A 139,808-nucleotide genomic window follows, 5' to 3' on the forward strand; every position below is an offset into this window, starting at 1 on the left:
CCTGGCCATCTGGCTTTGGTGGATCACCCCCCAGCTAACTGCCAAGGTGCGTGTATGGGAGTGGGGAGCTGCTGCTTACAAAACCTTGCCCTGTGGCTGTCGCCACTGCTGGCCCCGGGAGGTGGTCCCAGATGGACAAACTCACCCTGTCCCTCAAAGCACCATTTCTCTACATTTTTGTCCAGGTCCCCACCATGTACTATAGGGATCCTTCTATGGCCAGTCACATCTGAAACCATGGTCCCAGGCATCCTCTGGTCTCTCTCTAGTTTCTTTCACAGAGAAGAAGCCTGCTCTGCCTCATCCACGCCACCATCTTCCCACTTCTCCTTTCTGAAAGTCGCTGAGACAGGTTCATTTTCTGCTGCTCTGGCAGAGCAGAGATAAGGGGAAGCTTCCACTGGGGGCCTGGGAAGGGCCAGGTGGAGGCAGCACCTACAGACCACATAGGACTCTGAATTGAGCATGTTAGGGAAGCTGTTTTGAACTTTTAACTCTGAAATAATGTTGGACTCATAAGAAGTTGACAAGATAGTGCAGGGAGTTCCTGTGTGCCCTTTCGCCAGCATCCCCTGTGTCCCCCAGCATCCCAGTTTCGGTTTGCTAATGATGCCATTATGCAAAATACCAAAAATGAATTGACTTTTATAAAGGGGGTTTATTTGGTTACATAGTTACAGTCCCAAGGCCATAAAGTGTCCAAGGTAAGGCATCAACAACAGGCTTCCTTCACTGAAGGATGGCGATTGGTGTCTGGAAAACCTCTGTTAGCTGGGAAGGCATGTGACTGGCATCCGCTTGCTCCCAGGTTGCATTTCAAAATGGCGTTCTCCAAAATGTTGCTTTTAGGGCATTTTGTCCTCTCTTAGCTGCAGCTCTGGAGCAAACTCTGGGCTAGCATAAGTCTGCTCTTAACGGCCGTCTCCAAAATGTCTCTCTCAGTTGCTCTCCAAAATGTCACTCACAGCTGCTCTGAGTTCCTTCTTTTGTCAGCTCTTTTATATGGCTCCAGTGATTTAATTCAGACCCACCCTGAATGGGTGGGGTAACACCTCCATGGAAACTATCCAGTCAAAGGTCTTGTCCACAGTTGACTGAGTCACCTCTCCATGGAAACCCTCAATCAATAGGTTCCAACCTAATCAACACTAATACAGCTGCCCCCACAAGATTGCATTAAAGAATATGGCTTTTGGTGGGATATAATATATCCAAACTAGCACAATCCCCCAGGGACAACACCTGACATAATCACAGTGCCTGCTCAAAACCAGGGAACCGACGTGGTGACGGCACAATGAACCGGGCTACAGACCTCACAGGACGTCAGGATTCTGGCTGCTGGTTGATGTGGAGCCAACAGCACTTGGGCTGGGGGGTTGGGTGGGTGATTAGAGAGTATAAAATGAACACAGCCCCATAGCCTCAGTTTCCTCATTTGTAAATGGGGGTCATAATGGCACTTTCCACCCAGGCTTCTGGCGGTGGGGGGGGGTGATCGCTGAGATCATGCCTGGAAAGGGTCTGCCTTCCGGTAAGAACCACTCAAACATTTGCCGTCATGAAAAAGAGAAGGCAGCTAACTGCTGGGGGAGAGAAGTGGTCTGGAGCAGGTTTTGTGTGGGACGTGGCCTTTGGGCTGGCCCTGGAAGCATGTTTCTGGCATCCGCATGGCTTTCCTCTCCTCCCTGTGTTTTTCCAACAGGATGTGAAGCTTGATAGCTATTGGGAGACATGTGGGTTTTCAAAGCGTGAAAGGCGCCCTCAGTTTCCAGGGATCGCTGGTGTCCTGAGCAAATCGTCACCCCACATGCATTCCTTTCATCCTACACATTGCGGTGGCGGCCTCAGAAAAATACAGTTGGGGCCTTGGCTGCTTTCACGTCCTTACGAATAAGAGGTCTTTGTCCTCGGGTCCCAGGGATGTTTATGTATTCCAGCTTTTGGGAATGTACAGAGCACCTTTGAAATGTAAGATCCTCTCTCTTGCAGGGTTTGACGGTAATGGTGCAAGCTTCTGAGAGCAGGATTAACTCAAATTTGAATTGCAGAAATGCTAAGCTGCCCCCAATTCACTCTGGGTGTGGTAGCAGCCGTGACCTTGGGGATTAACAGATATCACGCGTGGTCCTTCGGTGGGGGAGAGCTCGGGGTGGTTTCCTATTCCCTACCTTTAGGGCTTGGGGACCCAATGTCTGGGTTGAGGTCCCAGCCGTCAGGTTCACTGGCTGTGTGATTTCGGCAGTCACTTCCCCTCGGGGATTTGTGGCTACCTGATTCAAAACCAGGGCTGGCAACACCTTCATCACGCGTGGCTGGGAAGCAAAAACAATGAGTGTGCAGGTGCGTGGCAACACAGCGGGTGCTCAAGAAATGTGGATGCTTCTGAAATCTGCCTCTGTTTGAAACGCTCTTTTGGGGGTGAGGTGGAAGGAAGCCCTCTTCTCCCCAGCACTAGGGCTGCCAGCTTCTCCAGGCAGCTTCTTGGTCTGGGGTCAGGAGAGGCCACCCCTCTTCTGCTAAAGACCCTGCCCCAGACTGTCAGTGCTCAGCCCCCAGTTCCAGAGCCTCGACCTCCTCAGAGGCCAAAAACCGTCCTCCTGATGATGCTGAGCACTCCTGCTGACGACCTGCGCCCAGATGGAGCCTTGGTTCCCGTCTGGACGCTGGGCCGAGCCTTCACCTGCATCAGCTCGGGGAATCACCTCCTTCCCACCGTGCTGCAGCAGCTGACAGAAGCAGCAGCTGAGGTCTCAGGAGCTGGGACCCTTTGCTGGCTGACACCTGGCGAGCTGGTGTGGCTCTGGACTTTTTGGCCTCAGTGGCCTTCTTGTTGCCCATCCTGCCCTGCGCCCCAAACCCGGCCCCCAGTGTTGGCCCCAGCTGGCCCAGCCGGCCAGGTGCATGTCCCTCTGAGCGCCAGGTGGGCACGGGGCCCTGCTTCCTGGCACGGTGGGCACTTGCCCAGAGAAGTGGGGGCTGAGTGGCAGTGGGTGGTGGCGGCAGGGTGCTGTGAAGCAGCCCTAGCAGGGCTGCCTCTGCTCCCCCTGGTACCAGGCTATTTGTCCTCCATCCGCACCGGGTAAGGCTCTTTGCCTTCATTCTTTGTGCCTCATTAAATGCGCTCTTATCTTCTTAAAATGGAAACCATTTTATTATACTTTTTCTTATTATAAAAATGATACATGATTATTGTAAAGAATTCAAGCCACACAGGAAAGCACAAAGCTGAGAATTAAAGTCCCTTCAGCTCTCTCTGTGGCGAGCTAACATTTTGGTCACATCATCTCCCATAGCTCATTGTGCCCAAGCACACGCACACCCCATTGTAGAAGCAGTTTTACATAAGTGGGATACGTGTTGCTCTGAAACTTGCTATTTTTCTACCAAATAATATGACACAGACGTCTTTCTAAGTAAAAAAGTGTAGAGCTATTGCAGTATTCTTAATGAATGCATTGCATTTCATTGTATGAATGTCCCATTATTCATCTGGCCAAGCCCCTTGTGTTGGAGATTTCACTTTTTTTTTTTTTTTTTTGCCATTTCCTTGGCATCAACAAACCACCTTGTACATACCTATTGTGAATTTAAGTTTGCAGGGAAAATTTTCTAAGTGATTAGTCACTAGACCAATGTTGCCATATTAGGTTCTGAAAAGTTTGCCGTCTTACAGCCTGACGGCAGGGTAGGACGGTGCGTGTCCCCAACTCCTGTGGACTCAGGGGTGTCGGCTGTGTTTATCCTCTTTGCCAATCGGAGAAGTAAAAAGTGCAATCTCGTTTTCACAGGCTTTTCAGTTGATGGTCCCAGAGGGACGCTTTTTTTCCACCTAGGCATTGGACATTCGCGTGTCTTCCGGAAATGCCTTTGCTGTTTTTTTTTTTAAACTTATTAGTAACCTCTCATTGCTAAACTGGTGAATTAACTCAAGTCCTCTACTGACCTCAACTTTATCTCAAGCACCCTCAACTGGGGGACAGTGAGCTGGTTAGGGGTGGTGGGTTATGTGCCAGCTAAACTCGGGGTCCAGGGCCGGCCATGCAGTCAGCTCCCCAGGGCCTGGCACGGGCCCCTTATGCTGCTGACCACAGCTGGAGGCTTCGCATCTGGTCCGTCAGGGCCTGTTCAACCTCTAGTCCTGCGTGACTTCTGCGCGGTTGCCTCCGGCATTGCTGTGCTTGTTTTACCAGTAGGAAAACAAACCTCATCTGTCAAGCTCTCACCCAAAGTCCGTTTTTAAGATGATTTAAAGCAGTGCACACTGACGCGGACCTGTGCGTAGGCACCGCTGTTCAGAACCGGGAGGCACTGCCCACGGGTGGCCGGGTGGCCCCAGGAGCGGTTCAACTTGACAGCTGCCAAGAAGGAGAAGGGAAGAGAAGGCATCGATTTATAGGAGAATGCACCCGGTGAGTAAGTGAGGAAGAAACGCACGTCGGAGTTCAGGCCTTCCGGGGCCTCTCCCCTAGTCCTTCCTGTGTACAGCTTGGAAAATGGGGCTCAGAGGGAGAGGCAGGTGGGTGGGGTGTGCTGGCCCTGGAGCGACCCTCCTCCCCCTCCGTGCTCCTGCAGGGCCACACTTGACGTCCTGCCTGCTCGTTCTTAGGTCCCAGGGAGTTCAGGTCCTTGCCGTGAAGTGTGACTAAGCCCCATCGTGTGGGACAAGCCACAGTGCAGACTTCCCCACTCGGCTCCCAGCAGACGTCCTGGGCACGTGGCTGAGTCAGCCCCCACCTGCCTCCGGGGGATCGCGGGCCACCCCAGACCCCTCAAGCCCAGAGAGTCAGGCCCAGAATCTTACTGAGAGGTGGACGGAGGGTGGCAGCAGTGGCAGCCCACAGAACCCCCTTCCCCGCCCCCCATTCAGGCCTTGACACCCCAGAATCCAAGTCTGAATGACTCCATCTCTACACAGCGACCCTATTCACCTGTCTGGTTCTTTACCTGTTTGCTGTCTGATCTCCTGGCAGGGACTATGCCAGCGTTACTCCTTGCTGTAACCCAGGGCCAAGAACAAGGCTGGCACAGAGAGGGAGCCCAATGCGGGTGGAGAGATGGAGGTACATGAGGGGTAGGGGATCCCCACACTGTCCTGGGCTTTCTTTTTTTTTTTTTTTTTTTTTATTAAATTCAGTTTTATTGAAATACATTCACACACCATACAATCATTCATGGTATACAATCCACTGTCCACAGTATGATAACATAATTATGCATTCATCACCACAATCTATCCCTGAACATTTTCCTTACATCAGAAAGAACCAGAACAAGAATAAAAAATAAAAGTGAAAAAAGAACACCCAAATCATCCCCCCATCCCACCCCATTTGTCCTTTAGTTTTTATCCCCATTCCTCCACTCATCCATACACTAGATAAAGGGGGTGTGATCCACAAGGTCTTCACAATCACACTGTCACCCCTTGTAATCCACATTATTATATAATTGTCTTCAGGAGTCCAGACTACTGGGTTGGAGTTTGGTAGTTTCAGGTATTTACTTCTAGCTATTCCAATACATTAAAGCCTAAGAGGTGTTATCTATATAGTGCATAAGAATGTCCACCAGAGTGACCTCTCGACTCCATTTGAAATCTCTCAGCCACTGAAACTATTTTGTCTCATTTTGCATCCCCCTTTTGGTCAAGAAGATACTCTCAGTCCCACGATGCCGGGTCCACATTCATCCCCGGGAGTCATACTCTGCGTTGCCAGGGAGATTTACAACCCTGGGAGTCGGGTCCCACGTAGGGGGGAGGGCAGCGAGTTCACCTGTCGAGATGGCTCAGTTAGAGAGAGAGAGGGCCACATCTGAGCAACAAAGAGGTACTCAGGGGGAGACTCTTAGGCACCGTTACATGCAAGTTTAGACTCTCCTTTGTGGTAATGAGCTTCATAAGGGCAAGTCCCATGCTTGAGGGCTCAGCACATCAAACTGCCAGTCCTGTCCTGGGCTTTCTATATCTGCTTTTCTCTCTTTCAGTCTTTGAACAGGTGGAAGGGGGGCCTCTTTCCTCGGGCAGCCTGCTTTGGAAGGCACTGGACTTCACCGGAACCTGGACAGAACGAGAGAAATGACCACCAGCTCCACCACAGGCCATGCCCGGAAGGCCTGTGGTTATCGCGTCTCAAGCCAAGACACACTCTTCATCCGAGCCTGGCTCTCCTGTGGCCTGCGTCTCTTCCCTCCTAGGGCCAGCGGAGCGGGCTGGGAGGATTGTGGCGGGAATTCAGCTTCACTTCTTACTGGCTGGGTAGCCTTGGGAAACCCATTTAATTTCTCTGTGCCTCAATTTCCTGTTTTGCAAGTGGGGCTAATAATCACCCCTGCCTTGTTGGGTTGCGGTGAAGACAGGATAAGGTTTTGCCTGTGAAGCCCCCACCTCCCTCTCTTTCTTGATGCCCCCCGTCATCTCCAAGATCGAGATAATCACCACCTTTATTGTAACAGGAACACGGGCTGAGTCCTTTCTCCTACACACCAGCCACCTGGACCGTCTTCTTTCAGCCTCACAATAGTCCTAAGGCTTAACGGCTGTTATTCTTCTCGGTTGACCCATGAGGGAAATAAGCCACAGAGAAGGGAACTGCCCAAGGTCACTGGATACATTTCCTATTGCAGGCATGGCAAATTACCCCACCTTTAGCAGCTTAAAACACCACCCCTTTTTACCCCACAATCTGTGGGTCCAGGTGCAGTGTGGCTTGGCTGGTTCTGTGCTCCAGATTGCACGAGGCCAAAATAGAGTTTTTATCGGACAGTGGTCCTTTCCGGAGGCTCTAGGGAAGGATCTGCTTCCAAGCTCATTTCAGGTGGTGGCAGAATCCAGTTCCACGCAATGGGAGAACAGAGTCTCTGTTTTCTGGCTGCTGTGGGCTGGGGTCGGTCTTAGCTTCTAGAGGCTGTCCACATCCCCTGGCTCGTGGCTGCCTCCACTTCCAAAGCCAGCCCTGGCAGGTTGGGTCCACCTCTTGCTTTGAGGCTCTCTTCCCTCCCCTTCCTTCTTATTACCTCCTTTCCTTGTCCTCTCTGACTGTCTCTGCTGCCTTTAAGGGCTCCTGTGATTCCACTGGACCCACGCAGATAACTCCAGAATAACCTCCCTATTTTAAGGTCAGCTGATACACCTGCACACTCCCTTCACTGAGCAGTGCTGAGATAAATGTTTGATTGACCAGGCAGGGGTTCGGAATCTTGGAGCGGGGGGAGGTGTATCTTCAGAATTGTGCCTCCCAGAAAGTGAGTGGGGGAGCCGGGACTCAAGCTCTGTTCGGGGCGGCCCTGGAACCCTGCTGCCCTCTGCCCTCTGCCCTCTGCCCTCTGCCCTCCAGCCGGCCACTGCCCACTCACATTCACATCTGCACCTGCAGCGAGGCTTTGCGGCAGATACTGTGGCTCCCTCTTGATTTCAGCCTGAAAATTCCAACTCCCCGACTCCGAGCTTCCATCCTAATAGATATTTGGCCCATTCTAGGAAGAAAGGGTAGAGTTGGGCCATCATACATCAAACTCCTGGAGTTAAGTCATTATTATTTTGAGTCTTTATTACAAAAGCCAAAACTTCTATCCCAAGACAGTCAGTATCCAGGTTTACGTATTAGTTGTACCTTAAGATGCCTTTAATATGCTCTCAATATTTCTTTTCTTTTTTTTTTAAGTCGATCAATGTGACAAATCTCTCTATTTTGTTCATGGATAAAGTCAGGAAGAAGAACTAGGAGTGCTGAGATGTTACTTGATGTCTCTTGGGCAGACCAAATGGTCACCTGCTAATTTCCACCATTTTCAGTTTCTCTCTGTGGCTCTAACTTTATAGGGATATCAAAGCCTTACAGGGATATCGACCCTTCGACCCCTTCAGAGTGTCCTTCAGATGCAGGGGCCTGGATCCTTGTGCTACGTGTAGCCAGATTGGCAAAGGCACAGGTGACCTGCAGTTTTCAACCCTTCATTTCCAGCATGGCCAATCCTGGTACAGCCTCCAGGCAGGAAGGAGCGGTGCCGAGCGAGCACTCAACACCACCCAGCGTGGGGCTGAGGGACTGGCAGTGCCCATATGTTCTCCCGGGCACAGCTGTGTTGTTCTACGCCAGGCCTGCTCTGACCCCACACCGAGTTCCCAGCTCTCCGTTGTGATGCCTGAGTCATCTCCGCAACCACCCCCAGCTCCGAGGACCCGATTCCGCCCCATCTGGCCGCTCCAAAGAGAATTGCTAAGGCCTGTTGGACTTCACCTGTGTTCCGAATTGTGTTATTTTCACAATCCCAAGCACCAGGTGTTAAATGTATATCAATTACTCAAGGTATTTAACTGCAGGATTAACGCTGAGCCACAGCCTTGTATTTAAGGACACATTAAATGTATTATTTAAAAACCGTGATTAACACTGATTTTGGAGCATTTTGGAAGTCTAATTAAATGATTGAAAACCTCATTCTGGCATTGCAATGTTTGCTCAACAAAAGCATTTGTGGAAATTAGGTGTAATTCAACTACCTCATTATACAATTAGTCGTTTAATTCTGTCTACTGGCATTTGAGGTCACGGGTAGGATGAAGGTGTGTTTTCAGGAGCATGGCTGGGCCTTGAGGACAAGGTTGTTCCCTCCTTCAGGGTGGTATCTTCTCCTGCCACTTGTCCCCTTGCCCCCCACTCCCCAGCCACACAGGCCTTCTCCCTGTTCCCCAAACAGCAGGCTTGCTTGCACCCCCGTGTCTGCGCAGCCCGGTGGTCAGTGGTAGTGTTGTTCAAAGAGTATTGGTTCTTCTCACAAGCTCAGGGGAGAAGGTGTTTCACTCCCCACCACCCTGAATTAAATAGCGCTAGAACCTTCTCTTCACCCAGGTAACGAGTGCAGAAGCGGCACGTGCCATTTCTGGGCAGAAGCTTTCAGAACCAGCATGGACTCTACCCCTTTTCTTCTCCTTTGCCATGGCAACTGGCGATGCTTGGAAGATGCCTTCTCCATCGGACAGGGCTTGAAGTGAGGAGGCTGCTGTGGCCCTCCTGCTTATGGACATGAAGTACAAATCAGAAATGAACCTTGGTTGTTTTAAGCCACCGAAGACTCAGGGGTTGTTTTGGTCTGTGGCATGATCCAAACTGCTGATGGCTACACTCGGGAACACTTTCTCCCTGATTTTCCTTGGGCTGCTGCCTTCTTACCCCTCAGATTATTCTCAGATTTCACCTCCGCAGGAGGGTCCTCTCTGTCCTCTCCCCAGTCACGCCCGGTTGTGTTTCCCTGCTTTATTTTCTTCCTAGTACTTGCCATCATCTGAAATTATTTAGTTTACTTGTCCACCTACCACATTTCATTATTTCCAAGATAAACATCTTCCCCACATTAGTATTTCTGTAACAGGATGGATCTTACAGTCCATGGGGTTTTGCTGAGGCCATGGCACTGCCGAATTTCTTGTGCATGCCCAAAAAATAAAGTCACCAGCATCCAAACTTGAGGTTTCCTTCTGGAGTGAACACACATGAAACTAATAAACAACAGACCAGGTGTCAGCAGGCAAGAAGGAAACCCTGGGTTGGAAAGCGGAGCCTTGTTTCAACCACTGGGAATGCCATGGTTGTAGGGACAGGATGCAGAATGTGGCAAAGCAGAAATGTTTAGCCACGTGACCAAAGAGGGATCCAAAGCAGGAAAACTGTACATGGTTTTGAGATCATTTTAAGTTATCACAAGAGCTCAGCACTAATGACTTAAAAAAATTCTGGTAACATGTACACAAATCACCAGCATTTGAATGAATGACTTTTAATCTTTTATGGATTCTTTTAACAACTGTCACGTCCTCAGGGCTCTTGAATTGATGGACAGAGGATAACAGAGTGTGGAAAAAAACCCAGACATTGATGAGGAACTGCGTTGAAAAGTGATTTGGAAGAGTTGGACCCTGAATGTAAGGAAGTTTGAGGAATAACAACCAATTTATTTCACTTGTATTTTCATTCTTATGTCTGCACAATAGTCATATGTGATAAAAATCTGTCTAATTAAGTCTAAAAGAACTCTTTCAATAAGCAAAATTAAAAATTCTACGCGATAAGAAAGCATTGCGTTGCAGCTTAATTGGCAGCGGAGTTTTTTTTCATGGCCGAATGGAAAAGAAAGGCGCTGCTTGCCAATGTGTCTGCAAGCTGATGAAACGTGGTGTTTCTGTCTGAGGCTCCCCTTATCCCAAAGACATCTGCTGTGTCATTCCATTAATTTCAGTTAACTTAAAACAAGGCCTCTGGCCATTAGGAAAGTTGACTCATTTGAACTCAGAGGCCAGTGTGAATTTCAATCTGACCCTTCCCTGCGCCAGGGAAAACTGTGGGTTTTGCTTCTGATGTCCGCTGGGTGTCCGGGCTCTGGACGTTCGGGGATTCTGCTCCCAGTTGGAGGAAAAGTGACCCCCAGACTTCTTCATGCAGCTCTGTGTCGCCCTAATTTTTTTTTCTGTATTCATGAATCATCTTTTTCTTTTCTAAAAACTTTTATTTTGAAATATTTTTGTTTTCTAACATATATATAAAATAATTATAGACCCATAAGAAGTTGCATAAGTAGCTCAGGAAGGTCCCTGTGTCCCTTCTCCCAGCTTTCTGCAGTGGTGACATGCAACCATAGCAGGAAATTACACTGCTACAATACAATTAAGTAAAGAATTTGTTCAGATTGCTCCAGTTCCTCCATGCACTGGTTTGCATGTGTGTGTGCATGGGTGTGTTTAGTTCTATGTAACTTTATTCACAAAACCATCACTGCAATCAAAATACCAAAAAGTTCCCTCACTGCAAAGGACCAGTCTGTGCTTCCCCTCATGGTTACTTCCCCCGATGGTTGCATCCCACTCTGTCCTTAATCCCTGGCAACCTTTAATCTGTTCTCCGTTTCTTTCATTTTGTCATTGTGAGAATGTTCTATAAATAGAATCATACGTTTTGTGTGATGGGCTCTTTTTAAACTCAGGATAATGCCCTTGCGATTTACCTGAGTTGTTAGGTGTATCGATAGTTTGTTCCTTTTTATTGCTGAGTGGTATTCTGTGGAATGGAGGCACTGCAGATTGTTTAACCATGTATTTGTTGGAGAATATTTGGGTTATTTCCAATCTGGGGCTATTGCAAATAAAGCAATATGAACATTCATGTACAGGTTTGTGTGTGAAAATAAGTTTTCATTTCTCTGAGATAAACACCCAAAAGTGCAATCGCTGGGTGGCATGGTAAGTACGTGCTTAATTTTAAAAGAAACTGCCAAACTGTTTTTCAGATGGACTGTTCCATGTTACAGTCACACCAGCAACGTATCCAGTATCTCCGCGTCTTGACAGTGTGTTGTGCTGCCACTTTTTTATTTTAGCCACTCCAACTGGTGTGCAGTGTCATCTCGTCGTGCTTTCATTTGCAATTCCCTGATGGGGAATGATGTGGAGCATCTTTCCTTGTGCTTATTTGCCATCTGTGTATCTTCCTTGTGAAGTGTCCATTTCTGTTACCCTTTTTCTAATTGGATTGTGTGTGTGTTTTTTTTTAAACTGTTGAGTTTTGAGGGCTCTTTATATATTCTGGGTTCTAGTCCAGATGTATAGTTTGCAAGTATTTTCTCCAAGTTTCTAGCTTGTCTTTTTTTTTATTAGAGAAGTTGTAAGTTTACATAAAAGTCATGCATAAAATAGAATCCCCATACACCACCCCAGTATTTATACCTTGCATTAGTGTGATAACTTGTCATGAAAGAATATTTTTGTAATTGTAATAGTAATATAGCTTGTCTTTTTATCCCCTTTGCTCTTTCACAGAGCAATCTTTTAATTTTAATGAAGTCCAATTGGCTGATTTTTTTTTCTTTTATGGATTATGCTTTTGGGGTCACATCTAAGAACTCTGCCTTAAACCTCGGCCCCCCAAACTTTTCTCCTATGTTGTCTTCTAAAAGCTTTATAGTTTTACATCTTACATTCAAATCTATGATTCATTTCAGTTAATTTTCCTATCAGGTGGGGGGATTAGAATAGGTTTTTCTTTTTTGGCCTGTGGATGTCCAATTGCTCCTCTGTCACTTGTTGAAAAGATTTTCCTTTCTCCATTGAATAGCTTTTACGTCTTCGTGAAAAATCAACGTAGCATATTTGTGTGGATCTATTTCTGGTGCTCTATTCTGTTCAATTGATCTGTGTATCTGTCTGGTCAATACCAGGCTTTCTTGATCTCTGTAGCTGTAGTTAGTCCAAATATCCGGACTTAGTGATTTCCCCAACTTTCTTTTCTCAAAATTGTTCAAACTACTCTAGTTCCTTTGCCTTTTCAAATACATTTTAAAATAAAGTTAATTTTTTCTCTTTAAATTGATGAATTAAAAACTTATTGAAAAAGTGAACTCATGAATTTGACATGTTAGCTAGAGTTTTACTATCAAAGTGACAGTGAAAGAAAAATATTTAAAAATATTTAACTACTAACATTAAAAAAACCCAATCATCTGTGACCCAATCATGCTGAGACCCCCAGCCTGGCGGCGGCTCCCAGCACCAGCTCTCAGGAAAGAATTTCTCTCGGGGACCCCAGATCCCGCCCTCCAGATCCCGCCCCTTCTGGGAAGCCGGCTGGCTGGGGGCAAGCAGCTGGACCCGGGTGGGAGGCGCCCGAGCTGGGGCATCCCTGGAGAGAAGGCCCTGGATATCGGGGTGCTGGGGTGACCTCGGATCCTAGCCATCCTCCTTCCTCCGTGAGCCCCAGAGGCCGTGGCTGGGATAGCTTCTGCCCTCTCCCTCTTCAACAACCCTCGACTTTAGGGTCAAGTGTCCCGCAGGCTGTGGTCGACTTTGGGGTCAAGTGTCCGCAGGCTGGGGTCGACTTTAGGGTCAAGTGTCCCGCAGGCTGTGGTCGACTTTGGGGTCAAGTGTCCGCAGGCTGGGGTCGACTTTAGGGTCAAGTGCCCCGCAGGCTGTGGTCGACTTTGGGGTCGAGTGTCTCGCAGGCTGCGGTCAACTTTGGGGTCAAGTATCCCACAGGCTCGGGTGCACAGCAGTTACAGGGCTCGAGGAGACTTTCAGTGGCACAGGACCTGGCGACGTGAATGGGGCATCACGGATGGGAAGGCTGCACCCTTTCTGGTGGTCTCAGAGACCCCTCAGCAATTGCTGTTGTCGTGGAAGAGGGGCGGACTTGGCTTTGGAGCCTGGGATGAGCAAAAGCCAAAGGCTGACATTTGTAGTATTGCTCTGTGTTTCTGTGTGGTGATTTCTTTACACTTCTTTTCCCCTCCTGGAGCCGTGTCTGGCACATAGATACTAGACGGCTTGGTCCATAGATGAGTGGATGCCTCCGACGTGCATTTGCCTCATTCTTTGGTTTTTGTATTCCTACCTGACCTGACAATGAGTTCCATTAATGTGGGCACCATTCATTTGTGGTTTTTTCTTTGCCATTTTGTTCTCGGGCCTAACAGAGTGCTGGTTTAGTGGGGGCCCTGGTGGGAGAGCGAGTCTGCGAATGAATGGGGAAGGGACAGGAAAGCCCGGGCTCAGAGGCTGCCCCGATGGCCCTTCTGACTCTGGGAGGAAGCTGACGCCGTGGCTGGTGTGGGCCCCGTTCACAGTGCATGTCACACGTCACATGTCACACGCTTGGCTCGTCCGCCCTTCCTCGAAAGCTTCTCGGAGAGGGTGCTGGCCTCTACATTCGTTTCCTCACACACATCCTCTCTTCCTTCCCTCCTGGGCCGTGACTTTCTCTTGCTCCAGCCTCAGCTGCCTCTCCAGGGCTCGACAGCCCTGGGACTTCTCCGTCGCTGAGGTCTGGATTCCAAGTGCCTTGGGGGTGCTGCCCAGGCAGCCAGCCCCAGATGGAGCCAGTGTTTCTTCAAGGCCAGGCAGCCAGCTGGAACGTGCATCTGAACTTGAATTTCACTTTCTCTTTCTATTGGCCTCTAATCATGTGCCACGTGCCACGGATTGCAGGATTCAGCCTCTGGCTGGAGAGTTGCCTAAAAAAAAAAAAAAAAAAAAAAAATCCTAAACCAACCAGGCACTTTAGTGTGGTGCTCACCCCAGTTTGCCTCCTTCAGAGTAAAAGTTAACAGATGATTTTCAGCTTTGTTTAAAGCCTCTTTAATGGATTCTATAAAATGCTCTAATTACAAATTGTTACCCAATGAAGTGTTTGCAAGCTTTTTAAAGTTCTTCTATACCCATTTCACTTTGTTCACACAGACTTGAAGTTATCTAATGTACTTAAGCACGAGGAAGGCATTTCTTTTCTTTTTTCTTCTTTTCTTGTTTTAAAAACATCATGTACTTTGGTGTGTTTGCTAAGGCAAGCAGCCTTTTTCTCTTTTGGTCTGAAGTTGCTACCAATCGAGTTCACTCTACTTTCTACCTGCTTCCATCTTGCCACCCAACAAGAAATCGAATGTCCTTTAAATTATATAAAAGTCTCTTTATTCCCAAATACATGACAATGGCATCCCAGTTTGCATGGAATTCTCACATGCATTCTCTCACTGGAGCTTCGGGAAACCCTCCGAGGGAGACCGGAGGATCTGTTTAGACCACCTTCTGCACTATTCACATTTTGTTCCCAATAATTCTCTGTTGTGGGGTGGGGTGGGGGCTGTCCTGTGCCTTGTAGAATGTTAGTAGCAACCTGGTGTGTTCCCATCAGATGCCAGGAGCCCCCCTCCAGTTGCAAAACCCCAGCCTGTCTGCAGACTCTGCCACATGCCCCCTGGGTGGTTGGGGGGGGGCAGACTCACCCTGGGTTGAGATCCATTCGCTTAACCCCCTTGGCAGACGAGGAGACCGAGGATCTGGGGAAGAGAAGGGTTTGCTCAAGGCCCCCCAGGTGGGGAGCTGGAGAACCAGAGTCTGTTAGTGTCTTGCCCGGCTTGCACTGATGGCCCATAGGTACCCCAAATCTGGCAGAGTGTGTCATCTTTCCCTCTCCTGTCCCTTGTGTCAGTTTCCCTGCCTATCCTCCTGCCCTTAGCTTCCTAACACGAAAGCTCTGATTTAGCAAGTTCATGTGTTTCTTGCCTCCCGAGCTGCCTCCCCAATTTTGTAGCCTGAAGGACAGGATCTGACAAGGGTCTGGCCGAGGTCTGGACAGGGAGGCCCTAGGAGTCTGTGGGACTCAGTGGACACCCACCCCTTGACCTTGTGAGCTTGTTTCAGTTCTCTGGCCGCAGGCTGACCCCGTTCCTGGGGTTGAGAAGTGAGGAGGAGAGCACTGGGGAGAGACAGAAGGCGTCCGGATGACAAGCCATCCTCAGCCCTAAGAAACCACGCGTGGCTTGATGTTCCTTGTGCTGCGGAACTACGGTCTCAACTTCAGCTTTCGCTGCCCGTGCTCCAGTGTTAATGGCAGCTGAGGGTCTAAACTGCGACCCACCCCGTGTCCCAGCGCTGCCTTTTCCTGCCTTTTCTTGCTCTCTGGTTAGGAAGACTTGATTTGGGTCAAGTCAGCCTCGTGGGTGGATGGTGTGTGTGATGCTTCGTAGTTGGTGCTGCGGGCGAGGGAGTAATTTCATCGTAGCTCTCACGCATGTTGGATTAAAGAAAGTTACACAGCATTCTTTATTGCAGGACTTCTCAGAGCCTTTACCTGCTAATGGGTCCTGAGGCTACACCAGGGCAGTACAGGATGCAACGTTTCCCAAAGTAATTTGACCACAGGACCCTTTTCCTTTCCATGGGGTGTCTCAGGTAAAGTGTCGTTTACCCACTAGGGCCGTTGCTAGCTGTGAGACTTGGGAGGATCCGAGACTGCCCAGTGTGGCTGCCCCAGCCCTCGTTTGATTTGACGGCTCTCGCCGGCTGGAGCTGAGCGACACCCTGGAGAAGAGAACCTCTTGCCCAAATGTCTGGACCCTCCCAAAGCTTCTGGACTTGACCTCTCTGTACATGTCAGTGGCCTTGGGGGTGATACGGCTGCAAAAGATGGGACCAGAGGAGCCCAGAAGCAGCAGAGCCCCCACCCTCGCCCTCCTCTCAGCAACCCAAGAGGAGCGGTAAAAGGGGACAGAGTGCAGAAAAGGAAAAGAAAACAGAAGTTTCCATTTGTACCGGATGGTTTTGTTTTTTTATCTGTTTGCAAATGTTCAGTGTAATGGTTTGAAACCCAGCCGTGTAGCTGCTGACGCCCACACACGGAGCTGCGGTGGCACCGAGCTCTGGCAGGCAAGTCATCTCACCAGCCACGGCCATTAACCCGCCCCCACCCCAGAACAGGCTGCAAACCCACCCCCCGGTGTCCCTCGGCCACCCCCCACCGCCCGGCACCCCAAACACCCACCACCCTCCACACACACGTGTTTTTTTTTTTCTTTTTTTAGTTTCCAGCACTCGGTTTTCTCTAGAGGAGGCATAAGGAGAAGGCAGGCAGGCAGACATGGGACGAGCAGGGAGACTTCTCCTGCCTCATCAGAGCCACCGGTTGTCGGGAGAGCGCGGCAGCCCCGCCCGCCTGTGGACTGACCACTGAAAGGTGAGAGGGGACTTTGTGATTTCTTTGTGCACCTGGAGGTCTGGGAGGCAAGGCCGGAGGAGAGGACCGTGGGCAGGGAGCCCTGTGTGCTGCCTCCCGGGGGATTCTCCCAGGCATGCATGGTGGATGCTTCGTCACGCACACGCAGGCCCCTGACACGAGCCCCCACTCAGGCCCTGCGCGAGCTCCTTAGCCAGGGGGGCTTCCAGCCGCCGCCTCCACCTTTCAGCCCCCCGAGCCTGAGATGTGGGTTGAGGTGTTTTCGTGCCTTTGGCTGCCTGTTGCTTTCCCCTGAAGGGCTGCTGACCCTTCCTTCCTAGAGTGACCTCTGACCCTTACCTTTTGGGCCATCCAAGGGGTTTTGGGAAACCTGTTTCCTCGTGGCCCCACGCCCGGTAATCAGAAGCAATCAGACGCAGCTGTCCACTTAATGGGTCTGAAACAGGCTTCTTTCCCAGTAGAAATCAACAAAGTTTAAAATAGAACGGACTGGAATGGGAAACTATAGAGTTCTGTGTATGATGCAACAGGCAGAAGCATCCGCATGGAAAATATTCAGTACAAGTTACATGGCTCGCAGTCCTGTGAGCCAGGAAAAGAAAGGATTTCCTTGCTTATCAAGCATGTTTGCAGGTCAGAGGGTGGCCCAGCGGGGACATCTCTTCTGGAAGGTTTAACCTCTAAACGAGGAGCAGGAACAACAAAGATGGAGAGAAAGAAAGACCGTGATGTAGAAGAGAAGCAGATAGAAAAGCTCCCAGTTCTGCGCAGTCAGTCAGAAGATGAATCAGTTGGCATAGCTCTATTTTTAGTTCCCAAGATCTGCCGTTCCATTTTGCCTGGCATTAATTAATGTCACAGGCATGTTTCAGCCACATGTTCCAAAGGGCCTCACCGTGTCCCGCAAGCTGGGGCAGCCGGCCCTCGGGGTGGGAACTCTCCGGCCCTCCGGGGTCTGGAATCCCACGCGAACATGTGTCCAGGATGTCCCTCGCTGACCTTGAACTTGCCAGGTGTATCCGTTCATCCCATGATCCCGGCCCTTGGATGTCTGGCCACTGGCCAAGGGATAATTGCAAGTTGTCGTGCTTTGTTTTCAAAAAGGAAAGGCTGAAATTGGAAAAAGAGATGTTGGATCATGACATGGAGCTGGGAAAAAAAAAAAAAAAGGCTTTGGGGGCAAGTCTCCCACCACGAGGAAGAAAAATGAGGTCCCGGAGCCACAGACAACACTGATTTTCACAAAGTTGGTTTCATAACCAGGGAACGTATTCTGATATAGTTTAGACAAAGTGTAATATTTTAGTAGGAACTAATTACGTGACTGGGGTTGATCGGATGTTGGCCAAAATTGTGTGTCGAGGCTAATTACCCCAGAAAATGTCTGCTTGTGTTCGGGGGCCGAGGCTGTAAATCGGAAGAGCAATTCCAAAGCAGGAGTTAGCATGAGCACAGCGCCTTGTTTCCTGAGGTGATAACAGAGGGTAACAGCCAGCGTGAGCAAGAGGCAGAAGGAAGCACGGGGGGCCCAGCGCGGGCTGAACTGTTGGGGCAGCTCTGTTTGTACATTTGCAGCAATTATTAGGTCAATAAGAAAGCACCGACTGCACCCTGGGCATTGATTAGAAGAGACATCCCTTACCCGCTCTTGAATTATTCAGCATCTTCTACTGCTATCGTGGACTTACTGAGTGACTACTGATTGCTGAGTGACGATTGTCAGGGCTTCTGTGTACCCTTCGTTTTGTTCATAAGTCAACTGTGGTTGATTCAGCCAAGACAGGGGCCTGGGGTGAGCTCTCCAGGCTGGCTGGGAGAGTCCCCATCCTCTCTGTGCACCCAGCTCTCCTCTCCACTGATGGAGAAAGAGTGCTGCCAGTCGCTCATGACCAGGTCCCCAGGAGCATCACTGCTCCCGAGTTTCTGAAGCTCTTAAGAAGAAGGGCCAGAACCACCCAGAGGGTGGGTGTGAGCCGGCAGGGCGCTGATCTCGGGGCTCACACGCTGAGGGTCTGGGCCATCCTTCGGCTCGGGCAGCTGACCCAGAGATCGTGAGCCCACCCATCCCAGCCCTCCCCACCAGGCCCACCCACCTTGACCACAGCCTTCAGACTGAGAGAGGCAGGCACAGGCGGATTGTTCTGGGCTGGCAGTGCCCATGCTCAGGCCATGAGGGGTGGCACCAGTGGAGGGTCTTTCCATCGGTAACAAGGGTCTCTGGCCCTTACCGGCTGGTCTAGCCTTTGGCCACAGATGTATGGGATGTGTGGCCATCTCCACCCATCAGACAAGGCATGTGGCTCTCAGGCCTCTGTCCTCTGTGTGACCAGAGGCTGACATTAGGAAATCAGCTGCAAGCTTGTGCTGGGCCCCGGACCCAGAGTGCGTTTGCTTCTCTGTGACCTCTTTATGCGCCTGGAGGTGTGAAGTGCAAGATCAGATGAAGGGTCCTCTTCACCAGCCCTGTCTCAACGGCAAGCAAAGTTCCAGTGAAAGAAGATCTTACCGTGTGCCCTGCGCTGTATTTTCTTTATTCGGTCCTTGCAGCCGTCCTACACACTTCCATTTAATGGAGGGGAAACGGTCATGTGCAATTCCCTTCTTACATTTATTTTAATTCTAATTTGTTTCATTTTGTCTTAAAAAAACAAACATTTTGCATTATGCTCTGTAATAAACCCATCGGTCTTCCTACAAAATGGCATTTCCCCTCTCCCCCAAATCGTGAAGGAAAATTGATGTCCTGGGCAGCGCACACGTCTCCCCACAGCAATGGCTCGTGGCAGTCTGCAGGAACGTGCATCCCAGCTGGTAGGGTCTGGCTCAGCCCATCCTAGGGACGGACGGCAGAGCCCTCGGGCGTAAGGGGGGTGCTTTCGGCAGCGTCACCCCATGCGAGGTTCGTGCCTGAGTCTTAGGCATTTTATGTGGCTCCTAAGTGAGCAATAGAGCTTGGACCTTGAACCCAGGTCCCTGAGCTCGCGACTCCCCGACGGCCACTCTTAGCCAAAGTCACGATTCCGGCAAGACCCAGTTGTCACAACCCTATTCTGTGTGGGGCCCCGTTGATTCGCGTGGGATGGGGAGCGGGGCCCAGGGCTCAAGGAGGGGCTCCTGCGCACCCCGTGGAGGGCGAAAGCTCTCCAGGGTCCCCCAGGGCCGGACCCCACCCCCCATTCGGAAGCAGCCCCTCCCCTGGCCTCTCGGCCTCCTGGCCTCACTCGCCACTTCCTCTGTGACCCACCAGCGGACTCACATCCTGAGAGAAGCTCTAGAAACCCGGCCCTGTTGATGCAAACACACGTGGCCTTCGCCACAGGAAACACGGCCTCACGTTCGCACTGATAACCGCCGGCTCCTCACCAAAGAGACCAAAGAGGAACAGATTTCAGATTTCAAACTAAATTAGGAAACACGTGTTCTCACTCTCTCTTTCCCTCTCCCTGCCCCCTGCGGTTCTCAACCTGCTTCCCTTGTGGCCTCTGCCCTCCCTTCCTATCCTAAGTTGGGAAGCTGGACATTTAGGAAACGGAGGCTGCGTTTCTCTGGGCTTAGGTAAAGGCCGCGGGAAAACAGGATATTAGCAAAAAGAGAAGCCAGTGGTCCTTGGATCCCAGGTAGGGCTGCAGCTGCAATATAGTTTGGTCAGTTTAAAAGGGGATTTCAGGTAAACAATGAATAATTGTCTAGGGTAAGTATGTCCCAAATATTGCCCGGGACATACTCATACTAAAATAATATTCATTGTTTCTTTGAGACGCAAATTCAGTTAGGCCTATTCTGTATGTTTTTTGCTACACCTGGTAACCCGGGTGCAGGGAACCCACCACAGGAGGCTCTGAAACCTCATCTGGAGAGAGCGTTGGGACAAACCTCTCCGTCCGGCCTTGCTGCCTGGATCTTTGGTGATAATAAAGCCCAGGGGGTCCCGGGCACTCGCCAGGCCCAGCTGCCTTATGTGCCTGATCCCTTTGGCTCTGCCCAGCAGAGGTGCGTTGTCATTCGTTGTCCAGATGAGAAACAGGGGCCCGGGGAGGTTGGGGTGCCATGGCCTGCCCGTCGCCTTGCTCAGGACTTGCTGGCAGAGGGCGGGAAAGGTGCGGGCAGCGAGGGAAACCAGGCTTTGGAGGAGCAGGAATTGCAGGTTAGCTGGGAGGTGCCTGAGCAGAACCAGGACGGCCGGACGCTGCATACAGACTTCAGGCCGATACACCTGCGGGCTCGCCTGCCTGGACAGGGACCGTGCGCTCCGCCCCCACGGGCTCCGACAGGGTCAGGGGTGCCAAGCCGAGAACCGCTGGGCCCTGGAGTGGCTCCAGCTCCTGAGGCACATGGATTGGGGTGGGGTGAGCGTGTGTGTGTGCGTGTGCATGCAGCACACGTGTTCCCCTGCGTGGCCGAGGATGCGAGGGGTGGATGCGCCAAGCTGCGGGAGTTGACATGCTGATGCTGCCTGACTTGCCACCGTGACGTGCCTTCCCGGGTGGCCACATAGCTCCTGTCCTGTGGGAAGGCCCCCCCGAGAGTCGGCCGCTCAGGGGAGGAGGGGGCTGCAGCCCCTTCCCCTCGCCGTCTTCCTGCGGAGGTGCCCCAGGATGGGGGACGATGGAGGAGAGAATCACGCTGACTGGTGTTTGCTGCCTGCAGGGCCCTGGAGAGCATCTGCACTGGATCCTCATGTGGGCCGGTGGTCACTGTCGCTACTGGACAGGCGGGTAAAGTGAGGCTCGGAAGGAGGAAGTCGATTTGCCCGGAAGTAGTGAGACCTGGGGCAGGCCCAACCCAAGCAGCCAACACCCTCTCCCTGCCACTCAGCTTGCCCTGCCGGTGAAGTCAAGGCTGGATGAAAACCTGGACGCTGGGCGTGGGCTTTCTGGAGACGGGGCCCCACTTTGAAGAGTTCTGGGTTGGCCTGAGAGTTTGTGGCCAGTGGAGCCCTGCATGTGGGGAGATGGCCTCCATGCGAGGCACTGAGCCCGGGACCCTGGAGGGGAGGGGGCTGCCCGGCCCTCTCTCTGCAGGGCGAGGGCAGGTCCTGGGGTGGTGGGGTGGTGGGTGAGCCTGCTGGCCTGGGCAGCTGGCTGGGGTCGCACGTGGCCTTCGCCGGTGCTGGGCTGACTGATCTGGTCCAAGACGCTTCACTTCTCCGAGCCTCTGTGCCTTCTCCGGAAAAGGTGCAGGTGCGGTGGTGCCCCTGGCACGTTCCCCCATCAGTTTTGGCTTTTAGTCATCTTAGGTGCTTCAGGAGCTACAACACTAAAAACAGAAATGTGTCCCTCTCCTTTGAAGGTTTTAGAAGTCAGTAAAAGGAGCTAAATCCTCTCCGGAAGGTGCAAAGTTGTGCACCAAGAGGGCCACAGAGGATGTGCTGTGAGATTCAGGGTGGGGTGCCCCTTCTTGCTGGGGAGGCCCTGGTGGAGGATGCAGCGTTTGGGCTCCGCCTTGGTAGCTGGGCAGGCATCGCACACGGGCCTTGGAAGGAAGGGTGTTCCGGCTGCGGGGAGCTGGGTCGGGTTGGATTGGGGGGTCTCCATGCCCGGCAGCAGGCTGGGAGCTGGAGGGCCAGCCAGAAAGTTCCCTGCCCCGTGGGGTCTGCCTTGCTAAGCAAGTAATTATGCATTTAATTGTTTAATTTCAGTCATGAGGGGTGCAAAGGAGCCAAGTGGTCAGGGAGGGGCATCACTGAGCTTGGATGTGTGGGGTGGGGGGAGGGAAGGAGCGTTTCAGCCGGGAGCGTGGCGCACAGGGAGCAATTTGAGGTGCTGAAGGGCTGTTGTGTGGCTGGGACGAGAGAAGGGGCTTGAGGGGGGCAGTGGCAAGAGCTCACTGGACTTGGGAACCTGGGGAGCCCATGAAGGGTGCTAATTGTGTAGGGATGTGTGGACAGGATTTGGACTTGAAAAATATCCCTGTGGTTATGGGATGGAGGATGGATTCGAGTGGGGCCAGGATGAAGGTGGAGGGGATCTGGGCTTTGGCCAACTATGACCCGTACAATTTGATCAAAACCCCACTCAGCGTCCACCACCGTCCTCGTCCCAGCACCTGCTCCTGCTCCCGCCACCCCACCTGGCTTCCCCACTGCCCCTGCCTCAGAGAACATGTGTCTTGGCTTCCAGCCTGCAGGCCCCGGCTGAATCCCATGAAACAGGACCCAAAGGGGACAGAAGAAGGCCATGAGATATTAAACACACTGAAGACCCACTGCCTGACTGTTGAGAAGGCCAAGGCCTGATTCCTGTGGGGCTCATGTCTCCGGACCCAGTGCACTTCACAAGGTGACAGCCCCTGAGTGGCAGAAGGCCTGGCAGGGGCAGCGGATTGCTTCCCTGAGTGGCTGTGCTCTGGGGTCCAAGGAGAAGCACGTCATCATGCCGGATGCCACCCAGGCAGCCAGGGTCCTGCAGCTGCCACGCCCTGACCGAGAGGCTGGACGAGCAGGTTTGACCACCCCGTGGAGGGGGCATCGGTGGTCCTGGCTGCCCATCACGCCAAGCTGCAGAAGGAAGAGGCAGGGAATGACCACTCAGCTGCTTCCAACCAAAGTGATCTCTTTCTTCGGAAAAGCCACGAACAGGCCTTGCTCTCCCGACCCAGCTGCGAGGCCCCATTCGGCCAGTGCTGACCGAGTACCCACCTGGAGCCAGGCTTGGAGTTAAAACGTTGCCTGCATCAACAGCACCCAGCCCAGTGAGGGAGAGAGACCTATAAAGGATCACTACAGTGCACGGTGCTAAGGCCTCACGGGGAAGACAGTGCCTGGCCCTCCGGGACGTCCTGAGGTGATAGCCTCTGCCTGGGGAGTCAGCCATGCCTCAGAGAGGATACAACTTTGAAGCAGAGTCTGGCTCTCATTTTCCCATTCCGGGGAGAGAGCGACTCACGCTTGCAGAAGGTAGGACTTCTCCAGGGACACACACATGCGTATCGGCCCGTACTGGCAAATCCCACCAAATGCCCACGTGGTGGGTCATGGCGTGGCCGTAGGAGCCCAAAATTCGGTGCCGCCGACAGAAAGCAATTTGAAAATAACTCGAGTTCTTTGCCTGTGTTTCTCGAAGCTGTGAAGCGAAAGCATGGCCCAGAGCAATACTCTGCAAGATTCCTTTTTGCTCCGTCCACTTTTCTGTCCTCCCACGGTGACTCCAGTAGTCTTCTTCTTCCAACCCTGTGAAATGTCCCCCTTGTGTTCCAACTGTGATAGTTCTCGCAGTGGCTTCCCTCAGCTCTGTGCAAGTTCTGCGGTCCTTACAGTGAGATCTCTCCCGGAGGCCTCAGATGCTCTGCATCCTCGGTGCCCTACAGGCCCTTGTCCTCGGCTCCTAGCACTTTGTCTCCTCTCTGCAGTCACCTTGGGGACCCACTTGCCACCCCTGGAGACCCACTCGCCACCTGAGGTTTTCTTTCCTTGCCGAGTGTGTTCTCATCCCAGGGCCTTTGCACCTACTGCCTCCTCTGATTTTCCATGGCCGACTCTTAGCACTCACATCCCTCCCCAGTCGCCCTTCCGTCCTTCTCCCTTACCACCCTCACACACCACTCTGCTTGGCTTTCTGCGTTGCACTTACCTCTATCTGAAACCACCCTACTCATGTATGTGTTTTCTAACTTAGGGTCATCTTAGGGACACCTCACCTGTCGTGTTCTCCCCTGGTCCTTCTCACTGAGCAGAGAGCTTGTGACCTGGTTGGCACACAATAAATATTTGTTGCACAAGGGAGTGCCTGGTGAGCTGGAGGCCAGCTGGAGGCCCCGTTGCCCTGACACCTGGGGAGGGGAGCTGTCTCCTTTCATTTCTTTTTCCAAATTTGCACCTGCCTTTTGGCTTTTGTTCTTGTTTTTCTCTCCAGTTATCTTGATTATGCCTCACACCAAAGACTAAGTCAATCTAGGAAAAGGCAAAGCTCTCCCAGAGGCAGAGGGCAGGGCCTCTTTGGTGGGTGGGAAAGCAGGAAAGGCTGGCACCCTCGGGCTGTGCACACCCACATGCGTCTCCTTGCTGGCACGTGTGCACACTGCACTGTTCGCAGTAGCAGCCAGAATTCAGGTCTGTGGGTCATGGTGTGGGCTCTGGTCCCACCTCACGAGCCGCTCACCCCTCTCTGCTCTGCAATCCTTAAAATGAGGGGTGGCCGGCTGGTTTTCTCCCTGGTGCTCTTACTGGGGATGGCTGTGTGGCGTTCAGGCGAGGAAGGCCCCGCTGCCGCGCTGGGGGTGCGGGAGAACCGTGGCCTGGTAGCTGTGTCCAAGCAGAGCCAGGAGGAAGGAGAGGGCTATTCCCGGACTGGTGGGTCTCTAAGTCCCAGGAGGTGCCCCTCCTTTAGGACTGGGAAGAGAGAAGTTGGGGACCCTGGATTAAGTCTTCCTCCACTGGGAAGACTCCATCTTCAGAGTGGGCCTGGAGAGATGTTGGAAAACCCTTCTCGGGGGGTGGGAAGTGGTCAGCTGAAGGCCATGTGGGTGAGTTGTGCGTTTTCCCTGGTGCTCCCCCAAAGACTCCTGGGTCATGCCAGTTCTCCCCTCTGGGTGGGGGTGGGATTCTGAATTCTGGCTCCGGGGGGAAACCAGGTGGATTACAATTTGAGCTCTGCCTCCTTCTGGAAAGGACTTGAGGGGACTTGCAGTGAGAGCACACCTGGAGGGCAGGACAGCGAAAAATAAAGCTGGGACAAGAGTCGAGAGGCTGCCAAGAGGAAGAGAAAAGCAAATCCTTGGGAAGGGCCCAGGGTCTCTGGGTCCAGCAACTTGGATTTGAGGAGCGAACATCATTTGGCTCCACAAGGACAAAAGTGTTCTTGGCTTGGAGAAGCAGCTGGCAGAGGCTAATATGCAAATCTGTGTTTTAATCTGTTTATTGAAATGTGTAAGCATTTTGTTTTTGTAAATATCTCCAGAAGACGCTGATGAGCCAATTTCCGGAGGCTTGGGGTGCGGTGGGGTCTTAGCCCCACCATTTTGTTCCCCATCTGGACTGGTGAACTCTTCCCTTTAAAAGAATAAAAGAACAAACTCCTTACATAAGAAACTTCTGGCAGCGAGAGGAGGGGGGGATGCCAGTTTTTCTTGTTATAGCTGAAATACAAGGCTTGTTCTTTCTGGTCAAAAAAATTAATCTACAAAAACAGTGGGCGATGCCAACAAAATCACTTCAGGTGCTGGAAATGATTTCATTTTTACACTCTATGATTAAAAGTCTGCTAGCCAAGTACTCAGGAGCCATGTCGCGTCTTCCTAAATAGGGATACAATTTGTAGGGAACAAAATGCCCTGCCTTCCCCTCGCCTTTCGTCTGTCACTCAGGCGCTTTCATTATAGGTGACGCAGCGAGGAGCAGCCGGCAGCGCTGGTTTGGGGAAATGAACCGCGGAAGGCAATTACCGCAAGCGCCCCAGTCACACGGCCTGACGCGTGCCCGCAGCCGGCTCGGTGGAGCTGTCCCCGTCAGCGCGCTGGGAGCCGTTTCCCACGGCCGGGGCCTGGGGGCGGTTGTTTCCTCAGCAGCCTGAGCGGCACCGGGAGGGGACAGGCCGGGGGAAACTGTCTCATGGGTCACAAGGACATTGTCCTGGCAGAGTTCTGCCCGCTCTGCACCCTCCGGGCCCCGGGTCGGGGTGATGTGATTTTTCCCTCTTCCTCGTCCTCACTCAGCCTCCCCCAGAGGGGCTTTGGGACAGAGAAGCAAGCTCAGGTCCAGCCCATCCCTTGCTGCTTGTGGTATCGGAAAATTCAGAGCCGGACGGGGCTTAGGCGGCGTGGGGTCCGGCCTTTCCTGCGGGCTGTCATGCAGACCCCTGGAGATACATGACGTCATTGCACATGGGGCTTTTTAAAACACGAACTTTAAATTTTGGAATAATTTTAGGTTTACAGAAGAGTTGGCAAAGTTAGTACAGGGACTTCCTGTGTACCCTTCACCCAGCTTCCCCCGTGGTCAGTGCTGCCCATTACGGTGGGACTTTTGCCACAGCCAAGAAGCTGACAGTACCACGGTACCAAAATCCACTATTTGGATTTTTTCAGTCTTTCATTAATGTTCTTTTTCTGGTCCAGGGCCCGATCCAGGGCTACGTGGTGCCTATTTTTTTTCTTTCTCTTTTCTCTTACTGAAGCTTTATTGAGATATATTCACATACCACACAAACCATCCAAAGAATACAATCAGTGGCTTACGGTATCATCATGTAGTTGTGCTACATCAGCATGATCAATTTTAGGGTGTTTTAATTACTCCAGAAAAAAAAGATAAATAAAAAAGAAAACCCAAATCCTCCCATACCCCTTATTCCCCGCCCCCCATTACTTGGTTACATTGAGTACTGTTGATGAAAGAATATTAAGCTATTACTGTTGACTATATTCCATAGTTAGGTGGTACCTTTTAAAAAAAGTTTATTGTAAAAATATATAGTGACCACATCAAATGTTACAGCACAGGGCAAATTAAATGATAAAAGCAAGTCAATTTAAAGAACTATGCTGTAAACATAAGGGAAAGCGCCCGCAGCTGTGTGGTAGGGAGTGAGGTGCCCATGGGCTCCAGCCCTCGCCCATCATCCCACCCCCCACCCCCTGCAAGTACTGGCCAGGGCTGGGCTCTGCGCGTGCAGCCCAGGCCCCCCGCCACCCAGCAGCGCCCCTCTCCTAGTTAGGGAGCTGTGGTAAGAGGAGGAGGAGGAGAGAAGAGAAACTCTCGCTTGGAATAAAGTTTCCGTTTCAATTAGTCAGCTGCTCTTTGACCCCCATTACTGTGGATAATCAGAAACTGGCTGGATGCATCAGGCTTTAAATAAAAACACCGTTGAAGTGGCCCTCGGCGTGCAGACAGATAATTGCATGGGGCACTCATCCAATGTCACTTCGAGGAGGGGCACTTTGCAGTAGGCACAGGGATGAAAACAGCTGCCATGGGCTCAGGGTCACGCACCTGCGGAGGGCCCCTTTTCTGGAGGGCACAGCAGGTACAACCTCGTTTCTCACTGGCAACAGTGGTGATGACAAACCTCTTTTGACAGTGGAGCCAGTAGCAAGGTGGGGGGGTGTTGATAAGGGAACAGGCTTCAGTGAAAGGCCGGGCATTGTCCCCGCCGTCCCCCCCCCCGCTCGTGACAACACTTGGCACTGGCGCGAGCCCGGGCCTTGGAGCCTTTGAAGTTTGCCAGGCCAGGCAGGTCCCACCTGGTCTCTAAGTTTGTCAAGCTCTCCAAGCAATGCCTGGGTTCAGCTTGGAGGTTCTGAGGGATTTGGTTCGCTTCGTCATGCCACAGATGTGCATGGGTGTGAGAGGGTGTGGCAGGCGACCGACAGACAGATGCCCCACACTCGCGTATGACATGCAGGCCACACGACCCAGGGGAGGATGGAGCAACGGGACAAGAGAAGTGCTGCGAGCTGTCCGTCCCGTGCGTCCCGTCCATTGGGAAGGGAAGAGCGGAGCCTCTGGCTTGACCGTCTTGCGTGGTCTTGGCTCTTCACAAACCGTATTCCCCTGAAAAGACATATTCCAGTCTCAACCCCCAAACCTCAGATTAAAACTGTATTTGCAAATAGGGTCTTTGAAGATGTGATTAGCTATTGTGAGGCCAAACTGGACTAGGGTGGGCCTCTAATCCCGGACGACTGTGTCCTCACGAAGGGGCGGTTGGATGCGGGTGCAGGGGAGAGAGCTCCGTGACGGCAGAGGCAGGGATGGGAGCCAAGGATGCTGGCACCCTCTGGAGCCAGGAAGAGGCCACGGAGGAGACTGCCCCGCAGATTCCAGACTCTGGCCCCAGGACCCTGAGACAGTGCCCTTCTGTTGTTTGAAGCCACCAAGTTAAGATGTGTGGTATGTGCAAGAGTATTTAAAAAAAAATCACTCGTCCACACACATTCACTTATTTGACCCAACTTTTGGGGCGGCCGCTTGGCCAGGGTCTGTTCTAGGCCCCGTCCTGTCCTTTAAAGAGGGTCACTGAGGGTGGGGGAGGGGAAGGCAGGCAACAGCATGAGGCAGAAGCTCAGAGCCTCAGGACGAGCCCGGAGGGGCTCCCCGGAACCACTACTGCTTTGGCTCACCCACCCCACTTGCTGGTGCGGCCGCTCCGGGTCCCCAGGGCCCAGCTGTCCTGCTCAGCCCCAGCACTCAGGGGCCCGGGGGGCCCTGCTCTCAGTTTCAGAAAAGGGCTCTAGCTCGGCTGCAGGTGACCCCTCTCCCCGGGCTTTCGGCTGTGTGAGTGGGGAAGGTCCCAGGACCGGACCCCAAAGGCAGAGGATCACCCTTTTCTCTCTCTGGCTGTGGCTTCTCCGGGTGGCAGTGCCCTGGAGTGAGCTGCTCCCCACCCCACACCTGTCTCGGGCACACAGGCTGGCTGCCGTCTCTGGTTTTACTGGTTTTAATCATAAGTGCCCGGGGTAGCTTTGTTGTCAAGCAGACTGCAGTTTGCCAGTTTGCCAGATGAGCCTTGCTCTTGGCATGTGAGATGTGTATATATATGTGTGAGTGTGTGTGTGTATCTGTGTATATATATGTGTGTGTGTATGTACATATATATAGACATACACATACATTTTTTGTTCCCTTGGGAAAAAGAAAAGATCCAAGAAGACAAATTAAGAATCCTTTGGAATCTATTTTTCCTTTTCTTTGATGACTGTTGTCATGGGCTTAACGCATACTGTGGCATACTCAGGAGAGTCGAGAGATATCATGGTGCTTAGAAAAATTAGAAGGGGGGAGATTTGCTTATCTATTTATTTTCTTGAGACATAATTCACATGTCATAGAATTCACCCTTTTCAAGTGTACGAGTCTGTGGTTTTTAGGATATTCACGAGGTTGTGCAGCCATCACCATCATCTAATTTTAGAACATTTTCATTACCGGAAGGGTCCCCTGTTTCTCCCCCTCCCTGTGGCAACCACCAATCTACTTCCTGTCTCTATACGTTTGCCTCTTCTGGACATTTCTTATAAAGGAATCATACAATATGTGGTCTTCTTTCACTTAACCTCATGTTTTTAAGACTTATCCATGTTGAAGCATGTATTGGAACTTCATTGTTTTTCATTGTCAAATGATTCTCCGTTGCATGGAGAGACCACATTTTATTTATCCATTCATCTGTTGAGATATTTGATTTTAATCAACTTCAAAGGTTTTAAGTAGCTCTTGTACAGGAAACTTTTCTTACTAATTTACCTTGGTAAAGTGCGTGAATATGGCAATTTTGGAGAAAGGCGGCAGATCGGCGTCTTTGGGTTTCAGGAAGTGGTGAGACCTTCTTTCCTGGGGGCTTCCTGGGTTAAGTGGGGTGAACATCTGACCCAGCAGCCTGCGAGGAGGGTGTGGCTCCTGCTTGGGGCCTCCTCGTTCAGCTTCCCCCCACCTTCCTCCTCCGTAAGCTCTGCACCTTCCTGCTTAGAAGATTTCGGGGGTTCTCCCCAGTCTGAGAGGAAGGCTGGTCTCTTCAGGATATTCTGGGTGTTTTGCAGGCTGGTGCCAGCCCCTCTCCCCAGAGACACCCCCTGCCTCCGCAACCTCCACACAGCAGAGCACTCGCCAGTCCCTGGCTCTGTTGGGCTCTTTCAGGCCTCCCCAGCTTGCCTCTTGCTGTTTCTTCTGTCCCTCAAACTCTTACGCATCCTGCAATGCCCAGTCTTGGCCTTTCCCCCAGGGAGGCGTCCCCAAACCTCTGGGCTCCCATAGTGTTTTGTTTATATATCTTCTGTGGCCTGGGGAGATACTTAAAGTATTGAACAACCGGCAAGGGGTAGGCACCAATAAATCAGAGTGGACACTGGTCTCAGAGCTGGAGCAGGCTCCTGTGCTGGCCTCTTACTCCCTGGTTGCTGGGTTGTAGGGAAGCCCCAGGGGAGGGGCAGGGATGGGGAAAAGGGCACAGTATGGGGAGTGGGGGGCAGGGAGGTAGCTGTGCCACACAGCAGGCCCAGCTGAGGCCACTCCCGTGGACAAGTTGCATTGCAGCTGGCTGTGCACTTGTCTGTTTTCCACACTTGGCCATGCACTTCCGGCAGTCTCTTGCACGCACATGCTCACTGGTGCTCACTGATGCACACCGATGCTCGCTGACCCGGGGAAGGGGCAGGGATCGCACAAATCTGCATCACTGGGTTCTTCCAAAGTCCAGCTTACTTTGGGGCCCGTGCTGCTGGATGAAACACCCCCAAAACTCATCCTAGCTGAAGATGAGGCTTGGATCCATGACCAGCTGGCTATTACTGATGGCAAAGTGGGGCAAAGAAGCATCCCCTCCCCAGTGGAAAAAAGACCCATTTGAGAACATTGGCTGACCTACTACCACTTTCTGCACAGCCCGTTTTGATTCTAACCTTCCCTGACCCACAAATCAGTCTCCTTCTATTAGCTAATATTCTTCAGTAGAGACGTTTCCCACACTTAGAATAATTGTATTTCTCAAAGAGTTAAAGAGTAATCAATCACCCTATATCTCACCCATGTTGGCTCTTTCCAAAGCAGGATCAGTGTCGGGAGTAGGGCGGGGCCAGTGCACTTGCCTTCAGAGCAAAATTAAGGGGGCACCCAAAACCGCAGTAATCAAGATAGTTTATATTTTTAAATTTTTATAAAAAGTTTGTTGGGGTAACACACACACATATAGATCACAAAATTTCCTATTTTAACCATTTTTCCCAGTACAATTCAGTGGTATTAATTACGTTCAGCGTGGGGCTATTATCACCATTCATTACCAAAACTTTTTCATCCCTCGAAACACAGACTCGGTATCTGTAAAGCAATAACCATCTCCCAAGCCCCTGGTTACCTTCTAATCTACATTCTGTCTCTGTGAATTTGCTTATTCTAGATAGTTGGTATAAGTGGAGTCTTACAACACTTGTTCTATGCGTCTGGCTAATTTCATGCAACATAATGATTTAAGGTTCTTCCATGTTTTAGCAGCTCATTTCCTTTAATGCCTGAGTAATATTGCATTGGATGGATGGAGCACATTCTGTTTATCTGCACATCTTGGGTTCATGAACCCTGGGTTTTTTTCCACTTTTTGGCTCTTGTGAGTAATGTTGCGATGAGCATTGGAGTACAAGTATCCGTTTGAGTCCCTGCGTTTAATTCTTTGGGGTATATGGCTAGGAGTGGTATCGTCAAGATTGTCAGGTCATATGGTAATTCTATGTTTAATCATCTGAGAAAAGTATTCAAGGTGACTTTTTTTTGTACCTTTTTTTTTAAATTCAGTTTTATTGAGATATATTCACATATCATACAATCATCCGTGGTGTACAATCAGCTGTTCACAGTACCATCATATAATTGTGCATTCATCACCCCAATCTATCTTTTGAACATTTTCCTTATACCAGAAAAAGTAAAAATAAGAATTAAAAAAAAAAAGTAAAAAAGAATACCCAAATCATCCCCCCTCCTACCTCAAGGTGACATTTTGATGTCATATTTTAAAAATAAAAATAAATGCAGACAAATCCATGATGAACAAAATATCAAAAATTTAAGTAAAGGTGGGATCACAGAGCTCATTGGCTGGGAGCTCCCACCACCACCACATGCAATGGGGGTGCCCACTGTGGGCCCTGGGGAGCCTCCACGGTTACCCCCGCTCTGCACGTGCTCACTCCAAGCACACAGCCAGGGGAGCAGCCCCCTGGCCCTGATCTCTACTAGCCGGCCTGGAGCGACAGCCCTCCTGAGGCAGTGTGTGCACCCCCAGGCTACTGGGCAGCTGCCTCTGTTTGTGGGTTATTGATCAATAATTGCAATTACTGAACAAGGCCCTGAGCCGTGCCTCTATTCTTTTCTCTGTTTCTTTTTCTTCCTGTTTTCTGAAGTTTGCTACTGTGCATTAAGTAATGTATAGAAAATAATTTACTTCCTATTTCTGAGTCAGCCCAAGTTTCACCTCTGCTTGAGTCTCCGTCTTTAGAACCGGTGTTTTTCTCGGTTAAACACCGAGTTGACTCAAAGACCAGGCAATGGGGGCCCCTTCTCTTTTCTTTTCTTTTCTAAGGTGCACGTAGCCTCTGCGCCCCGTGATGCTGCCTGCAGGTAGGAGCCGCTGGATTCTCGGCCCAGTGGTGGGCTCCGCTCGGAGAGTGTGAGGAGGAGCCGTTGGGTTCCGTCCTCCTCCGGGTGGCAAACTTTGTTGTCCCCTTTGGGTCTCTGGATGTCTTTTCAGGCTCACACCGGGTCATTTGCGTTTGAATTGGAACATCTTTGGCTGAAAATACACCACTCATCATAAAGGTAGGTAACGTGCTCCATGAAGGAAATATATCTGAGATGTCGGTTGAAAAAAGAAACCAACTCTTTTATCCCCCGATCCTAATGATACATTTGCCTTCAAGCACGCAGTGAGAAAAAAAAAAATCTGTGTAAAGCGGGGCCTCACCTGCTTCACAGTAATTCTCTTGTGCGCTTAACCGCTGTTGCTTTTGTCAAAATATTTACTGCTATTCATAATGACTGTCAGGAACCAGGTCCACAGTCCATGTTCTAGACTTAAAGACAACCTATCAGAAACTTGTTGCTTCATAAACAGTTTTTTAAAATGATGGACCTAATTAAACCAAAGGTGTGAATTGGTTAGAAACGCCAGTTATTTCAGCTAAGAGTTTTAAAAACAAAATACACAGTATAATCTAAATATCAAGGTATTTGATAGAGATACTATTTATAGCAGCTGCACGGATCAGCCACCCAAGGGGAGCATTTTTCAGTGAGATTTATAAGGGTCAGTGGGCCATGTATTTATACCCAGATCTGGTTTCTCGGAATCCAAAATACCGGCAAGCTGAAGGCTATCTCAGATAAGTAGCAGAGCCCGTGTTCTGAGAGGTAGCGTGCTTCTCCTTTCCCGCAGCAAATCTTTCTGTAAGAATGAAACAAGAGATGTTATCTGTCCCAAGGCAGTGAGAGACAGGATGCAACCCAGAAAAACGAGAACAACAGCTCACTGGGGAGAACAGCGCGCACGTCAGGGCCGGTTTAAAATAACGGGCCTCTCGCTGCGTGGCCCCAGCTGGAAGCCAGGCCCGCGGATAGCAAGGCTAACAGCAATCGGGGCGCACGCCCACTCTGGCGGCTGTCTCGTGGTCAGCTGGACTTAAACTGGGATGTCAGGGTACGGGGTCACGAAGGAGAGGCAACACGGCCCAGCAACACCCCAGAGGACACACCTGACGGTGGCCTGGTGGCCTATGGCAGGGGACCGCACCGTGAAGGGCTGGGGGGCACCTGCTGGGAGATCTCTGTCGTGGGAGAGCCCACTGACCATGGCAAGGGCCCCGAGAGGCAGTGGGAGTCTGGGTTTGCTGGAAGGAAGAATAGAAGCCACCGTGTGGATGGCGTCTACTGCCTCACCCAGTCTTTGGAGATGAGGAGAAGGTGGCTTGGAGGGTTCCAGCGACTTACTGATGGTCAGGCGCTTGCAGGTGGCCGAGGAGTGCCCTGCGCCCCTGAGTGTGACGGGTGGAGGTGGCGAGCGGCTGCCGGTTCAGGGCGTCTGTGGTGCTGCCCGGGCGCCTCGGCAGGTCTCCGTGATTCTGGTTGTCATTTCTTCATGACCACTTGTGTCGTAGCAATGGCAGGGTCTCGCCATGTGTGGCAGTGAGGCCCACTTCCCTTTGTATACAAGGGCACGGAAGTTAAAAGAAGTGAGTTGGTGTAAAGAGGACGATGTCAAGGCTGGGAGCCCCGTGCTGAGTCAGCGCCCCCCTAGCTAGGCTCGCACCCCCGACGCACCTTCAGTAGCATCGGTTCCCACGCAGGGAAGGGCATTCCTCGTTCAGTTCTCTCTCTTTTTACTTATCTATTTCTATTCATGTTTTCACAGGTTAATCTTTCTGTTTTGAGATAATCATAGACACGCAGGCTGTTGTAAGGAACAGCACAGAGGGCTCCCGTGCACCTTTTACCCAGTTGCCCCAATGGCTTGAAAATCCCCATCAAGATATTGGCACTGACACCTGACAAGGAGCCTCCGGGCCACAGCCCCTCCTCCTGCCCTCCTCTGCCGTCCTCACAGGTAGATGGAATCAGGCAGTTTGTGGACTTCGGGGTGGCTTTTGTCCCTCGGCAGGGTTCTCTGCAGTCATCCAAGTTGTTGCGGGCATTGATACGTGGTTCCTTTTTACTGCTGCGTAGTCTTCCACGGAGCACAGGGCCTCAGCTGGTTGGAGGACATCTGGGCCGAGTGCTATGTGGGGCTGTTACGAGTAGAGCTGTTGGGAGCACTCTTGGACAGGCTTCTCTGCAAACTTAACTTTCATTTTTCTGGGATAAGTGCCTACGAGTGCAATTGCTGGGTCAAGTGGTAGATTCAGGTTTAATTTTTTATTTTTCAAAGAAACTGCCCTACTGTTTTCCAGAAGGCCCATACTGCTTTACAGTACCACAAACAACACCTGAGAGAAAGGCCCAGCTTCTCCACGTCTTCACCAGCATTTGCTAGCATCTTTATTATTTTTTATTTGAGTAATTTGATAGGTGTGTAGTGATTCCATATTGAGGTTTTAATTTACATTTTCCTGATGGCTATTGAGATTTGATATATTTTCATGTGCTTATTTGCCCTCTGTTTAAACTCTTTGGTGAAATGTCTCTCATTGTCTTTCACTTGTTTTCTAATTGGATTTTTTGTCTGTTTTACTGTGAAATTTTTGTAATTCTTTGTATATTCTAAATACAAGTTCTTTGTTGGACATGTGGCTTCCAAATATTTTCTCCCAGCCTCTAGGTAGTGTTTTCATCCTCTTATCAGGGGCTTTCATAGAGCAAACATTTTTAATTTTATGAGGTCCAGTGAATCCATTTTTGCATTTATGGCTTATGCTTTCGGTGTCAAGTCGAAGAGCTTTTTGCTTAACAAAAAGATCTTGGAGAGCTTCTCCTAATTCTTCCTAAAGTTTTATAGTTTTGCATTTTACATTTAGGCCTGTTTTACACCTTGAGTTAATTCTTGTATAAGGAGCATGGGTTGGTTGACGTTCCTTATTTTTTGCCCTTGCACGTCCAGTCGTCCCCTCACCACTGCTGCCATTTGGATTACAGTAGCTATGTAATGAGTCTCGAAATCAGGTAGACTGATTCCTCCCACTTAATTCTTCAAAACTGGTTGAGTTCTTCTAGTTCCTTTCCTTTCCATATATATTTTAGAATAATCTCCAGGTCCAAAAAATCTCTTCCTGGGATTTTGATAGGAATTGCATTAAGCCTGTCTGTCAATCTGGGGAGAATTTCCCAATTGACCTCTTTACTATTTTGAGTCTTCTGGTCTGTGAACACAACATGTGCCTTTGTTTATTTCGATCTTTAAGTTCCTTCATAAGCATTTTGTTGTTTTCAGCCAGTAAGTCCTGCACATGTTTTGTTTGATTTACACCTAAGTATATAGATTTTTGGAGTGAATGTAAACAGTATTGTATTTTAAATTTTGGTTTCCAGTTGTTCACCACTGGTCAATAAAAGTAGAGTTGGTTTTTTATGCTGGTCTTGTATCTTGTGACCTAGTTGTGCTCACTTAGCAGTTCTAGAGATTTTTCTGTATATAGATTGCTTGGGATTTTCTATGATAATCATGTCATCTGCAAATAGGGAGGGTTTTATTTTTTCCTTTCCTATCTGTATGTCTTTTATTTCCTTTCTTGCTTTCTTATACTGGCTTAAACTTCCAGGACTATATTGAGTAAGAGTGGTAGGAGGAGACCTTGTCTTGATCCCGATCTGAAGGGGGAAAACATTCAGTTATTCACCATTAAATATGTTAGCTGGAGGTATTTGTTGATGCTCTATCGAGTTAAGAAATTTTCGCTCTATTTCTATTTCTCTGAGAGATTATATCATGAATTGGTGTTGAATTTTGTCAGAAACTTTTTCTACATTAATTGATAAAATCATGTCATTTTTCTGCCTTCCCCTGATAATAGGGTGGATTGCATTGGTTGATTTTTTGAATATTAAACCAGCCTTACCTACCTGGAATACACTCCACTTGCACATAGTGCATAATTCTTTTCATATATTGCAGAATTCTATTTTGTTAAGAATTTTCTTGTTTGTATCATGGGAGATGTTAGTTTGTGTTTTGTCTTGTTTTGTTTTGTTTCTTTTTGGTACTGTGTCTGGTTTTTGGTGTCAAAGTAAAACTAGCTTCCTAAAATGAATTGGGAAGTGTTCCCTCCCCTATATTTTCCAGAAGAGATTGAATGGAATTGGTGTTAATTCTTTAATGTTTGGTAGAATTCTCCAGTGGAATCAGCTGGGCCTGGAGATTTCTTTTATGGAAGCTTTAAAATGACAAAATCAGTCTACTTGACTGTTATATTACTGTTAAAATTTATCTATTTCATATTAGGTGAATTTTGGTAGTTTGAGATTTTTGAGGAATTGGTCCATTTCATCGAAGTTGTCAGATTTATGTGTGTAGAGTTGTTTGTACAGTATTCCCTTATCCTTCTGATATCTGCAGCGTCTGTAGTGCTGTCTCCTGTTTCATTCCTAATATTGCAAAGAATGCACCACTGTGTGCTCAAGTCCAAATCAGTCCCCCAATCCCCTCTCTAGGGACCACTCCCAGTGCTGATTCTTCAGCAGTCTGTGTCAAGTCAGAAGACAGAAGCCACACAACCACACCACAGGTTGCAGAGGGGAGATTTAATATAGGAATTAATAACCATGAGTGAGAATGACTCCACAAGGTAAGAAAACTCCAGATGGCACCCTAGGGCTGGGGGAGTCCCTAAGAAAGGACAAGCTTGGAAAGGGTTCTGTCCTCATTGGAGAAGGTGTGGTTTGGCCACCAGATAGCAGAGAGATTGATGGTTTAGCCAGACTGGAGCTTGTTTGGAGGTGCTTGGTGAACATTAGGCCACCCATGGAGTGCAGGCGAGGGGCAGGCAGTCCCTAGAAGACAATGTGGGGGTGCACTGATAGTCTGGGCTGAGTGGGGGGGAGGTGGGGCTTGCAGAAGGAGTGGCCGCTCTGTGTGGATCCCCCCAACCCCACCCCCTGGCCACAGGTGGGCTGCATGCAGGCCATGCACGGACTTTTGTTTCTATGCCAAGAAGGCTGCAAACAGATTATCGTCAGGCCAAGGCTGCAAGGCAGAAGAGGTTGCGACAGGTGCCATTGGGCATCCTCATGCCCATTATGTGGTGTGACATGAAATACAGGTGCCTTATCATTTGACTGTTGGGACTAAAGTGTGGAAACTGCACCTCCCTTTATAGCCCTTTGCCCTCCTCCATTCATAATGTAAATGCCTCATATATATCCTCTACAGACATTGAGAACATAACATACAGTGTCACAGTTTTTTGTTTCAACTGTCAAACATAATTTAGAAAATTTAAGAGGAAATACTGTATTTATCCATATTTTTACTCTCTCCATTGTTCTTTCTTCCTTCCTGATGTTCCAAGATCCCTCACTTTATGGTTTCTGTTCTGTTAGGAGAACTTCTTTTGGCTGTTGCTTTAGGGTAGCTCTGTTGGGGACAATTTCTCCTTGTTTTTCTTTATCTAAGAATGTCTTGATTTCCCCTTCATTCTGGAAGTATATTTTCTCTGGGTATAGCATTCTAGGTTGACAGTTCTTTTTTTCAGTGCTTGACAAATGTTGTGCCACTTCCTCCTGGCCTCCAAGTCTCTGATGAGAAATCTGCTGCCCTTAGAATTGTTCCTGCTTCTAGGTAAGATGTCATTTCTCTTTCACTGCCTTCAAGATTTTTTTCTTTGTCTTTGGTTTTCAGAAATTTGTCTATGATGTGTCTGGGTGTAGATTTCTTTGGGTTTATAATGTTTAGGTTTGCTCAGCTTCTTGAATCTGTGGGTTGATGTCTTTTGCCAAAGTGATGTTTCCAGCCATTGTTTCTTTGAGTACTTTTTCAGCCTTGTCCCCTTTCCCCTTTTCTTCCAGGACTCCAGTGAAACGAATGTCATATCTTTTGTCATAGTACCACAGGTTTCTGAGGGGCTGGTCATTTTTTTTTTTTTTTTTTTTTGGCTGGTCTATTTTCTCCTTATTATTCAGGTTGGATAATTTCTATTTTCCTATCTTCAGGTTCAGAGATTCTTTCTTCTGTTCCCTCCATTCTGCTGTTGAGCCCATCATTGTGGGGTTTTTCTTTTTTTCAGTACTAAATTTACATTCGGTTCTTCTTTTTATCTTCTATTACTTTGCTGGACTTTCTGGTTTTCATTTGTTTCAAGCATATTTGTATTTTTATGAAGCATTTTTATGATGGCTGCTTTATAGTATTTGTCAGATAATTCTAACACCATCTTGGTGTTGGCCTCTGTTGAATGTCATTTTGCATTCAACTTGAGATCTCCTAGTTCTTGGTACAATGAGTGGTTTCAATGGAAACTTTGACTTTTGCGTATTATGTTTTGGGAGTCTGGATCTTAATAAACTCTGGTTTGGCTGGCTTTCTCTGATACTGCATCAGTAGGGGAAGAAGATCGGTCTCCCCGCTTGGCCTCCATCGACACCCAAGGTGGGGGCTGGTGTGGGGGCGGGTCCTCACCACTGCTGGGTGGGGATAGGCTGGGTGTGTGCCCTCATTACCAACAGGAGGTGGTGGAAGTCCTGACCCTGCCCTGGGCGGGGAGGGGAAGTGGAACACCCACACAATGGAATAAAGCTCAGCAATAACAGGGAGTGAACCACTGAAATACACATCAGCTTAGGTGAATCTCAAAGGCATCATACTAAAGGTAGAAGCCAGAATGAAAAATCTACTTACTGTATGGTTCCATTTATATGACTTTCTGGAAAACGGACCAGTGGCTGCCAGGAGCTGGGGTTGGGAGAGGGGCTGCCCACAAGGGCAGGGGGCAGTTTTGGGGGTGGTGTGACAGTATGCTTCTATATCTTGATTGTAAAAAATTCATAGAATGCTACACTCAGAAGAGTGAATTTGACTGTATTTAATTTGTACCTTAATTTAAAAACAAATTAAAAGAAAGAACAACTCTGAGCAGGATGGCACCTTTGAGAGATGGAGAGGGTCTGGGAAGTGTGACTTCTGGCCACCGCCAGGTCCGCAGCCACAGCTCACTCTCACAGTTCTCATGTGACGCACGCTCTGAGTGGGACTCCCAGGCCCTGTACCACGCGTTTGTGTATTGCATTTAGTGTGCACGCTGTGCGTACTGACAAAGAGTGTCTATACACACATTCTGTTTCCAATGGGCAGTTTAATATGTAGAGATTAACTCTTGGAAGACTCTGAATCACATCAGTATTTGGGACCCTTTCCTTGAGTTAACCACTGCATCCATTTGCTATTTTCCTGGGTAATTATATTAACTGAATAAAACATAAACTGCCACAAATGCAATATTCCCAATTACATTATTTCACATCGTATTTCACTGTGTATGGCCTGCCAGGTGATTGTATATTGTGGTGCCATGTACCTTTTTATTGTATGTGTTCTAGGCTGGAAGGAATCCTGATATACCCCTAGTGTGGCCAGGCCCATACTGGGAAGAGCTGCTTTTGGGATACTTTTTAGCCAGTCAAGGTCACCTTCAAAGTAGGGATCCATGGAGGAGGGAGGGTGGTCCTGGGTGAAGGTTCTCACCTTTGCATTAGCCGTCTTCAGCCACCTACAAAGCTTTCAGCTTTGCTCTTCCCATGGGCCATAGAGGAGAGTAATATTCACAGTAGTAAAAAAGACAGGCTCTTACTTGTCATTTAACTAAGCATGGTGCCCCTGGTGTCTACAATTTTAGTTTGTTTCCTCCCCAGACACTGTTCTCCCCATTTGCGAGTGGGGAAATAAAGACCCAGGGAAATAAAAGACGTATCCAGAAAGAATCACAAAATATCACTGGGTAGGCTGGGTGCACAGCTCCTTTAGATTCTGTGTGCCAGCCTCAGTGTGCCAGGCCTGCCCCCACATCAGGGCCTTTGCACTGTCTGTTCCCTCTGCTGGAGACACTGTTCCCCAGACACCAGCACCGCTGACTCCATCACTGACTGTTTTAAAGCTGAAGGCTCCCCTCCTGGGAATTCCCTGAGCCCCAGGCAAATTGGAACAGCCGGTCACCTGATTATGCTCAACACACAGCACAGTGCCTGGTACGTAGTAGGTGCTCAATAAACATTTGAAGGAGTGAATCAATGAACTGTCAACAGGCAGAAACTGGGCTGGAATATGCCTTGGCAGTGGTCATATACCCCAGCTGATGTCACCTTGAAGTGCACTAATACATTTGGCACCTTTTGGTTTGAAATATTTTACTAACTCAAGCACAGTGCTTGGTTTTTGCCATGCCCTGAGTGGTATTGCATGGCTCCCAGCTAATGAGGCTTCACAAGGCAGACCCCACAGCCGCCGCATGTGCCAGCCCCTAGGCCAACACAAGCTCAGCCGTGCCATTCAGCGTTCTGTGGTGTCTCTCTCAGCTGCCTATTTTGTATCCCAGCAAATGGTTTGAACTTAAAGTGGGTGTCAAAAAGTGTGCAGATGCTTAAACTGAACCACTCCAAGAAACAAAGGAAGGGTATCTTGCTATGTGTTGAAATGCAAAATGTATGGAGCGTCCAGGCCCTTCAAAGACATGAGTGAGGACACAGAGGACAAAGGTCAGTCCAGAGGCCAGCCTGGAATTCAGCTGGAGGAGTGACCAATGGTTGCAGAAGGGAACTGGAGAAACATGGGTCTGAAGCTTGTCGAGACCTCAGGGTATTTGAAAAAATATAGAAAGTACGAGGCTGTTTCCAAAGACACTATGCAACAGTGACCCTTTCACTGCTGCCGCAGGGGGTGTTCCGGCAGTGCACCCTGGGGTGTCCTGGAGCCACAGCCCATAGGTGGGGGTGGCACGGCAAACTCACCAGTGGTCAGAGTGACCCTCAGGATGCTTCAGGCAGGAGCCACGTTGAAGCCACACTCTGTTCCGTAAGCACTTGCTACCTAACAGTCCACCCCCAAGCGCAGTAGCTTGAAGTGACAACCGTTCATTGAGCTCATGGTTCTGAGGGTTGGTATTTTGGACTGGGCTCAGGGGTTGGCCCCTCTCATCTCGGGTGCAATGGCCTGTGCATCTGTGGTCAGCTGCCAGGTGTGCTGGGGGCCGGCAGGTGGAGGGTGGCCTTGGCTGGGACTGCACCTGTCCACACCTGGTGGCAGAGCAGGAGTACACAGCGTTCCTGAGATCTGGGCTGGGAAGTGGCACCCTGTCACTTACACCACCATCTGTTGCCCAGATTCAAGGGTTCAGAAGACGTGCTGCCTCTTGATGAGGGGAGCTGCAGAGCCCACCCAAAGGGTATGCAGACAAGGAGGTGTGACGGATCGAGCCCGTTCTTGCAACCCACTAGCAGACTTTCCAGGTACCTCCAGTTCAGCCAGTTTTTCCCTTGGCATTGAAACTTGTCTTATTTCTTTGTTTAACCAACAGATGCAGTGGGGGTCTTGATTTTTAAGTGCATGTTGTATCAAAAATGTGTATCTTCAAACCTTGGGATCAAGCTAAGCGAAGAGAGGCTCCAGTGGGTGTCGAACCGACTTGAGGACACCAGGGTGCAGCCACCTCGGTTCACTTGGGGCATTTGCTTGTTAAGCTGCCTGCTGGGGGCATGGCCCGAGTGGTTTAAATTGCTATTTTTCTTTTTGTCAAGCTGTGGGGTTGGATTTGAGTGAAGTAAATGAGCACGTTGAGGTAGATTTTGAGAAATCTGAGAGAACAGCCCGGTTTGATACCAGTTAAGTGAGGAGTCTCTTTGGACTGAAGTTTTGCAGAAATGAGCATCCCCTGCTCCTCAGATACGACAACATGGGGATAGGAACCAGGCGCTTCTCCTCTCCTTTTGCTGGGTGGGCTGCTACCTGAGGCCAGTCCTTTCTCTTCTGGGGAGAAGGGCTTTGGGGTAGTTATTGGGTTGGGTCTTGGACTGAGCTCCAGACCATGAGCTCTCGCTGAATCCGCTGTGGGGCTGAAGTGGCTCTTCTTGGTGAGGCCGTTTCCTTATGTTCTTGATACTCATTCATTCATCCAACAAGTATTTATTGAGGTCCTACGATGTCCCTTACCTTGTTCAAGGCCCTGAGCCAGCTTGGGCCAATGATTCGTGTTATGCAACCTTAAATGTAACGATTCAGAGAGCACCACGTGGCTTGAAACGCATAACTCATGCTACAACTTGGACATACTGAAATATATGTTTCTTTATATTGCCTACAACTGATCAGATTCCTACAAATCCTACTCCCTGGTTAGTGGGAGCAAAAAAAGAAAAGATAATGTATTTATTTACTTTATCTGGCAGGTACCTTTATAATTCATTCAAATCTCATGTAACCCTGTAGGGGAGGTGTTACTGTTTCTCCAATTTATAGATGAGGAAACCGAGTCACGTTGGCGCAGCTTGTCCAAGGTCATTCGTGCTGTAAGTGGCTGTGTGGGTGTGGACCCTGGCTCCAGAGCCCACTCTCGTAACCATGCTGCTGAGTAAATTACAGAATGTTCGGTCCCCTTAGTCTGGCCAGGAGAACGGCTTCATCTCAGACTTCATGTTCTGTTACACACCCCACCTGCCCCCCAGCATCTCTTCAAGGTGGTGCCTGGACATCCGCTCCGAGACCCTGGTATGGAGCTATCTTCTTACTAGTTATCCCCCCCACCCCCTTCCCCTTGGCACACTGGCAAACCCCATGCCAGACTCTCAGCCACTTCCAGGCGCCCGTCCAGGCCGTGGCGGAACCAGCGGTGGCTCAGGACAGCTGAACCCGGCCTTCCCCTGCTCCGGGTTCACACGGGTAGCCTGCTGGTGGTGTTAACCTTGTGTCTCACAACCTCACCATAATCACTTCTTAGCGGCGGCGTTTTGCCAATTCTTTGGGATGTTCTGCATAGAACATCGTATCATCCACGACCACTGACTGGGACAGAAGGAATACGAGTGTCTGTGACTGGATCCCTTTTATTTCCCTTGTTGTCTTATTGTGTTAGCCAGGACGTCCATGATGATGTTGAATGAGAGGGGATATCCTTGTCTTGTTCCTGTTCTTAGGGGAAAGCATCTAGTTTCTCACCAAAGCATGATGTTAGCTGTAGATTTTTTTTTCTATAGAAAAACTGAAGGTGCATTTGAGATGTCGTTGGTTTCTCTTTTACAAACAGGCTTCGTTTAATGCAAAAGACACAGTCCTGGAAGAAGTGTTGTTTGTAGATTGCTAATGTTTTTCTTTTTGCAAATGAATTCTTATTTTAATTTATCCTTACACTGTAGTTTCAACTATGTTTTATAATAATTTCTGATTCGTGGTTAACTGTAAAGAACTCTTAAGCATTAAGTTTTAAGGTTCTCAAAGGTAAATGTAAAGACTCTCTGCTAAGTAACAAAATAATTAAATGCTCTGAAGAAGTTCAGGATTGAAAGCACATACTGGGAAATATTTCTATTAAAAATTTTTAAAAAATTTTTTCCCAACACTCCTCCTCCCCCTCATCCCTGTTAACCTATATCGCCACAATTTGCTATTTCTGGACATCTCTTATAAATATCATACAATATTTGTTCTTATGTGCCTTGCTTATTTCATTGAGCATAATGTTTTCAAATTCTTCATTGTTGCAGCATGTCTTATAATTTCATGGCCTAATAAAATTCCATTGTGTGTATAGCACATTTTGTTTGTCCTTTCATTTGTTGATGGACACCTGGGTTGCTTCCACCTTTTGGCTGTTGAGAATTACGTTGCTCCACACATTGGTGTACACGTATATAAACCCCGTTTCCAATTTCTTTGAGTATTTTCCTAGAAGTAGAATTGCCAGGTCATATGGTAATTTAACTTTTTAGGAACTGCCATATTGCCTTCTACAGAAGTTGCACCATGTTACATTCCCATGAACTACATGCCGGGTTCCAATTTTTCCATATCCTTTCCAGCACTTTTTATTTTCTGTCTGTTTTTTGTTTATTAGTAATAACCATCCTTGTGGGTATGAAGTAGTATCTCAATGCATTTCCCTAATGGCTAATGATTGAGCATCATTTCATGTGCTTATTGTTCATTTGTGTATCTTCTTTGGAGAAATGTCAATTCAAGTCCCTGGTCCATTTTTAAATTGCATTTCTTTTTGTTGTTGCTTTGTAAAAGTTCTTTATGTATGCCAGACATAAAGCCCTTATCTGATATATGGTTTGAAACTATTTTCTCCCATTCTGTAGGTTATCCTTTCACTTTCTTGATAATTTCCACTGATGCACAAAAGTCAAATCTATAATTTATTTTACTGTTTGTGCCTTTGGTGTCATATCTAAGAATCCATCACCAAATCACATGTCAGGAAGATTTGTCTGTATGTTGTCTTCTAAGAGTTTTAAAGTTTTAGCTCTAAGGTTGCTGACCCAGTTTGAATTGATTTTTGGGTATGCTGTGAGGTAGGGACCTAAGTTCATTCTTTGCATGTGGACAGCCAGTTTTCCCAGCACTATTTGTTGCAGAGACTGTTCTTTCCCCATTGCATGCATTTAATACCTTTGCTGAAAATCAACTGGCCATGGACATGGGAGTCTATCTCCGGACTTTCATTTCTCTTCCTTTGGTGTGTTTGTCTATCTGTTTTGATTACTGTAGCTTTGTAGTATAATCTGAATTTGGGAATTGTGAGTTCTCCAACTTTGTTCTTTTTAAAAATTGTTTTGGCTATTTGGGGCCCCTTGCAGTTCCATATGAATTTGAGGATCAGATTTATCACTTGTGCAAAAAAATTGCTGGAATTCTGATAGGGATTGCATTGAATCTGTAGATCACTCTGGGCCTTAGTGACATCTTAACAATATTAGTTCTTCCACTCCATAAACAAGCGACGTCTTGCCTTTTATTCAGGTCTTCTTTAATTTCTTTCCTCAATGTTTTGTAATTTTCAGTGTACAAGTCTTTTTTAAAAATTTTTATTTATTTATTTATTTATTTATTTTTAATTCAGTTCTATTGAGCTATAGTCACATACCATACAGTCATCCATGGTGTACAATCGACTGTGTACATGGTGTACAATCGACTATTCACAGAAGCATCATGTGGTTGTGCATTCATCACTATTTCTGAACATTTTCCTTATACCAAAAGAATCAGAAGAAGAATAAAAAATAAAAATTAAAAAGAACATCCAAATCATCCCCCCCATCCCATGCTATTTTTCATTTAGTTTTTGTCCCCATTTTTCTACTCATCCATCCATACACTGGATAAAGGGAGTGCGATCCACAAGGTTTTCACAATCACACTGTCAGCCCTTGTAATCTACATTGCTATACAATCGTCTTCAAGAGTCAAGGCTACTGGGTTCGAGTTTGGTAGTTTCAGATATTTGCTTCTAGCTATCCCAATACATTAAAACCTAAAAAGTGTTATCTATATAGAGCATAACAATGTCCTCCAGAGAGACCTCTCAACTCCATTTGAAATCTCTCAGCCACTGAAGCTTTATTTCATTTCATTTCGCATTCCCCTTTTGGTCAAGAAGATGTTCTCAATCCCACGATGCTGGAACAGAATCATCCCCAGGAGTCATATCCTGCGTTGCCAGGGAGATTTACACCCCTGGGAGTCAGGTCCCACATAAGGGGGAGGGCAGTGAGTTTACCTACCAATGTGTCTTAGAGAGAGAGAGAGAGAGAGGCCACATCTGAGCAACATAGAGGCACTCAAGGGGAGACTCTTAGGCACAATCATAAGGAGGTTTAGCTTCTGCTTTGCAGTAACAAGCTTCACAGGGGCAAGTTCCAAGATAGAGGGCTCAGCATGTCAAGCTGTCAGTCCCCGATGTTTGTGAGAATGTCAGCAACAATCTGTGTGCGAGTCTTTTATATCCTTGGTTAAATTTATTCCTAGATACTTCATTCTTTTAGATGGTATCATAAATGGAATCATTTTCTTAATTTTCTCTTAGGACTGTTTGTTGCTAGGGCATGGAACAGAATTGATTTTGTGCATGTTGATCTTGTACCCTGCCACTTTGCAGAACTCGTTTATTAGCTCTAATAGTTTTCTTGTTGATTCCTTTGGATTATCTATATATAAGATCATGTGGTAGCTATAGGTTTTTTGCAGATGTCCTTTATCAAGTTGAAGTCTCTATTTCTAGTTTGCTGAGAGTTTGGATTTTGTCAAATCCTTTCTCTGCATCTGTTGATAGGATCCTGTGATTATTCCACTGCAGCCTATTGATGTCATGAGGGCGTCTCTTTATAGAGTCTGTGTGGTGGTTTGAAACCATCATGTACCCCAGAAAAGGCCATGCTCTTTTGATCCATTCCTGTGAGTGTGGACCTATTGTGGGTAGGACCTTTTGATTAGGTTGTTTCAATTGAGACATGACCCTGCCCATTCAAGGTGGGTCTTAATCCTTATTGGAATCCTTTATGAGAGGATAAAGGACAGAAAAAAGCCCAAGAGCTCAGAGAGAGAAACCCCCAGAAAGCTTGGAGTGAAAACCCCTGGAGATGTTAAGAGAGGACCCAGAGAAGCTTGGAGAGAAAGCCACTGAAGCCAGAAGCTAAACCCAGGAGAGAAGGACCAGCAGATGCCAGCCACATGCCTTCCCATGTGACAGAGGTGTCCCAGATGGTGGCGGCCTTTCTTTAGAGAAGGTGTCAGTCCTGTTGATGCCATAATTTGGAAGTTTTCTTGCCTTGGAAGTGTAACTTTGTGAGCTAATAAGTCCTCATTGTAAAAGCCAACACATTTCTGGTCTATTGCATTCTGGCAGCTTTAGCAAACCAGAAAGGTCTGTCGATGGGGAGTTGGGGACAGCCCTGGTCTTTCTCTCACTTACACCTTCTCTTCGCTCAGTTGAACTCTCTCTTACTTGCCTTCCTCATTGAGCCCATTCCCTTCCCACCATCATCTAGGACTGGGAAAAGGGCAGGATTTTCTTTTACTTCCCTTTCATCACTTGCCTCCTTCAACCACCAAGAAGCAAGACTCGAGTCTTTGCTGTGTCTTTGCCAGAAGGGGCCCCTTCTGCGTCCTATAGGAGAGGAACCCTGGAACCTTGGACCCTGCAGCATTAAATGAAGCGAAGGCAATTTTGAAAAGCCCTTCTTTCTCGTGAGAGAGTTGTCTTACCAGAAATCCTATTTTGCATGCCAGAGGCTGAAGCCTACCTTGTTCTTTCTCTCTGCCTTCCTTCTCTAGTTAAGTACACACTTTCCCACAGCTTGGCCTTGGGCAGACGCTCCATCTCTCAGTGCCTCATTTACCTAATTGGAATACAGTTGCACCTTCCGTTGGATTGCTGCGCAGGTGGATGGTTTCATACATGTCAAGCACCGGGCAGGTGACGGCCCCTCGGGGAGGCCATGTAAGGGTCAGCGCCCTCTGACACTAGTCTGTGAAGGTTCCCTGTCTCTTTACGTAGACCAAGGTAAAAGCGAGTTACTTGGAAAAGGAGAAAGAGAAAAGAATATTCACACTTTCAACAGGTTCCCATTTTGCACTTATGCTGTGATATGTGCTTGTAAATAGTCTCTTTCAAATCCTCATTTCTCCTGATTTTACAAATGGGAATCCTGAAGTTAAAGGAATTTGCAAAAGTCACAGTGGGTACCAAGTGGAAAACTGGAACTTGACCCCACCCTGGTTTTTCCGTCTTCCGCCCCCCCCCACACCCACCCACCCCAGGCCCCAGGGACAGGGGACCAGAGGCGGCAGAACTTCAGTTGCCAAAGCCGACCTGACATCAGGCTTTTTTCTCCAAACATCTGCAACCTATTGACCATATACAGGAAGCCACGTAATATGTGTATGAGAATTAGGCAATTGCACGGAATGCTTTTCTGCTCTGACTCACACAGGCTTTCTACACATGGCGCTTTGTTCGTAAACTGTCCTCTGTGCCTGCCCAGTTATCTCAGTTTGTTTACACAAAATACATTGCGTCACCACATGGAATTAATTTGGTTGAAGTTGTAGTGAAAGCCAACACGTGTTTGGTCCCAACAGGTTCTGGAGCAGCCTCGGGGCGGGCCCATGCTTTTGGGGAGGTGGTGCTCTGCAACAGGCCTTCCTATCCCAATAGAGCCTTCTAGAATCTGACAGATGTCAGAGAACCTCTTGCTCACTGGGAAAATTAATCCGTGCACATAATATGTATTTTCTGTATTTCAGCTTGGGTCCTGGCAGGCCTAGATGGCACACCCAAGTGGGGCGATTGGGAGGAGTTTAACGGGGTACTGTTAGAGCGGGCTGGGTCTGGTTGAGCGCTGGTGAGGCGTGCAAGGACTGGCAGCGGTGGGAGTGTTAAGACCCATAGGCCTGAGCAGCAGGTGCAGCGCCGTTGCTGTAACACCTGGCCAACGTGCGGCCTTCAGTGGAGGGGCCTCTTGGAACCAGCCCTGACCTCACTGTCCTCCCTCCTCCCTCTGACCTGTGGTTACCTCCCTCTGGTCACCCCCACTTGGAAGCCACAGGACAGGGTCACCGGCTGCTGCAGCCTCTGGGGGCGGAGGGCAGGGTGGGCAGAGCAAGAGGCGACTATCTGGAGGGTCTGGGCTGGGGGTTTCCCGTGTTAAGATCTTACATTAGAGGACGCTCACCAAAGTATGGGGCATGCCAAGGTAATATAAGGAGGCCCACGTGTGCATTTTCAAAACCTTAATAGTTGTGTATTAATTGCAATGTGATTAGAAAAAGTAACTATCTTCCCTTTTTAGTAATCATACAGTTCCCTTTTAAAATGATGTTCAAGAGAAGCAGACTCATTTACAAAGTGACGGGAGGAAGTGCTGTTTTGCATCTCTACACACGGCAGGTGTGGGTGGCAGAGGATTGGCTGAAGTTTGGGAAATTCCTAACTCAAACCACAATCTCAGCACCCAAGTTCTTTCTGAAAGTTAATCGGTTTAATAGGTTTAGTAGGTTTTTGCATGGACTTCTTTTCCTGGGCCCCAGACCTGAGTTTTTAAACCCATTAGTGGCATTTCCATGTCCTTTCTTTCGCCATCGGCTGGCTGTTTTAGGAAAGGGGGGCTTTGGAAGTTGCCACCTCCTTCCCTCAGGTGTTTTCCCCTCTCTGTTCTCCGTAAAGCCACATGCTAGCACCAGAGAAACTTCCTGGGCTCGGGGTGGAAGTGGAGGGTGGGGGGGCTGGGGGTGGGGAAAAGGGCAGCCCCGCTGCACAGCCAAGGGAAGGAGTCCATTGAGTTCTCTGCACTGCGGCCGCTGGGTGGGCTGGGTGGGCTCCCCGGACCCCTCCCTGACACCCGGACGGTGGGCCTTCTGCAAGCTGCCTGCCTGGGCTGGGTGGGCTCCCAGACCCCTCCCTGGCCCTCCGTCCAAGGGGGATGCTCTGACGTGCCACCTCCTTGATTCAGCTTGGGAAAAAGATGCCCGTGGCCCTCTGAGGCTTTCCTGGGAAAAGTGCCGTCTGCAAGGAGGAAGGCATTAGGCTGCTGGTGACCTCGCGGGGGTTCCCCCGCCACCGACAGGTGTCGAGTTAGCTGTGATCACAGAGCAGGTGGTGGGGGCAGGTGTGTCAGGCGTGTAACACTCTTTTTCTTGATTTTCTGTTTTGAAGCCCCCTTCCTCCCACCCCGCGGCACTCGGTCCTGGGCTTCTGTGCTCTCCCTCCGAGGGTGGGCTTCTGTTGGGGGGTGGGTGCACCTGGTGCTCAGCCCCAGCTCCCCAAGTGGATTCCCGCTGAGACCCCCCTCCCAGGCCTCCCACTCTGTTCTGCCCCAGAAACTTTTCTGGCCACTTCAGGGACCGCTTCTGCTGCTGCCCACCCCCAGGGTATGAGCCTCTGGGGCTGCCCCGTCCCACCTGCCTGGACACAGTTGCGGCCATGGCCTCTCCAGATTGCACCTGGATCAGGATCCCAGGCTCCCACCCCGCTCGACTCCCCAGACATTAAGTTCTCAGGATCAGGAAAAATCATCAGACTTTTTGGGGGGATTAAAAAGTGTTTACTTTGCTTCTGCCACAAACCCCGCATTGGAGGCCCTGCTCCTACTCTCCCCTCAGACCTCGCCCTGTCAGGGCCCTGCCACCAGCCTTTCTGTGCAGACGGCTCCCGGAGCCTCCGGGGCTGCCCGGCACGCTCACAGGCCCGGGTATTTCTGCTCCCCGGAAGTGGCCTGGGTGCACAGCCCCCTCGCCCCCAGCAGGCACTCGGAGGGGCATGTGGATCTGTCGGCGTCCCCAGCAGGGACAGTGGGGACGCACAGGGTGGTAAAGTGCCTGGGACAGTGGAAAGCCTTTCTTGGTGTCTGGGGTGGCCGGGCTGACAGGGAGGAAGTAGGGTGGGGGAAGGAGCAAATAAATGGAGCGCTTACTATGTTCTGGGTGCGCCCCACGTGAGTGGCCCCCTCTGGCCCTCCCGATAGTTCTGCCCTAATGATGCTGTTCCTGGAGCTGAGGAAACTGAGTTCAGGGCTGTCCACCGGCCAGCGGGCTCAGCACGGACCGCTTGAGGCCGGGGTGGGCTTAGAGCCTTTCCTACCTTCGCTGTTAATATACTTTATGTAACTATAAGTTTATGTCATTTAACCTTTAATGATGGCTGTGTTTAACAACTGGCTTGCAAAATTCCTGAAAATCCAACCATTTGCTCTCGCCAGCTGTTGCATGTCAGTGTGAGCTGGCCCCAGCCTGCCCCCAGCCTGCCCCCAGCCTGCCCCCACTGATCCCTGCCCTGCACGGACAGCCTCACTGTGAAGGCTGGAAATTGGATTTTTCTGCTTCTTTTTTCTTTCTTTCTTTTTTTTCTTTTGCTTATGGGAGCTCCTGGGGATGGGGGCCAAAGGAAGAAGGCTCTGGGAACCCCTGATCCATCAGCCACGGGCCTGTCCAACTTTTCCCATTGCACCCGGCTCTCCCTTCCATGGTTTGAAGAGTGTGGCCAGGTCTCTCTTCCCTGCCCTGGCCTTGCCCAGCTGCTTCCCCTGGTCCAGAAGACACCACATCTGCCCCAAATGGGTCTAGAGGGGCTTTGGAAGCCTCACTTTTGAGCAGAGACCCAGGCCTGATCCTGAGGCGGGGAAAGTATTCCTTTTCCTGGAAGATATAAGTATCACCCATTTGAGCTTTGGGATATACTCCTACAGAAAGTATTCTCATGTAATATTTGGGAAATATTTATGTTAAAAAATTTATTGTTTATCTGAAATTTGTATTTAACTGGGAGTCCTGTATTTTTATTTGCTAAATCTGGCAATGTTACCCGAGCCAGTTTTCTTCCTTATCCTCATCTGGTGGCAGAGACCCAGAACCCAAAAGTGGGAAGGGCCCAGGGGAGCTGCTGGCTTCCTGCCCATTTTGCAGATCTGGAAACTGAGTCGCGGAGAACCTGAGTGGGGGCATGCCGTTAGTGCCTGGAGTCACGGTGGGCTTTAAGGACGCTGACAGGCTGTGCGAGTTTTCTTTATCAGGAACAAGCACATTTTTGGCATGTCCCCTTTGCACACGGCACTGAGCCGGGTGCCTGCCAGGGAGGTGAGAACCAGGAGCCCCCTCTGAGCATGTTAAGTAGGGGACAGGTTTGGCCCTGCCATCGGCAATTGGAAAATCCCTTCAGCTCCCCAAGCCTCGGTCTCCCCTTTGCTAACTTGGGGATACCCAGAGTTTGTTGGGGGGTGGTTGTCAGGCTTTCCCCTGGGTGAGGTCGGCCCCTGGAAGGATGGGGGTGGGGTAGGGAGGAGCTCGGTGTGGGAGGAGCCAGTGCCCCTGGTAACCTTCAGGTCTTGCCCGCAGGTGCTGAGCGTCCTGGCCACCTGGACGATGTGGGATGGAGGTGCCAGGACTCACTTGCTCTGCTCCCCCTGCCGGGGACCAGCCAACCCCCCAGCCTGGCATGCCGGGGGCTCCCGGTGGGCAGACCTCGCCCCGCCTCGCCCTGGGCCCCGTCCTCCTGCCGCCGGAGCAGGGCCTGGCGCCCACCGTCTTCCTGAAGGCCCTGCCCGTCCCGCTGTACCACACAGTGCCCCCCGGGGGCCTGCAGCCTCGTGCTCCCCTGGTGGCGGGCGGCCCGGATGGGGGTGGCCTGCCCTTCATCCTGAGCCCCCTGCTGCAGCCCGATGGGCTGGGTCCCACCCAGGGGGGGAAGCCGCCGGCCCCCACGCTGACTGTGAACATCGTGGGTGCGCTGCCCGTCCTGTCGCCGGGCCTGGGACCCCCGCTGGGCAGCCCCGGGAAGGTGAGGAAGGCGGGCAAGTACCTGTGCCCGCACTGTGGCCGCGACTGCCTGAAGCCCAGCGTCCTGGAGAAGCACATCCGGTCCCACACCGGGGAGCGGCCCTTCCCCTGTGCCACCTGCGGCATTGCCTTCAAGACGCAGAGCAACCTGTACAAGCACCGCCGGACGCAGACACACCTCAACAACTCGCGGCTGTCCTCAGAGGCCGAGGCGGGTGGTGGCCTCCCGGAGGAGGGGGACAGGGCCACCACAGCCCCCAGGGCGGAGGGCCTGGGCCAGAGAGTGGGCGATGGGCCCTCAGGGAGACCCCCTTCCCCGGGAGTCCGGGGTGCTGGGCTCTGCCCACCGTCCACCACACATCTGCCCCTCACTGCCAGGAAGCCAGACGTGAAGTTGGACGCTGGTCCCCGCCCGGGGTCCCCGCTTGACAGGGAGACCCCTTTGGACTCGAGCCACACAGCCTGCCCCGGGCTCCCGCCGGCCGGCACCCAGCCGCGGTGGAAGCTGCCGGAACAGAAGTCTCCGCCGGCCAGCAGGCCGTGTCCACTGCAGCGGCAGCAGGCAACCTCCTGGGAGAAGCCCTGGGATGCCAAGGGCTCCGAGGGCCGCCTGAGGAAGTGGGAGAGCACTGACTCGGGCTACCTGTCCCGCTCGGACAGCGTGGAGCAGCCACCGGCCCCTGCCAGCCCCCTGCACAGCCTGTCAGAGCACAGCACCGAGGCCGAGGGCACCCCGGGGCCCGGGGCCGTGCCAGGCCCACGCGCAGCCGCCCTGGCCCTGGAGAAGCAGCAGCTGGAGGAGCGCATCGCCCGGCTCATCTCGCACAACCAGGCCGTGGTGGACGACCCCCAGCTGGACACCGTGCGCCCCCGCAAGACCGTCCTGTCCCAGCAGGGCAGCCTCGACCTGCCCACACCCTACACCTACAAGGACTCCTTCCACTTCGACCTCCGGGCGCGGGAGCCTGGCCGCCACAGGCAGGCCGCCCTCTGCACGGCACGCTCGGCTTGCGGGCCCGGGGACCGGGCGCGGCCCCTCTTCTTTCACTCGGTGCCCACGCAGCTCTCCACCACTGTGGAGTGCGGGCCCGTCACCAGGAGCAACTCGCTGCCCCTCGTCGAGGGCACCAGGACGTGGCGGGAGCAGCCGGGCCCCCGGGAGGCCTGGCCCAGGAAGCAGAAGCCGCTGAGCCCCAGGCCCGGCCCAGCCCGACTGGGTTGCAGCTTGGGGTTGAGCTGGGCTGGAGGCCCCAGCACGCACCCCCGGGCCCTGGTGCGGCAGGCTGCCGTGGAGGACCTGCCCTGTGCCCCCGCCGGAGATACCCTGGCCCCCGCCCAGGCCCTGGATGGAAAGGGGAGTGCTGCCCGCGAGGGGGCGGTGGGCAAGGGCGGAGGGGCAGGGAAGAAGTGTGGCCGGAGGAAGCCGAAGATGTTCTCCCAGGAGAAGTGGCAAGTGTACGGGGACGAGACGTTCAAGAGAATCTACCAGAAAATGAAAACCAGCTACCACGGAGGCAGGAGGGGGAAGGAGGAGAGAGTGGGTGAAGGGCCAGGGCTGGACCCACACCCACGGGGAGAGGCCACGGCCCAGCCCGGGCAGCTGCGGATCCCAGTCTGCAGAGGCGCCCCCTTCCCTCCTGGGGCTGCTTCAGATGGGGCAGTGCCAGGCCTTTTGGGGAGACAGGTGCCCCAGGATGTCTCCCTGGCGACTGAGCCTCCCGAGCAGAGGGAGCCGGAGGCCAGGCCAGGAGGCAGTGGCCAGCCCGGGTTGAGCAGGGCCGTGTCGTCGCCCCTCAGTGGCAGGGACGCCCCCTGTGTGGGCAGCAAGAGCCTTTTCCTTCTTCCAGCTGGGGGGCCGGAGCCAGGGGGGCAGCTGGCCCGAGGAGGGCAGCCAGAGGCCCCCAGGCCGGGGTTGCCCGACCCCAAGGAAGGAGGTGCCCATGGGGAGGAGGGGGAGAAGGAGGCGGCTCTGTGTGGACAGAGCACCCCGAGGCTGCCCAGCCGTGGCTCTGGAGCACCCCAGCCCGTGGAGGACAAGCTCCCCTCGGAGAGGAAGAAGCTGAAGGTGGAGGGGCTGAGCAGTCTGGAGAAATCAGAGCCTCTGGGAGCAGGAGGCAAGACAGGAGAGACCCCGGATGGCCCTGCACGGCCCACCTCCCCACAGGAGCCAGGGGGGCCGCCCCAGAGTGCTGACGGCACGGAGTGTGGGAAGGCCAGGCTGGTGGACGTGCCTGCGGAGCCCCTTGTTTTGAGCCCAGCAGGGGTCCCCAACAGAAGCAGCTCCCAGCCTCGGCCTCCTGGCTTCCTGGCTCAGGCAGATGATGCTTTTCCCCCAAAGTACCTGCTCAGATTACCTCGGAGAGAGACCCACTCCCCTCGGCCTGTCGCCCGGGAATCCATGCAGGAGCCCCTCTGCAAGAGAGCGTGGCCTCAGGAACTGGCCCCCTTTGCTGGACCAGGGAAGGGGGACCCGCTGTCTCCCAGCCCAGCTTCAGGCAGGACCCCAGATGCGGCAGACAGTGTCCTGGTGGACCCTGGCTGTTCCAGGCTGTGGGATGGGGTAAAAGGGAAGCAGTCGGGACAGGACAGTGGGACCAGAACGGACACTAGCACCCCAGCCCCTGGGGAGTCGCCAGGTGTAGCCGCCAGGGAGATGGCCTCCTCCGTGGCCACCCTCACGTGTGACTCCGTCACAGCCCGGTCCTCGGAGGGTGAGGCCTGCACCATCCGCCACCTCTGCATGAGCAGCCCTGCGGCGAGGGCCGTGTCCTCTGGGGGGTTGTCGAAACCCTGGGCACCCAGGGCCACGGAAGACCCTCCACAGGGGCCTCCACTCTGGCTGCGTGCAGGCTGCTGCCCCCAGGCCGGCTCCTTCCCCTGGGCCGTCACTCTGCCCCAGGGCCCACCCCCGGCCCAGGCCGAGCCGGCCTCGTCTCCCCACTCAGGGACCCCCCGGAGCTGCGGGGCCGAGGGCCCCTTCCCCTCGCTGAAGGCTGAGCCCCAGCTGACGTGGTGCTGCTTGAGCTGCAGCATTCCTCTGCCTGCAGAGCAGGAGGGGGCCTCGTCCGTGTTCTCACGTCTGCACCCCCCTGCCGGCAGCAGCCTGGGCCTGGATCCCGACCCCAGGCCCCTGAGCAAAGCAGCGCCCGAAGGATGGATCAGCACAAGCCTGGGAGACCGAGGGCTGCTACAAACATGGCAGGTAACATCTAGCTTTGCCCTGGGGCCCAGGGTTGCCGAGAGGACCTAGACCAGCGGGACTTGTAATGAGGGAGAGGAAAAGTGGCGCAGTCCCTTGTAGCATCTGCAGTACATTAATAACAACTTCCTAGCCGTACAGAACAGAGAAAACTAGAGTCAAAAAAGCAAAACAAAACCAAAACATCATGAAAACACAAATTTCAAAGGAAAGAATTATTATACCTGAGATTCTGGGTGAGATATTTTTCATAATTAGACACAAAATTTAACTCTGAGCTTCCTGGTAGGAGAGGCAAAAAGAGAAATGTAACACCACTCAAAACAGCAGTCTGGGTAATCCAAGATTATAAACTAGAGATTCATGTTGAGGGAGAGACTCCGGGAAAAAACCATCTTTTAAAAAGAAAGTCATTGTCCAGGGACTATGGAGAAATAATTACTATGATTGTACCAAAAGCTACCTCTCAGGTAGGCAAACAAAGAAATGTGGTGGGTGCGCGAGGGAGTTCTCATTTGGTGATTAAATGATAGGCCTACAGTCCTGTTTTGAGAGTGAGTGTGTGCATCTAGATTTTATAGTTGAGGGCGTTGGCATGCTCTGGGGTGGTTTGCGCCAGGGCTGCCGGAGCGGGGACCCAGAATCTCAGTTCTAGATTAACCCTATAGAACAATGACAAGGGCCAGGAGTCAGGGGCTGTGCAGGCTGTCTCTTCGTTTCTCAGGTGGAGCCTGGGGGGTTGGGAGCATTTTCTTCATTAAGGGGCAGGTTGATGAAGAATGCATTGGTTTTGAAAGATGGGGAATCCTAAGTCCAGTCTGGGCCTCCTTCCTCCAAAAGGCAATCCACAGTCTGACTTGGGAGTTCATGGGCACGGAGAGTGGGCAGAGGGGAAAGGAGTTGACCTGGTGTTCCCCAGGTCTCTGGTCAATCCCTCTGTGGATCCAGCCCAGGACGGTTCCAGAAGGTTCTGTCCAGGAACACTGTAGTTGCCTGGTCAGAGCCTCTCAGGGCAGGCCACGTGGGTATGCACCATTTCCATGCGTTGATGTCTTCAGACGGGCACACTGTCTGCAGAGAGAGCCCCCCCGGGTTGTTAATCACGAGGGTTTTGAGCAGTGTGATGCCAACATGCCTGATATTTTCAGCTCTCCTGCCCAAGAGCTCCGGGGATGACCTCCCAGTTCCGGATGTCTGAGCCAGAGCGGAAGGCAGGCCTGCACAGCAGGAGGGTGAGGACGTCTCGTGGGAGTGGCAAGCAGAAAAAACTGAGGATCAACCCCAAAAGGTAGGAAACAAGGCCACCTACATCATTTCCACACGTGTCCTGTCCACAGTTACAGTTTCAGGAACTGCACACTGAGATTTACCTACACCACTCCCCTCACCCAGAGGTGAAGTGGCATTCACAAGGCCCCTCTGTGCACCTGAGAAAGAGCTCCTGTGTCAGAAGGCCTGGAGTTTCATGGTTAAAGGATTTGTTTCCCCATCAGTCCTCCAGGACTGCCCCACCAGCTGTGATGCCTTTCCAAGGCCAGGAATCCAGAAGTGTTTGAAATAACTGGATCGAAAATACATCCATCCCATTCAAGCCCTGAAGAGAGAGGGTGTTAATTATTTACAGCTTTTATTGCTTTTTTAATTATGCAAGTAGTGTCTGTTCTTTGCAGAAAAAAATTAGAAATTACAGATGAGCAAAGACAATAAAATGTCCTAGTAATCTCACCACTCAGAGATAATCACTGTTAACAGTGAGATGGATTGCTTTCTACTTTTCTCTGTGATATATGCATATATACATCTGCTCACAGTAAGCAGGATGTAGGGATTTTTAATGCCGTTTTCCTCATGGAGCTATTTGAATGACTTGCTCCTTTGCTCAAAACCAGACAAGTTAAAAAGCAAATTCTTTAACCCTTGCCTTCTGCCCCACCCCCGCCCTGAAGCTTTCCAGTCTTATTTTTTTCTTGTCCCCTCAGCCCTCTCCCATCTTCTGCCCCCAGACCCCCAGTGCTTTTTTGCATTCCTGCCCCATGTCTTGGCTCCTAGCTCCCCCCACCACTTCCTGGGATACCCTCATCCTTCTCCCCCAAAGTTTGCCTACTCCTCAAGAGCCAACAAATCTCCTAATTCTTCCCTATGGCTGCTCACACCCGCAGGGCTGGGGGTGGCATCTCTGTTTCTGCAGCCCCTGCAGCTGGGACCATGCGCCCGGGCAGACCTTCCTGGGCCCTGGCTGCGTGCCCGGTGCTGTCCCAGCCGCGGTGTTGTACGCGTCAGCTCCTTAGGCCCTGGTGACTCCACAAGGCAGGTGGCACCAGGAGCTCCCTTTTCCTCCTGAGGAAATGGACACCCAGGGGTCAGGTGACGTCCCCGAGGACCCAGATTTGAGCCAGCGAGTCTGACTGCAGAGGCTGAGTACCAACTGGCCGTCCCCCCGGGGCCTCTGGGTCTGGGATGGGCACACGTTGCTGTAATTCTCTGGTGCTGCTCTGTCCGGCTCAGCAGCTCTGGCAGGGGCTGCGTCTCCAGCACACTCCCCGGGGAGGTTGCAATGCTGGGCCCTGGAGCATGTCTGGAGGAGGCACCTCCTGCTTCCCAAACCCGTCCATCCTTTCCTGGGCCTCCTTTTAGGGGCGCCTGCTTGAGTTCCTGGGCCACCCAGGGCTCTGGCAGCAGCATCCCAGCTCAGAGGAGCCCGAACAGAAAAAGGACGACAGCCTAGTAACAGGGGTATCCAGGCCTGGGAGCAGGGAGGAGAGGGTCCCCAAAGGAGAACTGGGGTGCTGTTCTCGGACAAAGAGGAAACGAATGCCGGCCAGACTGAAGAGTAGCTGCCCGTGGGGTTCTGGGAGCACAGGGGCCTTGGGGTGTCATTTCCGCTCCCCCTCAGCATCTCACACATCCACCGACAAAGAGAAAGCACCGAGCCACGTCTGAGAAGTAGCAGATGAGCCGCAGGCTGCAGGCATCAGCGGAGGTCCTGGAGCGGCGAGGAGAGCCGGGAGGCCGGGCCACCCCCGGGGGCCTCCCAACCTCCGGGCGCAGCTCTTGGGCCCCGCTTGGCCCAGGGAAGAACGTCCTCAGGCCCGCGCCGTGTTTAAAAGCGTTTACTCTTAGTGACTACCGGGTTGAACAGCGTACCCCCCATTCGTGGCCCCCCAGGACCTTAGAACTGGAACTTATTTGGAAAGAGGGACTTTGCAGAAGGAATCAGTGAAGATGAGGTCACAGTGGACAGGGTGGGCCCTAAATCCAGTGACCGGCATCCTTATCAGAAGAGGCGAGGACGTGGGGAGGATGTAGGGAGGACGTGGGGAGGACGTGGAGGGGGACGTGGAGGGGGATGGGCAGGGGGGACATGGGGGAGACTCAGAGGGAACGTGGGGGAGACGCAGAGGGGACACGGAGGGGGGACGTGCAGGGAGACGGCGGCAGAGCTGGGAGGGACGCCGCCACAAGCCCGGGACGCCTGGGCCACCAGGAGCGGGAGGAGGAGAGGGGTCCTCCCGGAGCCTTCGGAGGGCGGCCCGGCCAACACCCGGATCCCGACTTCAGGGCTGCAGAGCTCAGAGAGAACACATCTCGGGTGTTAAGCCGCTCGGCGTGGGTCCTCTGTTGCCGCAGCTCCAGAAACCGACCCAGTCTCCTTCTGCCGGAACACAGGGGCTCCTTCTTCCTCCAGGGAAGAGCTTGGGCCGGAGAGGCGAGAACTAGGGCGAGGGGAAGGTGCGGCAGGTGCCGCCTCTTGGCTCCGGAGAAGCAAACCTCCACGCCCAGAGCACCTGTGGCTGACGGCCAGCAAGAGAGCGGGGACTTCAGCACCACGACGGCAAGGAAATGAATTCTGCCACCAAGCAGTGAGCTGGGCAGAGGACCCGGAGCTTCGGGGAGGCAGGCAGCCTGGCCCGCGTCTTGGTCCGAGCCTCATGAGACCCGAGCAGGGGACCCAGATGAGCTGAGCCTGGGCTCCGGGCCACGGAAATGGGGATGATAAACAGGTGTTGGCGTAAGCTGCTCAGTTAGCCATAATTCACTACACAGCATGGAAAACTGATACAGGTACCAGCAGTATTCCCATTTTATAGTCGGGGAAATGGCGCCCTGGAAAGTGGAAGTAAATTGACCACTACCACACAGCTATTTAGGGCCAAGATTCAGACCCGGACACTGAGCCCTGGAGTTGGCTTTCGGAGGGTGTTGTGAGGATTCCAGGAGGTCAGGCATGGGAAGCCCTTAGCACGTGCCTGGCACATGGTCAGTGTCACCCTCATTGTCCAGCATGGGAAAGTGAGGCTCAGAGAGGGGGACAGGTTCACCTGAGGCCACACAGCAAGCTCAAGTCTGGGGCATTTGTCCCCACTCCACAAAACTGGTTCTAAACCTGGTTGTTTTTTGCAGCTTTCACATCTGCAAGAAGGAGAGGCCTTAGGGCAGTAAGAATGGCCTCTGAGTGGTTGTCACTGGGGCAAAGGCTGCTAGGCCAGCTCCCAGGGAGGGCAAAACCCACTCAGTGGCCACTAAATCACTCAGGCCTGCCAGCAAGAGTCTGATTTATGGGAACCACTGCCCCGAGCAGGCCGAGGCCGTCAGGGTGCTGGGAGATCCTGGGAGGGAGCCCAGTGCTTCCGAGAGGCAGAGGCTCCTGTGCACTTATCTGGAGATGGGGCCAATTCCAGTTTCTTTCTTTCAACAACTTCTAACCTTTGGACCAGATTTCAGGAAGTGATTTCTTGTTTATGATACCATCAGATCCTTGCAAAGGTTTTCTGAGGTGAAGATTTTTATTGTCCATCTTCTAGATAAGGAAACCCTCCTCAGAGAGCTTGCTTCAATGGTGTATTATTTTCTACTCTGGGTAACAAATTATCTCCCAGTGGCTTAAAACAACACCCATTGACCTTCTCACATTTCTGGGGGGTGGGAAGTCCAGGCATAGCTGAGCTGGGTTGTCTGCTCAGGGTCTACCAGGCTGCATGCTCTTCTGGGAGCACAGCAAGGGGAGTGGGTGCTCCCGAGTTCCCCCAGCTTGTTGGCAGAGTTCATTTTCTTGTGGCATAGAATTCGTGACAGTGGCTTCTTTAAAGCCAACAAGAGAAGAAGCTTCTCTTGTGTGGGAGAACGCTGCCTCCACTCTCTCCGGCTGGTCTCCCAGGGTGCTGTTTTAACGGGCTCACCTGATTAGGTCAGGCCCTCCAAGAACATCTCCCTTTTATTGGCGACTTTAATTCCATCAGCACAATCCCTTTACCTCTGCCACATTCTGTTGGTTAGAAGCACGTCCCCACTTCCACAAGGTCTGACTCATTGCAGGAGGGGTGTGTGTGTGTGTGTGTGAGTGTGACAAAGGGCTTCCCATGCTCTCCCAGCTGATAGAATGAGGGCTTGAATCTGAGTTTTCTGACTCGGTGGTTTCCGTCCTTACACTCCTGGTGAGATGTTGCCAGGACTTGAGTTTTAACCACTGGGACACAGCTTCGACTGAAGAGATGTACATAAGGGACTAGTTTTTAAGGAAAGGATTCTCTGTAAAAGCACATTTCTTATTAAGCCACTAGTTCTGTAGCTTTGACTGCGAAGATTTGATAAAGGAGACGACCAACTCAGCAATAATTTGTTTTTTTTCATTTGTTTTGCCCACAAAGTCTCCACTTTAGTCAACTTCCTGGGGGTGGAGTGGCATGGTTAGATGATAGAGCTGCCTGGGGAAATGTGCTCCCCAGCAAGCGTTTTCACGTCACCAGTCTTGAGACACGGGGCCTTTGTGCCCAGTCCTGGGTCCCGGTGCTGGGAAAATGCTAGAAGGCAGCCCATTCAGGGGGCCACACATGGAGCTCAGTTTTCCTCTCTAAAAGTTTCCAGAAATATTAATGTTGTGTCATATTTGTGTCTGTGGCTTTTAAAACATAAAGAAATAAAGTAGAACAGATGATTACGTAGTTTCCTTCGCCCCCTCCCTCCTTTCCTCCTTCTACTGGGGCAGCCACTATTGTGTGTTTGGCATGAATTATTTCATCCTTGTTTCCCACTTTTACTGCAAGTAGATGTATCCACCAATAATATGTATTATTGGATTATGTCTTTAAAAATGGATATGAATGATACCACACTGGCTATATCATTCTTAAATTTGTTTTTTGTTGTTTTTTTTTAATTCAGCATTGTTTTTTAGAAGATCCAGCTATGTTGGTACTTGTAGGTCAAATTCACCCATCTTACTGCTGTCAGTAGGCTGCTTTTTACTTTCCCTCCCTCTGTTTACGGAAATTTAGGTTGGTCCAAATGGTCCGTGGACGTTGCAGTGAGCATCCTTATGCAAGAGGTTTTCTAAGAAGTCTACCTAAAAGTGGAATTGCTGAGTTATAAGATAACCATGTTTGCACCTTTGCTGGTTATTAGCAAATTGCTCTCTAGGGAGGCTGCATCGATTTACATTTTCTTCAGCTTTCAGTGAGAGCTTGCCCTTTCTCCAGATCCTTACAAGTACTTATTGTCAGAGTTTCAACATTTTGCCGATTCGATGACTACAATTTGTAAGATTCTGTATCTATCCTAGATTTATATAGTCTTTGCCTGTTTAAATAGATAGATAGATAGATAGATCAAACATCTTGTCCCAGTCTATTACCTCGTTTTAAGCCATTTATTTATATTTGCCTATATAATTGCCCACATCATCCCTCTCCATTCCTTTTTGAACCTCAGATCTTGCTTCCATGATCCTTTTCTTCTGCCTGAAGTAGATTGTTCAGAACATCTTTTACAGAGGAAAACGCTTTCAGTTTTTATTACTCTGAAAAATGTATTTACTTCATCCTTGTTGCTGAGTGGTATTTTTGCTGGGAATACAATTCTGCAAATAGAACTTTGGGTTGACAGTTATATTTCTCTCAGCATACCAAAGCTCTTACTCCACTGTCCTGCTTCCATTTAGTGGTGGAGAAGACAGCAATCAGTGCATGCAGCTGTCCTTGAAGGCCTTTTGTCTCAAGCTGCTTTTAAGATCTTCTTTTACACTTTGGTGTTGCACAGTTTCACTTAGATGTGTATAGGGGTACGTGCTTCCCTTTATTTGTTCCACTAAGAATTCATGGGACTTCGTGACCTATGGATTGACATCTATCTGGAAAATTCTCAGCCATCATTCTTCAAGTATCGTTTCTCTACCATTCTCTCTCCTCTCTTTCTGGAACCCTGAAATAACGTACGTTAGACCTTCTCACGCCTCTGTCATGTCTCTTAACTGCTCTTTGTTTTCAATAAATGTGTCTCTCTGTGCTATAATCCGGATACTCTGCTCAGATGTATCTTTAAAATTTTACCAATTGTCTTGATACTCTGAGTTTTTTTTTTTTTGAAAACAGCTTTATTGAGGTATAATTGACTTTTAATAAATTGCACATATTTAAAGTGTATGATTTAATAAGTTTTGACATCTGTATACACCTGTGAACCTAATAACACAATTAAGACAATGAACATATCCGTCTCCCTCGAAAGCTTCCACATGCCTCTGTCTCATCCCTCCCCTCCGCCGTCCCCTGCCACCCTCCCATCCCAGGCAACCCCTGCTGTCTGCCACCCCCTTGGATTAGTTTCCATTTTGTAGAATCTTGTAGAAATTAAATCCTCCTACATCTCCTCTTTTTGGCCTGGCTTGTTTGCCTCAGCATGGTTATGTGTTGCGTGCGTCATCAGTTGCCTCCATCTTACTTGTGAATAGTGTACCACTGGTTGGTTTATTCATTCACTTGTTGGTGGACTTTTGGTTTATTTCTGTTTTTGGTCTGTTACAAATAAAATTATTGTGAATATTCATGTACACATCTTTGTATGGACAAATACTTTGAATTCTCTTGGGTCAACACCGAAGAGTGGACTGGTAGGGTCATGTGGTAGATGTAGGATCAGTGTTTTAAGAAGCTGCCCAACTGTTTTCCGAGCATTGCTGACATTTTTCTTCTCCACTAGCAGGCCTGAGCCTTCTGAATGCCCCATGTCCTGGACAACACTGGGTCTAGTCATTTTAAATTTTAGTCATTCTAATAGATGTGTAGTGGTGTCTTGTAATTTTAATTTCCATTTTTCTAACTACTGATTCTGGGCATCTTTCACATGTGTTTATTTGTCACTCATGTATCTTCTTTAATAAAGTGTCTATTCAAATCTTTTGCCCATTTTAAAAAATGGATTGCTTGCTTTCTTATTGTTGAGTGTTGAGAGTTCCTTATATATTTTGGTTATAAGTCCTTTATCAGATATGTGATTTGCAAATATTTTCTTCCAGTCTCTGGCTTGTCTTTGTATTCTCTTTCCAGCATCTTTCAAAGAGTAGAAGCTTTTAATTTTGATGAAGTTCAATTTATCAAAATTTCTTTCTTTTGTCAATTGTGCTTTCAGTGTCATAAATAAAATATCCTCATTGTAACCCATGGCCACAAAGATTTTCCTCCTGAGTTTTCTTCTGAAATTTTATGCTTTTAGGTTTTACGTTTAGGCCTGTGATCCACTTTCACTGAATTTTTGTATATGGTGTTGTGATTGGATTTAAATTCTTTCGCATATGACTATTTCATTGTTCCAGCACCATTTGTTGGAAAGACTATCCTTTCTCCACTGAATTTCCCTTGAATTTTGGTAAAAATCAGTTGATCATATATATTTGGTCTATTTCTGGGCTCTCTATGTTGTTCCATTGATTTATTCATCTATTATGATTCAAATACCACACTCTCTTGATTACCTTAGCTTTATAAGTTGTCTCCAAGTCAGTTTAAGTTCTCAAACTTCATTCTTCTCTTTTCAAAGTTGTTTTGGCCATTTTACATCTGTTCTAGTTTGCTAATGCTGCGGAATGCAAAACACCAGAGATGGATTGGCTTTTATAAAAAGGGGGTTTATTTGGCTACACAGTTACAGTGTTAAGGCCATAAAGTGTCCAAGATAACACATCAGTAATCAGGTACCTTCACCGGAGGATGGCCAATGGTGTCCAGAAAACCTCTGTTGGCTGGGAAGGCACGTGGCTGGCGTCTGCTCCAAAGTTCTGGTTTCAAAATGGCTTTCTCCCAGGACGCTCCTCTCTAGCAAGCTTGCTCCTCTTCAAAACGTCACTCACAGCTGCACTCTGTTCAGTCTCTTTGAGTCAGCATGTTTTACATGGCTCTACTGATCAAGGCCCACCCTGAATAGGTGGGGCCATGCCTCCATGGAAATATCCCATCAGTTATCCTCTACAGTTGGGTGGGGTGTATCTCCATGCAAACAACTTAATCCAAACATTCCAACTTAATCCCCACTATTATGTCTGCCCCACAAGATTGCATCAAAGAATATGGCTTTTTCTGGGGGACATAATACATTCAAACCGGCACAACATCCTTTGCATTTCCTTATGAATTTTAGAGTCAGGGTATCAATTTCTACAAAAAAAGCCTGTTGGAATTTTTATTGGCTATGTGTCAGATGTACAGCTCAATGTGGGGAGAACTGACACCCTAACAAGATTGAGTCCTCTGATCTGTGACGATGGCGTATCTCCATCTTCGATCTGCTTTAGTATGTCTCGGCCCGTCATACTGCCCTTACATGCCCTTCGTCAGGTTTATCGATGCTTCATATTTTTGATGGTATGGACTGTTTATAAAATGTCAATTTTTGATTGTTTGTTGCTAGTATATAGACATAAAATTGATTCCATATATTAACTTGAATCCTGAGATCTTGCTAAACTTACTTGTATCTCCTTATAACTTAACATTTTTGTTGATTCCGTAAGATTTTCAACACAGATGATCATATTGTCTGCAAATGTGACCAGTTTTACTTCTTCCCTCCCAATCTAGATGCTTTTTATTTCGTTTTCTCACCACTTCACACCGGCTGGAACTGCGAGTGCTGTGCTGGGTGGAAGTGGTGAGAGCAGGATCCTTGCCCTGTCTGGCAACCGCTGGGAGATGCCTTTTATCAGATCCCTTCTATTCCTGCTGTGCTGAGAGGCTTTAATCAGGAATGGAGGTTGGATTTTGGTAAATTGTTTTTCAGCACGATCATATGGGTATTCATTTTTCATTTGTTAATACATTAAATTACATCGATTGATTTTTGAATGCTACACTAACCTTGCATTCCTGGGTTAAACTCCACTTGATCATGATGTATTATATATTGTTAAATATAAATTCTTAGACTAAAATATATCTTTTAGTATGTTGTTATATTCGATTTCCCAAAATTTGTTAATCATTTTTACATATGTATTAAGGAGAGATTTGGGTCTGTGGTTTTCTTTCCTTGCAATGCCTGTCTGGTTTTTGTGTTACAGTCACTTTGGCCCCACAGAATGAGTTGGGAGCTATTGCCTCCCCTTCCGTTATCTGGGAAGGTTTGTATAGTACGGGTATTAGTTCTACCTTCCACCCATGACGCCAGCTGAGCCTGGAGTTTCCTTAGCAGGAATGGTTTTAACTATAGATTCAGTGTCTTTAGTAGATACAGAGTTATTCAAGTTGTCTATTTCTTCTCAAATGAACATTGGTGGTTTGTGTCTTTCAAAAAATTTGTCCATTCCATCTAACTTATAGAATTTTGGGCTTAAAGTTGTTCAAAATATTTCCTTATTATCCTTTTAATATTTGTGGACTCTGTAGTGATAGCATCTCTTTCCTTTCTGATATTAATCTGGTTAGTCTAAAGTTTATCAGTTTTCTTGAACTTCTCAAAAAATCAGCTTTTTGTTTAATTGATTTTTTTTCTATTGGTTTTCAGTTTTTTATTTCATTGATATCTGCCTTGATCTTTATTGTTTCTTCTCTTCCATTTACTTTGGGTTGTATCTGCTCTGCTTTTTCTAGTTTCTTAAAGGTAGAAGCTGAGGTCATTGATTTGAGAACTTTTTTCCTTTTTGATACAGCCATAGTGTTGGAATTTTCCCTCTAGGTACTGCTTTAGCTGCATCTGATGAATTTTATTAGGTATGTATTCAGATTCATTCAGTTCACCACGCTTTCTAATTTCACTGTTGATTTTTTCTTTGGTTATGGTTTATTTAGAATTGTGCTCTTAGTTTCCAAATATTTGTGGATTTTCTAGGTATCTTTCTGTTACTGGTTTCCAATTTAATTTCATTTTTCTTAAGCCATCCTTTGTATGACTTAGAATATTTAAAAATGTATTGAGACTTACTTTATTGCTGCAGATGTAGCGTATCTTGGTAAATATTTCACGTATACTTGAAAAGACTGTGCATTCTACAGTTGTTGGGTAAAGTGTTCTATAAATGTGAAGTAGATCAAATTGACTGATAGTGGTGCACACATTTTCTATGTCTTTATTGAGTTGCTGCTCACTTATTTTGTTAATTATTGACGATATTGAAATCTCCCACTGTACTTGCGGATTCATTGATTATTTCCTTGAGTTCTATCAGTTTTTGCTGTACATATTTTGCAGTTCTGCTATTTGGCTCATGGATGCTTAGTATTCTTATGTCTCTTGAAGAACTGATCCCTTTGAAATGAACCTCATCATCCCTGAAATATACTTTGTCTTATATTCACATAGACACTCAGGTAGACTTTTTGGTTATAGTTATGGTATATTTTCATCCATCCTTGTATTTTGAATCTATTTGTATCTTTATATTTACAATGGAGTGGTTTCTGTTTAGGAAGTTTGGGTCTCGCTTTTTAAAATCCAATAATGACAATCTCTGCATTTTAATTAGCATGTTTAGACCATTTACATTTAATGTGACTATGAATGTGATTAGGTTTCAATCTATCATCTCATTTTTTGTATTTTTATTTCTCCTATCTGCCTTTTGTTTCTTTTTCCTCTTCTCAATTCAGTTCTCAGCTTTTACTTCGAGATTTCTGACTTCGCTTGGTTTTGACTTTTAAATATTTCTTACAACCTAATCAGGACATTAATATATTTAAATATAAGTTTTTAAAAATTTATATTTTAACCCACATTTTTAGTTGTTTTCACTATGAATGAGTGTAGTGGTCATCGATTGGGTTCTAATCCACTGTTGTGTGGGAAATGGAAATCTTATTTTTTTAGCCTTGTTTATGATCCTTTTATCATTAAGAAGAATATAAATTTTGATGTAGTCAAATGTAGCTATCTTTTCCCATAAGATTATTACTTTTTGGTCTTATCTAAGAAATCATTCCTTACTCCCAATCTCCCTATATGACAAATACACAGTTATATTCTCATATATTTGCTTCTTCTATGAATATAAAATATATATTCTTATATATGAACATAGGATATATATTCTTATATGAATATGTGTGTGAGTGTGTGTAAAGTAAGGTTTTACTTTTATTTTTGTCTGTATAGAAAACTATGGCCCATAGCCCAGTGTGTCTTTTGGCCTGTTTTTATACTGTCTCACTTGCTAGGCATGGTTTTTAAAATTTAAAAATGTTGCCAAAAAAAAAAAAAAAAAAAGGAAGAGAAAGGAAAAGAAAACAACAAAGAGTATATATGAATACATGACAGATTGTATTTGGCCTGCTGAGTCTAAAATATTTATTAATTGGCCTTTTACATAAAAGTTTGCAGACCTTGGGTTAATGCATTTTTACCACTTATTTGTTATATTGTAACTGCTATTTATACTTGGGATTTGTTCCAGGGCTTTCCATTCTGTTCCATTTGTCTCTTTGTTTTCTACCACTCCAAATACACACACTGTAATGGAAATGGCTGCTTTTATTTATAAAACTACATGAGTTAAAGGAGGGGGGATTTAAAAGTGCTGGATCCATTTGCAGAGTGAAAATGGAAAAACAGAGAAAATTCATACTTGGATGCCTAATTGCCCTGACAGTAACTAGATGTCCAGAGATTCAGAGTGCTCACAAAATACGTCTCTGCCATGCCTAAAGCAAGCCCTGGGCCATGGAATTGGATTTTCTTGATTAATTTGTAAGTGTGTGCAGTGCTGTACGAAGCATGCAACACTCAGAGATGAGCTCTAGGAAGCTTCCAGAGACGGAGCAATGGATCGTGCAGTCCCAAGTGAATCGAAATGAGCAGGGAGGAGACGGGGGGTCAGAGGGGGGAAGGATGCGCTGCAAGCCCTCAATATACCTCAGTCATTAAGGGGAGAACATGGCATCCAGCAGTTTTCCTTATAAAGTGGATGCTTATCTGGCTGAGGCGTGTCTCCTCATTTTAGTTAATGGGCAATTTACTCATTCAATGAAGCGAAGTGAAGGCACGAATCTATGGCCGTAGTCCCTGGGTTGGTGGCACCGAGACGCTTTGTCACATTCACCACAGCCCTGGAAGCTTTGACTTATCAAAGCGGCCCCAGATCACTGCTTAGTGGGATACAGAGGGTTCCCATGTCTTAGCACTCCACTTCTATTTCTCTTTGCTTTGTGACTTCCTATAGGGTGAAGAGAGGAAACAAAGAGAAATAATATGACAGACAGTGCGTATTTTTCCCCAGAATGAGCCTGTGTAAGGCAGGCCAAGGGAATCTGCAGGCCCCCCTGCTTGGATCCGTCTTCCTCCCTCAGGCATGGCTGATAAAAGGGGCAGCGGTGGTGGGCAGCATGGGGTTGGGGTAAGCGAGGCAGCCCGTGGGCCTCAGCCAGCTTCCAGACGTGCTGCTCACCTCACCCTGCTTCTCTCATGAGCTGCCCCTGGGCTCCTGACCTGGGCCAGCCATCCCTTCTCTCAGGTCTTTCAGCAAAGAGGCCTTCACAGCAACTTCTGCTCTGCTGTAGCTAACTCAGAGCAGGGAGACTTTTTTCTGATTGGTTTTGCACGAGGCTGACAAATAAAGCTATGTTGATCTCACCTGAGTGCTGATAGTGTCGGCTCTTAAAGGAAGGCCTGTAGAAAGGAAGCAAGAGGGCAGAGGGTGCTCCGCGTGAGGAGCTAGGTTTAAAATCTGGCAGCTAATTAAAAAAAAAAAAAAGTCACTACCCAGCCCAGCCCAAAGCAGTAAATGAGATGTGCAAACCTGGACAGATCTTAAAGACAGAGCCTTGAGTAGAAGTCAAATACGAAAAGGAATGAGATAAGGTACAGGAGGATGCCGAGCAAGGATGTGGCGTCGAGTGCCCGGCCTCGGCCTGGTCGCACGGGGGGCTCTGGAATGTGAATTGCACCTGCTCGGAGGTGAGGGGGCTGAGCTGTTACACCCTGAGGCTGTCAGTCAATGGCTAAGGGACCCTCCGGTAGCATCTCCGGGCCAGGCGCTCCCATCAGCAGGCCGTCCTGAGAAGGCCAAGTGTGGGCCTCAGCAGCTGGCACCCCAGGAGCTGGCCGTGGGGGTGCAGCCTGGTGAAGACAACCGAGATGGGCACCCGCAGCCTCTGCTCCCAGACGGGAGGCCTTGCATGGGTGGTGACGGCAATGAGCCCACAGCCTCGGTCCACCAGGAATTCTGTTCCCCACGTGCTGCTGCTTTGGGAGGGATTGCACACAAACATACTAGGAGGATCCAGGAGAGAAAGGAACAGACACTGCCTATGACTAAGCAAACTATCATTTTGAAAACAGTGTCAGGGTCCACTTGGGCTCTCCCCTCGGGCAAAAGGGTCCAAATTCCAGTTTACTGAGATCAAAATTCAGGGCATGGTTTCTCCTGGTGCTTTTCTTGGTGACTCTGTTGTGTGTTCATTTTCTTAAAGCAAAGCCGCCCTGCAGTTCAAGCTGTGTCATCCTTGGCACCTGCAAGCTGTGGCAGCTACTTGCTGACCTGGGGCCAGAGGTGGTGCATGGCACTTAGAGGAGCTCTCCTTGTGGGTCCACCTCCTTCCCCTTGTCCCTGCACTTTGAAATCACACACTACCCGGGCCCAGCAGGGGTTTGTGATCAGCCAAACAGCAGCCCTGTCTCTCCCTACCCTGGCTCTGATGGCTCTTTCAGGAGTCTGTGGTCTGGACAAGCAGAGCCAGGCTGCTTCAAAGAGCAAGCCAGGCCCCTGGGGCAGGACAGCCCCTGCCCAAGCTGGGGAGACCCCAGCACAGGTGTGAGAGGAGACTTTCCCACACGCCTAGACCCCAGAAAAGATCCCATTGCTGCTGGCAGTAGAAAGCAGTGCTCAGGAAGATACTGCGGAACGCAGGTCTTATATTAAAATCCCACCAGCAGCCCTGGTCATTGGGAGACCGTGGCTGGCTCTTGGCGGTGGCTCAGACAAATGAAGAATGCAGTTGGCCAAGCAGGTAGCTTCTCTTTCCTCTCAGCCCGATGGTTCTGATGAGCTTCACTGGGAGCAGAACTCTTGTAAACTGAGGCATGTAAAAGGAAGGGAATCTTTGTGGCTGGCCATGCAAATTGAAGCCATGCAATGATTTGGCCTCTGATGGTGGCCTCTGTCGAAAGGGGACAGAGCACAGGGCCACACATTCTGTGGGTTTTAGGGCTGCTTGGGGCGTTGGTCTTCTCGCCTGCAAAATGGGGGTGCTAGACCTGACGGCTGCTCCGCTGTGGGTTGCACACTCCCACCAGTAATGGAATTGGGGCTTGCCCCTGATAAATGCATATTCATTTGTTTACTAATTATACATATGCCCTACTATTGATATTCACCACACATGACAAAGTGCATTTGACCACAGAAATCAGAAAGTCTAGATGAAAAGAAATATACATGGAAGTTCCAATATTTTCTTCCTCCACCTCTGTCTTGTCCTTCCCCTGGAGTGAGAATATTCCTTTTGGGGAACAAGTAGGCCAGGAGACTCCGAAGGGCTCATCCAGATGGAAAGTCTGTGATGCTAATGTTTTTGAAGAATGTCCTGCAGTCCTGTGCTATCCAGGAGGGTCGCCTGCCACACATGGCTAGCTGAATCCATTAAAATGAAGTAAAATTTAAAACAGCTCCCCAGATACACTCCCACGTTTCAAGTGCTGAGTAGCCACATGGGCTAGTAGCTTCTGGATCAGATGGCTCAGATTATAGAACATTCCCATCATCACAGAAAGTTCTGCTCAACCTTCTGCCTATAAGTAGGCAAGACCATATAACTCAGGGTTTAATTACAGCAACTAACATTTATTAAGCATGTCCCGTGTGCCAAGCAGTGTGGGAAGCATTTTAGAAGCACTGTCTCGTTTCATCTCTGCAACAGGCCCATGAGTTGTATTATTATCGTCCCGGAGTCACCAGACGGGGACAGTGAGTTGTGGGTGGGTAGAGCTGTCCGGCCAGTTAGAGGGAGAGTCTGTCCTCCCCCAGGAACTCCATCCTGACCTGGGCCGTGTGCTCCGAGTGCCACCCCTTCCAATTTTGCCGCGGATCAGCTTCCGGGCAGGTGTTCTCGGGCTGGTTACTGCACTGCGCTTCTCTGCCCACAGGTACAGAGGGAGCTTCCTGCAGAGACGCGTTCAGCTGCGAGCCAGCCGACTGCACAAGGTGGCTCTGAGAAAGGGCTGCCACCCTCACCGGCTCGAGAGGCCAGACCCAAGCAGGACCGGCCCCCAGGTGTCTTCAGAAGTGGCAGGTAACACTGTCCTTGGAGGTGCCTCCTTCACGGTCTCACACGGGGTCCCTCACGGGTACCAGACCCCGCCAGGGGCTGAGGATGCAGGGTGAGCAGGAGCCAGCCCTGGTTGCCCTCGGGGGCTCCAAGCACGGCAAGGGGACAGGTACGTGACAGTGACACAGGTGTGGCATCCACGTGCTGATCACAGTGCCTCTACAGTAGTGGATTCCCGGGATGGGAATCCTGAGAGGCTGAGGCTGATGCCCGGTCCATAGGCGTCCTTGCGAGCTGGCCTCGCGGGCCAGGATCAGTGCTCGGCACAGTCACCCCAGCACCCAGGCAAACATGGAGGAGTGTTCTCGGTGCCCCCATTGTCTCCAGCCTCTAAGAAGGAAGGTCGCTTGATTTTTCCACCAGTGTGAGGCTGAATGGCCAGTGGATTGGTGGGCAGCATGGGAGGTGGGCATCTAAGTTGTTGGGATGTGCTGAGAGTTCACTGCTCGTGTGGGAAGTGGGAAGGGGTGAGCCTTTTCCCAGCCCAGAGGAAGGTCAGGAAGAACTGATGGCGACTGCTTCCCGGAAAGGGGTTACTTTAAGCTGAAATCACTGGGCAACCAGGGCAAATGGCTTCTCGTCTCTGGACCTCAATTTTCCCCGCCCTTCCCCCCTCCCCCAGGGTCCCCCAGCAGTTAGGAGCCCAGGCTTAGCTTTGCTTGCAGGGTGTTGACTGGGAAAGATGGAGACCATCTGTGAAAGGGCTCAGGGCCCCATCTGGCCAGCAGTGACCGAATCACCATCCCCTTGTGACTGGTTGTTGTCCATGTGGCTCAAGGGCTGACCCTGGGGTCTGGTGTCTGAGGTTTTGGTCCCTGAAGATTGTGGCAGGGGGTGGGGGCCTCCTCCACCACTTTGTGCTGCCCCTGTGGCCCCTGCAGGCTCGTGGCGCTTCTGTGCTCTCCCCACCTCCCCAAGCCCCAGCCCCCAAAGCCCTCTCGGCGGGTGGAGACAAGGGCTGTCTGTTCCTCAGTGGGCGATGAAAGCTAAAGTCAGGCAGGTGCCGATGGCCTGCTGTGGAAGGGAAAGCCTGGTCCTTATTAAAGAGCTTCAAGGATCAAGATCCATCCAGGAGAGGCTGGGAGGCAGTGGGGTGGGGGTCTGCGGAAACAGATCAGGAGTCCTGGCTTTGCTCTTTCTTCATTTTCCACGGCACCCTGAGCCGGTGACCCTCCTCCTTCTCCAGGAGATACAGTCAGTGGAACTGTGGGGTGTGCTTGCTGATACCACCCCAATGGAGGGCATCTCAGGGCTAACCCCCAGGACAAGAGTGGGGTCTCGCCTGTGCTGAGGGCAGAGGATGCCCTGTGACAGCTGCAGGTGGCTTGGGTGCTACGCCTGTGCTCTCCAGACACGCCTCACGTTCCCCTTCCTCTTGCTGGGCACTTTTCCAACTCCCAGGCCACTGTTGTCCACCCGAGTCCCTCCTAGGTGCAGGGCACGACTCAGGGCACCACAAGATAGAGTTGGGGTCTGATTTCTGGATGCCTGAGGACCCCACCTTTGGGGGGGGGGCTCTGCAGGGGCCACAGAACTTGCTGGCTGGTTCTTCGTTCCTTGTTTCTATGGACCCCATCCCCAACTTTACCCAAACCCAACCCTGTTCTTGAAATTTCATTCATGTTGGGGTGTCTGTGACTGCTGGTAGTTCAGACGGAAGACCTTCTGTGGCTCTGGCAGAGAGATGGAAGCCAGCGCTGTGTTAGTAAACGGGGCAGGAGGCTCCCCGTGGACACTGGTGGAACCAACAGGACCAACAGGGGTTCCTCCAGTTGCCCCAGACGGTGGGCCCCCAGCTCCCTTCCCAGCACCTTCCAGAGGGCGGCGCCGAGCTGCCTCTAGGGAACATCACCCTCCCAGTTTGCATCCCTGGGCTCTGTGCTATGCACTGAAGAGTAGGAAAAAAAACACAATCCCCACTGCCAACAGACAGACAGACTGTCCCGCCATGGCTTGAATCACATCAGAAACGACATTGGGGGAGCAGCGAGCCGCACCCCTGGCAGGTCTCCTCGTCTCTCCTGCCAATGCCGTCTTATCCCCCTGGTGGTTCCACGTGTGGCAAGTACCTTGCAAACTCTGACCACAGGTGTTGATTGCTGTTATCTCCTCAGCTTAATAAGTATACATGCGTAAAACTGGCATATTCAGAGTGCCCGGTAAGTGCCGGACAAATGGCAGTAAGTGTTTCAGTTGTTTGGCCGAGGGGGAGGGACCCAAGGGAGGTGGTTCCTTTGGTAAGATGGAGCTTTCTCTGGGCTAGGAAGTACAGAGGAAATTGGGATGTAGGGAGAACAGAAAGAGGCTTTCTGGGGTGAGGGCTAGGTGGGTAAAGGCTCAGGGGCCGGGACAGCTGGGGAGGGCTGGCTGCTCTGCAGCTCGAGGCCAGTTGGTAGACGGTGTGGACAGCCATATTTCCATTTGTGTACCACTTTTGCAACACTCCTCCCCCCATCTGGGAGCGAATGGAAGTTACCGTACAACGTGTTCCTAAATGAACAAGGCAGCAATTCAGTGTACAAGAAGGCACCTCATCTGTGCTTCGTTGTTTGCAAACAGTTTTGATGGGAAAGCGCTATTACAAACCTAAGCCAGTGCAAGGTGGTTAAAATAGAATCACCCTGCCCTCCATCACTGGTGCCTGTTCCACACTGGGGGGCTGGAGTACTGGCTGTGGGACCCCTCTCTCTTCAAGGAGAAGGCCACGTGGCAGGCTGGAGGGGGGTGGAGGGGATTGCACCAATAGGGGCTGAAACTCAGGCTCTGCCCACCCCATCAAGCCCCCCACTTGGGCCCCGGGGCCCTGGGGCACCACCCCGTACTTCCTGCAACTCGAGTGGGTGCCTCCTCCTGGTTTGCACGTGCACCCAGGCAGACAGGCTGGAAATCCTCAGGTCTTTCGTTGTCCTCTTCACCCTTGCACCCACCCATGTGGGCAAAAGGGGCCCCTGGAGATCCTGAGGCTCTCTCTTTTTCTAGAAATCCTGTCTCTAGATGCTTCTTGTCTCAGCATAACCATTTGGTTGCTTTTTCCACACCCACATCCCAAGAGCAAACTGAGGGCTCCAGTGAATGGTTATCAGAACCAGAGCCAAACAGGAGAAAAAAAAAAAAATCAGAAACGAAACCTGAGAGCTGAGCTAAGAGAGAGAGGCCATCTGCGGTTCAAATTCCTGCTGGGGACGGAGACCCTCCGTGCGGATAATGTCCCGGCCACACCCCAGGTGGTGGCAGATGTCTGTGCTTTCATGTTTATTATTCGAGTGGCAGTGACTTGGGTCACGGGTGCCCATTTTCAAAGGCCCTGGCCCCAGCAGGAAGAGAGAGCCTGGAGGATGGCGGCTGAAGGGCAGGTGGGGGACTGCAGGATGTGGTGGAGGCGTTGGCCCAAGAACTATCAATCACCCCCTGCTCCTTATTGATGTGTCGGAGCAAGAAGAGGGGAGGCTGGCGGGTAGACCCCCGGGGGGCTGACAGATCATGACCGACAGCATCCTGGCCGAGGGGGGAGCGCATTCGAATAAATGCTGCTTGGGAAGCAAGGGGGGGGTTCCTTGCCACTGCTTGCCAATATCAATATTTTACAGTGGAGTGACAGGCGCTTTGAGGGTGTGGGGTGTTTGAAGACAAAGTGCTGTCACTTCAAAGGAACTGAACGTTGGGCCGTGTTCCTCCATCCTTTACAAACAACCTTCACAACCTTCTCAAGTCCCCTTTGGCCTGGCAGGCCCCAGACAGCGAGATCAGAGGTGGCTTCACAGTGAGGGATCTGACCTCACCGTACCTGTGTGTGAGTGTGCTGGTGCGTGCAAGGGCGTGCAAGTGTGTGTGCCTGGGGCCAGGGACCTGCTCTCCATGGCAGGGTAAAGATGGGGTGATCTCCTGAAGGGCAATGCAAGGGGCACTTGATGAAATCCAGCAAATTGAGAATGAACTCTGCAGAACTGCCCGATTACGAGGTGGGGAAAGCCTCTGGCCCTGATGTTTATAGGCCAACCAGAATCAGCAGAACGTTCAAAACAAGTAGTCAGGAATTCTCGTGTCCAGGGGCCAAAACAAAATATTATAGCAAACTCCTTGTCCTCTATTTCTGGAGAATCTTCCTGTCAATAATTTATGAGGACAAGAGAAGAGGGTGTTTTTTAAAAAATATTTTTGAAAGGATGCTTAGCTCCCCTCACTTTGACCTGTTTCAGCTGCTTGGTGCTGATCACTTGAATTCACAGATGGCTCAGCAGCTCAGTGGTCAGCAAGCAGAAGGCCCAAGGAGTTATGGAGGATAAGGACGTAGTTTAAAGATTTTACATTGATTGGAGTCTTTGGGACTCTCCAGAAAAATGAGTCACCTTTTTCTTTATCCTAAATCCCGTGATCCACCCCGTTCACGTTTCCAGCTGGTGGTTTCTTTTTAGATACCAAGTAGGGTCAGCTGACCAGACAACCCAGGCTAAAAACTATACCGGGAACATGCAGGAGCATTGCTAATTCAAACACCGTTCCTCACCCGTGTTTGTTTAGGATCAGGGCAGAGGCGTGGGGTTGTGGGCTGCCCACTCAGTGTCTCAAACTTGAGGTGCCCCCATCGAAGGGACTGGTAAAGAGACGTTTCTTAGATATCATGTCATTGCATATCCCCAGGAACACAAGTGTTTACTCGAGGGAAGACATCATAATTCAGTCCCAAGGCTGACTGGAGACGCAGGGACTGTTACAGCGTGGGAACCTTCCCTAGGAAACTGACTGCGGATAAATCCAGGCTCCACTCAAACATCTCTCCCTCCCTCCCTCTCTCTCTTCCTTTCTCCCTCTTTCTCTCTCCCCCGATCCCCTTCTGTTTACCATCAGCATTCATCCTTGCCCTTCAGGTTAATTTTCACGGTATAACATAAATTGCCAAGTAAAATCACTTCATGTGCAAGGTGTAGAATTTCATGTAATTGCTGGAAGTTTCCATGGAAGATCTGACTGATCCATAACCAAGGGCAGAATCAGACTAGGTGACAAAGGAAGAGGAGAAAATTGACAGGATGATAACTCCAGGAGAATGAAGCGAGGGAAGCTTGAGAGAAGCCCTGGGAAAAATTGACACTTTCTTGGGGGAAACATCTCTCTTGATCTAGCTAGGAAAGTAAATAAAAAGTAGAGAATAACCCATTGGTCTACCATATAATTTTTTTTTTTTTATTTTTGTAAAAACACATCCTGCTCCCATCACCATTAGAACAGCCTTTTGTTCATTTTGATGGTTAGCTCATAGTTACAACTATAACCTACAAACTGAAGGTTTATTTTTATTTTATCTTTGTAGGTTTTACCAGCTTATTTTTGCAGCTTTTAGTTTCATTGTTTTTCAAGATAAATTCTCAAAGTCCTTTATTCTCCACTACTTACTGCGCACTTTTGATCTCTCTTGGGAGTGGATTCTCTGTGGTGGTTTTGCCCCAGAGTGATGGTGTCAGTTGGTGAGGCTGACAGTCGTCTCGCCCTCCAGGTGGTGCCCACGTAGGAGCAGGGGCTCAGAAAGCGTTAGTTGAATGAACAACTGAACGAAGATAAGTACTCTCTCTATGTTGAGCTTCCTTGAAGCTCAGCCTCAGTTGAAAGGACAATCAAAACCGGCCTGCAAGTCTTGGAGAATGTGCAGCACAGAAAGGGCAGCCTGGAGGTCTGGTTTCTGTGATCCTTTTGAGATGCATCAGTAGCAGAAGAAGGCACCAGGTGTCTAGTTTGGGCGGTGGCGGGCTCACCAGCATCACTCAGTTGTGTGGACTCACCCACCTTCAACCTTAAGCATTGTCTTCATCAAAGGGCACCCCAGTTTTAGAGATGAAGGCCTCTGGGGAGATAAACACGGTGACTTGGAAACTTAGGATGTCCCTGCCATGTCTTGTCCCAGGGTCCACTCTTGTGCTACTGTGGGATCATCTCTTCAGTGGGGGTTCATTTCCAAGGCCAGCCTTTAAGGCAGAAATCATCTCAAGTTAAAGTTATCTTAGAAAACCCTGGAAATCATTCATAATGGTTTGATTTGTGTATACAGCTCTGAGCAGAAATTCTCATGTGTGGCATGTTTGATACCCACTGAGGTACAGGAAGGGGAGGAAAAAAGGCATGCATCTGAGCAGCTTTTACGATAAACAGCAAATCCTTCCAGTGGAGGGGGTGAGGGAGGGACTTTCGAGTATCCCTGGCTCCTGCAAGGTTTACCACTGTCAGTTGCAGTGTGAAGCCTCAATACCTGTTAATGCATCACAATGGATTGGTTTGTTGTGGGGATTAAGCAAGAGCTGTGTCTTGGGTGGGGGACGAGCTTCCAAAGTCCGGGAGTGGGTTAAATGTATGGGTGAGGTGACTTCGGTGAGGTGTTCCCCACCTCACCTGGAGCACCCGAGTCTGTCTGGACACCAGCTAAGGAGCCGGGGGTCTGTTCTCCATCCGGCAATTGCCGCATGCCCACTCGAGCCAGCTGGTGGCCCTCCACCAGAAACTGCCCCTTCTAGCATAAGGGAAAGGGTCATCACCAAGTCTTGTGCAAATGCTCTTTCCACTGCTCGCTTCTCACGCTTAAGGTTCATTGAGGAAGGGAAACTTGATGGATGTGTATGGGTGTAGACACCTGGGTGTTATTTTTTCCATTAGAAAAAGCTATTGAAAAACCCACATGTCTATGCAGAGTGGGTGACCTCCTGAGCGAGAGCCACTAGTGATTCTCTTTTGTTGCAGTTACACAATTCCTGATGCACTTTTCCTGATGAGGTCACCATTGTGAAATGAATACTTTTTTCTTTCCTGAACGTGGGACCTGAGGGGATGAATGCAGCATCATTGAATTCGGTTTGTATTTCAAGTGGGGCCTTCTATTCTCTGGGAGCTTAAAACCCATCTGCAGACAGCCTTATTACCGGCCTCTAATATCACAGTCATTGACCCTTGGCTGCAAAAAGAATCTCATAATTAGATTTGCCCTGTTTTTGTGTTTATCTGCACATCTCTTTCTCTCTAGCTGATGCCATATCAGCTTTTTTTTTCCTTTAATATCAAAATCCCTTGTGTTAGAAGGACTCGTTCCATTAACTGAGTCCTGTTCTATTTGCTCCAATGCTGGAATACATTAAAACGATCTGTGATATAAAGAGCACTCTTATATATTCCTTAGAAACGCATTTTGCAGAACTGAATGGAGAACACCGAGGTGGTGGAGGTTAATTATTTGGGCTTTTGCTGCCACAATGGAAATCATGCTGCTTCTGCCAGCACATGGTCTAAAACTGGAACCCCAAAGAGGGGACGGGCGCGGCCGTGTGCCAGCTGACCCGTCTTAAGTCATATGGTTTGAGAGATGTTTGTACTGAACGATGAAAACTCCTTCGAGTTTATGGCTTTGCGGTGTCCTGAAGCTGGCGTGTCTTATCACAGTACAGGTGCCTAAGCTGGGTTCTAGAAAACTCACTCAGTAACTAAACTTGGCAGGCACTTTTAATTCAGGAGGATTGTCTATGTTTAATCCCTTCCACCAGCTTGAGCTGAGCGACTTTTATCCTCATTTTGCAGCTGGATAGGCGGAGGCCAGGGCCCCTGGTGCAAAGCTGCACGCCCAGGATCCTCTCCTTCTGAGTCCTTCACACCCACCTTTGGAAATCCTGTTGTATCTTCACCTATTTAGTTATGCTTTCCTTTCAAGTCACTTATAAAAACTTTAAATATGTTGATTTTAAAGAAAAATTGTTTATTGCTACTGTAAACAGAAAACCAATATCATGAATGAAAACCATTAACAGAAGAGTTCAGAAATGAATGCCCTGTAAACGATGCTTTTTAGTAAATAAATTCTAGCTGGAAACTGCTGTCGGGCAGAAGGCCATGAGCTTGGGTGTGTTCCCTGTGCTAAAAAGAGAGAGCTGGGGATGCTGGGAAGCGTGGAAGATGCTTTAGCACCAAGTCCAGACTTTCTTCTTTCCTTAACCAGAAGGACTGCAAGATAATAGAAAAGAGAAGATAGTTTTCTCACTCTGTAATTCGGTTTTATTCATCTCTGTGCCTGAAACCATCCCCTCTGGGGGGCTTGAGCCCTTCCCTGGGACCCTCCGTCTTGTCCACGAACCCCTTTTTCTCCTGTTGATAGGATCCCTGTTGGCTTGTTTTCTCTAACCTAGTATTTCTCCAGTTTTTGTAAGCTGTATAGTTGTAAACTCCACACTCAGTTGGCTGTAGTGGCCGTGGCACGACACTTGAGAAGAGGCTCCCCGAGCCTCCCTGAAGCGGAGGCCCCTCCAGCTCTGCCTCCCCCCTCTTCTGAGGGGTGGTCCCCCCACCTCAGGGCTCCCGTGTGCTGAGCCGCCCTGAGGCAGGAGACGTGACAGGGGTCAGGGCAACCTGCCCGGCTCGCAGAACAACAGCGGGGAGACACCCCCACTTTAGGTTTCCAGAAGATCACTCCAAGCACAAGGGGAGCACAGCTTGGGAAGGCAGGAGGGGGGGAGGAGCCCAGTCAGGAGCCCCCCCCCCCCCTGCCCCGGGCCAGGTGCATCCAGGTTAAGGAACCTGGAGAAAGTGCTGCTCCACGGAGGGAAAAAAAGGCCAATTAGGGGTTTGGAATTATATGTGTAATCATGGATGATGTTTCTTTTAGCAAATTAAAACCCATGAGCCAAGGTAATGCTCACTTTGACCGGCACCCCCTGCCCACTTGGGGGTCTATCTGCCAGCTCTTCGTCTCTGCATTGGTAGACGTGAAGGTACGTGTGGAAAGCAGCGTGTGCGCGTCTAACGTAAATCCTCTCACTCGCGGGCAGCTGGCTCGTCTCACTCAACAATGTCTCGAAGAGCCCCCCATTACGGCAGAGAGGTTCCTGTGCTTGTAGACGCAGGTGGGAGGGAGCACTCCGATTTTCCCAGCCATCCTCCTCCTATGGCAGCTGGCTCATCTCCAATAGGTCCCCACTTCAAGGTCCCCTGTGGGCTCACTCTTCACATCTCTTCGGCACAACTTGGGGGTTTCTCTAGGAAAGACCCCAAGAAGAGGAAATGCCGGGTGTTTGAGTGCTGAGTTGCTAATTTTTACTGGATATTTCCAAATCGTATCCTAATTTACATGCCCACTAGTAGCATGAGAGTACCTCTCCTTTTCTTGAGCTCATTACTTAGAATTTTTTTTTTACCTGCAAGGTGAGTGCTACCTTTCATGCCAGTGAACAGGTGACCTTTCCCACCCCAGTCTGTACCCCGTCTGGGGGTCCATGCTCTTTCTGTCCATGGGGAAGCCTGGAGTTACCCAATGGGGAAAAGAAACATGGAGGGCTGGTAAGATTATTATTATTATTTAGATCATAAGACACGTGAGTTTCTCTTGGCCAAACTTTAAGTCCACTGGGCACAATTTGATGTTCTCTCCAAATATTAATAGATTTGTTCCTTAGCAGAGGCACGATGTCTCAGCCTGCTGGGCGCGAGATCTGACACAGCAAATGACATAGAACCACGCAGGACTTCCTCTCTGCCTAGCCAATTCATTAGACCTGGTTAGCAATTTGCAAAAGAGATGAACTGATTTGCAGGCTGCTGAGCTCTGAGTGTTACTCAGCTACCTTCTGGAAAGCTCCAGGAGGTGCTGGCCACCGGGGAGCCGAGAGCAGACCGCGAAGTGCCAGGTGCTAACCAAAGCTGAGCAGCATCTTTGCTCCTCATTAGAAAAAGAAGCTAGGGAGAGGGGTTTCTCACCCTTTCTGGTTTCTGGGGGATTTGAGGACTGAGTCCCGACTCCCAGGATAATGTGAGAAGGCTCACAGAGATGTGACTGCCAATATGATAGCCGTATTGCCTTCTGCAAGTTTTTATTATCCATGCGGACACCCTGCTTCTTATATTTAAAATGTTGTCATTGGAGATGGAAATGTAAACCCTGCACACCTGTATTAGGAACTCAATTTAAATCAGTTTAGACAGAAAAGAGATGCATGATCTCATGTAACCGAAAGAGTGGAGGGTGGCTTCAGGCTCAGTTGGATCCAGAGGCTCCAAAGACATCATCAGGATAGGCTCTGCTTTCTGTGGGGTTATGGTCCCCAGCTCCTCTGGTTCCTGCCAGCCTTTCCAGGGTCATGCTGACTTCACCACTTTCATAGCCCAAGTCCCCAAACGGGGTCTCATCGGCCTGGTTCGGGACTTGTGCCTCCCTTGGGCCGGGCACTTGGGTATGTTGCCTGGGCATGCACCTGTCCTTGTGCGGAGAGTTGGGCTGGGGCCACCTCCGTGGTGGAGATGTAGGGTGAGGGAGAGATGGTCCCCCAGAAGGGAGCTGTGGTACCATGACTGGGCGTGGGGAGTGCCAGGGAGGCAACAGTGAGATGTCCACTCCTCCGCTGTAGGGACGCAGGGAAACCATCTCCTATTCCTGGCTGGATGGGGTTAGGTGTGCCGGTGGGGACAGGAGAGCCCCCCGGGGACCCACGAGAGGGGCAGTGCAGCAAGGGGCAGGAGCTGGTGAAGCCAGCCCCCGTCTTCGGGACGCAGAGCAGCAGTCCCACAAGCCCAAGGTTTTCCGCGGTGCCAGGCAGCGTGTGGGAGCAGGAAGGGGCAAACGAGGACGCGACACGCCCTGGTCCTTGGGGAGAGCGCAGTCTGCAGGGGGAGCCGGCCCAGACTGGTAAACAAGTCATTACAAATGCAATGCGGGAAGCGCGCAGATAGGAGTAAGCTTCCAAATGAGGGATCCTGACAAGGCCGGCTGGGGCGGAGAAGGCAGCGGGGGCGGCAGGAACAGGGGGCGCCGGGGGAGGCGCCGCGGCACTTCCGGCGCCCCCCCCTCCCCGGGGCCCCTCTGTCCCCGTCCCTGCCCCCGCCGCGGAGGTAGAGGCGCGCGCCCCGCGGGAGACTCCGAGGCTGTCTCTCCATCATCTCTTCTTCCTTTTTTGGAGCATAAAGCATTTTTGCCGCACCAAAACTGCTGGAAACAGAGACGCACAGCGCTTAACGACTGTTTACTTATTTATCTAAAATGCTAAGTGTTTCTCTTGGCAGTCAGTAATAGATTCCTGTAGCACATTCTGAATTCTGATTTCTGCACCGAGAGAAGGTGGGAAGGCAAAATGACTGGTGCAGGAATGGGTGGTCGAGTGAGGGGCTGGGGGGAGAGGGCGGGGCAGCATCTCCGGTTAAAGAGAGGCTTAAATGTAGCTATTTCAAAGACAAATGGGTGTCTGTGTTACACACACACACACACACACACACACACACACACACCCCTTCAGCCCCAAACCTGCAATGGAAACTGCTCCCACAAAGTAAGCTGGAGTTTTGTTCCAGGATTTTCCTGTGGAAAGTGCTGGGGCCAGTGGCCAGATGAAAAATGCAGATCTCGGGGCTGCTGCCTCAACCCCCCTGCAACTAGGGCACAAAGGGGGTGAGGACCCTCAGCAGAATTATGCAGGGGGGCAGGATTCACCTGGCCGGGCCCTTCCCCTCCCACCTCCACCTGGCACCTGGTCTTCGTAAGGGGCCAGGCCCTTTGGGGGTTGGAGGCAAGTGAGCCTGTAGGATTAATTCTACTAAAGGTGCTAGTGGCAAGGTGGGGCAGAATAGCCTCCCCAGGTGAGCTGAGAGAAGTATCTCTAGGTGATATACAGACTGACATTAAATGACACTGAATCATAATGAGAAGGTAATTCTCTTCTCAGTTCCCTTTGAAGCCTCTTGATTGCGTCATGGAGAAAGTGGCATTTTGATGCTAATGTGTCTTGAACATCTGCCTAACCTTTTACTAATCTTCCTTTTAAACAAAGAGGGGTTAGGTCTCAATAACTAACTAGATTTTAGGAACACGGTTCTGTTTTTATCCTATTTATTTTCACAGGTACCTGCAAAGCCTTCTTAGCCATCTCACCCAGCTGTCTCACCCAGCTTTTCCAGTGCACCCTGGAAAGCCAAGCATGGTTCAGGGGAAGGGGTTTTTTCTTGGATTCAGAAGACTTGACTGACTTTTCCTCTTACTAGTTCTTTGGGCAGGGGTCATTCCTTCTCTTTGCCATAGACCCTCATCTGTAAAATGAGGGTGCAGTTTCCAATCCCATAAGTGTCAGGAACCCCATGTTTATCAGGAAGACCTGCCTCATTGCCCGTGGATTGATGAGAGGCTCCAGTTCCGCGTGATGTATGTGAGCATGCTGTGCAAATTGTCACGTGCCCTACAGGTGTAGTGGCTGTCACGGCTGCCGGAGGGTGGGCTGGATTTTCACCTTGTTTGGGGAGGACGTCTTGAAGCCAGAGGGAAGCATCACTAATTGGAGGGGGAGAGCTAGTTGGCATTGGGGAGGGTGCCCATGGTGCTCCCAGGCCGCAGGGACACGTGTGGCATTCTCCCTGTCAGGTGAGGGCCTGGCCTTGGTGGGGAGATGGTGCCCCTGACACTTGCCTGTCCCCCGACCTAGGAGGTTGGCCCGGAGCATGGGGAAACTGCTCCAACAGCAAGTATGTCTGCCGGCTCCAGTACTTGGAGTTTTCTCCAAATGTTTTTCCTCCTTGTATTCCAGTAGGGCCCTGTGGAGTCAGGAGTGGACCTTGTGGGGCCCCCACTCTGCCTTTGGAGTCTTGCCCACGTTCTTACATTTGGAAAAAAGAATCCAAGTTGAGTTGCTAAGGTTTTTACTTTGCTGGAACTAAGTTAAAATTTTGGCTTGCTCATTTCCTTAACTTCCAGAGGCATGAAAAAGTGGTTCTTGTACCACCCTCGGCATAGACATTAGCGATCATTTGCAGTCATTTTCAGTCATTACAGCTCTCCCGTTTGGCTGCGAGGCACCTGTCATGCCGCGAATGGACAAAAGCCATTTTTATAAGTACTCGCATTAGAAATTATTAAGTGTTCATTAAGCACCCCCGGGTGCAGAGCACTCTCGGAGATGTTTGTTTCCCAATTTCCTTATTTTTCTCCCCCGAGCTGGAGGCAGATTGAAAAACCAACTCGAAGCGTTCGAGTCGCTGAATCATAAGTCCCCGCGCGACGCCCCCTCCCTTCCCCGCCGCTGTTTTCTTTCTGTCTCCTCTCCTCTCCTTCCTTATCAATCTGGTAAAGTTCTTTTGTTTCTAACCTCTCCTCGTGCATTTTAACTTTTGCTTCATTCCTGACTGCGTGCCAGGAAAAAGAAAAAAAAAAAAAAAAAAAAGTGCAAATGCCCTGCCCCGGCCGGGGGGGTGAGCAGGGTGGAAAAATCAAGCGGCGCTGCAGGCAGCTTTGCAGGGTGGGGGGTGGTCGCGGGGCGGGCGGCCCGGGGGACAGGCTCGGCCGCGGGAGCGCGCTTCGGGCGGCGTCCTCCCCCGGGGCCCCTCGCGGCCCCCCGCATCAGACGTGGAAGCCGCGTCTACACCTGGACCCTGCTGGAAAGAGCACGGAGGCCCGCAGTCCCCCCCCGTCCACGCGGACCGGCGCCGTGACTCTGGGTTTTGCAGGAGCCGAGAAGGCGGCTCTGCTTTTTTCTTTTTTTTTTTCCCTGACAGCTACCTCACATAACCTCAAAAGTTAGCCATGAGCTGACAAAACTCTTTATGAAACTGTTTTAACCTCCGGTGGGGGTTAAAAAACAAGCCCTGAGAATTGATTACCCGGAAGGCACGAAGCGCGACGCCGCGTTTGCCGCGGAACCGTCTTCCAAGCAGCAACGGCGCCCCCTGGTGGCGGCCGGCGGCGCGCCCTGTCCCCGCCGCGCGGGTTCCCGGCCGGGCCTCGGCGCCTTCGGGCCCCGGAGCGCCCCCGGCGGTGCCGCGGCGACCCCCTGCTCGCGGGGGGGCCTGCTCTGAACACCAGGGCCCCTCGGCGTGAATTTATTTTATGTGCTTAGGAGGTCAGGTGGCTGAGCTAACGTGCCTGCTGAAGCCAAAGGCAGGGAGAGGAGGGAGAGGAGGGTTTTGCTACGGGGGGCCCTGGTGAGGAGGAGAAGCCCGCCACTGTCTCAGCACGCAGGAGACCCCGGGTTTAATAGGAAGTTTCATTGCTCGCTCCTAAATGCCGTCCAGATGTGCGAGAATAAAAACCATGACTCCAAGGGAGGAGCAGGAGCCCCAGCTGAGAACAGGAGGGAGGGAAAGGGGAAGAAGGGAAGAGGGAGCGGAGACGGGGGTAAAAGGAGTCGAGGCACAGAACGGGGCCCTGAAGGAGCTCGCAGGCTCGGGTCAGGAGGCATGCAAACAGAATCGTGCATTCTGCTGCAGAACGCAGGCTCCCAGCCTTTCCACTTCTGCTGACAAGTGTGTGGAATGCTTTTGTCCTCTCCAACGTGGAGACTGGTGGCTCCTGCAGAACCGGTTATGCTTTTTAAAAGCACATGTAAAAATATCGGCAAGCAAGTACCGTAAAATAGGGGTGCATGGACCAGCGAGCCCGTGGCAGTCTCGGTGCAGCAGCTGAGCCCACCAGCTCTGAAACCAAGACCACCCTATTCAAACCTGAGTCCCACCCCTGGGGTCCTGGGGTCTGGGGTATGTGTCCGAGCTCCTCTTTATCTTGGTTTCCCTACCTGCAAAATGGTAGTGGTAACTGCAATATCCATTTTGTAGGGGTGTTGAGCTATCATTTATGCTTTACATATATATAATTTAAGACAGTGCCTTGAGCCATAAAAGTCTTGACTATAGTGTGATGAGTCTGCTAGCTCCTTGTTGCTAATCTATCTCTAGACAGAAGAATTATTTTTAATGTAAAATCGCCCAATTTTTACATGATGTAATGAAGTTACATTCAGAGGCACCCATACACTCACGCACACACACATCCACTCACACTCACATGCAGACATGTATCTACTCACACTCACACAGGCACATCCACTCACACTCATGCAGGCACACACATATGCTCACATGCACATCCACACAGACGCTCACACACATCCACCATGCAGACACACACACATCCACTCATACACACAGACTCACACAGGCACACACACACACACTCACACACACTCTGGGCCCAAGTAGAGTTGGCTAGTTTGAGACCCTTACTGACTGCCGGGAGGACATGGGGGGAGGAAGGAGGGAGCTGGCTGACCCCCACCCCATCACTCCCCCACCCTGGCCTTTAGAGCCAAATGCTGAAGTCACCGTGGCCACAGCTCTTATGGGGTGGGTGGATTTTGGGGAGATGAGCCCTTCTCCTACCTCTCCCTGGAAGAAGACAGGAGGGTACCCACTTCATTAGAGGCACAGAAGCTACCTTGGGAGTGTGATGGCATGGGGGTGACTGTGGGGGGGACTTCCCCTCCTTGTCCCTGGAGGCTCTGTGCTCCCTGACAAGTGTGTGCTCCGCTTGACCCAGCTCTTCACCGACCCAGACACCTGCCAGCCCCGGCGCTTCGAGGCCCACCTGGGCTTCTCATCTGTGGTGCAGGAGCATTGTCTGCCACTCTGCCCTCAGCAGCTCCTCCCTGAGCACCTAATCTGTGTTAGACGTTGCTGCTTGAAGGGCAGAGTTAGCTCATTTCACTGAGTTCCCATTGTCTCCTCCAACGTGGGGCCTTTAAAGCGTCTCCGAGTTCAATAGAGAAAAACAACAGAAATTACCTGCTGCAGTGCCTGTAAAAAGCATTCTGCGAGGATGCCTGAGAACCAGAGGCTTGCAGTCCCATTTATCTTCATTCAAATGGAGTAAATATAATGTTATTGCTTTAAAAAAAATCCACACGTTAATGGTTCAAAAGAAATTGGCTTTATTTGTGCTAATATGAAAGCAATTATTTTTCTTTTTAAAATGCTTCCTGGGTCTATAGATTATTTTCCCCCTTTTTCATTCTGTAGAGTAGAATATTGAAAGCTGCTAAGTGAGGGGGAAAAAAGCTCTTCATTCCCACTTATTAATTTTATCTGCATTACCTACTAAAATCTATGCTATGTTGTGTTTAATTTCAATTAATTGTGATTCATTTAAGTAACATTCCATTACAGATTCAATGTGTAAATATAGGCTTTTTTTTTTAAACTTCAATTAGGAAACTGGGAACATGTTTAGTCAGTTTTAAGTAATTCTGCATTAAATCTAAGGAAACCCACTTAGGCAGCTTCTCTCTGAGAGTCTCCTGAAAGGAGAGGAGGGTCTTTGCGTTTTTGCTTGCTTGTTTTTTTGGTTTCACCTCTCCGCACCTCTCCTTGTTTGTCTCCCACTGATGTAGCAAGACTTGCTTCCATCCCTACAGCTATTTGCAGTGCGGCTGAGGACACAGGTTGTTTTTCTCCTTTGCTTCCAGCGTTGCCACTCAATAAATCTGAGAAGTCACCAAGCAGTTGTCTGTGTAGTTAGATAAGGGAGAAAACGATGATTTCTCTATTGTTTTGCTCAGAAGAATAAGGAGCTAGATTAATCAATGTTTGTTGGAAATGCCCTTTTGTAGAAAAGATCAGCTTCTTTCATCAAAGTCATGATTCGCGTCTCATATGCAAACACACCAGACAGTTTTCCGGGGGCCAGAAGCAGACAATCATGGTTTGAATTTTAAGTCTGTCCTTAGTCCCACCTTTCATGTAGCTGGGAAGGTGGTGGGGACAGCAGATGTCCATACTCCCCAAGTCCCAGTTTGTTCTCTGGGGCATACCAAAGCAAGGTGTGATTTCTGTAGAGCCAGGCGAGCGCTTGGGTGTGGATGACAAGTCTCAGTTGCCAGGAACTAAACGCCAACGCCAAGGGGCTTCACCGCCAAAGGGGATGTGTTTGTTCACGTAGTGAAGCAGCCCCGGGAGGGCCTAGCTGGTGGCCGAGACGCAGAGTCTCCCCCTTCTTAGCTGAGCCCACCTTCCCCTGTGGGGCCTGCCGGTGGTCCCCAGTGGCCCCTGGCCTGCATCCTCCCCACTTAGCGATGGCGCTGGAAAGGGAGCGTCCTGACAAAGTCCCAGGATGGGCTGCAGTGCACGGAGGTGTCTGTCACCTGTAGCCCTGAGCCTTCTACCTGACCAGGTGGGCAGAATGTGTCCCTCCTGGAGGTGGTGGTGACGCTAAGTGAGCCCGTTTCTGTGGGAGTGGGACACTCCCTGGAGGGGACCTGAGCTTGGAGGGATGGCTGCCGGGCACATAAAGCAACCCACCCCTTCTTCCTTGTTGGATGAGGTCAAAGAGTTGCTCGGAGTCAGTAAGGGACATTCTCCGTGCTTCGTGCTACATACACGTTAGCAGTTGGAGCAGACGGGGGTCCCTGGCTCGAGATGCCCAAGGGGTTATTCCCCCACCCCCACATACACACACAGTGGGGGGCGGAGGGCACAGCCGCCGACTAATTGACGTGGGCATACAGCATCCCGGGCTTTTTGCCTCCGGGTGGGGACGAACTGTGTGAAGCTGTTCACACTCCAGAGCTCCCTGTGGGCTCAGCCTGAGGCTATGCTTCTCCAGAAACCTCCTCTTTGCTTAATTGCTTCCTGTGTCTCTCCTTAAAGTTTCTCCCCACTCGCCGAAGAACCAGACTCCAGTTATCTATGAGTTATGAAATGCAGCTCTTTATCACTTATGTTCCAATGTAAAGCTGTCCCTACTTTCTCAGCACAAAGATTGAAAAGGGTTTGGGGGCGAATCTGAATATAAACCATCAAGTGGTATTTAATTTACTTTTCTGGTTGCATAGTCCCATTTAAATCATGCATCCCATAAAGTATTAGGTTGATGGTACTATTTCTCTGCTCACATTCCGTAAAGCAATTTTATCTGACATTGTAACACGCATCTTTGATATCAGAATCTTCGTCATTGCTGGAACATTTTTTTTGAGTCATCTAATAGACTTTTCCGGAACACAGCATCTTCACTTTCATCCCAGCTTTTTGAGATTTAGTACTTTTAGTACTTCTAAAAGCTGAGTATAATACAGACCATCATGGAAATTTATCCACAGCCATAAGCACCCATTCACAAACATTAGGAGAGTCTCTTTCATTTCTACTCTGTGCCTGCTGGCAATTTCCACAAGATAAACATGTCCTATTTTGCTTTTTAAAGGAATCTTTAAGAGGCTTGTTTACAACAACATCCGGTGCTTATAACTGCATCTCATATGCTCAAGAATAATGACTAAGTTTGTGTTAAAGGTCCCCCCCATCATCTAGTTTAAAACCAATTTTGTCAGTTGATATCAGTGTCGCAAACCAACTCTGATTGTCATTGTTTCAGGCTAATGCGGCTTTCTAGACAGCATTTTTTTATTCAAAATGTAGTCATTGAGGGAGTTCCCTATAAAATCAGAGACTTTGAAGGGATTCTAATTATAATAAAACATATGTATATACATATTAATCACAATAATTACCTAAGATTTTAATTATAAAACATAAGTATATACATATTAATCCTATTACCTATACATACATTCATACACTGTAACAAAGGTAACCATATACATTTTTTGTTTGTTTGCTGGTCTGTGTGTTTGTTTCTCAGCAATAGCTAACTTACATCAAGCTCATAGGTTTCCTTGTGCTAGAAGGTTGCTACTCACTTCCAGGCAAGTTGTTTGTGTTTCAGGCAGGGGTCAGGAGAGGGGCCCAAGGCCCAATGGGGGAGGCCTTTGAAAAGCTTTCTGGAAGGTTCCCAGTGTCCCCCTTAGAGCTCTCTAGCTAGAGCAGGATGGCAAGGCCACTGCTGGCTGTGGGGGGCAGGAAGAAGACTATTCTAGAAGGGTGTGTAGCAGCAATGGGATCCTGCTGACCAGAAGGGGGACAATAGTTATGAATAGTTAATTTGCAGTGTTGTCCCAGCGAGTGATACCAGCTTTCCATCAGAGGGCATCATTTATTTGTATTTACAGATTATTTTTAAAATAATCTTACACAAAAAAGGGAGTTAATCAAACATAGTTATGTAGTTAAATAATCCAGATCAAGAGTCAGCAAACTTTTTATGTCAAAGGCCAGAAGGAAAGTTTTTCAACTTTTGCTGGCTGCACTGATTCTGCTGCAGCTACTCAAGCTTGTAGCTGTAGTGGGACAACAGCCTGAGGCAATATGTAAATGTTGTGGCTGTTTTCCAATAAAGCTTTATTTATAAAAATTGGTGGAGGGCTGGATTTGGCTGTGGGCCATAGTTTGCTGATCCCTGGTCCTGTTAATTTGCAGATATAACAGAATTGCCAAGGCTTAATGCTTGGTGGTTGGCAGACATGGGAAATTCATGGAGGTCATACGGGGACAATCTAAATTTAGGAAATAGCCAAAAGTTTAGGCTCTTACACTATCATCTCTCTCTTTGTCATAGTATTAATTAAGTTTGATAAAATTTTGTGTCCTCTTACCAAGAGGGAAAATAACAGTCTTTACGAGAGAGATGAAGGTTTATTTTGTGAACCATCAGGTCTAGTATGGTTTGGTGATCCAGGGTCCTTCTCTTTACTGCTCTGCTCTCCTCAAGGCAGGTTTTCCTTCTTGTGGTCTAGAATGGCTGCCCCAGCTCCTGCCATTAGGTCTGCATTCCAGCTGGTAGGAAGGAGAGGGAACCCATCTTTCCTTTAAGGGCATGACCTGGGAAGTGCATCTGTCACTTCCTCTTATGTCTCTTTGGACAGAACTTGGCTGCAAGGAAAACTGGGAAATGTAGTTTTTAGCAGAGAAGCCATGTACCTCTGCAGAAGAGTGAGGTTCTTATTACTGAGAAAAAGGACAAGAAATAAGGAGGAAATGCACCTGCTCTGCCACAGTGGTCTATGGACATAGAGTGAAAGCAGCCCAAAATGTTTTCCCTAAAAGGAAAAATGTTAATTAGTATTCATGCCAGTAATGCTATTTGCTAGAAATATTTACTTGCCAAGCTTTCCCTTTGTGCCTAGACCATGAACTCTCCAAGCAATAATGAAAGCTGATTCATTATTGTACTCCCCAGCACAGTAAAAAAAAAGGGGGGGGGGTAAAAAAATGACATGCAAAACTTTGAAATCTTAGAGAAAAAAAAAGTAAGCGATACCACCTGCAGACTCTTGCTACTGAACTCCCGAGTCTGTGCTTACAGGCCTGGGATGTGCACTTCTCTCTAAGTTCTTCCATTTTCAGATGCTTTGGTTAAAGCCCCCACCCCTGTCGTAGCAAACAAGGTCTCCTCCAACCAAGCAATCCCAGGTACGGGCATCTGGAGGGGGTTGGTTTACGTCCCTGACACTTTCGTTTGGTCCGTGTTCCTTTTCCGCTGTCGCCCACTGAAGAAATCTCAAATTATACGGTGAGCTGCAGTAGCAACTGTCATAAGTACACCTTGCTGTTGCTTGCACCGCACCGGGCGTGGGACTCAGTCATGACGCCATGAGAATGTCCCGTTATTTGTATCTATTTTCCTGCTCTTTCTGAGTACATCCCACTGGTCTCCCAGGGAGAGCTCTCGGATATATCTGTACACCTTGAAAGAAAATTGCTAGTGTGTGTGACAGGGAGAAGTGAAACTGACACGAGAAACACACCAACCTGGATCGACTTGTAACCGGGATTCTCTTGCTTCCCGTTCGGGTGGGGCTCCCTGCAGAAACGGGGCCCTTTCTCCATCACAGTACCCTCAGACACGGGGCACACTGCCTTCCAAACGCACGTTTAGCCTTTAAGAAGAACTACCCCTTTAAAGGGGAAAAAAAATCCTTGATGAATGCAAATTGACATTAAATGGAGTTTTTAAAAAAAACAGTCAGGGTTTTTAATATGATTATAATCAGGGAGAATAGTGGAGAAGAGTCAAATCATTATCGATCTCGTTTGTGGGGGCAGGAGGGAAGAGCTTCTGGGAATTAATCAGAAAAGGAGATTTCTGGTAAAGCCTGTCCAACTGTGAATCCTCCCTGGAGTCCTCTCTGGTTCTGGGACCACTGAAGTGTTGGGCACTAAGTCCCCCCTTTATTGAGCCCCCAGGATCTATAAGCGCATTAAAGGGGGGAATCTCTGTGTGGGGATTATATTTGAGATGTTGAGGTGTGAGGTGGGAAAGTGGCATATGGCAGGAGTTTTGGACCAGACTAGTTTTCATTCATTATTCAACCAGGTGTTTACTGAGCACCTGTGATGTGTCACATAAGGTGCTGTAGAAGCTGGACAAAACCCTGGTGGCTGGACAGACAGGGCCCTGGCCTGCCTCAAGCCGACATTCCAGCTGCAGGGAGAAGGGCCACAAGCCACGAACAAATCACTGGATCCTTGATGATGTTGGCGATGGTGAGAAGGGCTCAGGGGGTGACGGCCCACGTATTTTGGAGTTCTCTTTCCTAGACCTCGCGCTCAAGGCTTGGGGTGTCAGCTCATTGAATTCTCCCAGCCAGCCTTGGAGGAAGCATGAGCATCTCTCCCAGCTTACAGTTGGGGACACTGAGGCACAGAGACGGAGTCACACAGCCTGCAGGTGGCAGGGGCGGGGTTTAACCCTCTGCTGCCTGCCTCTAGAGTCCAAGTTCTTAGCTGTCTTACGGTGATGCCTCTGTGTGCAGGTGCAATTAGACCATTTTCTTTACAAGCCTGAGGAACAGGTTTATGTGATGGAGTGTGCTGGGTCAGGGTGACGAAGGAACCAGGTCTGAGGGACGGTGGAGACAGAGGTGCAAAGGCCTTGAGGCAGGGAGCAGCTTGGCACGTTACTGCCCTGAGGCCAGTGTTGAGAACCTGGTGAGCAAGGGTGAGCGGGGCCAGGTCTCACGGGCTTTGTAGGCCAGAGCAAAGGGTAGGATTCCGGGGCTGCTGGAGGGTGTTGAGCAGGGAAGGAGGGGATCTGACTCAGGTTCCAGTAAGAAGTAAGAGACTCTGGTTGGCGGGTGGCAGCAGGGCCAGGCGGGGCCGGGTGGGAGGCCCCATAAGAGCTTGGCCAAGAGTGATGGGGTCTTCTGTGACCGGCTGCCCATCTTCTCATCCCACCAAACCTGTCACTGTGCTCAGGGTGACTTGCTTTATTTTCCTTTTGCTCCTGTTGTGAGCTCAATGATCATTTGAGCTTTCTCATTGATCCCATCTGTCCTCCTTGTCTAACGTGTTCACCGCATGTCCTCATGCCTTGAACCACGCCGGCTCCAGAGTAGACGCTCAGGAAGTAGTCACGGAACCACCGTGAATGTTCTCTGGCACGTCCTGGACTTGCTGGCTCTCACTTTCTGGGGCCGGACAGAGCTTGGGACTGTGGCTGGCTCGGATGGGCTCAGCCACGAGTGGCTTTGCGTCTCACAAGCCGCCATCTTGCCACACGGGTGCCCCAGTGCTTGCCTTTGGCCCCTCCTGGCACAGCATGAGTCACATTTGCATGGCAAGGACACGGCTGGCCTCTTTCCCCAGTGGACCACAGGAGAGCCCCAAAACCAAACACCAAATCACAAGGAGCCCCAGGGAGATCAGGAAAAGCCAAGAATGTAAATTCTGCCAAAGCCAAGGCTCTCATAAATGATGGTGTCCAATGGAGAAGAGGAAAGCAGCCAGCCAGCCGCGCCTCTTCTCCCATCAAAGAACCTCAAATTCCATCAATATTGAAGTTCCCTTGTACAAGCTTTGCTTTACCAGACAAAAGTTCCTTTTCCCGAAGGCCTGGCAGGAATCAGGCAGAGTCCCTTAAAGAATTCCCTCAAGGCCTTTCCAATTCTCATAGGACCGGAATGGGCATTTGTGTGCCTCCGGTGGAGGAGTCCCACTCTCGGGTGTCTGTGTGTCCAGCCTCGCCTCTCCCGAGACAGAAGGAAGGAGAAACCACACGGATGCGCCAGCCTGACCCGACAGGAGCCCGCCTTCCCCTGCCGGGTGCCCAGGGCCTGCCCTCTCCCCGCTCTCCCACGGGTTTCCTCGGGCACACGCTGCCCGACACACCCCACTCGCTTACCCCTCTGAGGCAGGGTAAGTCGTATTTCTGGAAAGAAGTTAGCCCAGGACTCTGTCCCAGCTGCTGCAGGGATCAGTTCCAGGTTTCCCGGAACCAAAACATGACTGGAAAAGTAACTTTATTTTTTATTTTTCTTGAAAATACATGATGCAAATTTCATTAGAATCCTCATTGAGAAATATACTCTGAATCTATAATCAGAGGAGAAATGTTACCTATAAAAAACTAAAGAACCACAGGGTACACTTCCACACTGAAGCCTGTTTTAAATTTTATTATTTACCCCGTGCTATTTCGTCGACTCCCCTCCCCTCTCCACTCCCTGTGTTTATCAGCGGGTGGGCGCAGCTCTCTCCCCTGTGAGACCCTCATCGTAACGGAGCACATGCCAGACCCTCGCAGCGAGCACAAGGCAGGGGGGGGTGTGGTGCTCGGCCTGGGGTCTTCACATTTAGGAAGAAATATTTCTGAGACAAATAGACTAAAAAAAATAGAATTCTGAAGGTTGTTTTTGCATAGCAAGATTTAAAATGTCTAGAATTGACAGGAAGGATGTAGGACACTGACTTTTTTTTATCCAGGCCACCATCAATCCCTTCTCTTCTGGCTCTAGGCTGTGGCCTCCTGAGTCCTTCTGAAGTTCCTTGCAGATTCGTTTCTCCTCTGGGCCTGCCAGCGAACCCCCACAGGTGGAAGGTTTTCCTGAGGTGGCTGAACTTTTCTTCCTGTTTGTATGTGGCCACATGATGAGCACAGAAGCTGAGGTCTGCCCCTCGCCCAGCCAACCTGCCATTCCAACCCCACACCCCTTTTTGTTCTTTACCACTTCTCGTGCCTCAGCCGGGTACAGGAGAAATGGATATACAAGGCCCTTCCTTGTTGCTTGATTTGTCCCTTCAAGGAGCTCTTCTCTGTCCTCTGGATGGGCAACCATTTTCTTGTGGACCTTCTGCTCTCAGGCCAACAGGAAAAAGATGTTTCTAATGGAAAAGAGTCAACTCCTGTCGTTTTGTGAAGTACGTTTAACAAAAAAGGCAAAGGTTTGCATTCTTCTATTCCTTCCAGCTCAAAAGGAGAAGAAAATGGGCTTAGCCTATTTTTTCTCCCCCCTCTTAAAAACTTCTTGAGGGAGAAGTTATGGGTGTAATATTTTCCCATTTAGAAAATGTACTTGAATCTTCAACCACCGCAGAGAGGCCGTGTCGTTCAGAAATGCAGGCTGTATCTGCAAACGCTCTTGACCCAGGCCATTTCCGCCCTCCTCATCCTCTCTCCCACTCGCCCTTGTGTTTACTAGAGGCCGAGGCTTTTCACCTGGAAAGGAGCTTCATCTTAATGGACTGTACGTGATGTTCTTTCCTGGTGGGTATAGGGTAGGGGACCGTTTGGGGAAGGAAGCGGACAGCCTGGGGTCCCTGTGCATACAGGAATGGGAGAAACGCTTCCGAGAGCAAACAGACTGATGATTTTTCAAAAGAGACTCTGTGAAGGTTGTTTTGCAAGGTGGTGGTTAAAGTTTCTCTAAAAACAGACGGGCCCCAGATGCTGGTTCTCCCTGTCGCTGCCTGGCCTTCCCGTGGGCCTTTGCCCCTTAGTCTTTGTGGAGACCCCTTTGAGGGCTGGGGGCAGCGCCATGCTGGGGGGATCTGTAAGGTGCCTGAGTGACCCTCGAAGGCAGAGCCGCCACCCCACCCCCGGGGATGTTTAGTTGTTAGCGATGACTCATCCCAAATCAACCCAGGACCCCCCAGCCGGCCCTGGGTTAACGGCAGCTGGTGCCTGAGCTGCTGGAAGGAGCAGGGGCCCCCGACCCAACAGCATGAGGACTTTTCTAAGCACAGTCAGCCCCAAACCAGCGCCCCCTGCCCCTCCACCCTAAGGCCAGATTTAGCAGATAAAAGCATAGGACACCCACTTAAATTTGAATTTCAGATAAACAATGTTTTTTTTTTTTTAGTATAAGTATGTCCCAAATATTGCACGGGGTATATTTATACTAAAAATATTTGTTGTTTACCTGAAATTCAAATTTAACTGGTAACCTTTCCCTGCGGCCCAGCAGTCAGGCCTCAGACCTCCCTGGGCCCTTCATATGCTTGAAAACTCACCCCCAACTTTCTTGCAAATCCATTTCCACTCTTACTCCCGATTTGGGGGTTCCTGCCTCTCCCTGCTAAGTCTGGAGCCCTGCTAATGATACAGCTGATTTCTGGGCTGCTTGTTATTCAGATACTTCATTGATGGCCTCTTCATGGGGGTGTGGAAAGTGGGTCCCCCAGGCTGAGCATCCCGATCCCCAGATTTCCCCTGAAATCGGTCCATTTTAATCTTTCTCTCTCTTTGCTTCTCTTTGCATCTCAGTCGGTGAGGTGATTCCTTGGCAGGGCCTGAGGCCTCTCAGTAGGACCCCCTCCCGGGGAAGACGGAGTGGGGGGCGTCCAGGGTCTTCAGCCATCCCTTCGCCATTTATAAAAGCCACTTCCATTCTCTTTCTTTCAAAGCTCATAAATGGGAGACAAAGGGTTAATTTTCTTTCTCTTTGAAATGCGTGCGTGAGAACACATCAAAGCTGCACCAGTCTGGCTTAGGAAATACACTCAGAAGGTGTAATCAGTGGAGCTGTACCATCTTATATACAGGGTACTTGTATAGAGGCTATTTTAGATTTTATTATCTACCTCATGCTATTTCATCTCCTCTCATCCTCTCCCCCTTGTATTTATTAGAAGCTGGGTACAGATTTCTTTCCCTGAGAGAACTTTCATAATAATGAAGGATATTTGACAGTGAGTCACAGTGAACACAGGATTGGAGGATATTCTGCAAGGAAAATGGATAGCCATCTTTTTCTCTGCCTGAGAGAAATATCTGAGGTAGTATAGACTAATAATTTCTCAAAATAGAAGTTTTGAAGGTTGGAATCTGCAAACTCCTTGAAGTGGTAGAAAGTATGCGGGATATTGTAATTATTATTTCATTCTCTGGCCAGCTGTCAGTTTTCTTTCCTGGGGTACAGCATCCGTTGGGGTTTAAGCCCCTTTGCAGTTTTCTTCTGCTTCCTCCACATTGACTGTTTTCCAGCTGTCATAAAGGGCCATCATGAGAAAATCAAGCAGGATCCACTGCCTTCCAGCCCTCATTCTTTGATGGATGTTCATGCAATTTTCCTATTATTTTTCTGTCAGCATTCATAGAAACAGTGTAAACTACTTTATTTCAAACCATTATGTTCGTTTACTCAATGGTAATTTAAGCTGTGTATTCTTTTTCTGATTTGAATTTAGTAATAACATATTTTTAAGGATAAGTCAAGATTTCCTGAATAAATTTTGGATGACAACTGCTTAAGGTTTAGTTCTCTCCCCCACATCCGCTTTTAATCTCTTTTTATTTGACCTTAGTTTTTACATACTTAGTTTAATTACTTCTTTCTGGGAGCCCTTTAAGCAAGCTCTGTGATTAATATGATTGAAGTAATCTTATCGACTGTCTTTCGTTCAAGAAAATAACAAAGTAGAAAGAGCAGTGCGGCCTCTGCCAGACCACTCCCAGTAGAGGGCTGCTATAATTGCTTCAAGGGGAATTGTCTCTAGAACTTTCTTCTCTCCCCTCTAGTAAGGTTTGCATATTTCTTATCCTGTTCTTTCCACCATCCATGCCTCAGCTTCTGTATACCATTTGCGTAGAATTGTGCATCTGCCTCAAGATTTCTCTCTGCTCCCTCCTCCATCCCTTCTCCAGCGGGGGTCGTTGGCTGCAGGAACTTGTTGACCGCTTCTCCAGACAAAAGCTCAAGGCCACCATCCATTTCTGTCAGAGCATGGATCTTCCTTCCCCTGATGCTCTAGAATTGAAAAACAGGCTCCCTTGGTGGGTGACGGAGTAGAAATCATCAGGAAAGGGGTAAAGATTTTTCAGATGTCGGAAGGAGTAGGTGTTCTGGGCAGTTCCAACAGGCCAACTGCTGTTCTTTAAAAAGAAAAATCTAGAAATCAGCTTTCCCAATTAGTTTGGTAGGTTTAAAAGATATTTCTGGGACAGTATTCTTTCTTTCTTTTAATTTTTATTTTAATTCTGTTTCCTGTAATCCTTTCTGTATTTCCAGGTAAGTGTTTGGTTTTGTGGGTACCCGAGCTGTTAAATCTCCAATGCATTTTAAGCAGACTGATTAAATTTAGCAGGAGATAACGGGAGCTACTGAGTCTGAGAGTGAGTTCCAGAAGTAAAAAAAAAATTCTCATAGTTCAAGTTTCACATCATAAGAGAGAGAATTTCTAAAGCCAGTGTGAGGACAAAAGATTAACTTCACAGAATTCTCTAAGAACTGGGTCCAACCCTTCCTCTTAGTTCTCCGTCCCCGTTTGTTACCGGTGCTCAGCTCCCAAGTTTCCCGAGACCTTGGGGTTCAAGTCCCTTGTGCTCTTCAGAGCGGACTCGAGACTGTGTTCCCTGCTTCGGTCTGAAAGAATTCATGACTGCCACCCCCTTTATTTCTTACAAGAATCCATAGAAACCACGTAGAGGCTTTTGCTGAAAAACACCACTTGAGTTCCATTGCTACAGGACTACAGTACAGAAGTACTTTTCTTTTGAGGCGGAAATCTTGAGAAAAGACGAAGCCAAGTTGAAAGGATTTCAGTGACAGCATGGTCCACCCAGTTGAGTGTCTTTCATTATTAAGAAAACCTCACATATAATAAGCCACTCAAATTCTTGAGGAAATTTTGGTATGAAAGTTTTAAGAGTATTTTGTACAGCTTTTATCCTTTTACCTTTATCTCAGTCCCCTTGCTCTTAAAGAGAATTTAAGAAATAATATTGAGTTCTGTACATGAGCAAGCTTTTACATTACTGAACTATTTTTAAACTGGCTCTTCCATTAATATTGTTTAGAAAAACTAACCTGAGTGGAAGAAAGTTTTCTGTTTTCCAAACCGCTTGCCTTTCCTCTATCACACAGAAAAGTGAAGAGAATTGCAATGGAAGTTCTGAAGTAAAGAAAACAATATTACCTACATCCCATATGAGATAGACTATCTGCATGTATGAAAACAGAAAAACATCCCTCTATTCTCTTCTCTGATGTCCTTGTCAAAGTAACTTGTACTAGTCCGTAACTTAGGTTTGAGAGAAGAGCTGGATTATCCAACCCTCCACACTTATCTTTGCACAGAGACAGCACGTGGAGTGCTTTCCTAAGGTGATTGGAAAACCAGTGTTGACCAGAACAACTCCAATATTTTCTTTCTCTTTTCTGGTTCCAGTTTAACATGTCATTTTTTTTTTTTTTCTTTTATCAGGATTAATGAGGGAGAGAAGGGAAGATCTTTCTTCCCAGCTATTATCATTGAAATGAATCAATTTCTTCTTTTTAAGGATGCAAATCTTGAGGAAAAGTGAGCTCGCTCAAATACCTCAATTATATTTCAAGAAATGGACTGTCTTTTACAGAATCATTTAATAATGAGAAGTAATTCAACAGATAGATACTCTTGATTCAGTCTTGGCATTACAGATTTCAAATGGTCTTTTCAATTATTGTATGTTCTTTCTCTTTGTCTCATGTTCCCATTTGCTCTCTGAAGTTTAGTATGTGCTTGTGGTCTGGGCAGAAACTTTTTTTAAAAAAAATTCAGGTTTATTGAGATATATTCACATACCCTACAGTCATCCACAGTGTACAATCAGTTGTCCACAGTACTATCGTATAGTTGTCCATTCATCACCAAAATCAATTCTTGAACATTTTCATTACTCCAAAAACAAACAACCCCCCCAAAATAAAAACAAGAATAAAATTACAAGAAGGACACCCAAACATCCCACCCATCCCAGCTATTTATCAATTAATTTTTGTTTCCATTTTACTACTCATCTGTCTATACACTGGATAAAGGGAGTGTGAGGCACAAGGTTTTCACAATCACACGGTCACACCACGTAAGGTACATAGTTATAAAATCGTCTTCAAGAATCAAGGCTACTGGGTTGCAGTTCAACAGTTTCAGGTATTTCCTTTTAGCTATTCCAATAAACTGAAAACTAAAAAGGGATATTTATAACAACACATAAGAATAACTTCTAGAATGACCTTTTGATTCTATTTGAAATCTCTCAGCCACTGAGACTATTTTGTTGCATTTCTCTTCCCTCTTTTGGTTGGGAAGGCTTTCTCAATTCATGAAACCGGGTCCAGGCTCACCCCCAGGAGTCATATCCTTCATTGCCAGGGGGATTTACACCCCTGGGAGTCAAGTCCCACGTGCAAGGAGGGCAGTGAGTTTATCTGCCTAGTTGGCTTAGAGAGAGAGGCTACATCTGAGTAACAAAGAGTTTCTCTGGGGGTGACTCATAGGCAATTATAAGTAGGCTTAGACTCTCCTTTGCAATAACAAGTTCCTAAGGGCAAGCCCCAAGATCGAGGGTTTGGCCTTCTACATTGTTAGTCTCCATTGCTTGTGAGAATATTGGTAATTCCCCAGGTGGGGAAGTTTAATACTTCTACATTTTCCCCCAGTCCCTCAAGGGGGCTTTGCAAATAGATTTTTATTCTCTGCCCAAATTACTTTGGGATGTATCAGGGTTGCACACTCATCTGTACAAACTAACAAGATCTGAGCACAAACTTTTAACTTAAGGAATGATTTTAAACATGACTTTCCACTAAACATCTTTCAGGAAAAAAAAATCTCTGCGAGGGAAGGCTTCTCAAATGGATTGCCTCTCATCAAAGAAATAGAAAAGAAATGAGAACCATTGAGAAAAGTAGTTCTGAAATGAAACATGATTACTTAGAAGAGACAAACTTTCAGAAAATTGCATTAGGATAGAGAAATACTGTAGGAGGTGGCTCGATTTCGGTGCGCGTGCTTTCCCGTTCCTCTGGGGGGTCCTCAGCCGTGTCTCTCTGAGGAAACGAGTCGAGGCTTTGCCGCCATCATGCCTCTCCTTGGGCGGTTGTGTGAGGTGGCATTTTAGTGATTCCTCCGGTGGTCACTTCCGACTTTCATCTGTTTTCACCCAATTGGTTGTCCCTGAGGTATAGTCCATAACCTGCCTGTTCGTGATATTTACCACAACACTGATCGTTGTGTAATTAGGTTCTAATTTTCTTCTCTAGCGACCTTGTATACCACCTCAGCCACCAGGCTCCAGCTTCTTAAATTATTAACAGTGAACTTGTATTTAATTCCAGGGCAGGGGGGGAGGGCATTTTGATTCTTCCTCTTTGTCTCATTTATTTTCCTTCTTACTGGACTCTCTTCTTTTGAATTCTGTACCTAAGTTTTTAAGTGACTGAAAAATTTTAACTAAATTTTTTTTCCCCACTCACACAGTTCAGGAAAAATTCCTCTGAGACTAAAGCTATCAAAGCAGCTGTCTTTCATTGTAAAAATAAATAAATAAATAAAAAAGTAAAGAGAACTGTTCTGACACGTGCTTTCTGAGGTAAAAGATTTCCCTAATTGTGCTTAAGATGTAGAATAGCTACATATTATGTGAAGATGGTGATGTAATTCTCTGAAATTAAGTAGCTTAGAAATTTTTTTTTAGCCTTTCAACTTCTGTTAGTCTGCCATTAGCGGGGCTTGGAGAGGTTGAGGTGAGGAGTGGAGTCTCCGTTGGGGTTCCTCTCTGTCACAGAACACCTCAAAATATTTTCCCGAGGAGAAACAATATGGCAGCCTGAACCCCAGGGCACTCTCGTCCACTGACACCCTCCCCACTTCTCCAACTAGAGCTAATGCCTCGGTACCATAATTTTTCCTGTCAGAATTAATAGGGAAATATTCTTTTCCTGAAGCTGCTAGTTAAGTAATATTGCTTATAGAATTGCTGAACTAGGATAACACCTCCTTCCCCAGGGTGTAAATCTTAAGAAATGATGAGACCATTGCTTAAACTCAGCAACTGGATTCCAAAGCCTGAACTTTTCCTCTACAATTTTCATTTAAAGTTAGGAGAGTTTGAGAGCCATGATCCATAAAGTAGATGCTCTTGATTCAATTTTGACAGAAAGTATTCAAATAATATTAATAGCTTTTTTTCTTCATTTGGTCTCCCTTCTTCCTCTGTTTATTTTTGTCCTTTCTTTATTTTAGGGCATTCTCTTGCTGTCTGGGTATGACTAAATGTTTAATTTACCAAAGGATTTTAAGCATACTTTCCCTGTAACTGTGGGTTTTTTTTTTTTTTTTTCCTGGAGAAAATAGTGAGTGAAGTGTTCTCGAACTGATTGCCTGTCATCAAAGAAAGAGAAGAGAAATGGGAACTGCAGAGAAAAGTGGTTTCTGAAAAAGATTAAAAAATGATTACCCAGAAGGAGCAAAACTTAAAAAAAAAAAAAAAAAAGGATAGTACAGAAATCCTCTAGATATGGGTTGAGATGGGTAAATCTACTTTTCTCTTCATTTCAACTTTTCTCTGCCCAAGAAACAGCCTCTGCTCTCAGCTGTCCGCTTGATTCCCGGCTCAGGGGACGGATTTGGCTCCAAGCTCCCCGTGCGTGCCCTCAGGCACAGTCTGGGGATCCTCCTCCTTATTTTCCATCTGAATTTTAGAGACAATATTATTTATTTTATTTTCTTTCAAACTAGTAAAGCAATTACCATGCTTGTTGCAACAGAGAAAGTAACACAGTTACATTTAAGGAAAGCCTTGGCAATTCCCTGCCCCTGCCCCCTAAGGTCCCCGGTTAGGTTGGCGCGCACCCTTACAAATCGTTCCACGTGCATCCAAACATGGACAGGCACTTAAACGGATCGTATCACAGGCGGTGATCCTCAGCTATTTTCTTCTCAATATATCTTGTGCATACCGAACTCTAGGCCAGTACATATACATCATTTTAATAGTGGCATAAAATCCTGGAGTATGGATGCACCATAATTTATTTAGTCAACTCTCTCCCTGTTGATGGACATTTTCCCCACCACAACCATTGCAGCAAACATTCTTGCTCAGTTTCCCAAAGAGTGGTTGCTGGAGCTAATATCCGGTGATTGCTGGATAGTAGATACTACCAGATTACTTATCAAAAGCAAGTGTAATTTCCCATAAATCTTTTTCTAACCATATATATTTAAAAAAAAAAATTTGCTCTGCCAAAGAGCAAAGCCTGGATGAAGCCGAAAGCTTTGCCATTATTATCTGTGCACTTGAGCTTCTTAAATAACAAGGGGTGACAAACTAGCCTCTCATTGGTCGAATTCAGGTCACAGATTTGTTGGTTAGCACAGTGCTTTTTTTTTTTTTAAAGATATTGGTTATCAATGTTTAAAAACACATGCTGTCTGAATTCCCAGTTTCTCTTGAAAAATCAATGACCTGGCAAACTGGACCCTACAATCTGTACGGCCAGTCAGCCGGCGAGGAGGGCCAGCCACCTTGGGCTGGATATGTACCCCCCTTCACCTCACTCCACCCCCAGCCCCCTCAGCCTCCCTCATTCGTGTCAACTTCCTTGTCCCCGCAGCATTTGTGGTCCTCGGTTTAAAGCAGGGTTTCTCTCACCTTTGACACTCTTGACATTTAGGGCCAGACAGTTCTCTGCAGGGGTCTCTCCTGAGCATCGCAGCATGGCTAGCTGAGTCCCTGGCCTACACCCATCACCTGCCGGTAGCACCCCCATGTTGTGACAACTGCTGGTTTAAACAAGTCCACAAAACAGATTTTCCTCAGCAAATTTTGAGATAAACTTTCCAAAGACTATTTGCTGGGGATTAATCATGCCCCCCACAAAACTTCAGTTGATCCTGAGGGTGTGAACCCATCTAGAAACAGGAAGATGCTGTGAGCTGAGGTGTGCCCGGATGAATGAGGTGGGCAGAAGTCCTTCTGGGCAAAGGACGTCGGAAGAGGGAAAAGAAGCTGCTGGAAAAGCACAAAACCGGAAGTCAGCGGAGCCGGGAGACCACAACACTGTTCCAGGGCAGTTTCCATGATCCGTCTCTATTCCTAGGCCTTCGTTTTTACTTTGAGTTCCCTAAATGACTATGCTTTAAAGTCACTGAAATTAGAGAAAATATCTGAGAGGAGAAAAGTGATCAAAACGCTTTCCTTTCACCTCAGCAACAGAAACGCAGAGAAGCTGCGACTACAGTGGCCTCTGTAAAGAAAGCTTTACCTGATACACACACGTAAAAGATACCATCCCTGAGTACTGTGTGGGGATGGTTGAATAAATCCCTGGGACAAAGGTAGACGTTGTCTTGTTCACTGCAGTTTACTGCAGTAATTTCTTCTGCTGGTTGTCCGCGGCCTCCGGGCGAGCTAACCGTCTCTCCTGCGCTCCCGCACAGACTCGCCTCAGGGTGCGTTTCTGAGGTGTCTGGGGAAGCCGTGGGGAGGCCCCTCAGGGCTCTTCTCTCCCTCGTGGCCGTCTCTAGCCTCCTCTGACAGGAGCTAATGACCTTCCGCAGTCATTTCTCATCAGAGTTAATAGAGAAGGATTAATTCTTTCCCCAAAGCTATTAGTTAAGTCATAATGCTCCGAAATTGCTGAAACAGAATAATTTCTCCCTCATCCTAGGGTGTAAATCTTGAGGAAAGATGAGACGCTGTTTCAGGTATATTAATTATGTCCCAAGCAATAGACCTGCACATACAATTTTCATTTAGCCACGAGAAACTTTTTTAAAAAGAATGATACGTTAAGTAGAGTAGCTGGGCTCCATCTGGGCATTTAAGGTTTCAAATGGCATTTAAAAAAAAATCATTTTCTTTTTTCCTTACATGATTTCATAATCCTATTTTTACTCTGTTTTTAAGGCACATCCTTGTTGTCTGGACATGATCAAACTTTTAACTTAAAGCAAGATTTTTAAACACCACGTTGCACTAAACACAGATTAGGTAAGAAATTTCCACAACGGAGAGCTCTTGTCTTAACTGCTTTCATCGAAGCAACGGACAGGGGATGAAAAACCGCTAAGAAAAGTGGTTTTGGAAACAAAGGATTTATTGATGATTACTTAGAGGCAAACTTTCAAAAAACTTGCATTAGGATAGTGTAGAAATACCCAAGGTTGTACTTAGAATGTGATGAATCTATTTTTTCTGGTCCATTCTTGAGCCCCCGCCTGTAGAGCGAGATCTGAGGCTGCTCCTCGCTGCTCGCTGCCGTTGAAACATTTCCTCATTGGAATCAACATCCTGCATCTCGTAGCCTGAGAGGAACGATCAGCCTTCCATCATTTTTTTTTCCTAAAGAGACTTTATAAACAAAAAGGGTAATACGATTGTAGAAGCAAGTGAATTCACTGCCTAAAAATTTTAGAATAATATCCAGCATGCAATGGGGACTTTAAAAACATCAGTTGAGTAATTACACGAATGGTTCAGACTTGTTGGGGAGGGACCAGCTGAAACGGGTGCAGTGTCAGAATAATTTTACAGTGTGTGTAGTTTGTTCTTTTCCCTGCATATAGTTTGGGGCAGGGCCCTGTTCCACCACCTCATAATACACGCACTTTTTCCTTTGTAGCAATTAGCACATTTGCTTGGTGAATTTTTTGTGCAATTATTTGCTTACCGAATTTCTCCCCCAGCAGACTGTAGCGTCCATGAGGGTGTGTCAGCCTTGGTGGACCCGTGATTGAATTCCCCGTGGTGAGCTCCGTGCCTGGCACAGAGGAAGTGCTCAATAAATACTGAAATAAGTGAGCAAATAACTGCCCACAAAGTGATTGCTTGCAGAATCTTGCCCAGCTTTATTTAAATAATTGCTAGTGCCTGGTGCCTCCTTTCATGATGATGATGCTTCTAAATAATTAAATTTCAAACCAGTTAATAATCTAGGAGATGACGCCTATATCTTTTTTGTTTATACTTGCAGCTTGGTCAGCAGGTCAACATTGTGGACCCATTTTCTCCTTTCTTTATAATTCAGAGTTTGTGGAATCCAGATTAATGGAGGTTTGGTGAATTGGGGCAACCTACAGAAAGCCATCAATTCATATGTATTTTCAGATCATGTTATTGGAGCTGAGCATTTGTTAGCATATTAATAAGCCCAGAAACTTAAAGAGCCAAAGAAGGCTTGGCATGAAAAGATGGCTGAGGTTATTTTGTGAGTTTCATTTATTTTGTTTCTTCACTTCATTTTCTTTCTAACTATTTTATGTTTCCCGTAGCCTTCTCGATATGGCTAAATTTAAAATTGCTACAACACTTTAAGCAGTCTCTTACTCTCAGTGTGGTTTGGCAATTCTTTCCAAGGAGAATTTTTAAAAACCCAGCCTTTAATCAGGAGAAGAACAGAACAGCGGAGAGCTGTGATGAGAGCCGGTCTCTCTAATAAGGTTCGCATAATCGCCTAAGAGCGGCTGGATTTCCCCAGATTGCATTAAGACGGAGGAATCTGCAATTTCTGAAGATGTAGGAAGTGATTCGTATAGTGAGATGCAAAAGCTAAACAGGATCACATTCTGTGCTTTAAAATCTGACCAGGATGCTACTTATTTTTTGAAAAGGGCCATTCATTTGAAAGCAAGTTAGCATCCTTCTTCAATAACCCGTATTAGTTTAACACACTTCAGTGACGTTATTTCGGCATTTTTCACAATTATTAAAGATAACTCACTTTTCTCTGTAGACTGTAGGGTCAAAAGCAAATTAAATCAGTGGTTTTTCTTCCCTCACTTTCAAAGTTGAGTCAGAAGTTATTGGTCAAATGGGTACATGACCTTTTTGCTTAAGCTGAAAGACACAAACAACCTGTTGGGAAGACATTTGGCCAATCTGATTATTTCCTCTGTACTAATTGGTTTTACCTCTTCATTGAATTGAATGAATTGCCTGGGAGTTTTGTCACTTGGGGGACACAGCTTCATCTACTTAGAGCAGGTGCTTGTGTTTGGAGCTGGCTACAGAAACGTTTATCATCATTATTATTTTTTGGTGATTTTTCACAGGCGAGAATGAAAACAAATATATTTATCAGTTGAATCCCTCCATTTACTCCATTCCTACTTCCACGCCTGATTCTGAGCCATCTCCTCTGGCCCCTAGGCTACCCTAGTAACCTTGTTTTCCCACCTGTGCTCCCCTCTCCCTACAAGCTAATCTGCAGATAATAGCAAGATGTGTCTTTTAAAAATGTAGACCCCTGCTAAAAACTTTTCCTTGGTTTCTTCAAATTAGAATAAAATCTAAACTCCTTACCACAGCTGCCTGCCCCCTGTAAGCTCTGACCCCTGTTGACTTCCCCACTTTCGTTTTGCATTCTGCCCCCTTGCCCATGACCCTACTTCTACCCTTGCCCTGGGTGGTTCCTTAGCCCAAAGTCTCGCCCCCCCCATCCCACCCCAACCCCCGCCCCAGGGTCCCTGCAATGCCTTTCTTATGGAAGGTGAAACACAGAGGGTGAGTGGGATGTGATTCAGCAGACCAAGAGAACTTAATCCTGATCTAACCGTGGGAAAGCCCTAAAAACTCAGAAATTCATGGCATCAGTGGGGCTGAAAATAGGAAGATTGGTTGAAAAACTAAGAAGCAGTCAGAAATCCCCACCCCACCCCTACTTTGCAGAGGTTGACAATGCCCCTCCGCCAGCTCAGCAGAAGACAAGGGGCTTAGCCCCCGAGGGGGATACAAAATGGAGGGAACAAGAAGCACAATTAGCTCAGTAGGGAGGTAAAAACAGGGGGTTTATCCCGATGGATAATACTGCATATGAAGCCCCCAATCTTCTTCCCAAATTTTGATTCTGGAAAGCTGATCGCCTGACTTATACTTTCCTGGGGGGAGATTGGGAGACTTCCTTGTAGACACTGGCCATCCCGTGTGGAAGACCTAAAGATAATGACATCAGGATTTACCACCTAAACAGGGCAACCAGGTCACCCTCCAGAGAGGCATGTGGTTGACAAACTGCACCTGCAAAGGATTCCCCATCAGCTTTCTTATTGCCTGTTTCTTAAATATGAGCAAATATTTTAAGATTGGGAGGCACCTCAGGAAAGAGAGAGATCAAAACAAACTAAAACAAAGCACCTTGGAAGAAAGAGAGGCTATGTAGGGAGAGGCAAACTTCAACAAAAACAACAGCAGTTCTTAATATTGCCAGAGATAGAAGAGAAGGCATTGGATCCATGAAATAAGAACAGGGTGCTATAAAAAAGGAATAGTCAGATAGCAAGAATGGGCTCTTAGAAAGTAAAAAAAAGAAACATAATAGCAGAACTAGAAATTCATGAGTTGGAATTTAAAGTTGAGGGAAGGTCCCCAAAATAAGACAAAAAGCCAAAGAAATAGAAAATAGGAGAGAAAAGAGAAGAACAATTGAGGTTAGTCCAGGAGGTCCAATAATCTCATAAGAGCAGATCTAGAAAGAGAAAGAAGGCAAAACAGAAGGAAATAAAATAGCAATAAAATAATTTTACACACTTTTATAGAACTGAAGGGCATGGATTTCCAGGTTTAAAAGGCCCATCAAGTGCCAGAAGTGGATGAAAATAGACCCAGGACCACAGCAGTATTAAGAGCAAAGAAGAGCCCAAGAGCCTCCAGAGAAGGAAAAGCAAAAAGGTTTCACCCAAAGGATCATGAATCAGAAATCTACTGGCTCCAGACTTCTCAACAACTAGAACCCAACAGAGCAATGCCTTCAGTTCTGAAGGAAAATGATTTCCAGTTCAGAAAGTTTTACCTTGACAAGCTGTCGATTGAAGTCTGAGCACTCTTATTTCATGTGCTCTTTCTCATGAAGCTCCTGGGGATTTTGCATCCAGAAAGCAAAGGAGTAAACCAGAGAAAGGAGGTCATGGGGCTCTGGGAGCCCAGAAAGAGGAGAGGAGAATCACGGCAACGATGGTGAAGGGAGGTGCAGGGACATAGTTGGGTGTGGATAGCATCCGTCCCTTTGGAGTGTCAGGAAGTTTCAAGAGAGCTATTTCTAAGGAAATGAGGTGGATAGAAACCTTAGACAGTTGGGAGTTGGGGGATGACTTTAGTAATAACTCAATGGAAAACTAAGCAAAAAAGAACAAAATAATGATTAACTCCTGGGAGAACAATGTTGTGCAAGGAAGTCAAAGTAATCACAGTAAACTACGTGGCTCAGCACTGAAAGTCATGTTACTAAACATCATAAAGTAAACATCAAATATTCATCTCAATATTAAAACCATGGCCCCATAGCTATGTAACTGTGGGGAGGATGGGAGGACAGGAAGTGTATACATGTGTGGTGCTGATGGAGGCTATACTCCAAACCGAAACAACTTAAGAAGTAGCTGTCATGAAAGCATGTTTTTAGAAGTGGAAGCGGTAAATACCAAAAGACTCCAAAATGGGAAAAGATGAGTGGGTGGGCAGGGGTTACTATTTTTCCTAATGGGTAGAAAGGTCTGACTTTTTAAAATGCTGCATGTGTGACTTTATTCTCCATGAAAGAGAATTTGAAAGTGGAGCTAACGCTGCCTCTCTGTTGACACAGCAATTTTAAGAGTTTTTCCCAACCTCAGCTTGTGAGGTAAACGCCCCTCAGAAATTCTGTAGTTCTTTTAACCTGTATCCCAGGCCAAGGTTACAGGAGAGAGAGTGATGGTGAAGGGTGAGGGAAGGGCAGTTGAGAGAGATGCTGCTTTGTGGGAGATGTCAAGTTCATTTCTCTTCCTTCCCTTCTGCCCACCACCCAAACCGCAACAATCACTACCACCACAATTTACAACAGCCACACAAAACCCTCAGCCTCTGCTAGCCGTTGCTCTAACTGAGACGAAGACATGGTTATCTCCCAGATGCAGAAAGTAACGGACAGTAAGTGATGGAGAGTGAAAGTTCTACTCTCTCCACCCGCTTGTTTAGGCAGAGAATTCAAGCCAATCTATAATTAATCTAATCAAACATGATCAGGAAGATGACGCTGCTGAAAAAAAGCCACGTGAAATGTCTTTTAAAGTATAAGTGCTGTAGAATTTTTTTTTACTTTGGCAATTGATTTATGTCATTTCTTTCCTTTGTAGGAGTAGAGATTATATTATTTGACCAATTCTGAATTGGTTTGAGGTAAATTGCGTTTTCATACAAACCATGTGAGACATGAGATGAGGGTTGATGAGCTCAGAGCTAGTCATGATTGCGTAGACACTCTCCTGGGAAACTGCTCTTTGCTTATTTTATGATTCCTGCTGTGTATAAATGTGCCTCTCTCCTTTTAGGTCTAAATCGACAAGGAGAGCCACCTTGCGCCTCCTCAGAATCACCTCTTTGTTGTGGAAATGAAGGGAAGAGTGAAAAGTACTGCAGACAAAACTCAGGAACCTTCTCTCCTAGTCAGAGTTCAAGAAATGTCACGGAAACAGACAAATTAACTGTGGAGGTGGGAACTATGGTTTTGAGCATGCCTATCTGTCCAGTGGCTATATTTATGCATCTCCTTTTGTTGTTGCCCAGTGTGGCAAGGCTCAGCTCAGGTCTGCTGCCGAAGTTTCCTGTTCTAAAAGGCAGTGATCACCTCCAAACCTTCTGCGTGGAAAGACGCCATTGGGGTGATTTCTGATGGTTGATTGTACATAATTAATTCCTGCATGGAGCAGAGACACTGTCATAAGGCAGGAATCCCTGTTCCAGGAGACCCTGCACCCCCAGCAGGTTGTGGGGTGTTGAGAACCACAGAGATACTAACCTATACCACATTTTGAAAAATATTAATCTAGAAAAAATTTAAGCTTAACCTAAAATGCTATAGAGTAACACATTTGCCTCGTGAACAGTGGCGACTTAAAATCGGAAGCTCAGAGCTGGTGGGTAATTGAGCGGTTTTGTTTTTAACAAAGCCACATAAAAGCACAGAGCCATCTCAGCAACCTATTTTGTCTCAACAAGGAGCTTTACTTGAGCTAATGCATCAATTAATTATTAATGGCAATTTATTGAGGACATCGTATTGGAGCTCACACGGTAGACCTTGTTTTCATTAAAGGCGGTGTTTCTGACCACAGTTCTGTGTGTGTGTGTATGTGCACCAATTAACCTTTATTCTCCCCATTTCTTTTTCCTTGCACTCCGTTGCAGGATATTTCTCCATCTGCTGGTGAGCATGGCGGCAGTTCTCCGAACACTGCTGCCCTGCCAGGCCTATCCCCACAGTCTGACTCCCGCTTGGCAGCGGCTATGGACAACCTTCCACCACGAGGCAAAGGCCTTGACGTAGGGTTGCTCGAGACTCAGCTACTTCTCTCCCAGGAACAAGTCTCAGTAGTTACCAAACCGTGCATTTTCTCAAATGCTCAAGAGCCCTTTTCCTTTGACTCCAAAGGAATCTCTTTCCCCGACGACGTTGCTACCTCTGCAGCTGCCCTTTGTACTTCGCTTGGGGCCAGAACAGGCCACACAACCCTGGGAATCCCCACTGCAGAGCCACAAGGCCACAGCCAGGCTGCAACGGAGACCCTGGCGCAAAGCCCGCCAGACAGAAAACCTACCCTAGAGAGCACGTCCCCATCGCCTCTGCCAGAGAAACCTTCATCTGGACAAAGACTTTCAGGTTCTGTTGCATTGAGGTCAACTGGGAAAACTCATCTTGAAATACCAGCCTCAGGGCTAAGTTCTAATAATTCACAGCAAGAAGAAGGGAGAGACAAGACTACTTTTCTTTCCAGGGATCAATACAGGTGTGGGGGAAAGGTTATTCCCTGCCCACCTTCAGGAGAGGACAATGAGAAATGTCACGTTCCTGGATTATTCACAGATTGTGTGGTTCCTTCGAACCCAGGGCAGCCCACAGAAACCCCCAAAGCCCCTTCTAAAACCGTCAAGAGGAGGAGTCTGGAAGGAATGAGAAAGCAAACCCGGGTGGAATTCAGTGACACCAGCAGCGACGATGAAGACCGGTTAGTTATAGAAATATGAAGCTTCTGGAAAGATGGTGCCTCCTCTCAAAGACCTTGGGTGCTACACCAGTACATGTCGTCGAGCTGGCCGGAGAGAACTCTGTTGAAGAAGCACCTAAAGATTAGGAAAGCCATTTGGGGTTCCTTACTAGCATCCCCCAACCAAGTCCAAACCGCGCCCTTCCCTGCTCCCCCTGGGCATGTCCCCAAGGCCCATTCACAGGGTGCCGGGCAGGGCTGAGCGGCAGTGAAGCCACGTCTAAGAACTCTCAGCCTTCGAGACTGCGTGTTGACTCAGCCTTCTCCTCCCCATCAGACCCCAGTCCCTGCCTCCAGAGAAATGGCCTCGACCAAGAGGGCTGCAGGAGACACAGCCACGAGCAAGTGACTCAGGGCCACCGACCCTCTCCCCTCACCAGCTGAGGGTTTGCTTCCAAGCTGGTGAGCAGACTTGGAATAGTTGAGGTTGCTTGAGAAAGAGAAGAGCTGTGAGTTGGGCATCAAGATACTTCTGCTCGTTCTAGGGATGAAGTCCTGATGTATTAAAAAAACTGGGTTTGGTTGTTATAAATTGCCTCCTCAGTGGAAGTTGTAAATATAATTGGAAATGCCTCTGATCTGGTGAAATGCTGATTATCTTTAACTGTTGCACAAATGGTCAGTGCTTTTCTGTGGTCCAGCCACACAAGCATGCCCCTGTCCCTGGCACTTTCTCTGTGGAGACCTCTGGAACCCTTGGTTTTTCTAGCTCTTACAAAAGAACGTTGTGTTAAAAGTTAGTAGAACAGTCTCTTGGTAATGAGTCATTTTTTTAGGGGAAAGATTCACTTATTTTCCTCTGATTCTTTTTGTCATATTGTGCTCTGAGCAATTTCAATTAGAGGCTTACACTTTAGTCATCTCTGCAGCTTAAATTGATGCCTGCTCATTGTGACGGGGACCTTTTAGATTTCCTCCAGAAGCTTCAAGGATACAAGACTAATTGGAGTTTTGACGCTGTTTTCCATCTCAGTAATTTTATTTTGGGGGCTTGATGTTACTTTGCTGTCAAATTAAATCAGCCTCTGTATTGTGCAAGTCAGAACTGCAGAGAGAAAACTTCCCAGCATTCCAAGCCAGTGCACCCCTGTGCAGAAGAAAATAGCAAATCTACGTCAGCTAGCCCGGGGAGCAAAGCCTCCAATTTATTGCATTCCTCTCCTTCTCCTTAAATGGGAGAGGAAAAACTTAAAGGGCCTACATTGCTGCATTTCAATAAAATTTTGTACTCGATTTTGGTATGATTTTGTAGAATTTGGAATTTATAGCTGAGCTCTTTTGGCTTAACTTTGATGTAACGATGTTCACATGACATCTTGTACTTCAAAGGGGAGGCAGCAATGTAAAACATCTCACACATATGAATACGCTTTAATAAGTCTTGGCCTGTGATGAAGTGTGGGCAAATTGCACATATCATCACATGAATTTTCCAATGTTAGGGTTAGTCATAGAAAACTTCAACATGAGACTAGCTTCCCCCAGTTGTGTAGCATGGCGTGGTCATTTCCTATGGGCTCTTAAACATCCCAGTGATTTCCATACCAGCCGAGACAAACATAAGCAGGGAGGTAAAAAGGATGTTAGACGTTCACTTAGTGCCCTTTTAAAACCAGACAGAAATGATGTGGGGATTGTCTGTCTGCCCTTTCGGATTATCCGTGCCCCCATAACAAGAGAGGTGGCCTAGGAAAGCTGACTTAGCCTTGTGGGGTGGGCAGTTGGCATTCTGACTTTATCCTTAACTGGCTGTGAAATCTCGGGTAAGCGCAGACCCCCTTGGCACCTCATTCTCTCCGGCCGAGAGTGTGACTTGTGCAGGATGAGCCGAAACGAGCCCCCAGGCTTTGACGCTTGGGACGTGAGCATGGGTGATAGAGAGGCTGCCCGGGCAGACTCAGTGGTTTGGAGGTGCCCCCCTTCTGAAACCATCACTCCAGGGGTCCTGCACTCAAAAAGTTTGGGTGGAGACCATGAGGGATCTGAAGCATAGATACTTACAGCTAATTATTGCCATCAAGAACGTGAGCTCAGGGACGCGCAAACTGGTCTTTTCAAGAGGAGTCCAAATTCCAGATTTGGGGGTGCAGTCACCTGGTTTATAAATATTGACTGACAATTCAAACATTAAAGAGAAAGACAAAACACTACTACATGAATTAAGACAATATGCCCGTGGGCTGAACTGGCTCACAGACTGCCAGGCCTCAGATGGTGACTTTGTCTTTGGAGGCATTGCCAGGTCCTTCCCTTCTGAGTGACTTTTGAGATGTCAGCTGGGTCACTGGCCCTAAATCAGTAAAGCCACAGCCCCAGACAGTGCTGAACTCAGGATAGTGGAGGAAGGGCTGCCTTCTACAAGCTGCGTTGCTGGCTGCCAATTTGCCACCCTAGATCAAATATGGCGGACCATTGACCCCATCTCTTTAGCTTCCTGTGTTTCTCTTACAAAGGCATGCAGGTTGCCAAACCATCCTGTCTCAGCCAGTAATATAGCTAGTGGATGATGATGTTTACAAGTGTCTTTTACTTTAAAGGAATGTGAATTTCTGAAAAGTTATATTTCAATGGATTTAAAAAAAAAAAAAATCAAAATGTCATTTGAATGACTCTAGAGCAGTAGTCTATCGAAAGGTATCCTAAGGTAAAAAAACATTTTTTTTTTAAATGAAGAATCAATCCTTTTATAAAGCAATCAACAATCTCTGATTTTATAAATCTTAATTTTCCTATGGGTTTTCTTAAAGTGGAAGGTAATTACGGAAACATGTTGAAGATGACATCAGTGACCTCTGACCCAGTTTGGGTTATTGAAAATAAAATTTCAGTCTTATCAGTTGGTATTTGCTGCAGTTTTCCACTCTCCCGTGGTTAAGGGAAAACAAACTTATTTTGGAACAAGGCAAACCAGAGTTTAAAGATCAGGGATTCTCCTCTTTGCCCAGTGCTGCTAACTTTCATTGTACCTTCATGTAGGTCTCTCAACCAACTGGTGCCTCAGATCCTTCCATCGGGAATAGCTCCAGGGGTGCTGGCATGGCCTGGTTTAATGAGCATTTTGAAGAACTTGCCATTCTCTCAGGGTAGGTTTTATACAAGTCCATGACCCATGTTGCTCTAGACTCACCACCAGGTTCATCTCTGACCACATCTGTCCCACCCAGGCCTTGCTTACTGAAGAGTGTTTGGGAAAGAGCTTTTGGAAACCTCCCCCTTGGCAACCTGTGCTAAGTGACATGTATAGTCACCTTGTTCTTGATGGAGAACCTGAATCCTCCCTGTTCTAATGCAGGCTCATCGTGTGGGTTTATTGGGGCATTGGTAGAGGTGAAGAAGAGCGGGTCCATCTCGTTAGGTACAACCTTTGAGATTCTGGACGAAGCTCATTTCCCTTTGGTTCACAACGGAGGTGGCCAATGGTTCATTTGCCAAGTGATGAGAAAAGATGGTGAAGGGAGGTCTCTGAATTCTAATCAAAACCCTGCCAATAGCGTATTGGGTGAATGAGGGCAAGTTAAATTTTACCGTCCTAAAATCCCTCTTCCAAAGCTGAGATGGAAAGAATAGGCTTGCAAAAGTGTACTGTGACCGCAGTTCTTGGCATGAAAGATGAACGAATTGCAGTCTCGTGCCAAAAAGTATTTCCTTGCATTTACATTCATTACTTAGAATGATCACATTATTCATTTTTTCCCCAGCATAGAAATTTGCATTTTGCACAAAATTTGCCTGGTGCAGCCGATTTTTATAGTTATGGAAACTGTCATCATTATTAGAATGTGCTGCTGCTCAGCTCCCCAGACATAATTTAATATGGTGAGGAGAAAATGGCCTTTCTGGCTCTATGGATGATCATATTTTTACTACTGCAGCAAACACAGCTTGTGCATTTTTCTTTACTCCAGCTGTTAGTCCACTAGTTCTAGTGGGGGAGACTCCTTGGCTTTTGAAACACTACCTTTTCCAACATTTAAGCACAATCTGTTGTCTGTCTTTCAGAACTCATTAAACAGAGGTGTTGACCTAGCAAATCTTGTGTGCTAGATTTCTGCTGTGTACAATTCTTTTCGGTCATGCTTGGTACCTCAGTGGGAATGTACATAATTTGATCTGGAGAAGTAGAGGAACATTTGAGACATTACTTCGCCATTGGAAGAAAAGGAGCCAGGGGGAGAAAAGTCAGCCTCTGCCACTCTTGGCCTTAGAGGATAGCTCAGTATATCACATAGGCAGCCTACTGTTCAGGACTGATTACTGTATCAACTGTTCATAGTCAGAGAAGCGATGGGCTTCTTGGTAGTTTGTTGACATTTATTTCCTTCTTTGTATGTTAAATTATTTTGTTTTGATAAAAATAAAACTGACAATGAAAATGTCTTGTGTTGTTTGTTAACATTTTAATCAAAACTACCATAAACAATATCCTGTTTGAACTGGACATGTACTTTTCCCAACTAGCTGACCAGGTGCCCTGTCCGCCATATTGGTATTATGTTCCACTCAACAAAAAGCTTGAGTAATGGCAAATGATCATGTTTTCTTGTGCTGTTTCCTTTCCTCTGTAGTCTTGATTTCTTGTTTGCCATCATCTGCCATATTTTATTGTTCACAATTTAGAAGTGTGTTTCAAAATTCTTAAATGTAGCTAAACTTTGAAGCCACATGAGGGCACTATCCACAGTGCAATAATCCAGAACTTTCTCCTTTGGCATTAGTAGTTCTTGGATACTTAATATTATTCATTAATGGAGAAGACATTCTTAATTCAAAACAATACTTCCTAATAAAGATAATTCATGTACTCTTTGCAAGAATAAGTAGACTTATTTTATAGGCCAACATGGTATTATTCTCCTATTTAACTACCTCTTGAAGCCCACTTGAAGTCAATGGGGACACAATGCATTGGGAGATATGGAAGGAGCAGAAGGATTGATGGGTCTCAATGGTCTGTCTTCTAATCCATCAAACTCTAATAGTAATAACTGAATCCATTATTTCCAAACGTCAGTCCTTTGAGAACCATCTTAATGCATTTTGCCATATGACACATGTAGGTACATTATTTACTGAATACTTTTATTTAAATCATCTCTGTTTCAAGAAGAGATTGTTGCCCTAAGCAATATGTGTGAAATCAAAGGCTTGGTTTGCTAGTTATGTATATTTTTCTAATATGCATTGAAAAAATCTGAAAGTATTACAATTTTTTTCACCCATGTTCCACTTACAGATCATCGTCATATCTCCAGTGCAACACCTAACACACTTGGGGAAACGCTGAGCTACTCTAAAGTGTACATGCATTGTGAGCTCCTCTAGTTCCTCTAATTCCTGTCAGTCACAGTTCTCTCCCCTTCTTTTCTCCAAGCCAATAGAACTGGTGACCACAAGCAGAATTGTAGGTTTTTCAGATCAGTTTCTTCAGTCAAATGTTACAGTTGAATTTTAATTAACATTCCAACCTAAAGGATTATGGCCATATAATCTTTCAATCTCAAAGAAATAATTGTTGTATCATGTTTTGTTGCAAAATACTTTTTTTGTTTTGTTTTGTTTTTGGTGTATGGTTGGTTGGGTGGTTGGTTGGTGAGTGCAAAATGATATGTCCGAGGAAAGTACAGTTAGGAGTTCATGCTGAACCACAAATGTTTCCATCAATTCTGCTGGAAGATTTGCTTCCATTGTTCTAAATTTGAAGCAAATGGATTTTGCTGTCCTAACAACAATGGAAAGCAAGTTTCAAGTCTCCTGCTCAATGGCAGCTTGTTGATCTTTGGGCTGTGAACGCGGAAGGGCTTACTCTGTGGTGTCTGAGCCCTTTGTCTCCTGCTGTGACAGCTGTCTGTTTTCAGTTTCCCTCTGTTACTGCCAGAAGCAAATTCAACACCCTTTCCAATCGATCATCCCTGGATTAGTCCACTGCAATTTCAGTCCACAAGTGGGTGAATTATTTTTCTGTGTAAATGCATGAGTGAATGGGTTCCTCTAGGGAATCGGTGGTTTGGGTTTGTGCAGCCTCTGGGGCAGGGTGAACCAGCCCTGCTGCTGGCCACAGTGGGAATCTGGTTGCCATTGGTGCGTGTCATGGGGTATAATTCAGAAACTAGGCTTCTTGACTTCATCATAAATGAAAGTCCAGATGTCCAGGCTTTTTTTTTTCTATATTAAAGTGTGAACCATAAATGCTAGTGTTCCCATTGGACATGTGTGCCTTAAGGCCCCCTTCCTCCTGTACACAAACATGCACGCGTGCACACGCACACACACACACAGATGCTATACATGGGAGACCTACTCAGAAAGTCCTCCTCTTGTTAAAATAAAGAACTGAGTTGAGTGGGGCCAGTGAGCAAGGAAGTGACACAGCTATAAACACAGCCCAAAGGGGTCTCTTTGAAGACAGGGCCCATGGCGGCTTCCTCTTGCTGTTCTTAGCAGCTGCAAGAGGGCCTGGCTCACGGCAGGCATTAATGAGCACTGGCTAAGGGAATGAATGAAGACGGGCTCACGGCTCACCCTCACGGGCAGTCAGGGGAAGAAAGGGAAGATTCTAAGAGGGATAATGAAGGTCTTGCTCATTATCAGAGATTTAAAAAGGCATCTAGAGAAGTTTCTCTTCACCAATTTCAGAATTCAGCAACTCGTTCGTTCAATATTTATTGACTGCTTGGTCTGTAGCAGGTATGTGAGGATATAGGGGTGGAAAAGACATGCAAGAGCTTTTATTGTGGGGTGTGGGGTGTTGTTTCATGAACCAGCAAACCATACATGAACGACATCCTATCAGATGGTGCTAAGGGCTAAGAATATTGTGTTGGCCTATAAAATAAGCCTACTTATTCTTGCAAAGAGTACTTGAATTGTTTTTAAATTACCCTAATTTAAAATGCTTAATGCAAATAGACATTTTTCTTTGATAGTCCTCAGTAGAGAGGGAAAAATCATCTTATGCATTAGGACCTGTCGCCTTTTAGGTTTCGTGCTAACAACCTCAGCTCGTCTCACACAAAGCAGGGATGGCGCAGAGTGATGCTTCACGAGTCCTGTGCTTTTTTCCTTGCCCTCTTACCAGCTTCAGTTAGTATCAGCAAGCATTGCCTCCACTGCTGCACGGTAACTTGGGTCTACCTGTGCCAACGTGCTGGTTTCCAGGTAGCTCAGAGCATAGGGAATGAAGGCCTCTTGGTTGCCCCAGCAGCTAAGAAATCCAGGTGAGCACTAGTTTAGGCCTGAATTTCTTGAGGGAAGCCATCAAATATGTGGTGCTTTGATCTGCTCAATCCTGGATTCTTTTTCTCAGGAAAGTGAACGAGCTCACCCTTTAAGGCGATAGTTTTCAACTGGGGGCAGTTTTGTCCCCCAGGGAACTTGTGGTAATTTCTGGAGATGTTTTTTGTTCCACAACTGGGGGTGTGCAGGTAGCTCCTGGTGTCTAGTGGGGGTCAGGGTGCTGCTCAGCATCTCGTGAGGCACAGGTCGGCCCCACAACAAGCGATTCTCTGGTTCCCAAAGTCAAGGTGCTGAGATAGAGACATCCACTCTATGTAGATAAGGTGACAGTGTATGGGGGACCCTAGAAATGGCCCAGCTCTCATTACACAGATGAAGAGCCTCGGTGGAGATACAGCCTCACTTGGCAGAACCCGAAGTCCAGTATTTTTTCCACCACACCTCATAGAACAGTCACAGATGTGTTAGAGCACGCCTTCTAGAGGCCACACACAGTTGAGTGTCATCTGGTTATGGTTTGGTTAACCTCAAACCTCATTTTTGGTTTTTTCACTCTCCATTCTACCTGGAGGAGAAAGGACCAGAAACAGGAAAGCAAGTTCATGTGAACAGATGCTGCTTACTGCTTTACCAGCATCCAACACAGAGTTTGAACATCTAGCAGGCATTTGGGAAATATTTACAAATCAAGGGATTGACAATTACCGTGAGGCTAAACTGAATCCATACCCCCATGCTGTCTCCATTTACCTCTGCAGCCAAATGAAATGGCAGAGAATGGGCTCTGGGGCTGGGAACCAGGAAGCTTTCAGATTCGGTTGGACAGATAGAGGGCATTGGTTTGTGCCTTTTAGGGAAAACTGAGAACCCGTGGGTTTGATCCTGGCTTAAGACAGAGGCAAAGCTGTGGCTGCAACCACGGCTTCAGCCCCAAAGTCCAACATTCCTGCCTCAGTCACATTTTGCCTCAGAAATTTCCCATTATGTTCTGTTGTCCTGGAGAAGAGTGGAAAGCAGAATAATATGTTTTATAAAGATTTTCTGCCTCAGCAGTTGAAAATATCAATGGATTTCTGGTTAACTGGAAATTACCCAGAAAATTAAATTAGGCTATCCCATTCCTCAGATATCCTAGTTAATCAAGGTTTGATTGTGTTTGTTTTGCAAAAAGAAAACTTCTCTGTAAAGACAGTTAGACTCAAACAGACATGAGCAGTGCCCATGTGGTCTCATAATTTATGCACTTGGGTTGCTGGTCCACAGGCAATTTGTCAGAGATCACAGACACAGACAAAGAAGACGTTAGCAGCAAAAGAGACATCGCCAGAAAGCCTCTGGAAGACAAAACACTTCAAATCTTCAATTACAAGACAACCTGATGCAGAAAGAGAATAAATTAATTTAAAAGCCTCCTGCACGAAGAAAATAATGGAAAAATACATCAGAAGTAGTTATCCCTTTTGTGCTAAAAACAAGTGATTTGGAGAAAATAACTGCATGGGGCTGAATGTGTTAGTCTTATTATCTTTCTCTGGTTTTAAATTCTTCAGGGAGAAACCAGGAGTAAGAAAAAAGAAGCTTTCATTGTTTCAACAAACATTTATTGGATATTTAGCATGTTGCCAGGCACCAGGCTATACTTTCTGTGACTTTTTTCTACTTTCAAAATTACTTTCAATCATGTGAAAGAAACTTCTAGATGCCTCATTGCTGATTCTGTTAGTGGTTCCAGAAGGATCATGTCTTCTAGGGTCTTTGTCAAAATTGTTATGGTTCAATTTAGGGGTGCAGCTGGGAATATTGCATGGTGTTTTTTCTCTACCGGAAACCTGAGTTTTGAGATTTGGGGCGTCCATCTGCAAGGAGAGGGCTTTATATTACTAGGGTTTATGCACGTTGCAGGTTGGGTTCCCTGGGAAGCAGACTTCAAAATGGAGCTCAGTGTGCAGGAGGTTCATTAGGGAGTAGAAAGGAAGATAGGGAGGTGGGATGGGTAGAGGGAGAAGTTGAGCTGTGATGCAGGACAACGAAAGCACTGGTCAACCCCATGGGATGTTCTGGAGCTAGAATTGCTCTTTGGAGTTGGTCAGGCATGACCTTTATACCCCTTCATCCATCAGTCCTTGGCTGTGGACTGCCTGATGAAGAGTATGTTCTTGGACAAGGCAGCTCTCTGCAGCTGAGGCAATCCCTAAAGGGATGGATGGCTGAAGGCTGTCTACTGACAGCACTTCCAACAGCTGGGACATAGTCCCCACTGAGGGGTAAATAGGTAGCACATCGTAGCATTCACTTCAATGAGGCTCTACCGAGGGCACTTCCGTCTGTCCGTCCATCGTCCATCCAGCTATTCACCCATCTATTCATCTGGCCATCTGTCCTCTCATCTGTGTACCTCCCATCCACCCATATATCCATCCATTCACCCATCCACCCATCCATCCATCCATCCACCATTTATCCATCCATGTGTCCATTCGTCCATGCATCCAACAAATATTTATTGAGCATCTGCCATCTTCCAGGCCCAACCTAGCAGAGAAGATGCCATTAAACAAAAAAGTGCACATTATTTTTGCAATTTGATAAGTGCTCAAAAGTGGCCATACCAGTTGAGATGAGAGAAAACAATTCCACATAGTCAGGGAACCTTTAGGCTGCACTCTGAGGGGTGGACGGGAATCCCTTCAGATGAGAGGGGAATGGGCTTCTAGGAAGGGCAGTGGCGGCCGGGGGCAGGGTGAGTGGGAGAGGCAGAGAGTGAGGCCGCAGGGGGTCAAGCACCAGCTCCTGATGGTTCGTGGGCAGAACTAAGGATTACGCTTTCATTCTAAACAGTGTGGCCCAGGAATCTACACAACGTTTGGGGATCTAGGAATGAGGTTCTTCTGGGATTGAAAAACTAGAGATTGGTTTCAAATATAAACGCACCCTCCCGCTTACAGGGTTCGTATTATTCTTGAAGACGGGAGGTACCAAGATTGAAATAGCTTCGTTAGATGTGGCTCAAGGGGACTTGTTCAGAGCTGCTCGAAATCCCATACAGACCCTTTTGACTCTCACCATCTCCTCTAACCTGGCCATTGTAATTTTCACAATGGCTCATCTAAATGGAATCATGTGAGCTATAAAATAAAACACTTAAACGGTCAGTCAACCACAAGATTTGAGAACTGCAGTCCGTAAACCCTCTAATAAAGGAGTAGATGACTTGAATCGCCTTGTGATTTTTGCCTTCATCTGGATGAAAAGATGACAGAAAAAAGTATGATAACCTCTAGAAGATTCCAAATGTCTGCTGTCTAGTGTTGGGCCTTCTGGGACTCATTTGCTCTTTGGATTTATTTAGGAACAGAATTTAAATAAATTGGGATCTGATAAATTTCCCAAAGCTGAGATTCATACTCTAAAGCTCTCATGCTCTCTTCTTTGATAGCAAATGGCAGAGAAGCTTTGGAGAAACACACCCCATTTTTGGCTTGAGGAGGCACAGACTCTAACTGCGTGTGGCCTTGCTCAGGTTTCACACAGAACTGCTCACCCACTGGCGCTGCCCGGTCCTCGTTCCACATGGATGTAAAGTTTGAGAAGCATGCCCTTTTCAACTAGTAACAGAAATCTCCCCCATAGAGATCATGTGATTCAAAACCCAATTCCTGTGCCCGTGTGCGTGACTCGCCTTTCACTTGGACTTAGAGCAGGGAGCACACGGGGAGAAAGCACTTCACAATTCGCTGTCCTCCAACGTCTGAAGATAAACACTGTGGGACTCGAGTCTCGGAACAGAAGGTGCATATTGGGCTTTAATCAAGGATGCTGTTGCGAAGGAAGAGCATTTTGCATCTTAAACCACCGGTGGCTGAAAGGCAGTACGAGGCCCACGGGTGACACGGACGAGGTTGTCCCAGCTGTCCCCGTACCTACCCTGGCCTGTGCGGCTGACCCCAAAGCCAAAGACCTCCCAGCGGGGGGGCCTTATAAATAATCACCAATGTCCTGTGCTGTGATGGCTCCATTTTCACAAGTGGCAGAGAGGAAAGTAAAGCCACGGGTCCTCCCGGGGGACGGGTCTGCCGTGATCCAGGAACAGAGCCGGACAAGCAGTGGTGCTCGTGGACGAGACCCTTTCCCTTAGACAGGGGAGCACACAGGGCCAGACTCTATCTGTGCAGACTTCATCACTATTTCATCTGGGGGAGAAAGCCTGTGGGAGGATGGGGTAACACAACAATAACAACAACAACAGCAAAAAGCATAAAAAACAAACTGCAGATTTCACTTTGATTTTATAACCAGATCGTGGGGAATTACTGACAGATTGAATAAAATAATATGCTTTGGAGCAGCAGGGGATGTAAAGGTGGAAATTTAATTGACATCTACCCTAAATCTCAAGGCTGGGGGCCTGCAGAAGCTTGATTATCCATCAGCCCTGCTTGCTGGCTCCGTGAGCAGCGGGAGGAAATTTGGCTTTCGATCACACACGCGTGAATCCCAAATGGCTGCCTGGTGAAGCAGAGGGGAGCCAACGTGGGCACCGGGAGCTGCTGTCCGGGCATGTACATGCCCAAGCAGAATCAGTGCCCCCCTGTGAGACTGTAGGATTAGGCAAGGTTGCGGTGGAGACTGGGGAGCAAAGCCCCAGGCTGGAGAGGTCCCCCGAGGTCAGCAGCCCTGGCTTGAATATATTCCAGATCTGCCCTGAATATGAAATAGCTCCGGGTGCAAAGAGCCATCTTCTCCCCTGTAAGCGAGAAGAGGCAAAAGATAGATTGGGCCTGGCTTTGGGCACTGTTTCAGGAGTCCACTGAATGTACAGATAAGATGAGGGGCAGCCCAGGAAGGCTTTTCTTAATTCACAGGAATTCTTTAGGATCCAGTGTTGGAAGATATTCCTCTGTTGAGCTTCCAGACTCTTCTTGTTAAAGGAAATCTTTTGCTTTCACGGAGAAGAGAACCTCCCTCCCCAAACTCATCTGGGCTTGTTTACATGTTGAGTAGCTGCTGTGAGTCTGGCCTGTGCTGGGGATTGGCAAAGACACCAAGACAGAGGCGTCCCTGCGCTCAGGAAGCACATTTCCAGCCCGAGCCGAGGGCCTGTCCCCTGGGAGGCACAAAATAAGCTTGGTCAGATTGTACTGCATCAGCTGGAACTCTCACTCATTAATTCACTCATTTGTTCCACAAGCCTTTTCAGAGTACATAACAGATGCAGGGCCGTAGCAAACCAGCCACGAGCTAAGGCAAGGCATTGGACGAAAATGAGGCCAGTGTCTCAGGCACATGGGCTTTGGACCCAGGCAGGCTGGGTTTGCACCTGGCTCTGCTCCGAATCTCCATCTGGCTATGAGGTGTCATGTGCGTCAGTTTCCCCTTCTGTAAGTTGGGGACTGTAAGAACCATCTCCCAGATTTACTGCATTAAATGAAACACTAGTGGTTAGCATTTCGTCCTGTTCTAGAATGCTTTACGTGCATTAAATCAGGGGTCTTCTCCCAGGACTCCTTAACAACCTTATAAATTACTGAGAACCCCAGAGGGCTTTTGTTACAGAATTGCCATTACAAAATAGCCATCAGTATTTATTGTATTAAAAATTAAAACTGAGTAAACTTTGAATTATTTCTCAATTCATTTAAAAATAATAAGGTAAACAGGCCCATTACATGTTAACATAAATAACATTTTTATGGAAAATCATGATACTTTCCAAGATGAAAAAAAATCCAGTGGTAAGAGGGGCCTTGTTTTCCATTTTGCACGTATTTTATTTTAACATGTGTTGCAATACCACATTCCGGGAGCCTCAGGGAAACTCTGCTGTATACCCCTAAGCAAGTGAGAGTTGAAAAGGCCAATAACGTTCTAATGGTATCATGAAAACCGTTTCCTGAAAGGGTCTCGGGGACCTGGGACCACACTTTGAGAACCACTGTATTAAGTCACTTCAACCGTCCAGGGTAAGTACTATTTTCATTCCCATTTTCCAGACAAGAAAACTGAGGCAAGGAGAGGTTAAGGAAATTGCCCACGGCCACACCATTAGAAAGAGCAGAGCCAGCGTTGAAGCCCAAACTGCCCGTCTCCACCTTTCAGGCAGAGACCCCTGAGCAGGGTCAGGTCCTGGAAGCTCCCGAGAAAAGTGGGCAGCCGTGACTGAGCCAAGCAATGCCACCCCCTTTCGCTAGGAAGATGACCCCGTCTGACCCTCCAAGACCAAGCCATTTCTCCCTGGAGGCACTGAGATAGCCCTTAGGAATCAAGGCATAAGGAGTTGGAAAATAGTCTAGAAGTCACACACAGAGGATGAGTAGGTGTGTTGGATCTCCTGGAAGGTTCTAGAAATCCTCTGGCCATCCAGGCAGCTCTCTTCCTCTTGGTTTCCCTCGCGATGGGGCCCGACCAGTCACGCACACGTGTGGACAACAAGCGAAGAAGGCAACCGTAAGGGAAAGGAGGGGGGATGTCACGGTGGCACAGGTCTCACCCTCATCCCCAGAGGGGGGCAGAATTCAGATGATTTGCAGTTGGAGCACACTTTGAGGCCAAGCAGAGGCAGAATATTTATCACTCTTTTTTTTCCAAACCATTTGCTCTTTGGGGCTCAGAATCCTCCACAGAGTTTACAACTCACCTGTTCCCATTTGCAGTTAAAATGAAAAAAGAAGAGGAAAAAGAAAAACACATTAGAATTCATAGGAAGATTTGAGCTTGTTTTTGAGACACTGGCAACTGAATATCTTTGTTTTATTAGCATAAAAGTGAATTATTAATCCAGCACAGAAAAAGCATAGAACTTTTTCATATAAAAAATCATATATACCACAAGAGACCTTCACAAACCAGGATGTTAATAATATCTCACTTGCATTTGCATGAGGCTTTACAATCTACAAGGCTCTCGTATACACCATGGACTTAACTTTGATAACTGCACGGAATGGAGGTTTTTCCCTGGGTGGAACTAGCTGGAAAGTGCAGGGATTTAACTTCATTAGCATCATGCCCCAAATTATGGAACTAAACACTCCAGACTAAGTCAGAAGTGCCTGGGAAAAAAAGTCATTAATATTGAGCATTTTTTATTGCATTCTCAAAGTCAATCAAACTTTTTCAGAAATCGCCCGTAAGAATCAAGAGGCCCAGGCACTGGGGACTGAGCCGGGCTGAGGCTCCTGTGAGCCGTCCTCCTTCCCTAACAGATGGGATCATTTGCCCAGGTGACCAGTGGCTTGCTTGGGACTTTCCCATGGTCCTGGACAAACTGACACTGTTGGTCACCCTGTGTCTGAAAAATCCCTGAGAACATCACACATTCAAAGCCCACTGACCCTCTTTTCTTTATTTATCTCTGCAGTGTTGTTCCTGGCTCTGCTTGCTTTGGAGCTTAATATTTCACAAGTGCATTTGGTTTCCTGGCTAGGACGGGCCCCTGGGACCCTCAGCTCGTTCCTCCCCGACTCTGTCAGAGCGGGAAGGCATGAGTGGGTGCCTGGCATCCAAACACCCTTCCTCTTTGGAGGGAAATCCCCTTACAGTCTCCTTCCTCGGTCATTGCAGGGGTCAAGGGGCAGTGGAGTGTCTCCCTCTTCCCACCACTCATGGTGGTGGCTCAGGCATGCGTCCTCACTCAGCCAGTCACGTGCTCACACTGGATCTTTGCATCCTAAGGAGACATGCAAAGACACAGGGACCACTAGAGCCTACTCAGGACCTAACGGGGCAGGTCCACGTGCAGGGCTAGGGCCAGATGTGGCCTCCCCACTCATGGTTTCAGCTCTCCAGCCTCCCTTGGCTGGCCTGTTTTCTGAGTCAGTTTCACCAATGTTGTTCTCAGTTCTGTCAGCTCATCGTGCCCTTCTGATAAACTCCTGAAGCTAGTTGGAGTCAGCTTCTGATAATGTCTGCAGCTTAGATGCCTGCCTCCTATGGCAGGTCAAGAATGGCAACATTGTCTCTTCCCCACCCACTAGCTTTATCCATCCATCCATCCATCCATCCATCCATCCATCCATCCATTCACCCATCTACCCATCCATCCACCCACCTACCCACTACCCATCAACCACCCACTACCCATCCACCCCCCACCCATCCATCCATCCACCCATCCATCTACCTACCCATCCACCTGTCCATCCTCTTTTACCACTCTACTCCACTCCCTTTCTCCTCTGCCCCACTGACAACCACAGAAATGTTTTGTTTATATTCTAGAAAATGTGTGCTATTGTATCTACATATATGTACAAATATTAAGTGTATCCCTCGATGGACTTTGCATATGTATATACTCACAGCCACCTCCGAGATGGAAATACAGAAGCCTTCCAGCACCCAGAAGGCTCTCTCAGTCAATTATTGCCTTCACCCCCATCACCCCCCACTATTCGGACTTCTGTCACCACAGGTACTTTTTGTGCATGTATTTTCAGCTTACGTAAATGGTTTTGCTACATATCTTGTCCTGTTTCTGAAGTTTTCCACTAAGTCCTATGGTGTTAAGGTCCGTCCATGGTCTTGGTATTCGTCTTACCCGTTGCCTATACCTGATATTTAAGACTTAGTGGGGTGCCCCTACCTGAACACACCTGATTCCACCGGCCCACACCCCAGGCTGCCTCAGCTCCCGGAGATGGCACTGGGAATGTTGCCAGTGTCTTTGCTCAAGGGAATCTTCTGGATTTCTCATTTGCTAACACTTTAGGCCTTTCATACATGTTATGTCCCCGATACTTGTGTTAAATCTGTTTGCATCTCCCTTTCGATGAAGGGTTTGTTGGGTAGTGGCCATACATTCAGGATGTAGACCCACCTCGGCCCTGCAATTCAATCACGAAAGTCTCCCTTCTTCCCTTAGATCTCCATGGGGTGCCCCTGACCTTGGACGTGAGTCCCAGGCCGCTGGTTTGAAAGGGGTGGATTGAAAGCGTTGCCTTCAAGCACACCGAGGAGAGGTGGCGGAAGAGACTCTTGGGTGGGGCTGCCTGCTACTCAGCAGCCCAGAAACTCCAAGAGAATTCTTTCCAAAGAAAAGCCACGAGGAGGGAAACAGGAGTGAGAGAATAGTGAGGCTGAGCTTGGTCGCAGCCGTCCACGTTGTCCATCCCATGTTGTGTCGGAACCAGTGGCTGAGGCACACGGTGGGCGCCGCAGACGACGCAGCTTGGTTTCGCTTGGCTTCAGACACCTTCTGCTGGTGCAGAGTTCACATAGGTTTGTAGATGGCGGTGTTTGGAAATGTGTTTTCCCTGTGGAGCCCAAAAGTTGGTGGACAAAAAAGACCAAAAGGCAAAGAACTTGGAAGTGCCTGTCTGTCTGTGCAGTGCCTGACTCGCCCCCAAGCACTGACTTAGCACCGACTTAGCCAGGAAGCAGCAAATCCTCCTCATCCTGCAAAATATTGGGAAGATCAGGGAGGTTATGCCGGGAAGGATTTCGGAGACGAAGCTGATAGAACAAGAAAATAAATGAATAAAAGAAAATAATCATTATCCTCTGGACACAGCATGAAAAATATAAACATAATCCTGATTTTATAATAACTCAAACCAGATGAAGAGAACCTCCTATCCCCCCCACATCAACGGCTCCGATTTCTAATTGATTATTGCAAACATTGAGTTAACAGAGTTCACGGAGGATTAAAGCATCAAGGCCAAGGGGTTGGTCCAAATGTACAGACCCAAAGCACAGTCCCTGTGAGGGAGAAAGGGGGGCGCTGGGCAGGGCTGCGTCACATCTGTAGTTTTCCACATATTGTTTATATATGGTTTTGGGCAAATTGTTTACCTTCCCCTGAGCTTCAGTTTTCTTAGCTGTAAAATGCGGATGATGGTTGCCCTGTCTTCACAGACTTCGATGCAGTAACACACCTGGAGTCCTAAATGCCAGGAGGCATGGAGCCGGCTCACAGTGGCTGCTCATGAGAGGGTCTCCCTGCTCCGTCCTCCCAGGCCATGCCGGAAGGTTCTGTGGCATGATGGCCACACAGCCTAGGTCAACATGAGAGGCAACAGCAAGTTCCTTTTCAAGCAACTTGTCCATTTCTGGATGTTTGTCCTCTCAAACCACACGACAGGGGCACCACGGCATTTTTATGACAGTGACAGAGTGAGAACAACCTCAGTGTCCTTCAACAGGTGGGTTTAAATAAACTAGAGTGCATCCGTTCAGTGGGATATTCTGCAGTGCTGAAAAATCGAGTAGATTGAGCTGTGTGGCAGGGGCGTTGTATGGCAGTATCTGTAGGATGCCTACATTTTTGCAAAAATAAGGCACAAGCAATGATGATGCATTCAGGCTGAGTGTGGCAGAAAAGAGCAACAGGGCTATGTATCCATCACTTGACGGTGATTTTCTTGGGAGAAGGTAGCCTCATAAGGAACATGGCCACACATTTACCAGCCAAAGTGGGCCCTTCGGTGTCAAGGAGGCAGGACGTGTTGCTGACCAGCTGGGGCACTGGGCCGCAGTGCAGGTGGAACAAGCGTGGGCAGCCTGGGACCCCCCATAGAGGCTTTCCCTGTTGTTCCGAGGAATGGAGACACGAGCCTGCTGGTGACAAGACCCAAGTCAAGCCTGCTCGGCTCTTATCCGTTTCCCCTGAACCCGTCGCAGGGCCTCTGATTAAGCCAAGCCTGCACCCGGAGGCAGGACCCTCCCACCAGAAAGCAGGGACTGTGGGCAAATCTGTAGGGCAGGGGGCAAAGCCCAGCGATTACCTGGGGAAGGGAGCATGGACGCTGGGAGGGCCAAACCAACCGATCCCATTGCACTTCATTGCGCATTCGTGCAGCTTTGGAAGTTTATAAAGCAGAATGTCATTAGGAGGAAATTTAGTGGGCAGGTGCAAGTGCCAGGGGAAAGGGTACGTTTTCTCCATCCGGCCCCTTCCTTTGGAGCCTCTCTGACTAGAGGAGAGGGGGAGAAGAACATGGAGCCCAGGACATTGAAAGGGCATGTGCTTTCTTCCTTGCAAGGGCCGATGCCCTGCAGACCCCTGACGTGAGTGTGTGAGGATGTGGTGCCCTGGATGGAAGGTTTGCTTTCCATGATTGGAAGCCGCTGGGGGCCTTTGGCTTCTTAGAGGAGGAGAAAGTTTGGTGTCTTTATGGTGTTAGAGGTGACTCCTGCCTATTTCCTGCCCCCCAGGCTCCACTAGATTGGGGCCATTTTTCAACCCACACAGACATCTCAGACTTACAGGGATTCGCAGAAGGCCTCTGGGCATTCCTCTAAATCAATCTTGCCATGTCTGCCTGGGAGGGCTCGGGCGATTCAATTACCGTGTGAGCCTCCCACAGCCAGCCTTGCCAACTCATTCTCTGTCTTCCCTGCAGAGCAATTTGGGTCACTCATTCTTCCAAGCAGAAATTGCCTGTTCCAGATCATCTTTCCTGATCTAATTCTTGGGCACCCTGGGAGGATCTCTGCGGTGTAAACACAAGCCTTAGAGCAGGAGGTGAGAAGTTGCTAGAATGATAATCAGGTTGGGAGACAAAGATTTTTAACTCCTCTGAAAAGTCTCCTCAACCATCAATTGGGGCAAATAATACTACCCACTATATATACATACATACATATATATATATATATGTATATTATATATATATGCACATACATACATACACATATAGCGATTTTTAAAATTTCATTTTTTAAATTTTAGAATAGTTTTAAATTTACAGAAAAGTTGCAGAGACAGTACAGAGTGTCCCTATATACCCTCCATCAGTTTCTTCTATTATTAATGTTCTAGATTTCCATGCATAATTCTGTTATACTAGTATTGTACAAAAATCGTCTTGTATTTTACTAACCCCCACAGTTTTTTCAGATTTCGCTAATTTTTCCCTGATATCCTTTTTCTGCCCCAAGATCCCATTCAGGACTACACATCCCCTTTGGTCATCACGTCTTCCTGGGCGCCTCTGGTTTATGACAGCGTCTCAGACTTCCTTTGTTTTCAATGACCGTGACTTTCAAGGCGCACTGCTCAGATGTTTTGTAGAATGTCCATAGAAGGAATTTTCTGATGTTTTCCTCGTGGTTAGGCTGGGGTTACTGGCTTTGAGGGAAAGATCACAGATGCAAAGTGCCAGTCTCATCACACCCCATCAGAGATGCACGGTGTCGGTGATGACGTTAACTTTGGTTCTGGAGTTATTTCAAGAATTCTATGATGTATCACACACAAGATGCTCGGAGGAGCATGGGAAGGCGCCATGAGGCTTACGCTCCCTGACTGATGGTGCAAGTGAGGACTTTTTTTTGTTACGCAGTGTGTGGGTTGCTGGAAAGACAAAGATGGAGCCTGCCGTCGAGGTCCCTGCCCTTTGGGGTGTAGCTAGCCCCTCCTCCTCCAGTCCAGCAACACTGTGTTAAATTTGCCCTGTTCTGCTGCTCCCCAGCACTCGTCTCCCTGCTTGGAGCTCTGACTATAGCTGGGGTGGGTGGGAAACCAGAATGTGACCAAGAGAGCAGTTTCTGGGTCCAGGATGAGCAGCCTGGGAGACAAAGGGACAGCGACTGACAGAGTGGTGGGGTTGGACCACAAGAAGAGAGGAAATTCTTTTTGTAATAGTTCTTGGAAGGACAGCTAGCCAGGAGGAACAACCCGTTGTGGCTCTTTTATTAACTTTCCGTGTCACCGTGGAAGAATCTCTCCACAATGGCAAGTTCTTGGTCTCCTTCAGTGTCACGTGGGGGCAGCAGTATTTGTCTGACTTTTCTTACCATGTCCTCTTCAACCTCAGTTGATGTCCAAGCCTTTGGATCCGTGGAGACTTACAAGTCCAAGCCCCAGCTTTCAGGAAGCTCACGGTCTTAGAATATTGTAAGACTCAAAGAGTGCAAAATAAGTTTTTAAAAAAGTGCTTTAAAATAGGAACTGCAATACAAAGGTAATAAAATTGCTTTTTTCTGACTAGGATGGTGACACTTTTGTCAACATCATCTTTGAATATAAATTACACTGCTGGAGGAAATTTGAAGTCTCTCAGAAGTCCGCCATGCAGAACTAAGGAAAAATTGCCTTCATCTTTTACAAGAAATGCACAATTTTTAAACGACAAGCTTTCAACCAAGACACACATGGTTGATGTTACTTCTTGCCACTCAAATCTACCTTTCCTTCTTTCTTTCCTGTTGAAAATCTCTTTGAGAGACAGTTCAGCAACTTTCTTTCAATTCAGTAAAACTTTCTGATTTTTTTAAAAGTGTATCATAAAACTTCCCAGTACTTTTTTCTTGGGTTCTTTAGTTCCATGGATGTCCAATTAGACTCAAAGAAATTTTTTTTTTTTAATTTTCTGGCTGAGGAAGAAGCAGCAACGGGTACTTGTGTGAACTGAATTTTGCTCTCTGCAATTATTGGTACATTGCTAGTCACATCCTCATAATCATTAAAGAGCTCACAGCACATTTAAGATCACAGGTGAAAAACATATACTAGGAAAAACTAATTATTTTTTATTTGGGGAACAAGGGGAAGACGGTAATTTAGCACTGTGCTTGGCCCAACCTCATAGGACTTATAAATGCTCTAAAACTCACCAGAAACCCACTCAGCATGAAACATCTCAAAATAGCATTACGTTGTCCAGTGTATGTTCTTGAGCTCAGAAGTTTTAAATTTATGCTGTGTGTTAAGTTGCCTTTATTTTCACCACTGGTTCCCAGGGAAAGAGTTCAAACCTCAGAGGAATATTAACCATCCTAAAGTAAATTTACAAAACAATGGAAAAATCTAAGAGCCCCAGGCTCCTTTTTCCCCTTCTATTGATGAGAAATAGAAGTTCTTCTGCCTATATAAGCAGAAGGATGAACGTGGGAAATGGATAAGCACCTGAGTTTTTGTTTGCAGACATGCTGGACCATCTGAGCAGAGTCCTTGCCTGGTACCAGGTAAACTTAACTCATTAAAGATTCCATCATGAATTAAAAAAAAAATTGTTAGAGAAATGGTAGGTTTACAGAAAAATTATGCAGGAAATACAGAGTTCCCATATATACCCCCCACCACCACCATTATAACACCTAGCATTAGTGTGGTGCCTTTGCTACAGTTGATGAAAGAATTAAGCTATTATAATCGTATCCATTGCAAACTTTAGATACTCGCACCAATGAATTTCCCATTCGGACTTAGCTTATTTGAGTTGGGTTTCTGTCCCTTGCTGCCAATAGACTTTACTCTGATAATTATACACAGAGCCTGGCATGCAAACTTCAGGATGGGTTTGCTGTCTGGCTGGCAAAATGCTAGCAAATGTCCAGGGCAGAGGGCCTGGGGTTACCAGCCTCGACACCCTTGACATTTGGGACCAGTAGCTTCTCTGCTGTGGGGTCATCCTGGGCACTGGAGGACGGTTAGCAGCATCCCTGACCTCCACCAGTGAGATGCCAGCAATGCCCCCCTCAGTTGTGACAATCAAGAGAGTCTCCAGATATTGACAGATGTCCCCTGGGGTGAGGGGCGAGAGGCCAGCTCACCCCCCGCTGAGAACTACTGATGCAAACAAACTTGCAGTACCTCATTTTGAAGAATTTACTGCACATCTCCTATAAAAACTACCACGTGGGTTGGATGAGAACACCAAAAAATAAAATATGAAATGAAATGATATAATAAAACAAAATAAAGCGGAAGTCAAGATCTTGCTCCCTGAGGAACTTATGGTTTAAAAGTGGGTTGACATCTTCCAAGGCAGATGCTGATCTTGATCCAAGCCATTTACATTCCAGAAGCTTCTCTCATCCGAGGCCTCCAGTCACCAGGCACCCGCTCGTCTGCATGGAGTCATTTAATTTCTTGCTGAACACTTCCCATCATGCTCCAATTTGCACCCTGTCTCTGTCTTCCTCTCTCTTCATAACGAGGGGTTTCAAGTAGGTAGAAGTTTGCTTCTCATCCTAATCGCACTTGTTTATTTAGAATATCAAATTCCTCTCGAGATGATGAGCTTGCTTGCTGCCAAAGTTATGGAGCTGAATGCTTATAAAGGGTCCTGTAATTGATTGGATTCTGTCACTGGAACGCACGCTTTCCCTTCCTTGCATTTGCAGGTGTGAAAATCACAGACACGACCTTGCAAGTGTCTCGTCACTTTGGCCCAAGGGGACGGAGACTGGGCTAAAGCCTCAGCGCCTTGGTTCTTTCACTGCCTTTTGGGAACCTTCCGCTTACCCCGCTGCCATCTGCGCTGTTGAAGCTGGAAAGCTTTGAACACTCATTTCTCCCCAGAACTGGTTTCAGCTTATTTCAGAATTATTGTTTCTCAAAGCTTATTTAGACAACCTCTGGCCTCCTTTTTGGTTTATGTAAGTATTTTCTCATGAGGCCCGGGCCTTGCTCTCCCGAGTGGCTAAGGCTGCTCCTGGCCAAGGAATCTTATTCATAACTCGATTCTGGAGCAGAACAAAAGCCGAGTCTCTGTAACGTGTTCAGAGGGACACAAAACATGCTGCCCTTCCTGCCTTTCCCCTGGTACCTTCCTGTGTCCCCGAGAAAATGAGTGAGCTCTGCTTCCACTCTGCTGTGGATGTAGACACAGGGCCAAGGTCAAATCTAAACATCTTACAGCTCCTGGGAGCTCATTCTCAGTGTAGCCTCTAATTTCATTACTCTGCTTTGCCCAGCATTTTTTTTATCCCCCGAGATTAGTTTGCAATGGTCTCCCCCACTTTCACCCCACCCCAAAACACCCCGACTTTGGGTGAGGGCGAGGGGAGTGGTCAAGAGAAAATACCGGGCAATACCAGGAAAGGGTCATGTATTATTCAATGGCACATGAAAGACTGATTTAAAATGAATTTAGTTAGAGCCAATGTAGGAAAACAAAGACAACCAGCAAGACTGCTCATTTGCCGTACTCGCCAATCAGCAATGGATCTACAGCTCCTGCCTGGATGAGCCCATGTTCGCACGTATTTAAAAACTGGTTTGTCAAAGAAATCTAAGGGATCAATAAAGAGTAAATACTTCAGACAAGCAGAAAAATTTATCCTTTCTCCTATCACTGATAACTCTGGAGTCATTTATCAGTTAATTTATCTAAACATCAAAAGGACCCCTTAATTTGAAATATTTCCCGAAAAGTCATTCAATAACACATTTCTTCTGGACAAAACCCAAACTGGAATGCAGGCCTTCGTTTGCATACCTATATGTATTTAAAATTAACTTTCCCCTCCAGAGAGAGAAAGTGGTCAAAGAGAACTTGGTTCTGACCAAAGACCAGGCACGTTTAAAACTTATAATTTGGGTGGGTTCCCAGCAAAGACGACAAAACCCACTGTAGGAATCTCAATCAGCAAATTGGCAGAGACGCTTTTTTCTGCTTCTGAGGCTGTGAAAAGGTAACATTTTCTTGCTTAGCTGCACAGAGAGCATCCCACCCCAGGGAATCAGCCTTGAGGCGTCTTTTGAAACAGTGCAACCCATGTCCAGAGAAATAAAGTTTATTCTATAAGAAAATAGCGTGTGTTTGGCTTCCCGGGCCTTGGCCACCCAGGGCTGGTCCACTTACCCCCCGGGGCGTTCCGTGCACCAGCGACCCCGGGCTGGGCTTAGGTGAAAAATGAAGCTGCCGGGGGTTTCCGTCCCCCCAATCCATCACCACGTGACCTTTATCCCCTTCCCTGTCTCCGGACCGTGTTTTGTGAGGACATTCAGAACATTTCTTTCACTTGAAATTTTCTGATCTTTAAAAATGCCCCTCCCCACCTTCCCTGAAATCGCCTCCAGACAACCTGCGGCTGACCCCGGCCCGTCGCTCCAGCAGCATTTCCTGGTCTCATTCCAGCTGCTGCCCTTGGGGTGGGCATCACGTGGCAGAACTGAAGTGGCTGTGGGTCGAGGATCCCGTTTCAGCCCCCACCCACCCAGGGTCACACGCTCGGCCTCCCCTCCCCTTTCAAGAGTTGGTGGGAGAAAGATTTGAAGTGGGGACACTGCAGACCAGCTACGCTTTGCAGGGGAGCTGAGAGGAGAAATGGTTTGCCTGAATTACATTTTCCAAGAGGCGCGGGATGTCTCTCTCGCTCTTCTGACATTGGACTAACGTGCTCTGCAACACCGATTTACGAAGCCACCGTTGCCATCAGAAACTGCATTTGTGCCTTATTAGGATTTGCCGTGTTTTCGCTCTATCTAGGCCACTTCTCTTCCTGTCTTCTAGAGACTGTAAACTTTTTGAGAAGAGTGTTCAGATGCCCAGATTTTCTCATTAGCTTGTGTCCTGGTGCTGCCTGGAGGCCTTTCTTCTTTTTTATTTACTGGAATCGGTCTGACTGACGTAGCCAGGCATGAAGTTTGGGCCTGGGCACTCTGGCTGGAGGGTCTCCCTTGGCCACTCATTGAAACCTGCCCCTGCTGGCCTGCTGTAGGAAGACCACCTTGTATTCTACTTTTCCGTCCCGCAGTCTCCTCCTCTAGCCAGGGAGCAACTTGGCGTGTCCAGTCCGTTGCTCACTTCTCAGTAAGTGCTGTTGAACAGACAGGTGAGCCCGTGGACAGACGGCCATTGGAAATGCGGGAAAAACCTCTGGTTCATGGATGTGCACCCCTCTCTCATTTTGAAGCGGGGAGCAATGTGGCTGAATGTGGTTTGATGACAGTTGTGTTCTCCTTTACAGTCCCCTTTTCTAGAACTTCTCCCCCTTCCCAAGCTCTAAACTTTGGGTCCCCCCAGGACTCAGCCAGCAGATGTCTTCCGGGCCCACACTTATTTGCAAGGCGAGCCTGCACTGTTTACATACCATCCATCGGCTAGTGACTCCAACAGGTCAAATCTCCAGACTCAACTTCTCCCTTTCTGAGCCTCAGTTTCCTCTTGTAAAACAGGAATAAAATTGCCTTCTTTGTGGCTGTGTGTCATAGATACAGTGTCCAGTGTCTGGTAATGACTCTTTTCAGTTTATCTTATTAAGGCTCAGCAGTAGGAAGCCCCTCAAGGCCACTTGTTTTAAGTCATTCCCTAAATAAAGGATGTTTGAGGGGGAAAAAAATTAAGCAAAAATTAAAATATGGTAGATTCTGCATCTCCCAGCTGTCCTTGAAATCTACATGCAGGGCAGAGTTCAAAGCCACTCCAGCTCCTCCAAGGGTAAAGTGGGGGGACTGTTTGGACCTTCGCACGTTAATCTGTTTTTCCGAAGGGTTTCTGTTTGCTACTATCTTTTGTCTTAGAACAGTTCAGAGCAGTGACGTTAGCAGACGTAAAGATCATTTCAAGCTGCAGCTGGCCTTGGTGTCAGAGGACGTGGTGACAGCGGGTGGGTCATGTCATCAAATGGTGGGCAGGGGGCTGGGGTGGCCCAGCACGGAGCAGTGTCTCCAGGGAGTGGTGTGTGGGAGGGGAGCTGGAGGGACATCCTCGCTGCATGCTGGATTGTGAGCTCAGGAATAACTTGTTTTTTACCCCAAAATCTCTTCTATGGAAAATGTGCCTTGAGTTTGAACTAGGGATGAAGGTCAGGAATAAAAGAAAATAGTTGAGTGCCAAAGGCAAGACTTTGGGATCCTACCTTCAAATCTTGGGGAGTAGGGGCTGCCCCCACCCTAGTTTCAGTAACAGGAAGGACATGAAGAATTCCCTTCATCCAGACAGAACTCATATATTTCAAATCATTTCCACATTCATTCTCAATTACCACGTTCCTGAAGCCAAAATCCTAGAAAGCACTTGATTCCTTTCCATTGTTCTTCTGTCCCCCAACTTCAATTCATCTCCAAATCTGGTTGGCTCTATTCCCAAAATATTTTCTGAATTGATCTGACCATGATTCTTTATTTCCACCACCATGATCCCAAATCAAGAATCAGCATCTCCTGTTTGGTCCACACCAGCATCCCAGTTGGTCTCCTTGCTTCTGTCCTTGATCCCTACTGTATCAGTCAGAGCTCTCCATAGCACTAGGACCAGCAGGATATACATGTTTGTGTGTGTGTGTGTATGTGTGTGTGTGTGTGTGTGTGTGTGTGTGTGTGTAAAGAGATTTATTATAAGGAATTGCCTTATGCAACCATGGGGACTGGCAAACCCAAGCTGACATCTCCAATAAAAGTGATGCTGAAGTCCTTAGTCACAATTTCCCAGGGGATGCTGGCTGGCTGGAAATTTGGACAAGAGCCAAAGCTGAAGGTGAGCCCTAATTCCTCTTCTGACCTCTGAAATCCTCAGTTCTGGCTTTTAAGACCTTTAAATGGATAAGGAGACTCCACCCACTGCTAAGGGCAATCTCCTTTGTTGATAGTAGATGCAATCAACTAATTATAGATGCAAATTCCATCTTGAAATACCCTCACATTAACAAGCAGGCCAGTGTTTGACCATACAACTGGACACCATATCCTAGCCAAATTGGCCCATGAAATTGACCATCACATCTACAGCCCATTTTCCACCTGCATCCAGAGGAATCTGAGGGCAGTTCTGAGAGCCCAAGAAGATTATTCCCAGGCTCAGAAACCTGATAGAATTTGGTCTGATGGATTTCAAACTTGCTTGGGACCAGTGACCCCTTTAATTCTTCCAATTTCTCCCTTTTGGAA

The 139,808-nt window shown here is 48.2% G+C and overlaps 1 protein-coding gene across 5 annotated transcripts; it reads left to right on the forward strand.

Annotated features, from left to right (window-relative positions):
• Window positions 1-16,363: 16,363 nt before the first annotated feature.
• ZNF831 (zinc finger protein 831) lies at window positions 16,364-113,595 on the forward strand. 5 transcript variants are annotated; one of them, XM_037811866.1, is made up of 7 exons: window positions 16,364-16,493; window positions 22,613-23,388; window positions 52,205-55,847; window positions 56,993-57,132; window positions 72,180-72,325; window positions 111,305-111,465; window positions 112,161-113,595. In XM_037811866.1, exons 3-7 carry the CDS (start codon window positions 52,239-52,241, stop codon window positions 112,995-112,997), a joined length of 4,893 nt encoding a protein of 1,630 aa, XP_037667794.1. In that variant the 5' UTR covers window positions 16,364-16,493; window positions 22,613-23,388; window positions 52,205-52,238; the 3' UTR covers window positions 112,998-113,595. The 5 variants fall into 5 exon arrangements, with proteins under 5 accessions (XP_037667794.1, XP_037667792.1, XP_037667790.1 ...); XM_037811862.1 differs by lacking the exons at window positions 16,364-16,493; window positions 22,613-23,388 and adding exons at window positions 32,568-32,733; window positions 34,322-34,513; XM_037811864.1 differs by lacking the exon at window positions 22,613-23,388 and having other exon boundaries at window positions 16,390-16,493.
• The last annotated feature ends 26,213 nt before the right edge of the window (window positions 113,596-139,808 follow it).

Source organism: Choloepus didactylus, chromosome 19 (assembly GCF_015220235.1).
Source record: "Choloepus didactylus isolate mChoDid1 chromosome 19, mChoDid1.pri, whole genome shotgun sequence".
Lineage (NCBI taxonomy): Eukaryota > Metazoa > Chordata > Mammalia > Pilosa > Megalonychidae > Choloepus > Choloepus didactylus.

What these genes read in the sequence shown, in the direction of transcription:
- ZNF831 (XM_037811866.1), top strand. Translation starts at nt 52,239, where the DNA reads ATGGAGGTGCCAGGACTCACTTGCTCTGCTCCCCCTGCCGGGGACCAG. An exon ending in GGCTGCTACAAACATGGCAG is followed by an intron (nt 55,848 to 56,992) that starts GTAACATCTAGC and finishes TGATATTTTCAG; the next exon opens with CTCTCCTGCCCAAGAGCTCC. An exon ending in GGTGTCTTCAGAAGTGGCAG is followed by an intron (nt 72,326 to 111,304) that starts GTAACACTGTCC and finishes CTCTCCTTTTAG; the next exon opens with GTCTAAATCGACAAGGAGAG.